We start from the raw sequence: 143,855 nt of genomic DNA, 5'->3' as shown, positions 1-143,855 counted from the left end.
TTCTGAAAATGAAGAACACCAATTAAAAACTTGGCAACAGCAACAACACTCTATTTAATTCAGTTCTCCAAAAACGGTGATGAAAGGACTCATAATCATGCCAGAGGAGTTCTGTGGCTGGAGCACCAGACAGTTAGCAGTTGGTATTGCTCAGAATGAAGAACAAGAGATGAAGGTCTTACATTAACTGGAAATTTCTGCAGATAGAATTTCCGTAAGTGGAGCAGGACCCCCCCCCCCTCTTCTGCTGCAGAGACCTGCCCCCCCCCAAGTCTGCCATGATGGTGAGGAGGGGACCCAGGAACAGCTTGTGGAGGAGGGTTGCAGGACTGCTATAGGAAAGGCGAATCAATGAATATCACTCCCCCACCTGTAGAAATCCTCTGTGAAAATCAACCCCTGATCACAGACTATTGAATTCATTCATTGACCATTTGTACCCAGTTTTTCTCCCCCAGTTGGGGACACAAAGTGACTTAGTTTGTTCTCCTCCTTATTCTCACAACAAGCCCTATGAGGTAGGTTAAACTAAGTGTGTGTGACTGGCTCAAGGTCACCTAGTAAGTTTCTTTGGTCAAGCGGAGATTTGTATCTCGCAGATCCTAATCCGACAGTTTAACCACTGCATAACACTGGTTGTCCTCAAAGGCCATGGCAATTTGATTTTTCTTTTTCCCCATCAAGTAGGTTATAGTAGCAGTTGAGAATGCAAAACAAAAGACTGTAAATCAACTTTTAAAACATCTTATTTTAAATTGTGTGTTTGTTTAATGAGGGATGGAACCATAGCTCATTGGTAAACTGCAGACTAGGCATGCTAGTTTCAAACCCTGGTATCTCTAATTAAAAGATCTCTTGGGAAAGACTGCTGCCTCAGTCCTTGAAGGGCTGCTGCCTGTCTGAACAGATAGTACTGAGCTTGATATATCAATGGTCTGAACAGGCAAAGAGCAGGTTTTATTAAGTTCTGTAAGTTACACCATAGGGAATGTTTTATTTGCATCAGCTGTGTAAAGCACCAAAGTGTGCATAATGCCTTTCACAGATCAGCAGTGTTCAAAAGAACAAAACAGAATGGCTCCCATTGAGCAACAGTCAGACATCACCAAGGCAGCAATCTACTTGGGAGTGAACTTCACTGAACCAAATGGGACTTAATTTTGAGTAAACATACTACAATTACACTATACAGCTTCTTGAAGCCCATGGAAGAAGGTAGTTATGATGACCTGCATCTCATTCAATATGATTTAGATTAATAAAAATGTGAATTACCTCTTCATCTTCACCATTTGAGTTGAGAAAATCAGCAGGCATATTTTGTTGGTCATCATTTTTCTGTTTTTTACTACATTCCTGAAACATATCATAGACTTCAGTGATAAAAACAAACAAATGAAAGTACTGCACATTACAGGTTGCGAAAGGATGGGAAAGTGTCTTATTGTAACATTCCATCTGATCTAAATTTTCAGTTATTTATTATTGAACACAGACTGACCCAGACATGCCCAACTATTTTTCAAAGAATTATAATTATTTTATAGTATCCCCAATTTACATAATGTGGGGTGGTGAGCAGTGCCCTCAAGTCAGAGCTGACTTATGGCAACCCCGGTAGGGTTTTCATAGCAAGAGACTAATAGAGGGGGGTTGCTGTTGCTGTTGCCGAGATTAGGCTCACCTGGGCTATCCAAGTCAGGGCTTACATAATGTACACATAAATAAAAAGTAGGCCCTAAAGAGATCACAATGTCAATTTCAACAGAGGGGAAAAAATAGAAAGATACCGGTAACAGTCAGGGACGGATCTACGGTTGCTGGCGCCCAGGGCAACCGAAGAATGGCCACTTGCGCGCGCGCTGTGCACACGCGCGTTCCCTGGGCTGCATGATGATGTCAGTTCCATGATATCATCACGCAGTGTGGCGTGTGCCACCCTGCGGCAAGCCGGCTGTCCCAGCATGCCGCAAAGCTGGTGGCGGCAGCGCAAGTGGCTGGGAGGCCACTCGCACTATTCGCCTGCCCCACCTGTCTCCTAGCCACCCGTGCTGTCTTTTGCCTGCCCCGCAGGACAGGGGGCGCACGGCAAGCACACCCTCTATCCTGCCGCCCGCGCGCTCCCGGGGCTGGCAGCTGCGTCCAGCACCCCCTCTTTGGCGGTGCCGGGGGCAGACTACCTCCCCTGCCCCCCCCCCGTTGATCCGGTCCTGGTAACAATCTAGTTATTGGTAGATGCATTTCTTCCAACAGTTCACGGATAATAAATGTTAGTTTACAAAACTGAGGATGTGAGCAGCGGGATCTGCCCCAGGATCTATGCTGAGGCTGATGCTCTTCAATTTATTCATAAATGACCAGGAATTGAGAGTGAACAGAGAAGCAGCAAAGGATGTGGATGACACCACATAGTTCAGGGTAGTGAAAACACAAGCGGATTTTGAGGAGCTCCAATATGGACTTCTCCAAACTGAGTGAATGAGCAATGAAATGACAGATGTATGTAAATTTGTCAAGAGCTTGAAATTGAAATTGTCAAGAGCTTGAAATTTGTCAAGCTTTAAGCTGATCCTGCACTGGGCAGGGGGTTGGACTAGATGATCTGTATGGCCCCTTCCAACTCTATGATTCTATTCTATGAAATGCAAAGTGGGGTTCAGGAGAGCAAAACATCCTAATTTCATGTACATGTTGATGGGGTCAGAGATGGTCATGACAGACCAAGATCAGGACCTTGGGGCTTTGGGGGATAGCTCACTGAGAATGTTGATTCAGTGTGCAGTGATGTTGAAAAAGGTGATTCTACACTAGGGATCATCAGGAAAAGGAGTGAAAATAAAACGGGCAGTATAATCATGCCCTCATACAAATCCTTGGCGCAGTCTCATGTAGAACACTGAACACAACTCTGGTTCCCACTTCTCAAAAACAAAACTGAAGAAATGGGAAAAGTGCACAAAAGGGAAACCCAAATGATGTCAAGAGTGGTGCGCTCCACCTATAAATTAAGGCTAAAATATCTGGGGCTTTTTAGTAGAGGAAAAAAGTGACTTGAGGGATGACATAACAGAGGCTACAAAATCATGCACAGTACAGAGAAAGGGTCAATTGGGGCATTTTCTAAGCAGAAATTAATAAAAATACAGAAACAGGAAACCATGTAGAGAAGTACATAGATATATCGACTACTTATTAGATGGCCTGTTAGGAGCTGCTGTGTTCTGACCTTGGAGGCTGTAGGAAATAAGAGTCTAATCAATATCACTGGATACCTCCGGTAATTTATTTCACAGGATTGCTATGACCATTATGATCCCATACACAAACAGTCTGGGGTACAGGGAGGGGAAAGAAGTCAAGGGGGAAAGTAAATTCTGTCGAATGGGCAGCAGGGCACAAAGTCAATTTGATAATCAAGAAGTGTTAATTCTACCATAAAAGATACAGGCATTAGAATATAATTAAGAGCCCAATCCTATGCAAATCTAGGCATGCTTGAGTCTACTGAAATCTAGGGCTTTGAGGCATCTCAGAATGCCTCTGTATAGGCCGTAAATACACATGTTCTGGATTAAGAAATTTTAAAAAGTAGCAAAAGTTAGTCTTGTCTTCTTTGTAGACTTATTAATGACAAAAGAAACTTTCCTAGTGGAAACTGCAGTTTCATGTGCCCTTGTCACTCACTGTAAGACAAATGCTGTGTAACTATTCCTGAGCAGCAATATACATTTAAATCACCCAACACGTGGTTTTCTCAAGGGGAGCAGCTGTGCTTTTAGATAGCTCAACAAATTGGGCAGGATGGTGCAACATGTGGAGTTTGAAGTAGGATGTGCAATCAAGCTACTACATGCCCAGCACATACTTTCAAAGCTGTACCACACGCATGCTGATTGAGATTAAATAAAGATCTTGAGAGCCCACCCGCAGGTACAGCCACAGGATACTATGATGGGAACCTGATGTGAGTGAAAAGAGAGAAACCAAGAAGATATTCTGGAAAGCAGAGGAAAAATTGGCCACTAACACCGTATGAGAAAAATAATGATTTTCCAGACATGTTTTGCATGTTGAATAGAACAATAACATAGGAGATTGGCAGCGCGGTCCTAAGGAGAGTTTATCTTTCTAAGAACATTGACTTCAGTTGACTTAAAAGGATGTAACCTGCTTTGGGGCTGGATCCAGACTAAACCAGCCCACTGCGTATTCCTTCCTTCTACATACCCTTCTCAAGATCCCCTATGCCCCATGTTGTTCCTCAACATCCCCTATGCCCCACAAGCAGCATTTTGCGGAGATCAGTGAGGTAAGGTGAGGGGGGGGCGTGCAGGAAAGTCTCATTCCAGTGATGGAAAATTAAACTGGATCCAGCCCTAGATTGCACAGTGACTATGCAACCCTTTGAAGAGTCACTCCAATCTAAGTTCATTGATTTCTCTGCAAAAAGGTGACGCTGTCAGAATCACGCAGTAGAATGACTAAATTGATCTAGAAGACACGATTGCAGTGATTCTTAACCTGTTTGAGTGCTTGAAATAGTATTTTGACAGCATTCTGCTTATTACAGCAGAGTAAAACTTTCCCTGAGATATCCAACTTTCCGCTGAGAAATCCAAACAAACCTCGTATATCCAAGTAATTTATTTTCAGAACTATCACTTTACATAGAATCCCATTTATTTTGAAATACATTATATTAAGTTTAATGGGATTTACTCCTAGGAAAGGATGCACAGGATTGTAGCTGTGCAGCCCAATTCTATGCATGTTTATTCAGAAATAAGTTGTGCAGTTATGATGAAATCTGGAATCCTGCCTTTGATTATTTGGAACTCAGGGGGATCCTAGCACAGAGAAAAGACTATAGACTTCGGTTTTCTCTTTGATTGTCCTTATGTCAAATAAATAAAAAAAGAAAAAAGGGGAAAAAAAGAAACAAGTTGTGCTAAATTCAATAGGAGCCTTAGAACAACATAATTCATAAGAAAATGACTCACCTTTTTGGTGCAATTTTCACACTTCATTTGAGGGTCTTTGTGTTCCTCTCTTTGGTGTGCTGGGCAGAAGTTGCTGGTTCTCTTCTTATAGTGAGATCTAGAAGAGGAAGTGACTTCCTAGGCTCTTCAGCTCCCTGAAGCAGTACAGGCACACACACACACACACAACACAGGTCACTATCCTTTATTGCTATCGTGGTCTTACCATCCTCATATAACTATCCTCCTCTGCGAACAAAGCATTCTAGTTCAGCTGCCAATTCTACCTCTAACTGGGTAAGTGTTTCATCAGGAAGTTTCAAAAGTGGGATGGTTCTAAACTAATCTAGTGTTGCAGAACTGACTAATCAGCAACAAATGCCTGCTTGTCAACTCATCAAAGTCAGAAATGCTGTAGCATCCCAAGGCATTTGCATCTTAGCTCCAGTGATACATATTTTCACTGTACTACATGCAGACAACACCTTGTTCTTCTTACCAAGAGAAAAGTTTGATTTTTAAAGCTATTCTGTGTCGTAAGAGGAGATGGCTTTTAGACATCACCGAAGGGCTACATGATCAGACGTGCAGTGACAGGTGACTCAAGGAAATGTTCAACCATGTTCAACCAAAGTCATCTCACATCTTTATACGATCGCTGTAATCTGCTCTATAGGCGGTGATAGGTGAATGTATAACGTGCTGCTATGTTTTTATTGTTGATAGCTGTATTTATATGGTGCTAATATATGTTTTAAATGAATGATATGAATTATTTATATTTTAATGGCTACTGCTGATGAATTGTGTAGCATGTTTTAAATTGTTGTGATCCGCCCTGAGCCCACTTTGTTGGGGAGGGCAGACTATAAATTTAAGTAAATAAATAAATAAATAAATGTCTCAGTAATATGTGTATGAGAGGTTGTTTCTGAGATACACACCCTTTCTCAACATAGGGTAGGAGATCCTAAGTGGTAAACATATATTACACATTATCATTTGGTTTCTTCTAAGCATCAGGGCTCCACAGGACGAGACTAACCCACTTTCACCTTCCAAACCATTACTCTTTATGAACACTCATTTTGTGAACAAATGTGTATATATGCCATCACGATGTTACAGAATGTAACTGATGGCCTTCATTCAGAACTCAATGACACCTCCAGTTTAGCAGCATCCATAATTTGGAATACTGGGCAGTGATAAACAAGCACTTGCCATAACTCATTTCTTATTGGTGTATGGTATCTACGTCAGCAAGTAACACCCACATACACTGGATCAGGCGTAAGCCCACGTTGCCCTTTTGTAACATTTAGGAGTAGAACGCATTTCATTAAGGAGCTGTGGCTATTATACAGTACCCTAAAAATAAAGGATACAATTCTTCCCTGAAAGTGCCTGGATCCACCTAAAGGTAAAATAGGGTTGCTAGTTGGTACACCATCCCTAACCAAACTGTGAATGTTAATAGCTTTAGAAATATGGTGTAAGCACAACATTTTCTTTAAAAGATGGGCTATTCCTGTTACCATAATAAGTGAACAAATCCTCATGGAAACCAATGGAATTTACTCACATGTCTGTATATGACACTACTGTTTGTGCTGCAGACCTTTACATTTCCTTGGAAGTAAGATCCAATTATTTTAAGCATGTTTATTAGCACAGTTTTAGCCCAAGCAGGGACACAATCCCACGCATATCAAATCTGAAACAGCTCTCTCCTGTATCTTGGGCTCAAACATTTAATAGACGACTTTTTAAAAATAACAGCCAATCCTGGTACACTTTATCTCAGGGATTATCCAAAATGATAACGTGTGTGTGGCAATTCGAGGGAGGTCTGAATTCTGATCCTTTGGAATTACACACACAAATCCCAAGCACTCTCTGAACATTTTTTGCAAGTTCCGCATAAAACTTATGATTATCAAATTTTACTCTTGCCACCGCAAGTCATTGCTTCTGCTTTGCAGAGGCAGAAGAAAGAAGGCGGACAGCCGCGTTAAAACAGGAACCGAGACATGCAAGAGCAAGCCGCCGCCGCCGCTAACATACAATCCATGCAAAGGAATTAAAGGGAAGGAGAGAAAAGCAGACACAGTACCTTGCAGCATAATTCACTTAAGTCACAAATGGCATCGCTAGGAGCAATTAAATGGCACCACAGCTAAAGCCTGGTGCACGCTGCTCCCACCATTTAAACACAATCCAGAGCATGAGTGGGGAGGGGGGGGGGATCCTTAACAGTCTCTAAGATGTGACTCGCTCTTCTTTTTTCCTCCTATTGCGGGGGTAGCCTTTCTTGTCCTCCCTCCGCCCCTGCCGTTTGCGAGCGTTCATTGTAAACCTGAGAGCTGTCACGTAGTCGCCAGCATTTGCGTAGAAAAGCGAGTGACAGCGCCCCCTTACCGCAGAGAAGTGAATGGCGACAATCTTCCTTCACCAGGCTGTGAGGAGGACCAGTGGAGATGCTTGAAGAAAGGCTGGTCTCCAAGAGCATATTGCATTTTAAAAAGCTTCATTTCTATTGTTTGTCTTTTCCATTAATTTCGCTTTTCCTTCTGCATTTTTGTTTTAAAAGCCAGCTACTAATATATTTATTTTGGGCAGAAATTTCTTACACAATATTGTTTTCATTATAGATATATATATACTGTTTAAAGAATGGGGCACCTTGACCTACATAGCCCAGGCAAGCCTGATCTCGGAAGTTAAGCACGGTTGGCCTCGGTTAGTAATTGGATGGGAGACCTCCAAGGAAGCCCAGGTTTGCTATGCTGAGGCAGGCAATGGTAAACCACCTCTGTTAGTCTCTTGCCATGAAAACCCCACCAGCGGTCGCCATGAGTCAGCTATGACTTGGTGGTACTTTCCACCACCAGAGCATGGGGCAGAACTAGATGACCTGTGATAAGCTTTCATTAGTTTATTGTTCAATCTCCATCTTTAGCTGTGCTCGTTTTTGACAAACAAAAACTGATTGGAAATTGGCTTTGATTAAACAAAGAATCCATTTGAGCAGATCCAAAATATGACTTTTACCTCCACAATATCTAATATCTCTAGCATTCAATCTAACATTTCAGCTTACTTTTTCATTCTCTTTCATGCTACAAAAAATTCCATTTAATGCTTATATGAACAGTGTGAACTCAATGAATACAGAGGGAAGCAGCAATCAAGGCACAGCTAGAAATACCCATCTACCATTTAATTGCCATCTTGCTCCATTCTCAGTGCTATTTTATATCACCCAGCTGGAATTCCTATGTTCCTTAAGACTGAGTGCTTTGCAGGAAGAAGGCTTGATAGTAAAACAGACTGAAAATATAACCTTGGATTTTTTTTCACAAAAAGAGTATCAGCAAACATTTTTGTCCTTCAGAGCTCTGATTGAAACATTGTTTTCAGCCAACAATTTGATCATAACTGAAACTTACAAGTTTTGAAATTTCATGATCCATATTCGACATATTTATATCTATAAAACGTATCAGCAGGTGTTAATGGATGTCTGATGTATAGGTTTGTATGTACATCAGTATTTTTTCATTTGCCCTTTGTGACTTCTTTCCCCATGTTTATATGATCAGTTATCATGAGAAAACCCTTCAGCTAGAGTAAGCTGTGTCTTTTTATGCTGTTAAAGGTTTAAACAGAGGCTAAAATGAACTGACAGAGCAATCCTAAAAAGAGTTACTCCAGTCTAAGCTCATTGATTTCAATAGACGGGAGTAACTGCTCTTAGGATTGCACTGCGAGTGTCTTTTTGGTGGGAAGATTCCAGAAGGTGATGCTAGGCGACTGCTACTATACCTCATGCCTTCACTTTTTGTTTATGGGTGTCATCTACATTATATGTATATGTATATGTATATGTATATGTATATGTATATGTATATGTATATGTATATGTATATGTATATGTATATGTATGAAACCACTGGTAAATTATTCAAAAGTCCTAAATTAGTGTCTAAGAACTGGGGCAGTGACAGACTGGATGAAAGTTTCAACAAACTGACACTTTTTTGTTTGTTTACTTTAGATATGGATCATGAGCCTTGTGGCGCAGAGTGGTAAGCTGCAGTACTGCAGCCCAAGCTCTGCTCACGACCTGAGTTTGATCCCGGCGGAAGCCGGGTTCAGGTAGCTGGCTCAGGGTTAACTCAGCCTCTGATCCTTCCGAGGTTGGTAAAATGAGTACCCAGTTTCCTGGGGGTAAAGTGTAGATGACTGGGGAAGACAATGGCAAACCACCCTGTAAAAAGTCTGCCAAGAAAACATCGTGATGCGACGTCCCCCCATGGGTCAGCAATGACTCGGTGCTTGCACAGGGGACTTCCTTTACCTTACCCTGAGGGTGATGCTGGTGGGAGCGGAGTGCTCTGGCAGGCCATGCTCGCGGAGGTTGTCCCCTCAGGGTCTGGGACAGCGCCGCTTAGAACGGTGAAGTTGATGGCTCAGGAAGTGGGCCTTCACATCTTGGCAGAGAAGATTGCTCTACATGGCTTGCCCATATCCACTGTGTAGTGTGTGGGCTTCCGCAGGCTACTAAAGCATCTTGCCCCTTGGTTCTCCATGCCGTCGCCGCGCACCCTTGCCCGTCGAGTCCTGCGGGTATCTTGAATGAGGGCTGGCACGTTTGGGACAGGTTTAGGCAGGCCCACTCGGAACGGGCACTAAAGAAATGTTAGTACCAGAAAAAACAGTGGGAAGCATTACAGACACCAGGGAACAATATTTTTGAAAGGAAAACATGAAAATATCGTGCTTTTATTAACCCCGTTCCTTTTAGGCATGCAGAGTGGAAAATAATGTTATGTGCAGACACAGTTCAACAGAACAATACTTATGATTGTGGAGTATACACAAGATTGAGGACCTATTTGTTTATTTTGTTGGATTTATACTCCACTCTCCCTGCAAGCAAGCTCAGAATGAGTAATAACAAACCAAGTACATTAAAGGGATAAAACAGTAACAGCATAAAACAAGATAAAACCCTCAAAAATTATTAATGGTTTGTCAAGTAGAGTATGAGATGGGATTTTTCAAAGAGAGACTATGGAGGGGTGCTCTGGGTCAGTGGTCATCAGTGTGTGCAAAAGTGAGCAAGGAACTCAGGCAGGGTGTGACACGTTAGGGGAACATGGAAGCCTGGAAGGCCACTGAATGGGAGAGGGGAAAAAGAAGGGGGACAAAGGGAGGATTTATGCTTGAAAATAGAGAAGATGGTGATATTAACTGCATGAAAGTAAAACTAAACTAAGGAGCTGACAGGAAGGATAAATACACAGATGGAACTGGTGATACCTACACATCGTCCAGAAATATCAACTAAAATGTAAAGTATTTTTCCTTGTCTATCGTTTGAGACTCTGGTTGCAACAAGTATTTCTACTCCTAGGGGTTATTGTTCGCCCAGGGGGCTGTCATTCAGGTAACAGAGCTGTTCTTCTACACCCAGGGGGTTTCATTCCCGTCCCAGAAGGCTTCTGCTACACCCAGAGGCTGTCATTCCACTCGGGGGCATGCCATTTCAGCCACAGAATGCTTATGCTAGATCCAGGGGTGTCATTCCACTCTGAAGCCTGTCATTCCAGTCTGAGAGCCAGTCTGATGCACCTAGGGGAAGTCGTTCCAATCAGAAGCCTGTTATCCCAGTCCCATAAGCCTTCTGATACACCCAGCGGCTGTCATTCTACTAAGGGGCCTGTCATTTCAGTCTCACAGCCCTTCTGTCACATCCAGAGGCTGTCATTCCACTCAGGGGCCTTACATTCCAATCCCAGAACCCTTCTGTCACACTCAAGGGACATCATTCCCCTGAGGGGCCTTTCATTCCAGTACCAGAGCACTTCTGTCACACCCAGGTGCTGTCATTCCACTCAGAGGCCTGTCATTTCAGTCCCAGAGCCCTTTTAATACACCCAGGGGCTGTCATTCCTCTCAGAGGCCCGTCATTCCAAAGCGCTTCTGCTACATCCAGGGTCTGTCATTCCACTCAGCGGGCTGTCATTCTTGTCCCAGAGCCCTTATGTCACATCCAGAGGCCATCATTCCACTCAGGGGCCTTTCATTCCTGTCCCAGAGTGCTTCTGCTATATCCAGGGTCTGTCATTCCACTCGGGGGGGGGGTCTCATTCTTGTCCCAGAGTCCTTATGTCACTCCCAGGGGCTGTCATTCCACTCAGGGGCCTGTCATTCCAGTCCCAGAGCGCTTCTGCTACACCCAGGGTCTGTCATTCCCGTCCCACACCCCTTCAGTTACACCCAGGGGCCATCATTCCACTCAGGGGACTGTCATTCCAGTCCCTGAATAGTTTATCTGGTCCCAGGGACCTTCCTTCAAAATACACTCCACATTTTCTTTGCAACTTTTTTTTTTTGCTGTAATATGTTTCAATGGTGCCCAGGCAAGTAAATGGGCATTCTTGGTCCCCATTATTTCCAACGGGCATTCAAGCCTCTCCCATTATTTTCAATGGGCAATCCTGTCATTCCTTTTAGTACATCTGGCAAAACTCTTGAGAAGGTAAAATGGACCATTTTAGGCTGCAAAGGGAGTCCAGCTTTGACTTGTCCTTTGCAGAAAACAAACTCCAATGCAAACAAACAAAAACCCTATGACATTGGGTCGAAGGATTTTCTGTGCTTGCTGTGCTGGTTTTCTGTTTGCATGACGCCGTTTTAAATTGCAGGATATTCTCAAATGTGATCCTCCACTCTGGAGTCAACTCCTTCAATTCCGTGCCACCTTGTTCTGCAATTTTGAGCTAAGCTGGTGCATTCCCAAATCGTGTAGAGTTAGAGTCCGTAAAACCTATTTTATACAGTGGATATCTTTTTTAAAATTTTCCTGCAGTCTTTGTTTTTTCTTACACTCACCGCCTATCTTTTAAAGACCGCTTCCTATTCTAATGCGGGAGCAGGTTCATCCAGAAACGAACCGTGTTTTTAAGAAAACAAAGAATAGAAAAAGAAAGACCCTGGCACTTCCAACAGGGTTTTTTCCTTCTTTTAAAAACATTAAAGCACATATACTTTTACCATATTTTCCCCATAGGAGAAAAGTCCAACCGGAAACGGAAGTGAAATTGTACAGCAAGTGCAAACCGCCTGGTCTGTAATCTAGAAGTACTCTCCTTTTTAAAAGCTCTGTGGCCGACTGTGAAGGACTCTCGGCTTTAACTCTATGATATTTGAAGCATCGCTTTTTCTGCCCGGAGGAACTCGGGAAACGGTAGCTTAGGTGAGTTTGCAAGGCGGGACGAGAAGGAACAGAAAGGAGCCTTGTAAAGAGACGGCTGCGCTATGCCTGGGGAGAGAGGACTAAGCCTCCCCTCTCCATTGGAGGCTGGTGCAGCTTGGGAGTGGGGTGGGAGGAATATCTGGGCTGCTTTATGGGGAGGGGGGACCAGACTACATTCTGCCCTTTTGCTTTTTCCAAATATTATTTGCTGGCTGTAAGATGCACATGGAGGGAAATGTTAGTGTGGCTTCCTTTTTTTAAAAGCACTTTCAGTTTAAAAATGTCTATGTGGTTGCCAGCCTCCAGGTAGTGGCTGGAGATCTCCCGGAATTACAACTGGTCTCCAGGTCACAGAGATCAGTTCACCTGGAGAAAATGGCTACTTTGAGGTGTGTGTGTGCGTGTGTGGGGGGTGGACTCTATAGAATTATGCCATGCCAAGGTCCTTTCCCTCCCCAAACCCCACTTTCTCCAGGTTTCACTCCCCAGATCTCCAGGAATTTTCCAACTTGGAGCTGGCAACCACACTGAAACTCAGCATTGCTTGTGTAGTATTTTTTCCCTCAAAGTAGGGAGAAAGGTGGCTTAAGGCTTTTTTCCCTGGGGGCCAGCTTTCATTATTATGAATCTGAAATTTACTGTTGGGAAAAGCCACAGTTGTTTTAAATTTAGCTTTGTTTAGGCTGACAGGAAGAAAATTGATTCATTTGAAATGTGGTGCTGGAAGAGAATTTTGGAGATATCATGGACGGCCAAAAAGATAGATAAGTGGGTACTAGATCAAATCAAGCCTGAATTCTCCCTAGAAGCTAAAATGACAAAACTGTTGTACTTTGGTCACATCATGAAAGGACAAGATTCTCTGGAAAAGTCAATAATGCTAACAAAAAAGTGGAAGGCAGTAGGAAAATAGGAAGACTCAAAATAAGATGGCTTGGCTCAATAAAAGAAACCATGTCCTCCAGTTTGCAGGATTTGAACAAGTCTGTTAATGATAGGACGTTTTGGAGGTCTCTCATTCATAGGGTCGTCATAGGTCGGAGGCAATTTGACGGAACATAAAACACACACACACAGCAGATATTAAATATGTGGCTTCTGCTTTAAAATACATAACATTTGATTGTCAGTACTTCTGCTATGGCAATAAGCACCAAATAAGTTTGTAGGACTTGGTGGTTAGATTTCAGGGTAGGGTACTCTTAAGGAAAAAGAAAAGTGACATGGCTGTACAAGTTGACTTTATTCTTCATCATTTTGTAGGTGGATTTTGTAAGCGTTGTTGGCGACCGTGGATTTCCCCCTCTTCCCTGAAAATGTATATGCTGGTTGAAACCCGTTCAAACAATATTCTTCATTTAAAAAGGGCACCTGGCATCAGATCTTGGTCTCTCCTTGTTGGTAAGGCTGTAGTCTCCTTCCTAAAATATCAAAGTTGGCCTGACTTGCTCTTTTGATGTTTGGCCCCTTGGTGAGATTTCTAGTAAATTGTCCTTCTCTTCTGCCTAATATGGATTGCTTAGGTAGTGGGAATTATTCTTGGGACAATGAGCACAAAACAATGATTTCTTTTCAGAGAAAGTGATCAGTTGTTTGAATGGTATGAAGGTGACCAGTAGAAAGGCCCAGCAAAGCTTTGTTTTGTTTTATGCTGATGGTTTTATTAAAAAATGAGGTTACATACTGAATTTGTATTTCTCCCTTGTCTTTCTAGCAATCTCTTCAGTAGGCCTGGCTGCTGCTTACTACAGTGAAGGTAAAGCTCAGTAACTTCACTGGGTACCTTTTCATTAGAACTGGCTAGAATGGTTTTGAAAACCAAAATGCCTTTTCCTTAAAAGCCCTACCAGGGCTTGATATGTTTTACTTTATTTTGTTTGTATTGTGCTCTCTTAAATGTTTAGGGTAGCTAGCAGAAGTTCTGAATTGTATACATGAGTTTACATTTCATGATAAAAATTGATCATGTAGATGGACCCAAGAGGTGGACGCTTTCTTGCAAAGACTCAAGGCAGCTCACACTGTTTAAGTAAAATACAACTTGATGGGATATCCAATAGAGTTTGAACTGCAAAAATCTGAAAATAGTGCTGAAACATTAATATAAGCATTAATGTGACATGTTAAACAATGCAAAAATGGCATAGTAGGATCATACTTAACAGCAACAGATAGTATGTACTATACATGGTAGTATAATCCATAGTAGCAGTCTGAATAGCCCAGATTAGCCTGAGCTTGTGAAAACTTTGAAACAAAGTAGGGTCGATTATGGTTAATACTTGGGCGGGAGACTGCTAAGAAAGACCAGGATTGCTATGCAGAGGCAGAAAATGGCAAACCACCTTTGCTTTCCTCTTGCCTTCAAAATCCCTTGAGGGGCTGCCATAAGTCGGTTGTGATTTGATGGCTCTTTATTGTTATTATTGCAGTGCCCAGTCCCTATCATTTTACAAAGCTAACTTTCTGAAACATTTTGTTATAGTATAGCCCTAAGCAGGGCTTTTTTTCTGGGAAAAGAGGTGGTGGAACTCAGGACCGCACAATGCCGTCACTTTGGGTCAGCTGGAACAAAGGGGGAGTTCTTAAAAGTTTAAATCACCCTCGGCAAAAATGCTCCAGCGGTGCAGAAGGCAATCTAAACTCCCCTCTGTCTGGAGATCAGGGGGCGGGGCCACCAGCCATGTGATCATTTTCAAGAGGTGCTGGAACTCCGTTCCACTGCGTTCCTGCTGAAAAAAAACCCTGGCCCTAAGTGACTTGTGTAAAAAAAGCCCTCCTGAATAATTCAGTTTTGCATAGTTTGAGGAAAGCCAGGAGGATAGAAGACTGCCTGACCTCTTCAGGCAGGCCATTCCATAAGGTGAGGGCTATTGTAGAGAATGCACATGTTGATTTTGCCAATTTGCATGGTGTTACCTGCAGAAAGGCCTGTTCAGATGAGAGAGGTAGTCTTGCAGATATGAGGGACCAAGGCCATGAAAGACTTTGTATTTGATGGTCGGAACTGAGCCCAGTAACAGATGGACAGCCAATGGAGTAATATGCATGCTCCACCTAGTTCTTGACAAAGCTGAGCTGCGGCCATCTGACAGCAACACTGATTCTGTGAACCTAGGCAGATCATGAGAGGGAGGGCAGGAAAGGTTACATCAGTGCTTAGTTCTTGTGGCCCCTTCTTACATGCCCAGGGTAATGCCAATCACCACCTTGGGTCACATAGCAATTTTCCCTAGGCCAGTTTTTCTAGGGATTTTGATGGTGTTTTACATCTTCTGGGCATGGAGCAGGAGTCACTGGGTGTGTATGTTGGGGGGAAGTTGTGAATTTTCTGCATTGCGCAGGGGGTTGGACTAGATGACCCTGCAAGTCCCTCCAACCCTGTGATTCTGTGATTCTGCACCAACTTGAATCTGGTCTCAAAGTAACTTTACATCGATCCAGGTGGCCAGACTGGCCGTGTGAAGGTGGGGAGTTGGAAGAATGAGGGTTTTTGCTGCTGTATTAACTTGCTTTTCCAGCAGTAGTGCTGTTTCCCCTATAGCCCTATGCTCTTAACGAGTCAAGCAAGAGTCATCTGAACCCTATAAAAAAAGAGAAGCACAATATCCTTCAAGATCTCTGCCTTTTCAGCCAGCATCTCTTCCATCTTATCTGGATTCAGTTTCAGTTTAGCCATTTAATTACAGCAGTCAGCCTGTTGCTCAAGACCTCTGCTGCACCACCAGGGGATTTGGATAGAGAGCTATTGTCCTGGATGTTACCAACATAGTGATACCATCCAATTCCAAAGCTATGAATGGTTTTTCCTAAAGGCTTTACATGGAGGGTGAATAATGTGGGAGATAAGAATGAGCCCTGTAGAACCCCACAAGAGAGATCCCGCACTCAAGATAGCTGGTCTTCAGTGGAAACCCTTTACGTTTGATCCATGATTTAAACCAGTCCAAGGCACGTCCCCTGATCCCTACTTCTGCCCCCAAATGCCTCAGCAGGATGGCATGATCTACTGTATGAAGGGCTGTGTATGGATTCTGTAGAATAAGAAGAAATTGCAGGGAAGGATGAGTTTAAAATACAGATCTGGGAAAATGGCTCTCCTTTACATACAGGCAATGATAAGTTCCTCTAAAAATGGAGGAAGTGGCAGAAGGATCAACTCCTAGCTAATCTTGGAATGTGCATCTGACTTGCATGTTGACTGTTTTAAATCTCCAGGCTACTTCTTACACACAGGGTAGGTGATACTATATGGTTACTGTCACTGGGGATACTTTTGCACATCAAATAATAGATACAGGATAAGGGGCAGTGCCCTGACCTGAGTAGCCCAGGCAAGCCTGATCTCAGATCTCAGAGGCTATGCAGGGTCAGTCTTGGTAAGGAATAGAGATGGGCATGAACTGAAATATGAACCAAAATTCAGCTCAAACCAGGCTGGTTCGTGGTTTGCGAACCAGCAGTTTGTCATAGCCCATTTCTGACGAACCACCATGAACTTTAGGCTGGTTCATTTGATTCATTTTTTGGTTCATCACTGCTGGCAGCCTGGCGCCAATCAATCAGTTTCCTAGGCAATAGGCGATGGACTTCCTGCAGACCTTCTGCTGACCCGGAAGTGACCTTCTGCTGACCTGGAAGTGGTGATTTGCTGGCCCAGAAGTCACATTTTCACGAACCAAAACGAACCGATTCGTGAACCAGGGCAGGTTTGTGAAAGTTCGTGGTTTGTGAAATGTGACGAACCACGAACCGCATGGTTCTTTTTTTTTTTCCAGTTTGTGCCCATCTCTAGATAGGAATTGGATGAGAGACTTCCAACAAAGACCAGGGTTGTAGAGGCAGGCAATGGCAAACCACCTCTGTTAATCCCTTGCCATGAAAACCCCACCAAGGAATCTTCATAAGTCAGCTATGACTTGATGGCACTCTTCACCACCATAAGGGGCAGTAGGAATAATGTTATCAGCCAGTGTTCATGCCAGAGAATAAAACAAGTATAGAGTATAGAACTTATAACGCCCTATTTTTCTGCATACAGCCTAAGAAGAGTCACAAGTATGTAGAGTCCCCTACCTGCCTATGAATGGCCCTGTTGTGAAACTTAATTCATTCACACATAATATTTCGTATAGTGATAATTAGAATTTCTATAGTGTTTTTTAGTGTTCAAAGCTCTCCAATATATTGTTTTGGGTTAATCCTTAGAACAACCCTGTAAAATAGGTGCTGGTATCTCTGTTTTGGAAAGGGGCTGGGACTGAAACAGTGACTTGTTGAAAGCCACCTAATGAGTTCAGGGCAGCGGTAACTCTTGAACAGGAGACTTCCTGAGTTATTTCTCCAGCTGCTTAGTCCTTCTGTTGTACTAGTTCTTGCACATCCCTTTCCCCATCCAAACAAGGTGATTATTTCGCTACCAAATCCATGGCCTGCAGCGTTACCATAATGAAGGGGTTTTAGAGGTTAGTAATAAACATGCCCTGGCTCGGATTGATGTCTGTTACGTTTCTGATGACTCTCTTATTCTGAATAGCGGGACATGAACTGAGTGCTCTTCATCAACATAGTGTGTGTTTATAACACTGAAAGTCTGAATACCAACATTGACTTCTTTATTTATGAAATGTACACACAGAAACAATATCAACAAAATAGCTCAAATTCTTTGGCTAACATAAACATGAAACGTCCTTAAGAGTCTGGCAGAAGGGTCTTTTACCATTCTCATAAAAGGTACATATTGCATATAATCATACAAATGTCTGAAGGAAGGCAGATTCATAATGTTGGGGTGACTGCAGAAAATTCTGTTTGTGGTAGATGCCAATGTAGCATCCACATGTGATAGTATTTGGAGTGGTGCTTCACTGGCAGATCTGAAGAAACAGGAAGGTAGAAGGTAGTTGTTCCTTTGGGTTCTCTTCTCATCACCTGTTGAAGGCTTTCAAGACTGAAATTAGCAGCCTTATTTGGGCCCAAAAGCAAATGGATAAGCAACGAAGTTATCGGATCACGTATCACCAGAGTTTAGGACCTGTTAAAAGACAGGCAGTGTCATTTCATATTAATTAAAGTTACTATGTGGCTTTCATAGGCAGTTGCATGTAGGGAGCATCACAGTAGTGTAATCTGGAAGCAACCAAGGCATGGATGATAATAGCTAAATCTTTCTGTTCCAGTAATAGGCAGAACTGGCAAATCAGCCAAAGCTGATAAAGAAATTCCTGGCTGAGGCTGCAGAAGTTGCAGAAGAGTTTGCGATCTTAGTATTTAAAAAGTGCATATATGTATGGTTTTAGATTCCACTTCCTAATGGCTGAAATATTTTTGTGTTAATCAGATAGCTTTGGATGGAAACTCTTCTATATTGCTGGCTGTCTTTTTGTAGCTGTGCAAAATCTGGAAGACTGGGAGGTAAGCAGTGTGCTATGAACTGAAAGTTGGGTTGCCTTAGCCAAATGACAGTTGATGTTGCTCCATCTAAAGTGGCACGTTACTTTGACAGCTTGACGCAACTGGAATTGCTACATAAATGTTAACCATAAAAATAATTTACAGATAGGAACAGCATTGAATCTTTGAGTGAATGCATCAGTCTTTGGAGCCCCTATCTGGTAACTTCTGAAATATGCTTCAAAATAAAAATAGACTGGATAAATCTTACGATAGTTTCAAGGCCCGTTTTCACCTACTTTGGGTAATAGGACGTGGCCTCTGCATCGATGTTTTGTTCTGAAGATGTGTCCTCCAAGATTCTTGGGTTCGCAAGTATCATATTCAGCGCTTTGTAATGCTTTGCAAACTATTCCTTGTGCCAAATAATTAGAGCTTCAGATTTAGCGTTACCATGACATTTTACTTAAAACCTTTTTACTTTCTGAGCTATAATTGTCTATAGCTATCAAGGACAGTTTTACACTGCTCTGCCTCCAAGGGGCTCCGGTAGAGTGTATGTGGTTCCCTACACCTCATTTTATCCTTACAACAATACTGTGAGGTACGTTAAGATGAAAGAGGATGTAGCTGGTCCAAGGTCACACAGCAGTGTCGTGGCAGAGTTGAAATTTGAACCTGGGTTTCTGAGATCCTAGTCTGAAACTGTGCCATACTGGCTCATACTGGATTTTACTTACTCCTTTGGACTCAAGGTATTATATTTTGCCTCTTGGTGATCACCTCCATTTTGATACTGACTTGAATTTAATTACATCTAGGAAGGAGATGTCAGAGTTCAGTGACAAGGAACATATTTTGTATGTAGATAATTCCAGGTTCAGTCTTTCATTTCCTCATTCTGCAGCATATAGATATAAACCATCAATATAATTCTCAATATTTAAATCCAGAGATTGGAGCCATGAACAGACAAGACTGATCTTTGTATCAACCTGAGAAATGTCCCAAGTTTTCAGAAAAAGCTGATATTAAAAAGAGGGTGTGTGAAAACCCTCCCTAATAATTGAAGCAATGTATGTAGCTTTAAGAACAAATGCCCTCTCATTGTTGTGGATGCTAGGCAACTACAACGGTATTGCCAGCCTTCAAGCTTTGGTTTCTAGGCAGGGGGAAGGGCCCTTTTCAGAGCTGTTTTAGCTGTTGACGGAGGACTTATCAGAACCAGGCCTGGCAGCAACCACCAAATGACCTGATACCATGCAGTTTGCATGACTCCCAGAACTGCTTCCTACTGTTCAACAGCAGTCACCCCATGAAAGCTAATGTGTAGTGGTTAGAGTTTCAGGCTAAAATCTGAGAGATCCAGGTTCAAATCAACGCTCTTGCTGTGGAAGCTCATTCAGTGACCTTGGGCCAGTTATACATTCTCAGCCTAACCTACCTCACAGGGTTATTGAGAAGAGAAAATGGGAGGAGAGCAGAATGATATAAGCTACTTTGGGTCCCCATTGTGGAGAGAGGTGAGGTAAATAAATAATACAGTTGAAGACGGGGGCAGATAACGGGTAGGCTGGTGGGTGGGTGAGAAGGAGAGATGGAAGCAGGGAAAGGCTGAGGATATGGGAGCTGCCAGGAGGAGAAAGAGTACAAGGGAAAGGTGCCTCCCATGAGTCCTTGTGGGTTCCCCACTGTGCAACTGGGCCTGGAACACTTGCCAGCACTGCACAACCAGGCCATAGTTTTCCTGGGTAGAGGTTTCCAGGGCGAGGGAAGGCGGGAGGGCTGAAGAGGGGAGCAGATAACGTAGGTTGGCTGCTAGGTGGGAAAGAGAGAAGGAAGCAAGAAAAGGGGAGCTTTGAGGAAAGGAAGGAGGAAATAGCGGTAGGGAGGAAAATTGACAGGCTCACTACAGTCCTTGTAGGTCTCCCATTTGTAATTGAGTATTGAACATGCTATGGAAGCACCACTCACTGCATTTGCAGCACATTTAAAGACCTTCTGTGAAGGAGAGGAGGAATTTTTTTTGTATTATTGCCCTATCTTGAGGAGAAATCAGATTTCCTCAGTGCTGATTGGGTAGCCTTTATGTCAGTTGTAAAGCGACCTACTCTCTTCTCCGAAGCTTGCTGTATTGGCTGGCCCTAATCATGAAGCTGGCTGTTTCCTGCCCCCTCCCTGCCCCCTTGCTTTTCTAGCCAAAGTACAACGGGAAAGAGCCTAAAAATAACAAGAGGAATTGTGCCAAACAAGTTTTTAATTGGACACCCATGAAGGTGGTTTGGGAAGCCACCCAAATCTAAACAGACAGCTTACCTGTCAGTGCTGTCCCTGGTGCTTCAAGCAGTTTTTACACTGGAGTGAGAGGTGTGTGTCAGTGCTGAAGTGAAGGAAAGAGAGAAGTACAATTCATCCTGCGGCAAACAAAACAAAACGAACCCCATTCCTATCTCTGTACCTCGGCACAGCTTAAGGGATCTTGGGTGGCAAAACTGGGAAAGCCCTTTGCTTCAGATGTTGGAGACCTGACACCAGCCAGAGAGAACAATCTTTAGAAGGTCTACTGAGATTTTTGGTTAGGTCTGTTCAATGAAGCATCCTCCCAAGAAATGTCCTGAGGATCGCATTGAGAGAGTGCCAGAATAGCTGGGCCCATTGGCATAAGGCAACACAATCAAGCTGTTCTTTTTTTGGTGGCCAGAATTGCTAAATAGCCCATGTGTGTAACCCTATAACGTATAGGTAGCTCACTGCTGTAACCTTGTGTTCTTCTTTTTGTAGTTTACTTCTTGATGCAACTGTTCTTTTTCTTTAAAAAAATCCACTTTGCCAACATTTATTGTCCTTCATTCTCTGCCAGGAAACCTAAGGCAAATAGTACAAACAGAGGTATTTTTATGAGCAGATTATCCTCTTTTCACTAAAGGATCACAGGAAAACACAAATCTTTATCATCTTAAAACTTTGAACTGTTCATCTGTGACTACTTTTGAGCTTAAAATCAGCTAGGGTGGCCCTAAACCGATTCTGCTGTTTCTTTGTTGCAGGAGGCAGGGAGCAGCTATTTATTGAGGGGTTTTTTTGGGAATAACTATGACCACCTGAAGGGGTGCTGGGTACTTTTCAAGGGACAAGTATGGTTGAGATCATGGAATAGCCCAAATAACTGCTTGTTCAGTCAGGTGATAGATTGAGCTGATTTTTGTAGCATGTTGTAATGCAGGGAGGGCCTGTAGTTCAGTGCTAGAGCATCTGCTTTAAATGCAGAAGGTCCCATGTTCATTCCATGGTATCTTTAGGTAAAAAGACCAGGCAGCAGGTGAAGTGAAAGACTTCTGACTGAGACCCTGCACAGCCGCTCGGATTTGGAGTAGATAATACCAATATTGATAGACTAAAGCTCTGCTCTGTATAAAGGCAGCTTCATATGAAAATAACCTGACTCCTGAATCCTTGGGAAGGATTGCTGCTCCTCCCTTCCACACATACAACATATTAAACTAAGCTCTAATCCAGATGTTAAATACTTTGGGTCCTAGTTAAGAATAAAAACATTTAAAATAAACCCTGTGTTCCATTACCAGGAACAGTTGAGCCATTTAATCCTCAGGCTTCTTTGTTTCCCATAACAAACTTGGCCTGCCAGGTGAATCTTGGCAGACTTCAGTGTGTTGGGATGAAAATGGGATGGGGCAGGATTGCGTTGACAGACATTGAAACTTCCACAGATAATGTCGGAGGATGGGGGAGGGGGGGAAGTGTTTGCACAGCAAAATGGCACACCACGGCGTAAAAAAAGAGGGAGTTGTGTGTGAAGAGTTCCTAACTGAGGGATGACAGTTTCGAATCTGCAAGGGCAGGACTTCTGCCTTCATGCCATACACCTTTTTAAACAGGGTAGTTAAGCTTCAAGTCATCAAGCTGTCCACTGAATTATAAGTCTTGAGAGTGGGCAACGCCATCTTAATGCCTCTTGTGGAAAATGAGAGATTTGGTTAGTTTCACTTTTGAGGAGAAGCTGAAAGCCAAACTGAAGAGTATTATTCACTAATAGGATGGCAGCGATTATCTGTTATTATGTAGCTATTATATATTTACTTAACTGCAGAGATAATTGAAGTTAATTGGTACAGGGGGATGATGAGGAGTTTGGTTTTGAAGCAATTATTCTCTGCCTCAGTGTAATTTCTGTGCTGTGATTTTTTTTTAAACAGGAAGCTGTATTTGAAAAGGATGAAGGAAAAGTTTTCCTGAAGACATTTAACCTGTACAAAAAGTTATTGACCCTGTCGAAGGCTGGCCACGAACAAGGTAAGGTCATAAATGCAAATGTACTGCATTGGGCAGAAAAATAGTATAATTTTCAGGACTATGTACATTCTTGCTTAAAAGAAGTGTGTGTCATTCTGTAACCTGCAAGTTTGCATAATCCTGCTGTTCATGGGATGGGTGGCAACAGCAAGAATAAAAGTGCTAGGAATTTAGTTTATTGTATTGTGATCATAGATTGACCATAAGCAAAATATTCTTATGTCATTGGCAAGATAGTGCAATAAACTCCCTTCACTATAGGACATTTCTCATCTAATTACGCAGCTGGTAAAGGTGTTACGGGAAGTTGACGTAGACAAAAATATAAGAAAGTTGTTGCTGGATCACACCAAAAGATTTGTTTAGTCCAGCATCCCATTTCCCATAATGATCAACAAGATACCTCCAGAAAGGCCACAAGCAAGGAATGCCTTCCCCTGCTGTTCCCAGCAACTACTATTCAGAGACTTGCTGCCATTGAATATGGTCGTTTTATTTAGCTATCATACCTGAAAGCTGTTGACCTTTATAATGTTGGTGAGCTTTATGGTCTTTTCTAATGTTGTTCCGGTCCAGTTTCACAAATGCTGTAGAGCTCTGTACGCGGATACATTTCTTTGATTCCCATAGGACAAATACTAACATTGCCATAAAATACTTCTAAACTGGAAATTGTCTAGTTATGAAAGTCAAACAGATAGATGTATGATTTGCCTCTTACAGCGGGTTCAGCTGTTGTGGAAGGATGTGGGGTTTAATTTTGTTAAGGAATATCAAGGCAAGAATCTATCCTATCTGCTGTGAAATCTAAAATCCAGCTAGTGAAACAGAAAGGTTGAAACTGGTTTGGGCCAAAGGATTCTGAGCCACCAGCTGTTGGTGAAGGCCTTCGGAAATCCACCTAATTCTACTACATTAGTTGTCTTTAGTTCTGTTATCCTTTAAATTAAAAAGAGGCAGATGGCAGCATTGTCTGAAAGGAAGCTTGAGCTGTTTTTACTAAGTATAAGGAATGGGAGCCTAGTGTGAAGAACATAGTGAGCCTTCTTGGAAACAGTATACTTGATAGTTCATTTATTCTGCTTCTTCTTTCCTATGTAGTGGTGTTTCCTTTGGATGAGATTCGAGCTGTGAACGTGGAGGAGGAGAAAGTACGTTATTTTGGGAAGGGCTACTTAGTTGTCTTGCGATTTGTCACTGGGCTTTCTCACCCTCTGACTCAGAATGCAGTGATGGGCTGTAGAAGGTACAGTATGACGTTATTACTCTATGGTTGGTCAGGATGTGTGAGGAAGCTGCATTTCACCCTAGATGCGATAATAAGACTTTTGAGATTCTGTCTGCTAGGTAAACTGCTGTAGTTTAATTTACATTTTTCAAAGGTTTTTTTTTTAGTTTGTGTATGATGGCCTGGGTTAGATAACCTCTTGTGCATTCACAAATTGTATCAGAAATATGCTATCAAGCAACTAATATAGGTATTTCATTTATTGTGGCTTCTTGTTATTCAGCTTGCAACATATTATAAGGTGGTATTCTCAGGGTTCTGAAAATTATTTTTAAAATAAAAGTGCCTGTCAAAAACTTGTATTCATGGATTCTCTAAGATTTTGCCCTCTATTTATAATTCATATTACTAGAAAACTACACGTTTTAGATGTGTTTTTTCTTAAAAACTGGGCCCTAACAGATATATTTTTTAAAAAAGTAATGGATGAGTCGTTGAAATAAAGTGATAATAAATCAGCATGAAAGACAGGGAGCCATTCCTAGCAACCCTTCAACCACTTGTTCTTATGATCTCTGTACTAGTTTGCCTGTTTTTTAAATTATGTTGTTCAGAAAAAAATGCTCAAAAGGGGGCGTTGCCCTAAAGTCACTGTTGAAGAGAGTGACTACTATTGCTCAGATCAGACAGCATATGAAATCATGGTTTAACTATAGTTAGTTTGTAAAACCAGAACTCTGTTCGTAGACAACACAATCACAGAAAAACCTTCTTTACTGGATATATAATTGAAGGGATTTTTATGAGTACATGTCAGTTTTGTTACCCTGATTGGTTGCCCCCTTTAGTGGATGGTTGTAAGTGCACACACTTCCATGACACTTCCAGCTCAACACTTGTCTCTTTTAACTGTTTTTCCTGCTTCTTTCAACAGTGATGTGGAAGCTGTGGCCAAGCTCATTACTAGCTTTCTTGAGCTGAACAGAGTACCAGATCATCAAGATCTTCAGAACAGTAGTGAAACAGATGGCAGTGATATAGATGAACGCAAGGACCAGTATTAACATGAACTCTGATGCACAGAAAGCAACAGCCCTCTGAATGTTACAAGACTGAATGTCTTACGTTCACACTCAGTTATGGCCTGGTGTCTTCCGTAAATATAATTGAAGATGCAGAGAGAGAGAGACCTCCCTGTATATGCTGAGAACAAATTTTGCTTCAGAGCACTCCCAACACTTAAAATGTTTTTTTTTATTGTCAACTGCTTATAAAGCAGTTAATATTTAAACTTTTTTTAAAAGGTTTCTGCAATATTTGATATTCAGTATTGAAATTTCTGGTCCAATCCTTGTACTAGAGCTTTTCCCACATTGTCCTTCTAACTATGATGTATATACTCTTTCAAAATAAAATTAAGGAGGGTTTGGGAAAAGGCTATAGGAGCCCATCATGTGTAGGTACTTGTGAATTTCACCGAGGGATTAATAAATGGGAATAAAATTGTATAGTTTTTTAGCTGAAGTCTGTAAAGCTTGTGATTTTCATACAAACTATATATAAGATTTTGTGGTTCAGATTTGGTGACTGATATTTTCCTGAAATGAAATTTACTATAACAAGTTGAAATGCCCTCTCACCAAATTTTAACTAGCAGTTTTTCTGCTATCAATCCCCACTTGCTCTAATGCTGATGTTTGCCACTCTGGAATGTTCTAGGAGCCTCAGTTGTACCATGGTAAATTCAAGTTGTGGCAGTGTGTTTCCTTTTTCTGTCATTAGGGAACACAGCCGGACATCAGTTTAAGGTTCAACTACTGCTCTGTGCAAAATTGCCCTTGTTTAGAAGATTCATCTGGTGCAGAATGCTGTGGCTTTCCTCTTTGATTACTGGAAGCACATTATGCCAGTGCCTATAAATGAATCTTATTTAGAGTTACTATAGTCTAAGAGTGTGACTACAAGTGACTTTCTTCACGTGGAGAACACTAGATTTTTCTTGCAAGGTTACGTGGGAAGTGAAGTCCAAGTGGTCCTTCGCCTCTGTTAGAATCGCTGCCTGAAGAGCCACAAGAGGGCTTCGTTTGGGAGCGGGCAGCTGATACTTTCTCCCAGGGTGTCCTGCAGGCTGCCTGTGTAACTTCTCTTTTCATGGGTTCTATGGGGCTTAGAAAGCAACTTTCACAAAATTTTAAGAAATAACTTTTTTTCCCCTTTTAAACTTTTTAACAATAAAATACTTTAACAAAAATTAACTCTTAAGTGCAACCATACCAAAAAACTTCAAATCAAAAATGTCCTTGAAAAGGCAAACAGTTCCACATCCAAGAAGTGATGATGAGTCCTCTCTCATCCATTTGAAGCAGCTGTACCCCAGGCTTCCGTCTTCTTGTTGGGAATTATAGCCCTTATTCAAGGTGATAAGAGCTTATAATTTATTAAGCTCCCCAGCAAACAGCCTCCTCCTCAGCTGCCTGCCTCTAGCTTCTGACTCCACCCCACTGGGCTAAACCAATTAACCTCACAGGGGTTACACCTGCTCCCAGGGAGCTGCTCTGGAAGCGTCAGCGTTGGTGAAGCTTCAGCCGCAGCAATAGTGGAAGAATCTGCAGCAGATCCTTCCACTGTCGCTGCGGCTGAAGCTTCACCGATGCGGCCACTTTCTCCAAAGCAGATCCCCGGGAGCAGGCAGCCTGCAGGACACCCTGGGAGAAAGTAGCAGCTGCCTGCCCCCAAACGAAGTCTTCTTGTGGCTCTTCAGGCAGCAATTCTATCAGAGGGGAAGGACCACTTGGACTTCATTTCCCAGATAACTTTGTGAGAAAAATTTAGTGTTCTCCATGTGAAGAAAGTCACTTGTAGCTTTGCTCTAAGTCCACTGAAATCAATGAGCTTAGAGTGAAGAAACTCACACTAGATTACACTGTCTCTGCACTGGCTCATCATTTTTTTTAATAGACACAAAGGTATTGTGTTTGTTTATATAGACCAAAATATGCCCAAACCCATCTGTTTCCCCCAACTTCATCAGTTTCTGAAAAAACCGATGGCGTGCTTATCTTTGAGCCAGATTCAGACAGCAAGGGTGCCTAGAAAGGCATCTTGAAGGGCAGGCCCTTCAATTACAAACTGGCAACGTGGTAAAGTCTGAGTATGTTTTGGAAGTCGTTGTTGTAAAAACGAATTGTTTGAGCTGGTTTTCAAGGATTAGGATGAGACTGGCCCGAGTGAGGATGTTTAATGTGTTTTATGAAATTGTTTGCTCAAAAAGTGAAAGAGAATTATAGTCTATTCTACCCTGATGGCCTGAGGCAAAGACCACATTCTAATTATAGTTTATGAATAAAAAGTAGGATTGCGGAGAGTTACAGATGAATATCTATTCAATGGTATAAAGGTCATTGTAGGATACAGGTTAGTTTTTTAAATCTTTGAAATATCAGGATGTTTGAAAAGCAAATGTGGAATAGCTTGTAGGTATTTCATGGCACTAAGTTGATCAAGGGTAGTTTAACAAAATTTGGACAGGAAAGCACCTGCTTGTTGAGGACCATTAAATATCATTAAATCAAATTTTTTGGAAGCGGTATACAGATTGTAGACCTTAAGATAAGCTGAATGGGGACATTTTACAATTAACATTCTGGATTTACAAATTAGTATGTATAAGCAGTCCTATTTGAACTCCAAAGGACCATTCACTCACTCGAGGTCTACCGTCTAATACTTTCTATCTTAGACAAATGACATTCCAGAGAGTATTTACTACATTGCACTTTCAAATCACTAAATGTCTATCCTGGTCTTTTAATATCCCAGCGTGCAAAGTACACTGTGTAATGCAGGAATATTGTATGTGATTCACTGTACCACGTGAACAGAGATAGTATATGCAAAGTTTGATAATATGCAAATATATTTAAGTTCGGTTAAAAAATCAAACTAAAGTCAAATTATGGAAAGCGATAGGATAATAGACTGCCAAGGAAAACTTGTTGAGAACCTGCCGTTGGTTAGAATTTTTAATATTTATGTTTTGTTATATTTAGTTCTTTTGGAAAGCTATGCTCATTAAAATTGTTCAGAATTGGTTTTTTTATTATACTTTAATACTATGTTATGTTTCTACAACAGTCATTGCCCCTCTGGACCTCATCAGTGTCTGATCAGTAGAAATGCATGTTTTCACCAAAAAGAGCAGAATTGCATCAGCAGAGGAAAGACTTTAAGATTCACATTTATTTAAGCCATGGCCACTATTATGTAGCCTTAAACAAGCCACAGAATGCTAAATCTGGGTGTTTTTTTTTTAAAAAAACCAAACTAGAAATGATACCCTTACAAATATTGCATTGCTTCCCTTCCCAATTTCTGGACTTGTGACATTCTTTTCAGGGCAAATCTGAGAGAATTGCAATTTCTGGAAGCTTTATATCCAGAGATAGGAAGGGCTGACCAGGAAGTTAAAATCTCCCCAAAAGCCATCATAAGTAGCCACCTGGGACATGGAGAACTGAAGAAAAGATAGGTATGCCAGGCATGAAGTCCCACCTTCCCCTAAAAGCACTTTGTCCCTTTCAGTTTTCGTATCCCAGGTGGTACATTGGTTGGAGAAGGCAGTGCTGGCAATAGATAGCATTGGTGAGGGTTTCTGTCAAGTGCTCCATGATGATAACTTTGATGGCTGTCCTGATAGGGGGAGAAGGAATAATGTCTTCTTGGATAGAGTGGTATACAAACGAGCAATAGCCTTCTGCTTAAACACAGGATTGTTATATATGAGTGGTGTGGTGGAGAGTGCTGTAACACAGCCTTGCCCTTTCCAGAAAAATCCTGGTAAACAGTTGTATTGCTTTCTAAAATATCACTGTCAAAGTTGCAAATTGTCAATTCTAAGACACTTCTAGCTTTCTTAAGCCATCTTTCCAAAAGCAAACATTATACACAGGCACTTACATTCTCTCTCACATAGAAAAATAATTTGCATAATATATTACTGTTACCCAAATTGGGGGGGGGTCTCCTTGTGAGTTGGGGGAATTAGTGTGCAAGGAGAAGCTGCAAGAGGAGAGGTAACTGGGATCTTCTCCACCAACATATACAATGTCCCTTTTCTCAGAGGACTCTTGAAATGACCAAGCGGGTATATAACAAAAATGATTTTTATTAACGGGATATCAAAAGCAATCATACAAGAACATACAGCACACACATATACATAGAGAGTTTCCTAGGAAAAACAGAGAGGAGTTTAGATAGAGTTTCAGGGTTTTTGGATTATAGTTACCAGTCCAGAAAGGAAATCGCTTCAGCATCCAGAACTGGGCAGCAAGGAGGGAGAGAAGGGCTCAGATAAGCAGTCTGAGGGTGTGCACGCGTGGATCCGAAGGGGACACAGAGTGAATGAGGCAGCGGGTTGTCCAATTATACTGTGGAACATACCCTGGGGTGGGATTGTATCTTTTGCCCCAAAACAGTAACTTAATGGTTGTGTCTGGGGTGAGACAAAGAGCTGGAAAGCTGTCTCTGGCGTGAGACAATAAACTGGAAGGCTATCTCCAGAGTGGAAAGTGATTGAGCCTTCCTGGGCAAAACTGAAGTTATCAATGATGATTGATGGCTCGCAATTACTGGATAGGTGTGGCTATCAGAGCCCTGAATAGCCAGGAATGGGAGTAGATAAGGGATGATTGGTAGGATGTGTTAAGGAGATCAGAAACTCCTGGAAGACCCTATTGTCTTAGGATCTTTGCACTGGGTGTGGGGGCTGAAAGATGGTCTCGCCTGCTGCCTCACATGCTCATGACTTTCCAGCTCCTGGCTGGGATCTGGCTTCCATTTTCTGCCCCGCTAAGCAGCGTTTCTGTGTTTAAAACACATACAGAGAGGGGCTTATGAGATTGCCATATTCATAAGCCATCTTCATATCGTGAGGGCAGATCTGACCGCTAACAGTACATACAGGGGCTGTATGCTTCATTTGGTTGTCTTCCATTATTGCTGCTACACTGATGAATAGTTGACAACAGCTGTGAAACAAGATGTAAACCAAAACATTTAATAGAATTTATTCTCTCAAAACAATTGACCTGGGGTGCAGCTCTGTGAAATGTAGCTGTTATAAAAAACCTGAGCAGCAATTAAAGGCCTACTAGAATGGCGCTGTCTTAAGATTTTGAGAGAACTTATGAAGTTACTAGTCAACAGTGATCAGCCTGTATGTTGTTGCAGACCCAAAAGATCCATCTTGTTTCCCAGTAAACGTGTCAAGTTTTCATCTTTCAGTAATTGCATTTTGTATTCCCCCCATTTTTGCTCCTGTTTTCCCAAAGTAATTTCCAAGGTTTTTACGTCTGTTCTCTTTTGGAACATATTGCACCTTTTCTTTTTAGACACCCTTAGTCCCAATGGGCTGGCCTGCTTTCCTATCTGTTAATGCCACGGGGCTTTAAAGATGTCACTGAAGACACGCAAAGCATGTTCATAAGAGCATTGTGCAATATTTTAGATTTTATTTAGAAGCTAAAGTGTTTGTGCACATCTTGAGTTTGGAACTCATGATCATCCATAACCACCACGAAGCTTTAAGGCTGCTTTCCCCTTTGCATACTGGGATACACTCTTCAAAATTCATTTTAAGGTTAATTCCAAGCCAGTTAGTGCAAATAACTCATCCAATGAACTTGTGACATTTTCACTACATTCTTTTTAGCAGCAGGATACCAGTAGTACCATCCTGAGCCTCCATAAAGCAGTCTCTAAAAGTGCTATGTTAATGCCTCTATTGCTCTGTCCAGGTCATTTACTGTATCTTGAAGTCTCTGTAGGCTGGGTTGGACATTCTCCTCCACCCATTCTTCTGCAGCAGACCTATAGAAGACTTTTTCCATAGCTGTCTGAAGCTCTTGGGTCACTGTATTCCACTTGGTTAAAAGCCTAAACAGAAGGAGTGGTAGAAGTGAATGCATTTTGGCAAAGTATATTTAATTCTTGGTTTAAGTTTAGCTGGATAGAAGGATTGAATCTAGTGACACTTGAGACCAACGAGATTTTCAGAGTGTAAGCTTTCGAGAGTCAGAGCTCCCTTCTTCAGGTGTCTCTTAGTTTAACTACTAGCTCACAAAGCGGATGAATCTAAAAAATTATGAAGTTTTAAAAGCCTATGATACCTACATAGTCAACAACCCCCACTAAGCCTTAGCAGTTAAAATATCTGTGAGTATTCTATGACTGCATGGCAGTATATTCAGTGACTGGAAAGAAAGCTCAAAGTCAGGTGCCTTGAAAACCCCATCAGGGAGGGCCATAAATCACCCATGACTTGAGGGCACTTCTCATCACCAATAATGTTATAATGCTTTTGGCCAGCTGTGATGAGCAGAGGTGGTCTGGTCTGCCATTGCCTTCCTTGGTGGTTTCCCATCCAAGAACCAACCCTGCCTAGCTTTAGAGCTCTGATGAGATTGGGATACTCCTAGCTAATTGCATGATCACCTATCTCCTGAATTCACAGCTTTCATGAAAAAAGTCTCTAGCCCTTTTCTTTGTGGAGATATCTTGGGGCGAGGTGGTGGTGGCAGCCATAGGTGCAGCAGCAGCATAAGTACAGGATGCCTCTGTAGGCGTATCAGCAACAACAGCTGCACAGAGAATCATTACTGTGGGGGGTTTCCCCTGCTTTTGTGTTGTTAGTGTTCTAATAAAGCAGTAACTGATATACATGCCTATTTCAGTGAATGATCAGGAATTATTTATCAATTATACCAGACATTTGGCCAAGATGTGCCATGGAACACACTTTTTTTTTTAAAGCATCACAATAACCTCAGTGAACAAGAGCTATTGTGAACAAGAATGTGAAACTTTAAGTCCTTGCAGTCAGCTGCCCCAAGCTAATTTTATAAGACATCCTGAGTTACCTTAGTGCATCTGGCTGAAAGAGATGAATCATTATAGGATGGATCTTCTTTCGCTTTCTGTGAAAAGGGCTGAACCATCCTGTGACGTACCTGAAGACAAAATGGAGGAACTACTGTGGCAGAGGTGATCAAGAACACATGATTTCCAAATACGGGATTTCAGGCTGACCACAAAGTGCATGCTCAAGAGAACACATCATGGACCAGTTACTCCACACATATAACCATTAGCAGGGTTTTTTTTCAGGGGGAACGCGGGGGAACGGAGTTCCGGCACTTCTTGAAAATACTCGGCAATAGTGCTTGAAAATAATTTTATTTCAAAGAATCCCACGTGTTTCTTCCTCATTTCCCTCTTGAGAGTTCCGCCACCTCTTTTCCCAGAAAAAAACCCCTGACCATTAGTCATACTTGTGACTAGGATGAATGAAGACATGAGGTGAATTTCTGCAGTGCATGCTTATAACATTGGTTTCAGTCACAGTACTGGTGCGGGAATTGAAAGTCAAAAAGGCAAATTATGAATCTATTGTATTTCAAATATTGATATAAATATTTGCAGCCTCAGCACTGGAGAACTATCCAGAGAAAAGACAGGTTTATTTATCTGCAACCCATACCCTACTGTATTGTTCATTGAATGTCCAAGCTGTAGATTGCATTGCCTTGCATTGTGTAATCCACCTTAGGTCTCAGTGAGAAAGGTGAATGAAAAATAAATAAATAAGAAGGGAAACAGTTCTAGCTGTATCAGAGCAGGGATTCCCAATGTGGTGGTCATGAGCACTATGGCATCTACAAAGTGTTTTTAGATAGAGGTTGGGGCCAAGTGGAGCTTCTGATTGGCCACTGGATATCTGGTTGGCTGTGTAGGTTAAAATAACTATTTTGGTGGTATCATTAGTGTTGGTTCTATTCTCTCTCACACTCCTCTCTTCCAATGTGTTTTTTAAAAGTTGTATCTCTTGTTCCTGTACTTGGGCTTTGTATGTGTGTGTGTGTGTGTGTGGCTCTACCTCCTATGTCACCACCATGCGTCAGAATTCCAAAGGTAGCCACAGGCTCAGACAGGTTGGGGACCCTAGTATTAGAGAGTAGGAAATCATAAAATATAACAACAACTTCAACATTATCAGACTAGTTACAGACTAACAACATCAGAGATTTTTTTCTGTTTTGCATTCCCTACCTGTTGTTTTCCAGAAGTTCATCTACTGAGGGTTTGAGGTAGAAGGCTATTTGGGTCACAAGTGAGAGAATTTCACTTCCTGGGAAAGTCCCTGAGACGTCACTGTTCAGGAAGAGAGGCTTTGTGAGCACTAAAGGTAAGTATACAGCATGTTTGAACTTTGCTTCTGACCCAGAGGACCTGTCTGGACAATATTACTATTTCCAGGGGTCATTTCGTAGAAAAAGAGCTGGAGGAACTCATTAGCATAACTTATTAGCATATGCCACGCCTCTTGCCATCACCGGAAGTGTGTCATTAGTATAACTGATTTGCATATGCCACACTCCCTTGACATCACCTATTCTGGCTGTTTTGGACCCAAACCTGGCCATTCAGGGCCGAAATTGGGCCCAAAATGGCAAAAAGGGGCTGAAAATGGCTGAAAAGGGGCCCAAAATGGTCAGGATCAGGCCGCTGATGAGCGGGAGAGTGATCCATCACCTGTCAGAGGCCCGATCCAGGCCGTTTCGGCCACAATCCAGGCTGAGAGTCAGGTGGGCAGGGCCACCTGCCATGTGACCTCTTTGGGGAACTGCCGGAACTATGTTCCTGTGCGTTCCCCCTTGAAATGAGCCCTGACTATCTCTCACTTCTGCTCATAGAGACTGGAAACAGCTTGCAGAGTTCTTTCTAACTGCTGCCACATTCCTTTCCAAATCAAAGAATAGAGTTCTGCTATTTTTGAAAAAATCTTTAAGAGATGTGGAGAAGTGGATCTAATCTGTAGAAATGATTTGATAACAAAACAGGTGATAATTATACTAGATTGATAAACTTCAAATTAAAGCTTGTGATTGAATTTTTTGGCTCATCCTCTGATATTAACATTTTTTAAAAAATTAATTTAATACCAAATACAACAAAATCAACAGCTATAAAGTTCGCACAAGGTAGACCACCCACAAGCCAATACAAATACAAATAGACAATCTAAATACAATCAAAATAATCATCTACAGGAAAAAAACCCTTTAAAAAGATCATATCTTTGTAAATTGGATTATCCTGAATTAAAATCCTGTTCAGCCAAAAATTGCACCAATGGGTCCCATATTGCCACAAAATTACTGTGGGCATTCTCAGAGTACGGTTGTGTAATACCAACAGTAATCTTTGCCATAACAAAGTAAAACCATATGTGACCCATCCAAGTATCACTATGGGGTGACGGGATTTTTCTGATGAGCAGCAACAGTATTTCTTGCTGTAGAAAGTAAAATAGAAATTTGCTCATTATGTTGCTTATTTTCTATTAAGGGGTTTTGATATTCCAATAGAAAAACCTCTGGAAGGAAATTTAACTTTACGCCCATAACTGAAAAAATATTTTGGTGAACTTATTTCCAAAACGATGCAATAATTGGGCAAGTCTACCACATGTTGAGGAAGTCACCTATCTGACCACAATTCCTGGTACATTAAGGAGAATTTATATAACTTATTATGGAATCGAGTTGGAGGTAAGTACCAATGGGGCACCATTTTTATTCTGATATTAACATGACCAAGAAAGCCCACTCATACACGCACAATCCATCGTAAACTCAGATTCCCTTAGTCTTGGACCTGTTTACAATTTGTAACTTGGAACTTTTACCTCATGAAAGTGTCTATTTCCAGACTGGAGATCCCTAAAAGTTGTTCCACATCTTCTTTCACCTTTTCTGAATAGCCACCTAAGGGATTTAAAAAAAAGAAGTGGGGAGTGGAGTTAAAAGTATGTGAGAGGGAAACTTTTTTTTTAAAGAAAATGTGAAGGCTTGACTGGATAGTGACACTGTTGGTCAAAAAGGCAGATGGGAATGCTTGGCGCAGCCTAGTCAGAACTCAAGCACATTCCACTGTTTATATCATTTCATACTGATGGCAGTGGTGACATAACCTGCTGTTTGCCTGTGTACATTTGGTCAAACCCAACCACTGCTCAGTAAGAATTAAGTTATGACGCCAGCCTACCCAGACCCATTCAGTGATTCTTAAATGATGGGTCAGAACTCACCAGGTTATGGAAGATGGGGGAAAGCAAAAAATGGAGAATGCACTCTCCAGGTCAGGGACTGATACATGAATCTTAAACTTTGTGGGCAATACTGAGCTGCTTTGGGTCCCCATTCAGGAGAAAAGTAGGGTGTAAATTTTTAAAAAGGATTTAAACCAAACAGCTGTTTGAAAAGAATGTACAAGTTCTGCTCTTAGTAATCTTTCAGTGTTTTCATGACACTAATAATGTGCACCTGGCTTAGATCTGACTGAGGAGAGAGTCATTCTATACCGTTCTTTAGTGCCTGGAGACATATGGCTAATGATGGGATTCCTACAGGCAGAAGCTCACACAATACAGAGAAGTGGTCATACCTAAAGAAGAAAAAGCAGGGCTATTTAGTAAAAGACAATGTAAGTGGGCAGTGCAGCAGTAAACATTAACATCAGCTTCAGGGGCTAGAAGAGCTTTAGTAAAGCATAACTCTTGAACCCACAGTCTGTGTGAGTGCATATTTGCATGGTGTTTTCTGATACAAAGGAACTGAGCATCCTGAATAAAAGACGCCCATGTGCATTTATTTAATGCGAGTACTTGGTCTAGTCTCCTTCTGGAACTGTATTTTTATATGGATTGAGATAGGGAAATGAAAAGGAACTTTGGAGAAAGGGGTGGTTGAGAGCTGGTTAATAAATATGGGTGGAAAACAATGAGTAGAAGAGCAGGAGCAACAGGAAATGGTGGTAAGATCAGAAAAATCCTCTTCTAACTTAAACATCTCTTTTCAGTTCTGAAGTTTCAATCAGAATTTCTTCATCATGGAGACAGCTAGACAATGTGTGCACTATTTTATTTTAGCTTGAAAATTCGCAGTCTCACGATTTTTCTTAAGAGACTGGATCTTGTAGTTTTCATTACATTAATAATGCTACTGTTATCTTGACTGCCTACAGAAGTTTTCATTACCTTTGCCATCCGGTCAGGGTGATTCCTCGGATGATACCAGCAGGAGTGCCCTCAGCCACTTTTAACCATTGCTGGTGATTTTCAAGGTGATGTCTGATAAGTGTTAGACACTGGTTTACTCCAGTGGCCCCTTTAAAAGCACTAGCAAACCACAGTTTGGGGAAGTTACACTTCTGGTACTTTTCTATCAGAATTGCTGGAAGGCAAGAAAGACAGGATTATTATCAATTTGAGAGTGTTAAATGGGAGGGTAAGATTCACATGTATCCCAAGAATAGCTTCCTGGTTTCCACTGAACAGGAATTCTGAGACATACCAATTTCTTCTGTTGATAGTGCACTGGATCAGGCTTGCTTCAAATAGAAAATGTGAACTGTAAGTCAGTAATAAAGATAAAGAAGGTGGTAATCCTAAATGCTGTTACCCAGGCAAGCTAGAAGTCTATAGACTTCTGTCGTTATTGTGAGGCAATGCCAAGAAAGTCTCAGATTTCAAAAAGAGAACACAAGAATAAGCAAATTTTGTAACACAGTGCACAAACTACTTCATCAGATTTGTTTGATTTAAGACAGCTTTTGTCTCATTAATTCAGCATTGGAAGATGGTGGGGTATAGTGGTTACAGTGCTGGACTAGGAATGACTAAATCCAGGTTCAAATCCCCATTCAACAATGAATCAATCCCATTGGGTAACTTCGGGTCAGGTATTCTCTTTCAGCCAAACCTATCTCACAGGGTTCTTGAGAGAAAAAAAGGGGCCTCATAGCAACCTGAGCTCCTACAAATGAAAGAATGAATGACTTTAAACCAATGACTTGTTTAAAGAACTAGCCAAATCAGTTAGTTGACTTGTGGGTTAGCGTTAGTTAAGGGCCAAACTAGACGTGATGGCATCCATGTGTTGGCCACGGCAACACTGCCATTTTAAAGTGGTTTAAAAATGCTGTGACAGCCTGATGCTGACTGAGCCTGCAGGAGACGGGCTGAGGCGGTGCCCCTCTGCCCCTTTCAAGTGCTGAAACAGGCGTGGGGGGAACATGAGCACCTTAGCCTGCCCCACTGCAAGCCCAATCAGGATTGGACCCTCCAAGAATTTTGAAACCACTTTAAAATGTTGACATCCTAGTGGCAAACATGAGGACGCTGTCATGTCTAGTATGGCCCTTAGGCATCGAGATTAGATGTTCAGCCGGCTTGGTTTTATGGGCACAATGTATATTAACATTTGCTGATACATGATTATTTTGCTCCATGAGTACAGCACCCTAAAAAAATTGCTACAAATGCAACAATAGGAGAGTTTTGATTTGATTTTTAGTTTTTTCTCTGAGATCTTAATTTAGCACTGGAATTAAGGATTTTGAGTATGACCAACACACTCCATTATATAGATATCAAAATAAAAAGAGGCACACATGGAGAAATGTTAACCATAATTTTCTTTGTAGTTACAGTTGTGCCTTCCCAGTATAGATAAAACTGCTTGTAGTAGAGAAATACCAAATGTCACATTGTAATGACATCATCAGTTTGGTGTAGTGGTTAAGAGTGGCAGGGTTTGATTCCCCACTCCTCTGCTAGAAGCTAGCTGGGTCAGTCACAGCTCTTCCAGAGCTCTCTCAGCCCCACCTACCTCACAGAGTGATTGTTGTGGGGATAATAATGACATACTTTGTAAACTGCTCTGAGTGGGTGTTAAGTTGTCTTGAAAGGCAGTTTATAAATCGAATGTTATTATTATTATCATCACATATTGCTCAAACCTTTTTCTCCATTAGTTTTTTTTGGTCCTTAATATGCCTGCAGGACTCATAAAATAATCAACATTTCATACTCTATTTCTTTAAGTAGCTTAGCTTTGATCTGACTCTTAGATAAACGTGGCTCTCCTCAATTAGGAGGGACTCTTTGACCCAGCAATATAAATATTGTAGATTTTTCTATCCAGTGTTCATGTCTTGCTGCCCCTTATCTATGTTAGAAAAGGTTGGGTTTGGAAATACACGTTTAAATGCTACTTGTCAAAATATGGTAGCTCCACAGCAGATGCTCCCTGATATCAGGAGCGAGGGGGACAACTTCTTTACTGACTGACTGAGAGAAGCTCAGATTTAAATCATGTCTTTCTTCCCTGGAGTTCAGGGTTATGTACATCAGGGTTACGTCCATTTTATATGCACAATAACTCTGTGAGGTAGCCTAGGTTTAGTGTGCATAACTAGCTGGCAGGCACCCTGGGTGCTTTATGTCTGAGTATAGATTCAAACCCGTCACCCCAAACTCAAGTCCAAAATAAAAAAATCAGTGATTCTTATTCTTTAATCCACTTCCACCCCTCAGGTTCACATTATAATTTAAATATTTATATGCTGCTTTTTCCACCAACCATGACAGTTGAAGGGAACTTACCAAAACACACAGAGAAGAAAAACACAGCTATACAGCTTCCCATCAAAACAATACCCTCCTTATGAAATTAACTGCAAAATGCCTGCCTAAAATGAACAGCCTTCATTTTAGGCAGGCATTTTGCAGTTAATTTCATTTCTTACTAAAGGCAGACTGCACGGGGATAAGCTGCACCTCCTTAGAAAGGATATGTCATAATGCTGGAGCTGTCACTTGGGGAACAAACCAGGATTGTGCTATGGACAAATGGACAGATCAAAGAGAGTGTACATCACAATATGGTCCCAGGAGAACAGGCTTATAACAAGTTACTTATTTTTTAAAAAAGATATGGGAAAAGATGCTTTTGGCATGCTGTTTTTATATAGGTGCATTTATGATACATGTATATGACACACAGATTCCCGGCATAGATTCAATGAGAACCTTGTGCCTGATTACTGTCACCCGCCTCCTTAATATTAGGTTTGATTTCTATTTTCCATTTTTAAGACCTGTAGGAGAAATCTAGGATTTTATCCTCAGTGCAAGGTAAGCAGTATAAACTGACTCCTTGCTTGCCATCATAAGCCATAACTTACAAACATGATCATTAAAACAATGTTTTTATTAGATATATTTATCTTTCCTCCAAGAGCCTGGTACATATGACTCACTACCCAGGGAAGGAGAGCAGGCACAAGCATGCTGGTCCTGCCTCTGTCCCTGCACTACTGCCTGTTCCTCTGCAGCCTGTGACCGCACAGAGGAAGTGGCCATGTACACACCTGCTCCTCCTCATCAGTGATTACTACCCTTTCAGAAGCAAAGTGATAAAGCACCACAAACCTTTACTGCTGACATCCAGATCTGGAGCATAGTCCCAGATCATCAGCTCCACAAGCTGCGCTATCCCAGAATCTGGAAAGAAGCAAACATGTGAAGAGAATGGCATGTTTTGTATGAAAGATGGATGAAGAAACCCGAGGAGTGACCATTTGACAGCAAGCGTCATGATACAGTGGGGATCTGAACCTGGGAGCTAAACTACAAGAGACGAATTACACGGGGACGCTCAAATGAAGGGAGTTGCAATGTTAGCCAGGAAGCTGAGTTTTAAAAGACAGATTGGCAGGCTCTGTCAATTTCCCCTCTCTACAGAGCATGCAGGGATTGCTCCTCAGAGGGTTTGTTTATTTCCTCTTTGCCTCCTAGAAGGGGAGGTGAAACTAACAGGGCCTTCCAGGAGGCAAAGAGGAAATTAACAAACCCTCTGAGGATCAATCTTTGCCTGCTCTGTAGAGAGGGGAAATTGACAAAGCCTTCCAATCTGTCTTTTAAAACTCAGATTCCTGGCTAACATTGAGACTCCCATAATGTGCACATCCTCATGTAATCCGTGTCTTGTAGTTTAGCTCTGAGTTTCCCAGATCCTAGTCCAACACCTCTACCACCACTCTATGCAGCTAGATGTTGGCACCAGACAAAGCTAAAGATGCTGTGTTCTGCTTCTATTTTAAATGATCCAGTCTTTCCCCATCATTTTAAATAGGAGCAATTACTATATTTTTTTAGAAAGTCAACTGGAAAAAAATAATGCTTTTTAGTGTTCACTTGTGTATCTTTTTATTAGAAGTTAAAATCATCACTTATAATCACCAATATATTTTTGTAATTTTAAAGTAAATTAATTAAGCAACTGCCTTTTATATTTTCAGTTTTCTTTGAAGAACTATAGTTTAGAAAGCGTGGGGATTTGGCATGGCACAGTTTAATATTAACATCTATTATTTTATAGTCCTTACATTCTTCAGTTCTCTCTACCTCTAAAAATACAGCATACCTTCAGGTGAGGACACTGAAGCAAATGTCTCCTTTCATGAAAAGCATTAGAGGGTTTTTTTAATAGTTATGCTGCGCCTTTTCAGCATTTCAAAAATCTTTCTTTACCACATAAAACATTTATTAAACTACATTTGCAATACTGATGAATTCTTCTCTCTCCCCCTTTCAGAAATTAACAATGAGACATTCATTGGTTCATTTGGACCACAAGGGCGTTTCAAAAGAATAGTAACAAAGGAAAACTTCTTCTCCAGCAACATACCTTTCAACGTTTCTTCACTCATTCCCCTCAGCATATCATCCCATACAACAGGTTTCACTGAGGGGTGGGCTGAGACCACATGGCTGGCCACTGCTTTCAAGTGGGTCAGGCACAATTTTTCAATGGTATTTCCTTCTTGCTGCAGCCACTTTTTTGACTCCTCCCCTTCACCGAGATAATAAACCTGGAGTGACCACCCAAGACAAGTTTCAGTTACTATTATTCTGATCATCAGCACTGAGCAATTTTTTCAGAGCATGCTAGACACAGTTGCAGCAAAGAAGTGGTGAGGTTCTCACAAGGAAAACTGCTGCCAGTTACAACAGACAAAACAAAGCTACACGGCCAATAGACTGATTCAGTGTGGTACGGCTTTCTGCATTCTCCCAGTGTGTTTCCTACCATATGCTCAGGGGCCATGCCCATAGTCCTCAACAGAATACAAGCTGCAGGGCCAGTTTCCATTGAATCCCGTTGGCATCCATCATTCAATTGGTTTTAAAGACAAATTATATTGATGGTTGCTGTGGATTTTCCGGGCTGTATAGCCGTGGTCTTGGCATTGTAGTTCCTGACGTTTTGCCAGCAGCTGTGACTGGCATCTTCAGAGGTGTAGCACAGAAAGACAGAGATCTCTCAGTGTCAAACTGTGGCGAAGATGTATGCAGGTAATTTATATCCACTCAGGAAGGTGGGTTTGGGTTGCATCATTCCGTAAGAGTTTCCCAGGGTGTGGAATGCTAATGCTTCACTGTATCCTGAGGAGGTTCTTTTGCATATGGATTGGTGCTTGATATGCTAATCTTATCTGCAGGGCTATTGTAAGATGTAGAGTATTTTGTTAGCCTGGTGTTTTTCAGGACTGGAAACCATGCTCTATTCATTCTTAAAGTCTCTTCTTTCCTGTTGAAGTTGTGCTTATGCTTATTAATTTCAATGGCTTCCCTGTGCAATCTGACAAAGTAGTTGGAAGTGTTGCCTAGTATTTTAGTGTCCTGGAATAAGATCCTGTGTCCTGTTTGAGTTAGGCTACGTTCAGCCACTGCTGATTTTTCCAAATGATTAGTTACAAATGATTATATTGTATCGTTTGTAACTAAACACCTGAAAAAGTTTAACTCCACAAAGCTAGGGAAGTCAGACAGGCTACTGTTGTTTAAAGTATCCAAAGAGGAGCACACTCCCACTCATTTCTCCCTTCTTTGTCTTGCCAAGGTCTTCTTTCTTCTCAGTGGTTTAGAGACAGCATTAACTGTTAAAAGGAGAAGAAAAGCTGCAAGAGAATTTCAGCTCCTTCCCTGCATTTGTAAAAAGTACCTAGTGGTAATGCCAGGAAACATTTAGACTAGCAGAAAAGTTACCACATGATAAAGTATTAATATTGTAAAGTTTACTGTGTCATTATAGAACGTGGCATCCCATCATTCTCAGGGACAAGCAAGGCATTCCAACATCAAGGGAACAATAAGAGTAGTTACTACACAACAGTTTCAGCCCTGGGCCTTACACTATACCTCATCACAGCCGATATGAAACCATCGGAGTTCTCTGTGCAGTTCTAGCACTTGCTCTAGCATTCTGACGACCAGCCTCAGGGACTCTTCTTTATGTGGGTTCACAGTGTTGGGAAACATTGACACTTCCCGCAGATGGCGGAACTCCTTGTGCTTCAGGACAAACTGCAAGAGAAGCAAGAACTAGTGGATGTAACTACCAAGCCGAAACAAAAACACCAGGGCAATCAAAGAGCTCACAAATGTCCCAGCTGAGCCAAACAGATTCACAGTGCAGAGTTCCACCCTTCTAAAGCCACTGGGCTAGGAATGGTGTGACTCTGCTTAAGATTACATTAGTATTATATTAGTCCCTTCTGCACCACCTGATTTTGGATGCCCCAGAATCTTCCCCAGCAAAAGTATCACAAAGTGGTCTCCAGAGTGAAGAAGGAATACAGCCCCATATATCTCCACATTTTTGTGAGATTTTTCCAATATAAAAAATACATCAAATTATACTGCCCCAGTGAAGATATGGTTGCTGTCTGAGGTCTAGAAATTTGTATGGCTATGAATAAAGAATCCGGATGCCTAGCACAAGACCTTTGCTGTAATTAAAAAAAATCCTATTAAATGAAACGCTTGTATAAGTGTAAATCCAATGCCATTAGCAAAATATCATGCACCCTGTAATGGGTTAGAGGAGGGAAACAGCCAGATTATGCAAGCAAATAAATTAAGAAACTTTTACAAGGTCAGAAAATGATGCAGACATACTGGAAGAGGAAAGCTGTGCCTTTTATCAGCTGTGATGCTAAAGGTACTAACCCACACTAAAGGAACAATTCTACAAACAGAGTAAAATCAGAATATAAACTATTGGCATTTTATTTCAATTACAAATGCAAGTGTCCGCCTACAGAATCTATTACTTTCCACTACTCTGTCAACCTTGATGTTCACCATGTATGTGGCAGCAGCGGCTCTACAATGAAAAAAACAGCCGTTTTATGTCTGGAGGCTTATAGTACATTAGAAGTACAAAGAACTCTCACTCACCATTTCCATTAATACTGTAGGGCTGCAATGAACCTTACATGTATCTGTCCCCCAAAAGAAAATAATTATATTCAGTCATGGCGCTCACCTCCATGTGTCCAAAAGTCTGTACCAAAGGGATGACCTCTAACTTGTGCAACTTTGCCAGGTTTAAAATCTCTTTGATTTCAGAGGGACTAGAAATAAAGAAAATTTAGTTATCAATGCTGTATTTCAACTGTAGGTGTTCTGTTTGCCTTTTTTATATCCTTCACCTGCCTTTTCAAATAACAGTTCATTCCTCACTCTCATCATTGTTAACTTTCTGTCTGGCTCTCGATCACATCTATTTTCATTGCTATGAACAAATACATAGAATCATCTCTCTCTATTCTGGATGAATCTGTCCAGAATAACTACCATCAGACTAGTTTTATGCTCACAAAAACTAACAGAGGTTAGAATGATTATGCTTCATAAACAAGTATCCAAAGCATCGAAGTGTTTAGAGCACTTGGTTATTTATTTATTTAAAATTTGTATTCAGCCCTCCCCGCAAGCTGGCTCAGGGCAGATAACAACTTCTCTTTTTCCTTCAATACAAAGGAGTTGCGCAAGAGTATTAAAATTACTTTATTCATTTCACATGACACCAAGGAAGCATTGTATATTTTTGAGTGCAGTGGCAAATTAAAGACTAATGTGATTTACAGGATATAAGCTTTCAGGAGTTAAATGCCCTTCTAATGAAGGGAGTTTGCCTCTCAAAAGCACATACCCTGCAAATCTTCTTGGTCTTTAATGTGCTAATGGACTCAAATCTTTCTGCTCTACTGCAGACCAACACAGCTACCCAAATGAAACTATATCTTGTAACCATGGTTGATTTGGGCTATAAAATCTTATAATCATGGCTCTGATTTTTCTTCATGCCACATTCAGGCTGGACTTTGCACATTTACTGACCTTCTGAGATTTCAATGCAGCTTATGAATTAGACAAGTCTCGAATTCTGCTCATCTGAAACAGACACTCAAACTGCCATTAGAAGATTGCCATTAGTCCTCTCACCTGTAGGCATCATTTGCTCGAAGTGGCTTCAACTCTCCATCATATGGAAACATATCTTCATATTCAAGGAGAATTCCATTTGCCCCCAAGTCATGGAACAAAGGGAAGATCTGTTGGATTCAGAAAGCATTTCAGAACTCTAGCCAATGTGGATCGATAAAACTTTATTTGATGAGACTAAAGAAGTACACCTAAGTAGGTCTACTCATAAGTAAGTCCCATGCTATTCAATAGTGCTTATTTGCAGAAGTCCATCAAGGCCAGTTGCTTCTGGTCTCGAGGAAAGAGATTAAAACTTTTTTTCCCACCAGAAAGTCTTTTCAGATGTCTGAAGGAGGGAGTCCAAGGGCCTATAGCTGGATCTTGTATTGTGCATTAACTGTTTTATTTGTGGTACTGTATATTGCATTTTTATTATGTTAAGCCACCTCAGCATTCACAGCATAAGGGAAGAAAGCTATATAGATACCAACAAGATATCAGCCTGTATGATGATTAAGTTATATGTAACATATCAGACCATAAGGAAATCTACTACTGACCCTCAATCCTACCCATTCTGCTTTTTATGCATGGTAAATTGTGTTCTGACATAGCATCAGCACCAATATGTAGTTGATGTACAAAACAGTTCTTCCACGAACGCAGTTGCAATTTGTAAAGAGGACAGAGATGATCTGGGCAACAAGACTGTATCTACACTGTAGCAAATCTATGTATTAAATGACCACAGATGCACAACTGATTGAGACAGATTAATACAATTCCTCATGTAGCCACTATTTTGGTAGCTTCAGGTTTCAGTATGATTGCATTATATGCAACCAGTACACTTTGTACATTGAGAAATGTTTACTGCATAAGGAATTACGGTATCAGGCAATATGTGAAGAAAACAAGTTCTGGTCTATTTAGGTTCCCTAAGAACCAAATAATTTACCAGATCACAAGATATTGAAGGGAATGCCAAACTGATATGCTGAAGAGTATTTCTGAATCCATAGTTTAATCTTGATATTGGCAAGGAAAAAGAGAATTGCTAGTTTATGGTATAGCCCTAACCTGGATAGCCCAGGCACGCCTAATCACATCAGACCTTGGAAGGTAAGAAGGGTTAACCTGGGTTTGTAACTGGATGGGAGAGGGTCACTATGTCAGCTGTAATTTGACAGCAATTTCCATCACCAGTTTATGGTATACTCTTTGATTATTAAAGCAGGGCAAAGTACTTGCAAGTATGTGGAGACAGAGCAATGTCCAGGTTCAGACTTAACACTGGGAAACTGCAGGTTTCTCACAGTTGCCAACTTCACATCAAAACTGTTGGAAGAGGAGGATTTAACTCTGTCCCTTTCCTCAGGTTTCAGAGGGGGACAAATCAAAGAGTTACTATGTTTACTATTTACTGCTTTGACTGTCCTTTGATATGTAGATTGCTATTCTCAGGATTTCCTCCTCCTGGCTTCCTTCCTCTCACCTCTTCTCTTTCTGACATTGTTCCAGGCAACACCTTTCTCCTTCTCCTCCCTTCATCTTGACAGCACGGATGCAGGCCTTGTCCTACCATCCATGTCCATCCTTGGACTAGATAGGTAGTTAGGATCTGTCTCCCCTCCTTTCCTATCAGAGTATGGAGTTCCTGCAATAAAGAACTCTAATTTCTTTCCTAAATATAAAGCAACTGTATGATTTATTATTTTTCTCTCCTGCACACACACCAACCAGCAGAATGAGCTCACAACCACTTATAATCACGCTTCCTATGCCAAACGATAGACTCTGCTAACGGCCCAAAAATGGAATCCTTTAATTAGGTTTCTGGGGCCTACATAACGATTTATTTATCAAAAACAAAATCTAGGATTTTTCTGTGATCTCTGTTTTTCTGTTGATTTTATAAAACCTTTGGTGGTACAAAAAGGGAGAAGAAAGAGCTGCATTAGCACATAAAAACTGTAATATATCAATCTTTGCAAGCCCCTGGAATAACAGGTTTTATTTTTAAAAAAGCTAAAAACCCTAGTTAAGTCTTGCCCTCTCAGCATAAATGGAGTTGACTATCTTGTCATTAAAATGAATTATGCTGTAGAAAAGTGATAAAAAGCATTAGCAGGGAGTATCTGGTATGATACTTGCAATGTTTTACATGTGAATAAGTTTGTGTGTTTTACTTCTGAGTGTTAATGGGTGTTTCAAGTATAGGTTTACTGTGGTTAGAAGTGCAGGCCTCTGATGTGAGACGAAGGGGACAGGATGGGTGAGTAGTTTTGGTCATTCTACCATTTATAGCTAAGGCTTCCTATAATACCAGTTAAACAGAAGAAATCTAAGGCAAAAGCCTTTGGTGGCAGTGAAACCCTTTGGGGAACATTGAGGGAGTCAGCAATATACAGGTCACACAAAGTTACCAAAACACCACAGGTGGTATTAATGGTGGGATTCAAACCCCAAAGGGAAGGTGTTCTCGATGTAAAAGCCTGGGTAAAGTAGAGAACTCCTGAAGCTCTGTGTATGGGGGTAAAAAAGGAGTGTCGGTTGGGACTAGGGCCCTACTGAGGTAAAAGTTTAAGGTAACATAAAAAGGAGCTGTAATAAAGATCCAAGGCAAGTTAAAACAAACAGAAATCATTACCATGCTTTTAACTCCTCTCACCCTGGTGGAGCAAGACTAAAGTAGAGATTTCTTTTCTTTGAAATGCTTACTTCTAAAACAGATTTGAACCTACTAATCAAAATTCTTCCCGTGACCCAAACTGAAACCAAGAGAGGTTCAACTCCCTGGTTACACAAAGTTTGTGTTACCTCTGCTAGGTATGAGACCTTTGGTGGTGCTCCCTTAAGATCCAAGTGCACCAGGTGTAGTTCAAATGGAGAAGAACCCAGCACTCTGTTTTCTTCCATATTTCCTGCAGGATAACTTTTAGAAGGAAAAACCAAACGTTATACCGGGAGTAACAGCAATAGCACAGACAGGATAATTTCCCCATGTAATGAAAATCTAAGAAATTGAAACTCCTTGGCTGCCTTTCCAGATACAGGTGGCATGGTGAAGAGAATGTGTGGATGTGGGATGCAAGGGCTGAGGGACAAAAAGTGAAATTTTGCAGTCTTGCACTTTGATCCAAACAACATCCATAGATGTCAACAGAACTTGAATGCTTAACATCTAGATTTTAGACAAGAACTGTATTACTGAAAGGAGCCTTAAACCCTATGCTGCCCTAATAGGTGAGACCTTCCACATCTAAATTAACTCTACTCGGCCATCAATAATAAATACAATTTTGGATTCTGAAAAAATGCGGAAACTGACAGAGCCAATAAGAGGATCAACACCCCTCTTTCCACGTATGATGCTGATGTAGGCAGCTGCTAGGAAAAGTCTTAGCTTAAGACTACAATCCTATGCACACTTCCTTGGGAGTAAGCCAAGATTACAGGAGGAAAATACATGCCGTTACTGATTTCAAACCTTGGGCTTAGTTTTCTGACGAGTGGCATCTGCCCATTCAATGCCCCATGACTACTGCATTCAGAGACGCCCCCCCCCCCCCAAGAAGATCGAGAAAGCTTTTCCCAATTCCACCACCGCTGGGATGTGTTGCCTCTAGAATACAAACGTCTCAGGACTCAGCATCCTCTAGCCTCTGCTGTTCGGGTTTAAGCCCTCCCCACATTGTCGGGCCTTGTCTTTGGTGACATCCCACCTGCATCTCTCGCGCGTCGCACCTGCCCACCTGAGCTTTTTCCGCGTCGATCCCCGTCTCCAGGCTCGATTGTACTAGCCTACCCCACCTCCCGGCTCTCTCTCTCTCTCTCTCTGATATCGGTTGCTCCAGCCTGATACTCGTTCAGGCAAGCTAGATGGTGATTGGTCGCCGGGCGCCGCCCAATCCGCGTGTGTGTAGTGGGTCCCTGGCTGAGTCGCGTTGACGTCTGTGGACAGCCGCGGGACGCGATGGCTCCTCAGCGCCGGGCCGGTTCCAGGACTGCGGAGAGCGGCGGGGCTGGCGCGGGAGCTCGGGCGCAGGAGAGCCGACGCCTCAGCAGGTACCCTTGCTGTGGGGAGGAAGCGAAGCCCCGCGGAGAAGCCGTGTTTGGGCTTGCTTCCGACGACGTGAGCGTGCCAGGGGCTCTGTGGCCGCGCTGCTTTGACGTGCAAAGACCCTGCTGAACTGAGTGGGATGGCCTTACTTTGCAGAAAAGTGTGCGCAGCATCGGAGGGGTCCCGTGTATTGTATTATCTTTCATAGTCTGACTCGTAGTCCGAGCCAAGTGATTAGGGGAGCCTTTCTTTATGCTATAGATCCAGAGGAGTTAGCCGTGTTAGTCCGTAGAGTCCGGTAGCACCTTTATGACTAAGCAACTTTATTGTAGCATAAGCTTTCGAGAATCACAGCTCTGCTCATCAGATGCATCAAACGAAGAGAGCTGTGATTCTCGAAAGCTTATGCTACAGTACAGGTGCTTAGTTTTAAAGGTGCTACTGGACTCTTTACCTTTATGCTATGCATCCAAGATAGAGGCATTCAAGAGTGGTGGTCCTCATGAACCCTCCCCACAAAGGATAAAAAGGTGAAATACCAGACTTTGCACCAGAGGGTTAGGCTATAATCCCATTCACTTAACAAAAACGTTTTGTTTTCGATACCATTATAGTCAGATGAAGACATACAGAAGAATAGATCCAGAGGAGTTAGTCGTGTTAGTCTGTAGTAGCAAAATAGAAAAGAGTCCAGTAGCACCTTTAAGACTAACCAACTTTACTGTAGCATAAGCTTTCGAGAATCACAGTTCTCTTCGTCAGATGCATGGAGGGTAAGAAGAAACTGGTCAGATATATAGGTGGAGAAGGGAGGGAGGAGTAGATGCAATCAGTAGCTTCTGTTAATAGGATCAGTTTGCTTCTGATAATGAAATCAGTTACTTCTGATAATGAGATAACCATTCATAGTCTCTATTCAATCCAAGCCTGACTGAGTCAAATTTACATATGAATTCCAATTCAGCAGCTTCCCATTGGATTCTGTTTTTGAAATGTTTCTGTTGAACTACAGTGACCTTTAAGTCCTTGTCTGGATAGATTGAAGTGTTCTCTCACTGGTTTCTGGATGTTAAGATTTTTATTGTGAGATTTGTGTCCATTTATTCTTTTGCCAGAGGTTGGCTGGTTTGTCCAATGTACAGAGCAGCTGGACATTGTTGGCACATGAGAGCATATATCACGTTGGAGGATGAGCAGCTGTAAGAGCCAGAGATAGTGTAGTTGATGCCATTGAGAGGTCTTCCACCCAGGGCTTGTGAGAGTGAGGCATCATTTTCCAGGATGGGTTGTAGATCACTGATGATACGTTGGATGGGTTTGAGCTGGGAACTGTAGGTGACAACCAGTGGTGTTCTGTTGTTAGTTCCTTTAGGTTTGTCCTGGAGCAAGCTGTTTCTGGGTACTAGTCTAGCCCTGTCGATTTGTTTCCTCACTTGTTGTAAAATTTTTGGGGCTACAGTACCCACTTAATGAAGTAAGGAAACAAATCGACAGGGCCAGACTAGTACCCAGACCTCTCCTTGCCTACAGACAGCCCCCCCAACCTTAAATGACTTCTCACCTACAACCATGAATCGGCTAGCAGAGTCATCAGCACTGGCACCAGACCCTGCAACAGACCCAGATGCCAGTTCTGCCCTAATATCTACCCAGGGAATACAATTACAGGACCCAATGGCGTCAACTACACCATCTCTGGCTCTTACAGCTTGGATTGAATAGAGACTTGGATTGAATAGAGACTATGAATGGTTATCTCATTATCAGAAGTAACTGATCCCATTATCAGAAGGTACTGATTGCATCTACTCCCAACTCCCCTCTCCACCTATATATCTGACCAGTTTCTTCTTACACTCCATGCATCTGACGAAGAGAACTGTGATTCTCAAAAGCTTATGCTTATGTAAAGTTGGTTAGTCTTAAAGGGTCTTACTGGACTCTTTTCTATTATACAGAAGACTGAAGATGGTAGAGTGCTGAGGTGGTAGAATGTACTCAGGCTGCATGTGAAGGATGAGAAATTTTAGAGTTTGCCTAATAGTTTCCAGCACTGCATGCAAAAAGCTAGGCTAGAAGCATTTTCCTCTGATGTGCTGGATTTTTTGTGCACTGGAAACTTTTATGTGAGGCACCATTAACAACAACATTTGATTTACATACCGCCCTTCAGGGCAACTTAACACCCAATCAGAGTGGTTTACAAAGTATGTTATTATTATCCCCACAACAATCACCCTGTGAGGTGAGTGGGGCTGAAAGAGCTCTGACAGAGCTGTGATTGACCCAAAGTCACCCAGCTGGCTTCAAACAGGAGAGAGGAATCAAACCTGGCTCGCCAAATTAGAGTCCTGCTGCTCTTAACCACTACACCAAACTGGCTCTCAAACATTAAAACATGTCTTTTGCCATCTTCAGTCTAAAGTGATGCAACCATCTCAGGGTGTTACCACCTCATTGCTGTACTCCCAGGCCAGGCCTGGGTTCCATGGGCCTTAAGTTAAACTGTGTTGGGGCATATTACATGGCTCCTTTTGATTATTGGGATGTATCCAACTATGCAGTTCCTCTGATGGAATGGCATCTCTGTGAGTGGGTTGGCAATTTCTGCTGATTCCTGTCTCTCACAGCAGACCCACATTTGGCCACCTGTGCTGTACCTGAGGATCTGCTGACCCCCAGGAACAACTCTGTGGGGAAGCTTATTGAGCCACAGTAGGAGAGGAGAGTCCTGTTCAGTGATGCCTGCATATGGCTGAATATATCCTATGCCTATCATTTTGCTCCTTAGTCAAAGATTGTCTCTTAAAACTGGATGCAAACACAGTAGAGGGGTGCCTAGCTGTTGGCTGCCCTTACTTTGCTTTCTCATCAGTCATAGCTGGAAACTGGAAGACGGGAACTTTCAGTCAGAGCCAAGTCTTGGCATGGTGGAAACTCAATATCTGGATACTTTCTCTTCTTTTGCATTCTAACTGAATTGGCTTGATATGCTTCATTTCTATCTGTGCGGGTGTAGTGGGTAGGACTGTAGGAAATTTTCCCCACTGTAAGAAGATGTTGACAGCTAGATCAGTTGCTACATTTGGAGTAATGTGGCATTGAAAAACTGGTTTGCAGCACGTGCCCTGTGTGTTAATGCATATGAGAAAACGTTATGAGTCCATTTATGTTAGGTTTTGCTGCAAATATCCATTATGGCATTGGCATGTATGTGTGGGTGTCCATGGTTTTGACAGTTTTGTAACAACCTAGTCAGTATTTTCCCATGGCACTGTTTTGGGAGTGTTTCTGTTTCTTAACTGAAGCTTGCTTAGTGACTTCTGCCTAGGATGCCTTAGTGTTGTCTCTCTGTCATGAGATAATAGCCTGTTTATTTTTTCCACCAACTATATTATTTAGAGGCAATAGGGTGGAGTGCAGGTGTTGAGATTCTCTGTGGAATTTAAAGAAGTAAGTATGGTTGACTGTATCTTACCAGTGAAGAGTGAAATGCTAGGAACTGATTTGTTAACAGCTTCAGGGTGCTTTGCTTATATCTGAGACTGGAAAAAGGCTTTGCTGCATCTTGTGAATGAGGCTTTTGAACTGAAGACGTGTTCATCAGATAGCTTCGCACTGGAGTGCTTTTGTATGTGGCTTCTAGTGTCTGGGGGCCCACCTTCTCGGGGCAATGCCTACTTTCGGTTACAGGGTCATGAAATCCAAGTTGATATGAAAGGTGACAGTCTAGCTGCCCCCTCCTGATTTTATAGTGTTGTCAAACTTTTAAATCATATACATTTTATGCTTTTTATGGCTCTGTATTCACTTGTGCACTCAGATAGGCTTTTGGCTAGAGTTACCCTCAGCACCAGATCTCCAACCTACTCTTTGCTTACAAAATGCACGTTGCGATTCACATACTTTAAAGATGTTGTTCTCTTAAAAGACGATTTTTTGTTTGTTTTTAGTGTAATGAAAGGAAATGGCCAAAAGGATTCACGACGTAAATGGCTCAAAGTGGCATTTCTTCTCTCATCTGCTATGCTGGGCTATCTTCTGAGTGGGAGCTATTTGCTCAGTGAAGAAGGGGTTACAGAAGTATTGGCTCATTATGGAGAAATCGTAAAGGACAAATTTATTGAGGTACCCTGTTCGGAGGACTATGACAGCCACAAACGTTTTGAAGGTATTTGCATATCACCTGTGTGCTGAAAGAACCTACCTGCCAAAAGGCAGCCAAATATTAACTTGAAGTATTATGTCTCTGCAGGAGCAGTTGTCATTTTTTCTTTGCATTTTTACCATTTCAGTTAAGCAATAAATTAAAAGGTATTATGTTGGATAAGTCTATTACTTTCTTCTGTTGCCTGCAGTCTCCTATGTTAGGCATTCTGGGGATACATTTTGATTCTTCTGGAAGTGATCAAAGTAATCATGATTATGCTAAGAATACTAAAATAGAGCTTTCAAGCACAGAATGGAGTCCATTACAGAATCCAGAGGTTTCTTTTCGTTGGAGCAAAATTCTAGAGATGTATGCAATTCCAGATAAGGTCCCAGAAAGTAGAGTAAGTGGTTGTGATGGACAGTTCCACCTCTCCCAGAGGCAGCCAGTGGGAACTGCCAGAACGTTGGGGCTAGGATGTCAGTTGAGATCCCTTAGAACAGTTCAGAGAGAAGAAAATGATTTTGTGCGGATGAAGGAAACAGCCTGTGTGACAGCTGGCTTCTCCGAATGTTTATATTTTATATCTACTGTTATGAGAGTTTGAGGTAATGAGTTCCCATGTTTAAAACAATGTATCCCTATTTTGACTTATTCTTATGTTGTTATCAGGGGTCATTTAATAAAAAAAGAGCTGGATGAACTCATTAGCATAATTCAGTAGCATATGCCACACGCCTTGACATCACCAGAAGTGTTCCATTAGCATAACTGATTTGCAAATGCCACACCCTCTGACATCACCTATCCTGGCTGTTTTGGACCCAATCCTGGCCATTCAGGGCCAAATTTGGGCCCAAAATGGCAAAAAGGGGCCCAGAATGACTGAAAAGGGGCCCAAAATGGTCAGGATCGGGCTGCTGCTGAGTGCGAGAGTGATCCACCACCCGTCAGAGGCCTGATCTGGGCCATTTCAGCCCCAATCCAGGCTGAAACGGGCCCAAAATGGCTGAGTCAGGTGGGCGGGGCCACCTGACATGTGACCTCTTTGGAGAACTGCTGGAACTGTGTTCCTGCGCGTTCCCCCTCGAAATGAGCCCTGTATGTCATTAATCTCTGTTTAACCCTGGATGGATGCATATGGACTCAGGGTAAACAATACACCTACAAAATCAAAAAGAGTCCAGTAGCACCTTTAAGACTAACCAATTTTATTGTAGCATAAGCTTTCGAGAATCAAGTTCTCTTCATCAGATGCATGATTCTCGAAAGCTTATGCTACAATAAAATTGGTTAGTCTTAAAGGTGCTACTGGACTCTTTTTGATTTTGCTACTACAGACTAACACGGCTAACTCCTCTGGATCTAATACACCTACAAGTCATTCTGGTCATGACCAAGATATCTGCTGAACTAAGTGGTGGCAGTGTATTAAGGAAATAAATACTGAGTTCCTTTATCCAATAGACCTGTGCAGTAGCATGGTGAGGGGTAGTGAATTTAGTGAACTGGTTGCCTTGTCTGGTGAAGTCTCTGGGAAGAGGAGTGAGGAGACCCACTATGTAAAGGGGTCAGGGCTCTTGACCTAGTAAATAAAAGTTATACAGTGGTGAATTGTGACTCCCCAACCAGTCTGAATCCCTGAACCTCCTGAGGAAGAGAGATTTTGTATGGGAAGCAGTGTGAAGAGGTCACAGCAGTGGACTTTTTTTTTAAGGGCGGGGGGTGGCTTTGGGAGCTGGAGAGGAACTCCTTTTGCAGCTCATTGTTCCCCTTAATTCTGTGGCCAAGTGTACTTTCTATACTTCAAGAGAGCTTACATGACAGTATCCCAGATACATGCTGGCAGCCGTTAATAAAGTGGAGGGAAGATGGCTGCATAGAGGTGGCAGCTCCAGAGAAGGCTCTCTGCTTTATACAGAAACAAAATTACTGAAGAGCTGCAGACTTTTATCACCTTGTCCTTGATAAGCAAGCAAGTAAGATCAGCAAGCAGTGTCCCTAATATGTATTGAACCTGAGTATACTATCTATGTTTATTTCCAGGACTGGTTCATGTGATTAGAAAGTGATTATTTCTTTTTACACATGGGAACATATTTATTTATTCATGTTATGTTATTTAGAGTCTGGCTTTCTCAGTGAGACTCAAAGAGGATTATGTAGTGTAAGTTAATACGAACAACAGCGGGGATGTTCAATAAACCATACAATAGGATATGGATTGCAAAAATCTGAATACAAGCATAAATCCAGATGCAGAACTGAAACAGTGCTGAAACAAAACATAAGCTGTTTACCCTGACACATTAAATGGTGCGGAAACTAACCTATAAGAACATATCTGCATCAATGAACAGCACCCAGTAGTATAGTCTACAGTCCTTTTGTTGCAAGCATCTCTCTGAGCCGTTTCCTCATAGCACAGCCCTATTACCTGTGTAAAAAAACCCCTCTCCTGAATAATTCAGTTTTGCATAGTTTGTGGAAAGCTAGGAGAGTGGGACCCTTCCTGACCTCTTCAGGCAGACCATTCTACAAGGAGGGGGCCACGCTAGAGAAAGCACATGTATGGGCAGCTGTTTATTTTGCCCACTTGCTGGTTGGTACCTGCAGAAGGCCTGTTTCAGGAGAGGAGCTCCTGTGGCAGAGCATAGGGATAGGCAGTCATATGGATATAAGTGGCCAAGGCCATTAAGGGCTTTGTAAGTGATAGCCAAAACCTTTAATTGAGCCTAGTAACTGGTGGGTAGCCAATAGAATGACTGCAGAATTCGAGAAACATACATGCTCTACGTATATGCTCTACTTGGTGCCAGATTATAGTTGAGCTGGAGTCTCTGAGTTGACTTCAAGTGAAGATCTATGTAGAGTGTGTTACAGTAGTTTAATCTGGATGTCACCATGGCTTGAAGCAGTCTTGTACCATTGGTCTGTCTAGTTTATTATAGTCTTGGGCAGAAACTAGTGTTTCCCAACACCTGCTGCCTGAGATCCTTAAGCTGGAGAAGCTGGAGCCTGTATCTTAGATTTTCTGCATACAGAATATGTGTTGTACCACTGAATCATGGCCTCTACCAAAACCTACCTGAAAATGGCCACTTTCCCCTCTCTAGGAAACTGAGGTTCTAGGAATTAATCAAAGCTGTTCGTTTTATATATGTTGCATTGCCCTGAGTAGGTAGAGGTCTATTTTTTAGACCTCTTTTTCTTGTATTTGTGACATATATAAGTATTGGGGAGCCTGGGAGACCCAGGTTTGACTCTCTTCTTTGCCACGAACAGTGGAGTATAATTAAAATTTAAAAGAAAATAGCTAATCTTCTGGTTAGTGCCAGCATTTGCCAACACCCATCTTGCACGGTGCAAGACTTGTCCCCTTTGTTGCTTACACCCAGTCACTTGATATGCAAATAAGGTAGTCAAGATCCTTTAATAATTGTAGCTTAATTAACTGTTCCTAAAACTCAAAGTCAGAAAGAAAATCCTGGATCTGTGGATAAGGCAGGGATCCAAAGATCACTGAGCATGATGTTAACTGTGGAGGGATATTTCTTAACAACCTAATGTAGAATGCTTTTCAACCAATAAGCTGTTCCACATTAGAATTAGCAGTGGGACATAAAATACAATTTTTTTAAAAAAGCGCATTAATATATATTTTCTTCTGCCTTTCCTATTCTGATGAGCAGCCTGAATAGCCTGGCTTCACTTGGGCTTATTAGATCTTGGGAGCTAAGAAGGGTTGGCAGAGTGGGTTGAACTTGCAACTCAAGCGCACGTTCTTCATCATCTTCTGCTCTGATGAAGTTTTTTGAAATCTCCACTTGAGGGCACTCTTGAGATGTTTATTGTACTAATGTCTCTCCTCTAACTTGGTGTTTGTAGTGGATTCATGCAGGAAATTCCTGATTATTTGGTTAGCTACGCACAGTCTATATTATGTCTAACTTAATCATTGCTCAGGCCTGATCCTGTTTAATACTTTTGAGGAGAGTGTTAAAGTTAGAACTTATATCCTGCCTGTTTCATCATGATCCATTACTCTCCCCATTCTTCCAAGTAGAGCTCCTTCCTGGTTCTTATTTAAGGTTCCAGTGTAGTCTTTGGTAAAGCACTGATCTGAGGCGGGTGCCAATGCACCAGAGTAAGGGCAGTCTGGTTAGCAGAATGTTTTTTAGTTGCCCGCTGTGAAATATTGCAGAAGACTCTATCCTCTCTACCATCCTGTTTGGTCTTAGTTCAACTGAAGTGGCAGGTGAAAACATGCTTTTCCTCTTGCCCAGCACTGCAGCAGTGGGATTTTTTTACCCACACCCATACCACTCCTCTCAAAGTCACAGCAGAGAAATCCTTCTGCCCATTATGTGTATAGTGCACTTATGTATAAAAGCGTATGTGTGAAAATACACACAAGCACATGCCGATTGATTTTTCCTTTGCCGCACTGTTTTGAAGCTCTCATATGGGACTATAGAATTTATTTTTTAACAGGAGAAGGAGTTCGTTCTCTCTTATATATCCTCTTATATAGAGGATGGCACGGAGTTGTTTTCTGCTGCCTTAGAAGGTCAGACTAGAACCAACGGGTTGAAATTAAATCAAAAGCGTTTTCAGCTAAACATTAGGAATAACTTCCTGACAGTTAGAGCTGTCCCTCAGTGGAACAGGCTTCCTCGGGAGGTGGTGGACTCTTTTTCTATGGAAATTTTTAAGCAGAGGATAAATGGCCATCTGATAGCTGTCAGACTGAGGCTTGAATAAAAGTTGTAATCCAGACTACCCCTTGCAATGAGACAAGAGTTCATTGATTCCAAAAGGCTTTTACTGAAAATAAACAACTAATATAAGTCCACATTCCCAGATCCAAGGATCAGGGCTGAGCTTAGAAATTGTTACGAATGACAGGCAAAAGCAAAGGTACAGAATAGCAGTTCCCTGTGGGCCCCATCCTCCCCCTTAGTTCTCAAAACAATCGGCCCGAGGGTGAGAAAGTGAAAGTTTCCCAAGGGCGTTGGAAAGGCAGATATCTGTAGACATAACATTCCTTTTCTCTCTGTGAGCTTCCAGTGGAAGGCTTGCCACCTGCAAAGAAAACACTTAATATACAGACAGGATCAAAATGGAGTTTCTTTGGTTTGAACACAGTCAGAACCTGACAATAGCAAAGTTTATTCTGTGAACCTAGGCAAATCATGAGAGGGAAGGCAGGAAGTGTTACATCAGTGCTTAGTTCACACGGCTCCTTCTTACATGCCCAGGGTAATGCTAATCGCCACTTTGGGGTCAGGAAGCAATTTTCCCCAGGCCAGTTTGGCTAGGGATCCTCATGGTGTTTTGTCATTTTCTGGGCATGCGGTAAGGGTCACTGAGCGTGTGTGTGGGAGGTAGGTAACTACATTTCCTGCACTGTGCAGGGAGTTGGACCAGATGACCCTAGAGATCCCTTCCAACCCTATGATTCTCTGATTCTCTCTCTCTCTCTCTCTGCACATCCATAATTTGTAACAGACAGGCACCTCCTTTTGCCAGGATACAAAAAGTGACCCAACTCATATGTCTGCTGGTTCTCCCTCCTTTTCCCCAACCCAACACCTGCACATTCTGAAGGGGAAAGGAGTCAGTGTTCAGTCTTCTTTTGTGTGCCGAATTAAACCTTAATATACTTTTAAGTTTGAAGATTGTGTTTTCACTTAAAATAACCATTCTCATTTTTTGCATTGGAAATATATATATATATATATATATATTTGTTGTTCTTGTTTTTGAGGAATCCTTCAGACTAGGGGGGAAAGTTAATTCTCAAAGGGACCATTTATTTCCAAAGATCAGCCACCTCACTCAGTTGACAACTGCACTTGATACTTAATCAATATTTCTTTCCCTGTTATAGAGTCTGAAAGATGTGGTGATGCTGTAGATGTCAAAAGAAGTAAATATAAAATTGGCAAAGATGTTCATGCAAAATACAAAGCTTTGCATAATTAATAAGGCATTTCTTGCTTACTTAGCTGGCTAGAAGAATTCAGAATGGCTATTTTTTTATAGCTAACATGATTTTTGAGACCTTCTAACAGGTCTTTGCACGTTCTGTTTTCTTAGATTTTATTCCTGGTTTCTTCTACTTAGTACTGAGTGGAATGGTTAAAGATAGGTAAATTGGTTTCAGATTGTGATTTGATCATCCTCAAAGTCTAAACCGTGGACAAGACCCTTTGCACGGCTTAACTTGTGAATAGTGCAAATTTTTCCCAGAGACATTGTGTGCTAGTAGAAGCTGAAATAATTTATACAGATAAAACTTTTGATCAGACAGCCAAGATAAGCTCTTTGGAAACATTATTCTGATTTTTTTTTGCAGCAGCAGCAGTCCCCCATCCTCTGGAAAATACAGAATAGAAACATTTTGAAGGATAATACAAACGTTTGCATTTAGAAACCAATTGCTGCAAAGGGTGCAGTATTCCGAGCAGTATATCTAACCAAAACGTCACACCCATTTGCTCATATGTAAGATCCTGACAGCATGAGAGAGGTAGCCAGTTTGGTGTAATGGTTAAGAGCGCAGGTACTCTAATCTGGAGCACCGGATTTGATCCCCTCTCCTCCCCTTGAAGCCAGCTGGGTGACCTTGGAACGGTCACAGCTGTTTGGAGCGCTCTCAGGCCCCCGCACCTCACAGTGTGATTGTCGTGAGGACAATAATAACACACTTTGTAAACCGCTCTGAGTATGGCATTGAGTTGTCCTGAAGGGTGATATATAAATAGAATGTTGCTGTTGTTATGAAGGACATTCAGATGAGTTAATTAGAGTATTGATGGTAGCTGGGATGGGTGGTTGTCAGGGGTCCTGTTTGGCCAGAAAACTCAAAATTTAGATGTGCACTCAATCAGTCTTGCTCTCCTGCAGAATGTTTTTTGCAAAGGCAGGAAGGGGAAGTATGAGATGGTATCAAGGCGCAATATAGATTGTAGGGTGTGGGGTATGTGAATTTTGATGCTATAGGGAGTGCAAAAGTACCAAAGTCCCATTGTTCCTGGTTTGTGCCCCATTGCCTTCCAGCTTTAGTCTACAGCAGTGAAGAAACAACGTCCCCATTGCTGATTAAAACAAGCAGGTTCTTTGCTTTACAACACAGCTGTAACCAGGAAGATTTATGGATAAAGTGCAATTATGATTGTGGATGTGTCAGAAAAGCGTGGAAGGTGACTAAGGGATCCTTAAACTTTCTTTGTCTTTTTGTTTGTTTGATCCAGGCTGCACCCCTCGAAAGTGTGGAAGAGGAATAACAGATGCCATTATCAGCAGGGTGGAAGCTGAGAGAATCCGTAGGTAAATTTCCTTTTTTAGAATTTAATTTACCTTTTTTAATAGTTAAGGTTGGGGTTTTTATGTTGTCTTTTTTGGAATGTTTGTGTTGCTGTTTATATGCTTTCCATATGAAAAGGACAGGGGTGAGGGAAGAGGGAGAATGTGAATTCTTTCTTGTATTCCAGGAATGAATCGCCAGTCCCAGTGGAATTGTATACAGTCAATGATTAGTAACCATTAAACTGGTGTCATGTGGGTATTTTTAAAATGGCCTGTTTTGGCCATTTGGGGTCCATTTAAGGCCCAAAACGACGCGAGTCAGGGCCAAAATGGCAAGGTGCTGGGCGAGGGATGGTTCCCCTACCTGGCAGTGGCCCGTTCCAAGCCGTTTCGGCCTTGATCTGCGTCGTTTCGGACATTTTGGGCCTGGATTTAGGGCCCCAAACGGCACTGATCCATGACATTTGGGGGCTCTTTTGGCCCTTTTGGGCCCAAGTCAGGCCCAAATGGCCAGGATCAGGCCTGAACTGGTTGGGATCAGGCCTTTGCTGGGCGGGGGAACACTCCCCCGCCCGGCAGCGGCCTGATCCTGGCCATTTGGGGCCTGTTTCAGCCATTTTGGGCCCAATTCAGGCTGAAAATGGCCAGGATTGGGCTGCTTCCCAGCAGGGGCGTGCTCTTCGGTGCGGCAGCAGCCCGTTCTAGGCTAATCCAGGGTGCTTCGGGCCCATTTTGGCTGAATTTGGGCCCAAAATGGCCCAGATCATGCCCTAAACGGCCAGGTTTGGGCCGCTGCTGGGTGGAGGAGTGCACTTCTGTGCAGCAGCAGCCTGTTGGGCCCAAATTCAGCCAAAATGGCCTGGATCCGGCCACTACTGGGTGGGGGAGTGCTCCCTTGCGGTGGAGTGGCCTGTTCCAGGCCAATTCAGGCCCGATCTGGGCTGAATTTAGCCTTATCCAGGCCAAATCGGACACCCCCATGGAGCACAGGAGCGCTCTCGGGGTGGCCACAGCCTGTGTGGTGATGTCACTTCCCAGAAATGATGTCATCATGCAGTCCCGGGAGAGATGCACCACCTCCTCCCAGAAGCTGCCCTGGGTGAGAGTTCCCCCACCTCTTTCCCCAGAAAAACGCCCTAAATCGCTATTATTCTAGTTTACCATTTAGGAGCTAAGGATGACAGTGAGTGATTAAAAACTAATCAATGAGTTGATCGCAGATAAGAAACTTCAGACCTGTGTAGATATAACTCTCCCCAAAAGTTTCATCATGGCTAGGCAATTGAAAGTGGTGCTATGGGATTACATGCAGCCTTCTGGGGCACAAATTTCCAGTGTCCACTTCAAGCATTATGTTGGAAATGGTATCAAACATAGTTAACATTGACCAGAGTTCCAACTTAAGCAGGTTTTGAGGCCACTCAGATTCTGTTTTTCAGTAGTGATTGTCTGCATTGGGAAGGGGGGCTAATAATCGATTATAAAGCGCAGTATGTGAGAGTTTTGGTTTAAATGCACAAACTGAAAAGTTGCTGCATGCATTTCACCCCATGCTTGGGATTTGAACCCTGCAGAATAATGTAATATATGTGATTTGTTTTCATATAACATTGCTGTTTGTTCACACTTCTTCAAAAAGTGGCATTTCCTGAGATGTGTAGATTATATGAATACTCTGGAGTAAGCAAGTCATGGAAAGTTTCACTACCTTAATGTTCCAGATCACTATGGTCAGGCCTGATTCAGATAGAAGTGTGCACTTAAGAAACCCTAGGCATCTAGTTAACTTTCATTCCTGGTCAGAGGAATTAACATTTTAGGTTAGTTATGAATGTAGTACACAATTTTAGGTTTGTTATGGATACTGTATCCTAGGTGTGTGCACCCCCTCCTCCAATTAGGTAAATTTGATTTTTTTTTACCAAATCTGAGAAAAAAAATGGAATCTCCTGAATTCTACATTGATTCTCTAATTCGGTTCGGATATTTCTGAAAAATTTGGTAAATCGGCCATTGTTTTCTATGGGAAAATCACTCCGGGTGCTATCCCGTGGGCCAGGAGTGGGTGTCATTTTCCAACCAAACTTCACCAAATTCGGAGGGAGCCAACTCCTGTCTTCAAAAGACCCCACCCCCGAGTTTCATGAAGATGGGGCCTCAGGGGCCAATTTTATGGGCCCCCAAAGAAGGTGCCTCCTATTCTCCATTATTCCCAATGGAGAAAATATCTAGGGGCTACCGGGGGGGGGGCTGGGAGGAAAAAGTCAGAGCTGACTCCCACTGCAGAAACACACTGGGGCAACACTACCATGGCCAAGACACACTCCCAGATGCAGACTGAGCTCATTCAAGAGAAAATCCAACAGAATCAAACTGAAGTACAGGAATGGAATCCCCCCAGAAGCAAAGTGAAACAATGGGACCAACATCACACCAGAGACTAATGTCCATTCCACCCAAACTGAAGCAAGCAAGGAGCCCCTTCTAAGAAGCAGCTCCCAATAAGTTCAGTTTCCCTATATATTTATAGGTTTTAAAAATAATCTCCTGACCATAGCTAGTTATCCCACTTGATAAGGGTGCACATTCTTGGCTAACTAATTATCTTATAAATTCAAACACCTGACAAGTTATCTATATTTAAATATCCTCTTAGTTCATTCTTGCTACTTTTTATCATAACAAAGTCCATTTAAAAAGAGTTATTACAGGTTTCTCATACATACGAATACTGCATCTTGGAATTATATCTTCACTTCTGTAAAGCTGGACATACTTGCCATTCTCTGATGCTTCTGCAGCTGGGCCTCAACATGTAAATATCTAGCGATATGGGTTAGATGGCTTGCAGTCTACAAAGGCCTTATTATCATGTTACCCCCTTGTACTTTGTAGTTGTATTGTGTTACTCCAGTACATAGTCTTCCATTCTGCCTAGTTTTCTGCTATAAAGTGATACAGCTGTATTTTCAATAACAGCTGGCCCTGTTGGGTAGTTAACTGTTTCTGTTCTTTAGATGGGCTCCTGCATTCCGTCAGAATGGTATTTGGGGGCTCCTAGATGAAATTCTGATGCTTTGATCATCTGGGAAAGTGCTAGGTGTAACTGAATACATGTCTGAAGCTCACGGCCTAAGAAAAAATAGAGTTGCTCTGACTTTTCCAGTAATCCTGTCTAGAAGTGAATTACCCGGGCCCTTATTAATAAATACTCCTTCTCTTTAGTTACTGGCATATGTGTGTGCAGTGTTTTGTTTTATCCACTGTAATGTCCGTTAAAATGGACCTTTATATTCTGTTGGCATCAACAGTAGCAGTTCTTACTTGGCAAATACCTATAAGAAGCAACCGTGTTTTTAAAAAACCTGAGTTCTGATTTAATATTGTTTTATCTACAGAATAGCAGAGAAGGGCTTGTCCCTGGGAGGATCGGACGGAGGGGTGAGCAGTGTCCTGTTACCTTTTACATTCTTCTGGTGTTCAGGCAAGAGTCTTCAGATTTTGCTTTTATGTTTTGGGGAGGAGAATGAGGGTGGGAAAGAGATGCAAGACTCATCCTGATGTAACAAAATAGATTTGCTGACATCCTCGCTTCTTATGAGGCAATAAAATATACTCATAAAACTCAACATTTGTAATCTTGCCTTTTGTAGCCTGCTGGCCAAACTCAAGCATAATTAATAATATTTCTGTTGTTCCCAGTTGTAAATTTCAGATGTCTTTGGCAGGGAATGAATTTTGAAGAGGAAAAAATGTTTTTAATATTAAGGGTAGGATTAAAAAAAATCTGCATTGGGGTGCTGTGGATAAGTATGTGGCAGCATTAAGTACAGGGCTTTTTTCTGGGAAAAGAGGAGGTGGAACTCAGTGGGTTGCCCTTGGAGAAAATGGTCACATGGCTGGTGGCCCCGCCCCCTGATCTCCAGACAGAGGGGAGTTGAGATCGCCCTCCACGCCACTCCCCTCCCCTCTGTCTGGAGATCAGGGGGCAGGGCCACCAGCCATGTGACCATTTTCAAGAAGTTCCGGAGCTCCGTTCCACCACGTTCCCCCTGGAAAAAAAGCCCTGATTAAGTATAAGAGAATTAGAGGATTTGCAGGGCAGAGAAAATCTTTTGATTGCCGAGTAGGGTATCATATTCAATTTTTTTGTTTGTTTCTGGTCTTTGAGGAGAAGTTGGCGCCAAGTTAAAAAAAATCGACACTTGTATATCATAGTGAATAGAATGCTGGTCTCGGGAGACCTCCAGTCTTTGCATTAGCCCTGAAGCTCCCCTTGCATTCTGGTCAAGTTATGTGCCCTTCTGCTGCAGTCCAAAATTGCCACTGAAATTAGTTAATGGATGCTTTCTGGATCCAGGAGTGTATGAAGAAACAATGTGTGCAGGCACTGCTTTTCTTGGAATTGGTGGATGTGAAACATATTGATGTGAAACTTATTGATGTGAAAACTTATTTTCACATTTACTGATGTGAAAACTTATTTTCACATCAGTAAATGTGGAAATACTGATCATTACCAGTTTTGAATGACTACCTGTGAAATTTTATGCAGAGTTGTGCGTATGTACTTCAGTCTAAGTCCATTGAATTTAATAGGCATAGGCTGGAATAACTCTGCATTGGATTGCACTGAAGGTCTACATATAAATTAAGGAGGAATATTTGGATATTAAATCCCTAAACAGGTTTTTTTTGAGTTATTATAGATGACATGCCACATTAATGGGTATCACCCTACTCCTAAATATAATCATTTGTAAGAGTATTCTCTTGATTTTAATGGAGTTCCAAACAAAGGTGCCTGAGAATAAACATACTTAAAATATGAATTCCTCAATTGCTTTTAAATCACAAAGTTAAGATGGCTTAAGGTATCTTAAATCACTGCAGCCTGTTTGTAGTCTCTGGATGAAAGTCTGTGCCTTTCCATTCCTGCCATTCTCCAAAAGCCTCTTTACTCCTTATGTGCCATTTTTGTCTAGTTCTTGTTAACTTCTGCCAGAATAAATTATGTGGTTTAACTCCTACTCATTTTGTCTTATGCAAAGTCTTTTTCCACAACAGAATGTAGAATGAATTGGAGATTTGTCTTATAATTGGGGCTTCATTGCCTTCTTCCATTAGCAAGTTTCACTTTATTAAACTCCATCTTCACACTGGAAGTATTTTGGATCTGATGCAGCTTGCTTGCTTGCTATACATTGAATGACATAGGCTAAAGTAGCTTCAGACTTGACTAGAAATTACAGTTGTGTAATGCTGCTGAACATGAAGGTCAGTGGTTTAAAATCTTGGCTTCTGCATCTGTAACCCACTTGTTGGTTAATGTATTTGTATGTATTGTTTGAAAACTCAAGGCCTTTTGTAAGTATGCAAAGTTATGGGAAATGCTGTGGAAAGACTAGGGGCAGCTGAACTACCTAGTGAACTGTGTGTCCAGCTTTTTAACCTGGATCTTGTAATCCAGGTCCTAGAGACTGCAGACTTTCACTCGCAGTTCAATACAGTGCTGCCCTTCTACCCATTTTTTAATTTAATTGTGTTCTCAATTACCCAGAGAGCTCAGGCACTTCAGTGGAGAATTGATCATAATTGCTGTTTGTAGAAATCCCGTCATCTCGATTGATGGCAGTCTCTGCTATTAGCTGTCGACTTCTTTTAACTTGAATTATTTTGAATTTCTGAGGGCAGTTTTTTAGAAGATGTGAAGAAATGTAAAAGTAAATTGATGAAGGTAGACTTGTAAAGACGTGAAATATTGATGTATGGTTTCCAGAGGCTCATTCTGACTTTCCAAAGCCCTAAGAATTTAACCTTCAAGAGCACCTCATTCCTCTCTGTCCCACAGAGGATTTTTCAGTACAGATATGTAATAGACTTTTGTTATTACAACCTCAATTGTTGGTTGTTATAGCTTCATTTTTGACACAGTATAGCAAATCATGCACTCCATAAATTGTCAGATTGGATAGCTTTGAATGAGGTGTGGCAGGTCTGGTGTCTAGGTCTACAAGTTAAGTTACAGGAAAGGAATAGAGCGTGTGAAGGGTAGCAATGCATCGGAAAACGTCTGGGGTTCTGAATGCAGCAGAAGTTCAGAGCACAAACTGCTGTTGGGAGGAAAACACTCAAGAAAGAACAAATGAATCATTTCTGACGTGTATCGAAGAGGTATAGAAGCACAGGCCTCTTTGCTAACTACAGCAAGGGAAATTCTGGATCCTTGGATATCTGTACTGGAGATGACCAATTAGAATGCTGATAATTTTGGTTCAGTCAGGGGTTGTTAGAATATTTGCCTTTATCCAGGTGAGCCTGATCTCGTCAGATCTCAGAAGCTAGGCAGGGTTGGCCTTGGTTAGTAATTGGATGGGAAACCGAAGAAGACCAGAGCTGCAGAGGTAGGCAATGGCAAACCACCTCTGATAGTCTCTTGCCATGAAAACCCCGCCAGGGGTTGCCATAAGTCACCTATGACTTGAGGGCACCACACACACACACACACACACAGAGTACAATATATATTGCACTATGTTCCTTGAGGGAAAAAGTATGAGACTCTGTAGTCTTGAACTTTAGCCCCCACATTTCCAAAGTGTAATCTTGTGCCTTATTTCCCTTTCCCTATCAGACACTTTAAATGTGTGGTCATTCTTTTCTCCTCCTTCCTAATGTTCTGTCAACTTTATTCTTCTCTAATGGAACATTTAATCTTTATTAATTGCCATTGCTCTTAGCACTGAAATAGAAGCGTTTATCCAAAATGTCAACTTCTAGAATAAATGATTTTCATGTGTTTTGACGAAATTCTGTACAGAACCCATGATTTGTCCCTCCACTGCCTTGTAGAGGAAACAGCTTTAGCTCATTATACATATAGTGATGTAATGCTCTGAACTGATTTCATACTGGCAGGAAATACTCATTCCTTGTTACCTTTTGTGAGGCTGTTGGTTTGGCCTCAAGCGATCTGTCCTGAGGAGTCTAATAAATCATCAGTTGTGTTCCCTTAGCAGCCTGAGTAGCCCAGCATAGCCTAGGTTCATCAGAGCTTGGGTGCTAAGCAGGTTTTCTAACGGTCAGTGCTTGAATGGAAGACCGGGATTGCTCCACAGAGGAAGGCAATGACAAACTACCTCCCCTTTCCTCTTTCTTGGAACACCCGATGGATGAAGGTCACCATGAGTCTGTTGAGATCACGAAACCGACTTGGGACACTTCTCTCTGTTTCTAAGGAAATGGCTACTGAGTGCTTAGCTGTGACATTTGAGTGTGTTGTGTCCACTTCCTTGAGCTTTATGTCAGTCAAATTGCCTTTCCTGCATGATAAGTATTATAGTGCTCAGCTGTTGAAACACACTAGGTGGTATGTATGTTTGACTTGTCTATATGTTCTTCTCAGAATTTCTATCTAGAATGTTTCTGTCACCAGCAGGTCCCCTAATCCCTCTTGGCCATCGTGTTGCCAGGCAACCAACCATTCACTTAACCTCTCTGTAGAAACCTTCCTCAGGGGACAGTATTTCCAGGCCAGGGCCAACTATGACGGTGAAAACATGTTGCAAATCTTTTAATAACAAATATTTTTACAAGGCTTACAAATGAATGCTTTTTCTGACATTTATACTATTTTCTTACTGTCCGTGCACCTCCTGCTAGTACTCACCAGTACTTTATGAAAAAACCAAGAGGTTCATGTCAGTGAAACTATTTTTAAAACATTTTTTGGCCTCCTGCTCACTTGTGCTTTTTAAAGCCAGCCTTGGCAGTTTCTTGAATTGCCAACATGCTTGAAATATACATTTTTATCAAGATTCTGTAGAACACTATTGTTGCTCTTAAGATTAAATCAAAGAATCAAATAAGTGAGGTTTTTCTTTTCTGTGGAGGATAGAATTCTATTGACAAAGTATCTAAATAGATCAGTGAGAAATTCATGACTGAACAAAGGGTAGGAGTCAAAACAAAATAGATGCCCTTGATTCTCTGTATTTTATTCAAATCGCTTGCAAACGTACCTTCAATTCAGACCTTGTGGGAAGCAATCTTTCTTGGCTATGTATGAGAGATTTCAGTATTATTATTTGTTGCTGCGTTGGGCTTGGGGAGGGGGGAGAGCATATTGATCTATATTAGGGTAGAAGATCAGATAATAAGAATTCATTCCCCAATAATCAGAAGCTAGCTTCACCGTCTTTCTCAGTTCTAGTTAGTTTTGATACCAAACACAATCAAGAAGGGGAGCTCAGGATCATGTTGGAGTGCTTTCATGAGACACATTTGGAATTGATCATAGAGAGAGAGCTATGAGAGTCATATGGTACATTTTGAAAATTAAAGGATCATGGGTGTGGAATTGGTGGCTTGCAATGTCTGCAGAGCAAAGGGGGAAACTATGACAATCTAAACTTTGTTTTTAAAGAGAGACACTAGGCTGAAGTCCTTAAATTTCAGGAAAAACTTGGCAGTAGTTGTTGTAACGAGAAGGCAAATATAGTGTATCAGTCACTATCTTGTATACCTAAAATCAAGCAAAATAGCTAAAATCTTGTATTATCTAAAATCAAGCATCATAAAATTGTCCCCGTGGCACCCTATAGTGCAATAATTCAGGTCTAGTTTGGAGAAATCCTGAAAGTATGCTTGTACACCCAGCTTCCTGCAGATTACTTCTAAAAACTAACAATTCGTCACAAATAATGAAGAAAATTAATACGCCAGGATGATGTGCAGGCATGTTTTATTAGCTCTGGGTCAAAACACTCTAAAGTCAAATCCAGGAACAAATGGAGGTGTCCTTGCTCCCCCAAATGCAGCTCCCAGATATTTACGTCCCATTGGCAGGAATTAGTATTTACAAGTGGAGGACCTGCAGGGGCTTGTGGGAGGTATCTCATTTCCTCTTTCTCCACTATGTCCTTTTTCCCTTCCCTGCCCCAGATAGCCTCTCTCCTTTTCCTGCTTTCTTCTCTCCTTCCTATCCATTTTGTCCGCCCCCATCTTCACCCCTCCTGCCAGCAGCCTCTCCCCTGTGGCCCAGTTGAACGGTGCTGGCTGAGCCAGACTCAGTTGCAAAGTGTAGAATCTGCAACTTGTCGGGGGTACTTCATTTCCCCTGTATCCTCTTCCCCACACTATTTCCTCTTTCTCTTCTCCTGGAAGCCCCCATACGCTCACCTTTCCTTACATCCTTCTCTGCTCCAAACCCATAAACAACTTCTCTCTCCTTCAAACGCATAAACAACCTATCCCCCATCTTCATATATATTTATTAACTTGCTTCATTTACATACTGCCTTTCTCCACAATGGAAGCAGCTTACATCATTCTTCTTGCCTCCATATTATCCTCACAACCCTCAGAGGTAGGTTAGGCTGAGAGTGTGTGACTGGATCGAAGTCACCCAGTGAGCTTCCACAGCACAGTGGTTATTTGAACCTGGGTCTCCCACATCCTACTCTGAAACTCTAACCCCTACACTACGCTGGCTTTGTGGGGGGCGGGGGGGGGGCTGCTGTTGAGCAGTAGCAAACAGCCAGACCTGGGTGAGTCATGCAAGTCATGTGGTATCAAGTTGTCTAGTGGTTGTTTTAGGGCCTGGTCCCAAAGAGTCCTTCCTCAAAGGTCCAAGCAGACCTGGAAAGGGACCTCCCCCCTCCCCGTTACTGACAGAAACCAAGCCTGAAATACTGACCTGTTACTTGATTGCCTAGCAACAGCCACTGAGGGCATCTGGTTAAAGCTACAGGAACTTCTTTAATCATTTAAGGATTTTTTAAAGCCTCAATGTTTTTTTTTTTATATATTTCAGATTTTTCTGTAGACCTGGTTCATTTTTCAGGTGTGTGGGAAGATCTGTCTGGTCTGCTCATGGCTCCAGTCTCTGGTTTTAAGTATCCTCAGATCAGGGCCACCTGGCTATTAGTATATAAGATATTCATATCTGACCAGTCCAGGGACTTAATACTGCCTACCAATCACAAGGACCAGTATTGAATGTCCATGTTCTTTTTAATGCTTGAAGTCTGAGAATGCATAGTTCGTGATGGATCATAAGATGAGGTCCAAGCCTCATCCATGCCCTGCAATCTCTGACATGAGTACAGTTAGGTAAGAACAAACTCAAGTAGGATAGCACATCACTGTGAAATAAGAAGTTGCAGTCTGAGTGACCATTTGGTTATGTATTGTTTGTAGAACACCTGTCCTCAAATACTGTATGTAAACAGCCTTTATTTGTATGAACGGTCACACATCTTGATCAGAAAGTTGAGGTTTTTATGAATGCATAGATGCTTCAGACATCCTCTGACCCATACTTCTAAGGAGTATGGTCATGTACACTTGTGTACTTGAGATGGCTTTTTGCGAAAGTACTGCTTGACATCTTTTCAGGACAATCGTTTAGGAAGTGCCTTTGTATTGTTATGGTCAATTCATTATCTGAGTCATTTTTTTTTCTTGAGCAGAGGACTATTTTTCTTCCTTTCCCAGTTCATTTTTATCTTCATAATTTTCCTTTAGGGCTGCTTATTGTAGTCATTTGTCTTGCATTGTTTGCTTTTATTCTTGAAGCTTCATTAATAAATCTTTCAGAAAATAACTTAATCATTTTCTTTCCCTGTAGTATTCCAAATTTGTGCTGCTTCAGAAAGCTGAAAGAATAAAAGCTTAAAAACCCCAGTGCTACTAGAAGGTTTGGAATAAGAAACCTTTTTTAAAAAACCAGTACAACTAGAAGGTGTGGAATAAGAAACCTGTTAAAGTAGTATGAATTTGTATTATTAAAAGCAGGGGACCCTTCCCCTCCCGTTGATTTCCTCTTTCCCTTGCCTGAAAGCCTCCGTAGCCTCTTTTCCTGCTTCCTTCTCTTCTTCCCATCCACCAGCCAATCTTATTCAGCTTTCCTTCCTTCCCTCCCCCGAGAGCCTCCACCCAAGAAAACTAGGGTCTAGTTATGTAATATTGGCCACCTTGCTAGTCCTAGGAGTGTAGTGCTGGCCACCAGTCCCAGTTGCATGGTGGGGAACCTGCAGTGACTTGTAGGAGGCACCTCACTTTCCTCTGTATCCCACTCCCCACACTATTTCCTCTTTTCCTCCTCCTTTTTTTGCTTCCCTTCCTCGTTCCCACCAACCAGTCCTTTTATCTGCCCCCTCCAATCTTCAGCTATATTAATTATTGATTTACTTCTTTTATCCCCCACCTTTCTCCACAGTGGGGACCCAAAGTAGCTTATACAATTCCCCTCTTCTCCATTTCATCTTCACAACAACCCTGTGAGGTAGGTTACAATGAGACTATGTCACTGGTCCAAGGCTCACTGGTCCAGTGAGCTTCCATAACAGAGTGGTGATTGGAGCCTGGATGACCCAGATCCTCATCTGAAACTCTAAGCACTGCATCATACAGTCTTTCATGCAGTCCTGACTGAGTCATAAAAGTCACATGGTATCAGTTCACCCGGTGGTTGCTCCCCAGCCTCACCCTGACGAGTTCTTGAAACTCCCAAACAGCCATGGAAATGGCCCTACCCCTTCTCATTGGCTTTTACTGATGGAAACCAAGGTTTGAAGGCGGCAGTACTGTACGGTTGCCTTGCAATGGCCACTGAAAACATTAATTTCTTAAAGCTGCAGGCACTGCTTGTGTTATTTGGAGGGGGCAGTTAACACCCTGATTTTTTTTAAAAAAATCAGATTTTTCTGCAAACCTGGGGCCTTTTTTAGGTTTGTCGAAAGATCTCTTTTTGTCTGCTCATGGCTACAATCTCCAGATTTAAGTATCCACAGATTTGGCCATTTTGAGAATTAAATATATTGATATGATGTAATGACTGAGGTATAAAAGTCAACAGTTTGGGGCCATCAAGGAACAAAGTGTTAAAAGTGAGTGTTTATACTTCATGTGGTATCTGGGACTCCAAAAAACAGGGTTTTAGCCTGCAAATAGAATTATTCTTTTGAAGAAAAGCAAGCAGCCTTAGATATTTGTCTTCAGTTTACTGATTTATTTCCTTTTGTTTGATATTTTCTTCCCAGGCTTCAATTCTGGATTTGCACTCTGGAGCTCTTTCTTTAGGAAAGCATTTTGTGAATATGTACAGGTAATGTGATATTGCTTCTTGACCCCTGTGTTCTTGGGTACTGTTGATTTTGGTGCTTTTAGTTTTTCAACAGGTGTTGAGCATTTATAAAGAGAAACAGAGGTCAAAATCTGCAGGAATTTGGTGTAATTATCTGCCTTTTCAAAAGGGTCTGTGCAATAAAATTTTATTATTGACTTTGAGTACAGGAAAATAATCTTGCAACCTCCTCATGTGCTAGATGTAAGAGCTGGTTCTTCTAGCATAGTTTAAGTCATTTTCTATAACAAATGAATTTGTGCACAGGTTTTGAAGTGTTTTTTCCCCCTGTGGAATTACTAATGCTCAGCACCATGGCATCACACCTTTATGTGAGCTCCTTTTACTACTTTTCATAATTGTCACTTTGGAATTACTAGTTTATAAATAATTGCATGTTATGAAATGTAATCAGGTTAAATGTACATTGTTGTTTGCAAAGAGAACTTAAATACTGACCGATGTGGAAATTTAATTGCATTTTCCAGATGGCTTAGTTTTTTGCTTGTCTGTCTTCAGATATTTTGGTGATAAAGTCCACGATACCTTTACAGAAGAAGATTTTCATTTGTACAGGTAGGAAAAACCTGTAGTTGTGACTTTTCTTTTGTCTCTTTTCTCAGCCTGCTAAGACAGCTTTAGTAATGGTTGAAAAGTGTTTGTTAACATTTTATAACTGTCTCTCAGAAAGGGCATATCTAAATGTATCCAACGGTATGTACAAAAAAAAAAAAATTCCGGGAAATCCAAATCCAGGTTTCAGGGATCTCAAAAAAAATCCAGGATTCCTGAAACCCACGAAAATTCTTTGCTCTGTTTAAGATAGATCTGAGAATCCCATATTTATTTGGCTATTATTCTCTATAGGGGACTGTTCAGGGGACTTGGGGGTGGCATTTTTCAAGCAAACTCCACCAAATTTGCAGGAAACCTACTCCTGTCTATCCTCCAAAGACCTCCCAAGTGTGAGAGATATTGGACCCTGGGGTCCAATTCTATCTGAACAAGGAACCCCCAGCCACTCTCCATGGTTTCTTAAGGGGGAAACATTTCCAAGCGGGCTCTCAGGCAGGGTCACACAGGGGCAAGACTGCCAGTGGCCAAAGGCACACTCCCAAATGCAAATAGAACCAAACTGAAGCAAGAAAATGGGTGGAATTGCCCCGGAACCAAAGTGAATCAAGGGGACCAACATCAAACCAGAGAATCACATTAAAACAGAGAAACCAAACTGAAGCAAGGGACACTGTTGTGACTTTGCCCAACTTGAACCAGTGTCACTCACAGAAGCCAGGCAGACATTGAGAGCTCCTGCATGGATTGGCCACTTACTTCTTCCTGCCTGCCTCACTCCCCTCCCCTCTTGGAAAAAAAGCAGGAGAAGCCCCGAAAGGGGCCAGCCTGAGGCTGAAGCCACGTTTATTAGATTTACCCAGATTTATCTGGAGATCTGGGTCTGGGCTCCCCCTGGATAAGTTTCAAAAGAAACTTCATTGAATACATCTCTACACCACCCAACATCCTGTCTCTGATGAGGGAAGTTCAGGATAGCCAAGAAGAAGCAGGCTGTAGGAAATAAAGCCTATGCAAAGGAGAGAAACTCATTCTGGCCATAATTTAGTATCTGGAAAGAAACCGCATAAAGTCCTTCTTATCCAACTTCATCTTGAACCCAGTACCATTTTTATCCCCATTTCTTTTCCAACTAGTTTATTAAAAAGTCTGATATCTTTAATAGCTGCAGATTAATATATCTAATTCTCACCATGGCCAAATCTGTGGATACTTAGATCATGCAAGTATCCACAGTTTGGTGTAGTGGTTAAGAGCGAGGGGCTCTTATCAGGAAAACCAGGTTCGATTCCCCACTCCTCCACTTGAAGCCAGCTGGGTGACCTTGGAACAGTCATAGCTCTTCCAGGGCTCTCTCAGCCCCACCCACCTCACAGGGTGATTGTCATGAGGATAATAATGGCATACTTTTTAAACTGCTCTGAGTGGGTGTTAAGTCATCCTGAAGGGCAGTATATAAATCAAATGTTATTATGTTATTAAGTGCTTGCAGGTCCCCCGCTTGTTTTCTTCTAGATGCAAACCAAAGTGCATTTAACATCCTATTTATAGCCACTGGTTCTTGTACTTATAGCTGCTTTTACCCTGTCTCTCTTTTGCATTAATTCATCTAAATGTATAAAGTACCCGACGTGTCTTTTCTTGAGTTCCTTTTTTTCCTAAAGAGTCCAAGCTCTTCTTATGTGAGTTGTTCATTACATCAACCTAATTCTTCATCTCCTTTTAATTCTAAAGCTTCCTGTGAAGTTCAGAATTTACCCTTAGGAGGGAGGTTCAGCACTTCTCTAGAGATGGGAAGGGACTGGAAAAAAGTTCTAGCCTCATTTCTTCTGGGGACCTTTTCTCAGTTTTTTTTTCAATTGGGGAATTATAGAGAGCGCTGAAAAACCTCCCATTTTTAATTGAAATAAGTTAAATACTTGTACAAAAAAACCCAGTAATGCTTTTACAAAAAAAACCCTTTCAGTTGAATTATGCCCCCACTCATTTTATCGACAGCGCTTTGCCTGTGGTGTCCTAATGAAAAACACGTTTACTCCTCATTTAGTTCCATTAACCTATCCAGATTGGATTTAAGGAGTGCTGAGCACTCCTGACTTGGTGCAAGTGAAGCAGCATCGACAGTTTCTGTTGATGGAGGACGATATCCTTGAACAAGTTAATCTCCCACAGGCAAGAATGTGCTGAAGATCTTTTGGAGTCCTTTGGTTTCAGTCCAGCAGTAGATCCCTAGTACGTGCCTTACCTGTTCTGCAGAAGCAGGGCATTTCAATAACACTTGCCATTGTCTTTGTCTACTATTTTTTTCTTTTTTGCCTACAAAAGAAAAGGAAAGCAAGAGGACTAAAAAGTCGCCCAGTCTCTTTTCAGCGGCTCAGCTTATCTGCTTAGCTGCTGACTCCTCGAAGCAATTTTCTTTGCCGCTGTGTTCCTTTGTGTTCCGGTTCCTTTTGTGAGATACCTGCAGTTAAACTAGGTGAACAGTAGAAGAAGTTTTGCAGTGTTAGTAGATTTGCTCCTGACTATTTCAAGGCTAGGGAGCAAGCAGGTGTCACTTCTACTTTTTGTTAAAAATGGAAGATTTTACCTACGCTATAACACTTCTGGCTTCAAGGAACTCTCTGACAGGGGTTAAATTATTCTCCAGCTTGCTAACTGTATCTTGGAGGATATTTCAGCAATGCACAGTGCAGTCCTATGCAAAGTTATTCCCATCTAAGCCTGTTGATTTCAGTGGGTTTGTGTGTGTTATGTGCTGTCAAGTTGTCTCCGACCTATGGCGACCCTATGAATGAAAGACCTCCCAAAGGTCGTATCTTTAACAGACTTGCTCAGATCCTGCAAACTGGAGGATGTGGCTTCTTTTATTGAGTCAAGACATCTCGTTTTAGGTCTTCCTCTTTTCCTGCTGCCTTCTACTTTCCCTAGCATTATTGACTTTTCCAGAGAATCTTGTCTTTTCATGATGTGACCAAAGTACAATAGCCTTAGTCTTGTCATTCTAGCTTCTAGGGAGAATTCAGGCTTGATTTAATCTAGTACCCACTTATTTGTCTTTTTGGCTGTCCATGGTATCCACAAAACTCTCCTCCAGCACCACATTTCGAATGAATCAATTTTCTTCCTGTCAGCTTTCTTTACTGTCCAACTTTCACATCCATACATGGCAATGGGGAATACCATAGTTTGGATTATCTTGATCTTGGTTCCCAGAGAGACATTCAGTTCACTTCTGCTGATGTGACCGTTGATTCCTGAAGGGGGCAGATGCATCTTAGTCTGGTGTCTCAGCTTTGAACATTCTGCCTTGAGTGACTCTTCCAGAAGTTTAGGCTCTTGAACAAGCCTGTGCTCCTGACGGTGTTGCTCTCAGCTTCACTGACACACTCAAACCCCCTCACCACATTAAGGTGTGTATCCAAGAGGGAGTTCAATGGGTTTAGGCTGGAATATCTCTGCATTAGAATGCACTGTCTGTTTTTCAGAACATTGCTTTGCATGAAGTAGTGTCGGCTTCATTATACAAAGAATGCAAGATACCTTGACTGTTGTATAGACCATAATATAAGTTTATGAAGGATTTCTCAGTGTAATGCTACATTGAATGACCTTAAATGACAGCCCAAAGGACCAGCAGAAAAGAGCATTCTTGTCTACTTGAGAAGTTGTATTGATTTCTATGAAATGGATTGCATGTGTAGAAATCATGCCCATTGAGCAAGAATGACACACAACGTTTACTGGAGAAAATAGATTAGACTCTTAGACTGATTTGCTTGGGTGAACATTCCTTCCCAATGAATGCCAGTTTTTTTTTAGCTGGCCACCTTATTGCAACACCTCCTATGTAAATTGAAAACTGCTTCCATCAAAGAGGCTTCTTTGTATATTATGCATGGATTTCAAGACACTGAAAATGTTCAGGGGTGGTACAAATATGAAAGATCTCAGATGTGTCATCTGTGCATGCTTAGCAGCTTTCTAATTGTGGAGTACAGAGGTGTTCCAGATGCAACTTTATTTTATGAGAAAAAGTAACAACAGATGCTGTTATGCTCTGCTGGCATCCATAGGACATCTGCAGATAGACAGTTCAAGTGATTTTGTAGGATTTTGTTCCCTGAAGGAAACCTAGCTGTGCTCTCTTCCTCCCTTGTTCTTGGCTCCTGACCAGCTTTGCAGAGGATACCGTCTTCAGGCAAGTGTTACAGAACACAGAACTCCTGGTTTGACCAGAACTTCATTTAAGAATGTTTTTATTTTCAGATGTTTCTAAGGATAAATGGGAACTTAAATTGTCCACAAAACTGACTGAAACTCTCAAGGATTTTGGGTGTTAGCTTTTGCTAGGCTGCATTCAGGGCTCTAAATCTACAGGTAGAAGCCTTATGTAGTATTTTACCAGTCTGAAACTATTCAGTTTGCTAGCCTGGAAATCTCTCACGTGTATGTTGTGCCTTATGCCTTGATTGATCTGCCACTCAGCTCTTCTGATTGGCTGGGTGCCATATGATTCTTATAGGTAAGGGTTTGAACATATGTTATCAACTAGCAAATAAGGGTTACTTCACTGCTGGCTGCTTGACCTTCATTGCCTACTTCTCACTTGACAGTGAACGAATTCTTTGGATTTTCTGGGAAGAGGACGTAGTTTAGTAGTAAAACACTAGTTTTGTGTACAGCAGATCCAAGGTTAAATTTCTGGCCTCTTCCTCCCATTAATGAATCTCAAGAGTTGAAGAGACCTGGAGAGCATGCGTTTCAGAACCTGCTGTTAATCTGAGGTGGCCCTATTGTGTTAGATGGATCAGTAGTTTAACTCTGTATAAGGCAGCCTCGAATGTTCAAATTTCAGCCTCACCTGCCCTGTGGGACTTGGTGAACAGACAAATGTATTTCCCAGCTACTAATAAGCAGCCTGTCAGCTGGTAGAAATTTTTGCTTGTTAGACTGGCTTCAGACAGATATGCCGGTACCTGACTTGTAAAAAGCAGCCTGAAAATATGAGCCTAGCATCTTATTGAAGATCATCACATTAGGGAGCCCACTGTGAAAGGTGTCTTGCAAAGGTGAAGACTTAGTGCAGTGACACATTTTGCCTTTAGCTCTCTACAGATGAGAACTTAATCCTCTCAGTAGCAGCATTTTTGCTTATCTTGATTCCTGTGGAGATACAATTTTCAGGATACCTAGATACGGAGCCTTGCTAGGCTTTGCATGTTAATACTACATGATGTGTCTCACTTCATTGAACGGGTGAGTCTAATGTCATTCCAGTACAATAGTTGTCACTGGGGAGAAGTATCAATTCTACCAAGAAGTCATATCAGCATCCCAGCCATTGAGTATTCTGTTGTGCTCTTGGGTATACAGCTGGGCTCCTAGGCCCAGTGCTTTTCAGTATTTTTATAAATAATATGGATGAGGATGTAAAGGGATTACTTATTAAAATTGCAGATGACACCAAACTGCGAGGAGTAGCAAACACCCTTGAAGATAGAGATAGAATTCAACAAGATCTGAGCATACTGGAAAAGTGGGCAGATTTGAATAAGATGCAGTTTAACATAGATAAGTTCCAGGTTCTGCACATGGGTAACAAAAATGCAAAGCATGCATATTGTGAGCAGTTTAGCTGAGAGCAGGCTAGCAGCCCTTACTTCTTGCAAACGGTCTTGGTGCCTCAGGCTGTAAAGTGCCTGAGCCTTGCTGTCAATCCCTGGTTTGAGACCCCTATAGTATCACAGCCTTAATTCCTATGAGACAGCATGGAAGATAGCGTTGGAAAGTAACACTAGAGAGCCAAATTCTGTATTTGTCATTCCAAAACTTTACTGAAATGCTTACATTTTTACTGATTGGAAATCATTACTGATTTTGACAGAAGGTAAAAGTTAAAGGTCAAAATTGAAGTGCACGGCTCGCAAGGATTTCTATTTATTTATTATTTATTTTATTTATTTCAAATTTGTATTCTGCCCTCCCAGTGAGTGGGCTCAGGGCGGATAACAACATATTAAAAATACAATTAAAAATTCATGTTCGTTAAAAACAACACATTCTACAGTAATGTAATTGCGAAATGGGGTTTGGTTTTGGTTCTTCCACATGTCTCCCCTACCTCTGCATATTAACACTTGTTGAGTCAGTTTATTTCTTCCTCACATGCCCAATAATCAGGATTTTCAAACAAGGGTGCTGTCGTCATCAGTGGTGTCATAGCACCCCTCCCTTGCTTGAAAACCAATTCCAGTGCTTGTGGATTGACTGCTTAGAAAATCAGGAATAAATTGAGTGTGTGGAAAAGCCCTCAGAGAGACTGATGAGAACAGTATTATAAGATAATGGATACATTTTAAAAAGGACCACAGAAAACTGTATTCAGGTACTGATTATCCAATGCGATAAATTCTCTTGGTATGTATATATATATATATATACAAAGTAGCAACTAAATTTTATATTCTCAGACTTGCAGAAACGCTCAGTTTCTCAGAGGCAACAAGTTGATCAGAAGTGCAAGGAAATATGGCTTGCCTGCAAGCAGGACACATTTGAACAAGAGCTGTTGGGTGAAATCCGAAATTCAAACCTCTAGATGACAATAGGGTTGTCAGGGGTTTCCCCCCCCCCCCCCCACACACACACCTCTTTTAAACAGCAGGAAATATGCAGAAATTTAGTAGGCAAAGCTTTTCCTAGCATTAAGATAGTGGTTAGGGGTTTGGATTAGGAGCTGAAAAGTACAAGTTCAAATCCCTACTTTGCTATGAAGCTTGCTGGAGGGCCTTGGGCCAGTCATTGTCTCAAGCCTAAATCGCCTTACAGGATTATTGGAGAAACAGTCCCTGAGTTGTTTTGGAGGAAGGATGGAATAAAAATATACCAGATAGATAGATGAGGAATGTTTCATTAACTTAATTTAGTTAAGAGCTAGTTTGGTGTAGTGGTTAAAAATGCAGGAGTCTAATCTGGAGAACCAGGTTTGATTCCCCACTCCTCCACTTGAAGCCAGCTGAGTTAGTCACAGCTTCTAGGAGCTCCCTCAGATCCAACCACCTCACAGGGTGATTGTTGTTGTGGGCAGGGCTTTTTTTCAGCAGGAAAGCGGTGGAACGGAGTTCCGGAACCTCTTGAAAATGGTCACATGGCTGGTGGCCCCGCCCCCGATCTCCAGACAGAGGGGAGTTTAGATTTCCCTCTGTGCCGTGGTGCGGAGGGCAATCTCAACTCCCCTCTGTCTGGAGATCAGGGGGTGGGACCACCAGCCATGTGACCATTTTCTCCGAGGGCAACCCACTGAGTTCCACCACCTCTTTTCCCAGAAAAAAGCCCTGGTTGTGGGGATAATGATAACATACTTTGTAAACTGAATGGATGTTAAGTTATCTGAAGGGCAGTATATAAATGAATGTTGTTTTTATTATTATTATTATAATTATTATTCTCAGCATGTTTGATTTCTGTTGCTTGGTGCAGGATCAGGGCTAATAAAAAGTTGGTTGCACAAGACTGAGTATTTTGCTAAATTGGCTGCTGGTCCCTGCCACTATAAATTGTGAATTGTATGCTTGTGGTGTGTAGGCATGTAGATTTGGACTAATATGTTTTTGACATATATTCATTCTACATTCATGAAAGGTCCTGGATCATTGTACAGTGTCACAGTCTGTTAAGTTGCTGTCTTTTCCTTTGCAGTGAAGTGAGGCAGAGAATTCAACAAAAAATAGCGCTCGCTTTTGGTATCAGCTCTTCTTCCATGTATTTGACCAAGCCAACCTTCTTCTCCAGAATAAACAATTCAGAAGCCAAGACAGCTCATGATGAATACTGGCACCCGCATATTGACAAGGTAAGCAGGATGATGGGAAAAAAATAATTACTTCTGTGGTAAAACTGAGATGATTTTTGGATATCTGGATTTCAAATATAGTCTGCAGTGTGCCCTTTTCTATTTTGGTGAACTGGCATTGTAATTATTGAATTCAAGTGAGTCCTAAGCTAAATATTACTTGTTCCCAAGTAAGAGGGCCTAGGATTGGGCAGTAAGTTTGCTATTCCATTTTCAGGACTATAAAGTTAAGATGACAGTGGCTTAACAGGGGTTTAAACCGAAGACTGAATGCAAGGACAGTCTTATGTGTGTTTCATGTGGTTTTGTTAGGTTTTCATAATGCCTGAATTTTTTTCTGTTAGAGATGGTTTCCTTCTGTGGTAAAACTGAGATGATTTTTATGTATACTTTTGGTGAACTGTTCAATTGTAAGTTTTTAACTGGGTCTTTTAACAGGTCTGTACAGCTTCTAGTTGTGGCAGGTGTTTAATAAGAAACTAGAAACTCGTGGAATGTGCAGGCTTCTATGGCTGTAGGTAATTGTGAAAACAAACAAACAAGACCAAAGCAAAAGCTCAAAGATAAATTGATCACTAACTAACCTGCTGTATTGCTTATGCAAATGTAACATAAATACACTTCTAGTAAAAGATGCAAGAAAGTCTTTAAGTGATTGTTTATTTTTATTTAGAATATTTCTGTGCCTCTGCTTCAGAATATTGCTCGAGGTGCCTTACAATGAAAAGTTACAGTAAAAATACACAAACAGACAGAAGCAGGTTAAAAACTGTCCATTATACAGAGCAGACCATTAGAATGCTGGTAAGATAAAGCCCTTATTAAAAGCCTGGAAAAAAAAGATGTGTAAGGAGCATTGTATAACAGGGAGGGAGAGTTAAGGGTGGGACAGCTTTTGCGAGGAATGGGGCAGCCTTCATGTGCTGTCTTGGTTCACTCTATTATACATTTCCTTATGCTTGTCATGTATGTTTATTTATTTATTTTTGTCATTTATAGTCTGCCTTTCTCACTGAAACTCAAGACGGATTACATAGTGTGAGATTAGTACAATCAGTATCAAGGACATTTCCATACAGTGTCAAGGACATTTCCATAAACAATGTCATAAGATATAGCATTAGCAAGGATCCAGTACAAAGCTGAAGAACTGCTGAAACAGAACATAATCAATTTTAGAACTGATATTATATAACATGAAGCACAGATAGTATATAGGAGTACATATTCAAAGCAACAAATAATACATAAGGCAACATAGTGGTGAAGTCTTTGGTCCCTAGCTCATTACCGAAGCATCTGAGACCCCTCTCCCTTCAATACTTCCCTCCTATCTGAGTAAAAAGCCTTTTTGAATCATTCGGTTTTGCATCATTTGCGGAAAGCGAGGAGAGTGGGGACTTTCCTGACCTCCGCATGCAGGTTGTTCCACAGGGTAGGGGCCACCACAGAGAAAGCCCGTGTATGGGCTGCTGTTGAATTTACCCATGTGCAGGCTGGCATCTGCAAGAGACCCTGTTCAGATGAGCGAAGCTGCCGTAGAGGGACATAGGGAGGGAGGCAGTCCTGTAGGTATGCTGGGCCAAGGTTCAGTACTTTTGGTCCTGACCTCGATACTGGTGTGGTCATCTCCAGCTCCTCTGGATTCTGCCATGTGATTGCTGCTCTGCAGGACCTATGAAACAGTTGAAGACCACTGCTGTAGCACATGACAGGCGTTTCTAGCACCAGAATTCTACAAACAGATGTCTCTCTTGTTTTTCACTGTCTCTTGTATTTTGACTGATGTAGCCAGTGAGCATTATTGACTTTTTTTCTTCTTTTGGAATACCAGACAGAAAACACCTTTCCCAATTTTGTTTTCCCCAACTTGTCTCTTGCTCCAGCAAAAAATATGGTAGTGTAATCCAGAAAGCAGATGTTAGTCCATGGAGTCTGTCCCAGAATCTTAGCTTATCATATGTCTCCTCGTATAGTTTTAGCTGAGGAACTGCATTCTTTTATTTACCCATCCCAGATTTATCTGCAGTGGTATTTTGGCAGGGCAAATTCATAATACTTCAAAAGAAATTGTTTCTTTTTCTTTCTGGCGGTCAAGGTTTTAATCTGTCATTGCACTGGAGAAGTGCTGACTTCCGAAAGAGCGGATCTATTGCAATACCATTTGAGTGGCTTTTGTTTTGCACAACAGAAAAACAGTTTTTGGCATCATACAGAAACATTTAACACATTGACATAGTGATCAACGTTCTTGTGGGATCAAATTAAGTGCCAAGTCTGACTATGCCGTCATAACCCTGCATCTGACGAAGAGAACTGTGATTCTCGAAAACTTATGCTACAATAAAGTTGGTTAGTCTTTAAGGTGCTACTGGACTCTTTACTATCATAATAACTCTGATAATACTAAACTCCTTTCCATGCCAAATGCCACACACCCAAGATTCTGAGTGTGTAAGCCTAAGCCTAGTTGCTAAGAAGTTAATCTCTCTGGCTTCAGTGGGTACTTCACATGCATGAAGTAGGAACCTTCAGTTTGCAGAAAATATTTATATAGTCTCATGCATAACCAGAACAATCAGAAAGAGGGTGTTGGGGGGAAGTATTACAAAGTCAGGCCAGAAGGCCCTAGCTATCCAAGAGGTAGGTGCTGCTGTATTACTTTGCAGAGCACATATGAAAATATGATACAATCAAATCAGGTAACAGTGGGAGTGAACTAGAGGCAATTTCCTTCCAAAGCAAGTTAGTTATTTTAGTTGCTATTGAATCAAAATCTGCATAAAAATTCTATCTTGGGCTCAGTCGCCTTGGAGCGGCTAGCTCATCACAGAAAGCATCATGTCAGATACGGCTCATGCGGCAAAAGTACTATTATTGGTTAATATTTTATGGTTTTCAGTGGCTCTTAAAGCTGCCGTTTAAAGGAGGTTGTGCATTCTGCTGAATGTGTGCAAAGTGGCATCAAGTCACAGAGTTTTCAAGGCAAGAGATGAACAGAGGTGGTTTGCCGTTGCTGGTCTCTGCATGGTGGCCCTGGGCTTTGGTGGTTTCCTATCCAAGTACTAACCAGGGCCAACCTTGCTCAGCTTATGAGATCTGACAAGATCAGGCTAGCCTGGGCCGTCTGGGTCACGGCATGTATGCTGTTGGTGAACCTCTTATTTAGTCATTGGTGTTTTCTTTGCCACAATATTGCATGGGTTCATACAGAGGTTGAACATATTTATTATCATAGCTAGCGATTCTGTTTGAAGATTGGACAGCAAGAGAGAGTGATTTGCTCGTGGTTGCCCACTGAGCCAGTTTTTAAAAACTTGATATGGCTCATGTCTTCTACAGTTGCCCTGCACGGCCTCTTGGAAAAAGGAGGAAGGGGCTGTCTGCATAATCGTGTGAATTTTTTCTCTTGGAGTAAGGAGAGAAGGGTATATGTGTGAAATGGATGGAGGTTCCCGCCATTTGACTAGCACTTGGAGTTGTGTTTTTTTTACCTTGCCTGTGTCTTTAGAAGGAACTGGAAATGTTTGTGTGTGGAAGTAGTGTTTCTTTTTATTGTTTAAATTTCTGTTTGGGCTGATTGGTACCACAGTGAGTTTGCAGTTTCTTTGTTCAAGCTTAATTATTTTCTTGAAACACTGCCTTTAGAAGCAAAGATCTGTACAGCGGAATACCAAAATATTTGCATGAATGCTTTCATCTATAAGGAGGAAGTTTTTAAAAATGCATTTATTAGTGTAGAACTCTGACTTCTGACTAAGTACTGTTCATTTCACTGAGGCTTTAGCAAGGTCATAAACATCCTCTCATCATATTTAAAAGGTCATTCATTTCCTGTATAAAATATGAAACTGTGACCTATGCAGGAACAAAAACCAATTTCTCAACTTCCTAAGGAGAACTTTAGGTTGTTTACTTTGTGAATATTTCAAGTCCTTTGATACACTGAACAATAATAGAAGTATTGTATAAGCATGGGGTTGGATTCAGACTACATTTTCCACTCCCACAAGAAATTTCTGTCAGTTTAACAAAACATTCCTCTCTCCACACCTCTCCAGCCCACTGATCTCCCTGAAATGCTGCTCCTGGGGGGGGGGGGGGAGGGACCCTCAGGTACAGCACGAGAGGCCAAGTGGAAGTCTACAGCAGAAGGAGGGAATTGGTGGAAATTACCTCACCCCTTCCATTAGTGGAAAATTTAGTCTAGATCCAACCCATTGAGAGCATATTGGCAACTGTTTCCTACAGGGAAAGTATTGCAGAAGATTGGAAAGGTACAGTTTCATATGTCACAATGAATGGATTGTCTTCCGTAGAGGATTAAAGTTTATGAATATAAAGTTATATATTTTTTCTGTTTATTTGATGTTGGGAAACGTTCCTCAAGGAGAAAAAAATTCTTAACATAAAATCAATAATATAAGATAAAGATAAATGTGAAGATCAAGGGGATTAAGAGGCTTTAATTACCAAATAAACTGGTTCCAAGCTTGGCAAGTCAGCAAATGGAGCTGGTCATGGTTGCTTTTTAAGCTGTCAAACCTGACCTTACATTACTAAGAAATTTAATGTGCTTTCTTTTTAAAGAGCTTTTTAAACAAAATGTGCTTTGATAAATCCCTGAATTAGCTGGTCCTCAAGGGGGCACAGAGAAGCCCCTATCAAATTAGATGCTGTGTTTTGTATTTTTCTTCCTAGGTGACTTATGGTTCCTTTGACTACACTTCACTGCTTTACCTCTCAGACTATACTGAAGACTTTGGCGGAGGGCGGTTTGTCTTTATGGATGAAGGTGCAAACAGGACTGTAGAACCTCGAGCAGGTAGAGCTCTGTCCTCACTACACAATTCCCTCTAGGGCCATATGGAATTTATTAGTATCTTATACTGAAGGTCTAATTTTTGTGGCTACTTCTGGATTAATTCCAAGGTGCTTTTCTGCCACTATCTGCTCAGCTGATACTTTCCCTTCACCCTTTTCTCTGTTAGCAACTCTTCAGAGAATTTCAGTGTCCTACTAAAAGGAAAGTGTTTCCATCTCCGATCTTTTGTAAGAGCAAATCATTTTATTCACAACATACCTTTTACTAGTGTGATGTAGACGATAGTTCCAAGAGAGAAGGTGTTTAAGATGCTACAGGAAATGTCTCTGGGGAGTATTTCTAAGAGCGTTGTACATTGCAACAGTTGAATATGTGAACTGTTAAATCTGTGCCATGCTGTAAAACTTACATCAGTTTACATTTGATCATCAGCAACGTGGTACCTTTAAAAGGGCCTAGTCATACAATCGATGATAGACTTCCACCTAAGTAGTCCCTCAGTAACTTACTGAACTGTCACAGAAGCTTGGCACTGGCAAGAGAAAATAGATGACCTACTCCAATTCCCAGCAATGTTAACTGAAATATATCAACCTTTCTTTAATCTTAATTTCTCTAACTCAACTTTATTTGGGTTCAGTATCATGACTTACTGCTTAAATCATACTCCTGCCTGCCTGCAAAAATAAAATTAAAATCTAGCCCACCTGTAGGCTCATGTGGCCAAGAGTAAAACAGCAGGATTTGATTTCAGTAGCACCTTAGAGACCAACAAGATTTTTAAAGTGTAAGCTTTTGAGAGTCAGAGATCCCTTCTTCAGACATGAGTAGGAATGGTGATCCCTGAGCCTTTATATCCCAAAAGGTGGGTGTTACAAGGGAGGGAATCAGGATGTAAAGGTGCAAGCGTACACTCTGACAATGTTGTTGGTTTCTAAGGTGCCACTGGACTCAAATCCTGCTTTTCTACTGCAGACCAACTTGGCTACCCACCTAAACTATCCTTATGGGTAGCCAGGGTTAGGCTTTCATTTGGCCCCAAGTGCCAAAAAGCCCTCAGTTTACCTGTGAAGTTGTTGGTGTATCAGTCAAAAGGGCAAACCGGGAGGAAGTTGGTGGTTGTATTTGGCCAGACACACTAGGAGTAAGCTAAGCTCTAGAGTCTCAGAAGCTCATTTTAATCCCTTTGGCAGAGAACCAGCCCTGTATGCTGGTCAGCATGGTTGCCAGGAATTGCCTACCCTGATCTTGACCATTATTATTCTTGTACTCGTTCTTTGACTTCTTTATTCAAGATGGCGATTGAATACAGTACTCATATGAGGACTTTCCCATACTAGATAGAGCACTAGAAATCATCGTTCTGTTAATATAGCCTTCAAGAGCATTGGGGTTTTGTTTCTTACTGTCTCATGGATTATTGTTTAAGACATGGGTGTCCATCCTTTTTGAGCCTCTGGACACCTTTGAAATTGTGACACAAGGCGATGTGCGCAACCACAAAATGGTCATCATGGGAGGCAACCAGTCACAAAAGGGTCAGTGCAGGAGGTGGAGCAACACACACACAGAGGCGGCCAAGTGCAAGGTATACGAGGAATAATTTTTAAAAATACACTGGGAGAGAGGAGAGGGTTAAACCAACATTGTGGTAACAGTTGCTGCTGAAACATATTTTTAATCTATCAGATCTCCAGTGGTCAGTCAGAAGCCCTACTGGGCTGGAGCCCCACCTATCCCCATTGAGTGGGAGCCAGAAAAAGAGTTGGCGTTATGTTGGGGACTTCTGGTTTAAGAAGTGTTATTCTAAGCAACTTGCAGATCATTTTCAGAGGTGCTGTTGCATGGATGTTCAGGGCCAGCCCAAAGTTTTTTGACACCCTAAGCAAACTGTGACTTTGGTCCCCCCCTCCCCCACTTCAAAAGAATAGTGAGAAATCTAGAAGGAGCATTTCACTTACTGGGCATGCAAAATGAGCAATGTAAAAATAGATAAGTCCTTCAAACGCCCCCCTCCCCACATTCTATCATGACAGCTATGGAAGACTGGAGATATGGAGATTCTAAAGGCCATTTGACACCAAGCTTCCCTTCAAGCCAATAGAGGAGGCTCCCATTGCCATTTTGGCATCCCTCAAAATCTGGCATCCTAGGCAATCACCTATGGTTGTCTAGTGATTGGACTGGCCCTATGGATGTTATCGTTCACCTGCACACCTTGTTCCAACTTCTGTTTTTGGTGAATATCATAAGTTGAGCACTATTTCCTTGCAAGGTTTCATGCAAACATTCTAGAGAATATACTAAAAACAAAAAATAATTGGAACAAACAATTTTATGCTGATGGAGTAAAACTCAGCAAAAATTCTGAAAGAAGTACATTAGCATGCAAATTGGTGCTGAAAGGTCTTAAATGTTCCATCATATATTTGCCGTTAGGTAAAGCAGCTTAACATCGAGTAATTTGCGCAATCCTTTATAAAATGTATTAGTAATGGAAGATAGAATTAAAATCAAATTAATCACCGCTAGTCCTTGAAGACTTGAGGGTCTAGGAGTATATTGTTAAAACAGCAGCTTGCTAAAAGAAGGCATTCTTAAATACACCTTCATTTAACAGAAAGTACTCATCTTGACACTTATGTTTCCACTTTCTAGAAGTGTCTGCTGCATTCCTTGGTACTTTCTTGCTAATGATTAGGCTTCTTAAAAACACAATGTGAAATTGCCTGTGTATAAGACTGCAGCCTGATTCTTTGAACTTTATTTCTGTGAATGTGTTTTCTCTCTTATCAGGGCCTTGTTTTTTCTCCAAGACATCACAACATAAGAAAAAAATCCTGTTCTTTCTGAAATGCAAAGCCAGTGCATCAGTCTATAAGCAGAAAAGTTGTTTGATAATAGTAAAAGAGACACAAGGATTGCTGTGTAGGTGGCAAAATGGAACCATCCTTTCATATAATGGGAAACAGCCAATTTACAGCAAAACGCTCTAGAATTTCTCTCTGCAGAGGCATATTGTACTGTTGTTTTTGATTTTTCCTTCTGTGACTTAAAACACACTATAGCTCTGGAGTGAATGCTAATTGTTTGGCAAAGTGCATATTGCTTTGTTAAACTAGAGTTGGAAAAAACTTTTAAATTGTTTTCAGTCATCTTTTTTTAAAAAAGAAACTTCATTTTGTTTGTCAAGTACGCTTGGAACTTTTTCTTTCTGAGAAATCTAACTGCAGATGAGAGGAAAAGAAACTCCATTTTAAAGCTATTGCCTAGAAGTTCTTTTGCTGTGGTTTCAGTTCTTAACTAACATCACTTCATTCATTTAGGCTGTTTTTACACATCTCAACAAACCTCTTTCTGTGACAGGCACAAATGTGGCTCGTTGACAAGCTTGCACATGTTCTTCCTGCTTCCTGCCCTCACACACAGAACGTGATTTGAAGTGGGGAGTAAGCAGAGGAGGGAAAGGAGACTGAGGTGTGGGAATGTATTACCTATGCTTTTCTGTGTCGGAGAATCATTTGGGGTCATCATTCTGCTGATCCTAAGACTGGTGCACAAGCTGGAGGGGAGGTCCAACCTCCTGGCCTGGGGCCAAGCAAGTGACCTTGCAGCAATTCCAGGCAGTAAGTCCAAAGAGGGAGTGAGGATGGGTCTGATCAGTGTGTCAGAACCTAGGACACACAGATAGGAGGCAAGCAAATAAGCAGGCCCATGTGCAGAGAGGCATGTGCAAGCTGGCATTTTGTCAGTAGTGAGCAAGATGACCCGTGCATTGACAGAGTGTGATTTGGCATTGGGAAGGGGGCTCAGATGAAGGGACTGAGCACAATATAACACCAAAGTTGACTTTAGCAGCCTGGCCAGGAGATGGGACAGAATCTATGAAAGTCAGAATTAGGATCTCTGAGTGGCACAGGAGGAAAAGGCAAGGCAGACCAGAGGTCTCCTGCTCCTCCAATCAGAGAATGAGGGGGGTGATTGGAGACATGAAGAAGGCTTGATTAGTCCATCTGAATGAAAGCTGGTTGAGAAGAATCTCATTGACCTGTTCAAAGGAGAGTTTGGTGCTCTCAGTCTTTGTTAGCATGAAGGAATAAAGGCAGCTGTTCCCTGGACTGTACCCTTGATTACTTGATTATATCAAAGTACACAATATAACAGCTAAGTCTGTCTCCTAGGACTTTTCTAAGGGCTCCACATATTGTAATGCCTTCCTGGATAAGTCATCCATTGTCTGAGATTCAGTCATGCTAGTCCCAGCCAAACATTCCTTTTGCCAGCCTACCTCCATTTTTGCCTTGAAGTTCTGGAAAATCTGGCAAACCATTCTAGATCTGAAAAAGGCAGTTGGGACAGAGGCTAACCAAAATGCCAACCAAAAGGTGCATTGGTCTTGGCAAACAGTCTATCAATCAAGGTAACTCTTGCTGCTCTGTCTGGCAGCAGCAATCTAGTGTCTCAGGTGGAGGTCATTTAGATCACCTGCTCCTTTTAAGTGGAGATGCCAAGGACTGAAATTGGGATTTTTCTCCATTTTCTAGTTCAATGACAGATGTTCTGTGAATCTGGTGCAATTTTTCTCTTCAGCCCTCAGGTAGTTCTGCTGCTACTGATGGTGTTTTGTAAATTCCTTGTTTGAAATCCCAGTTTTGAGCCAAACAACAAACTCTGTTAATAGTGTGCATTGGAACATATTGACTTTAATAGAGAATGTTTATATCACTCATCTCAGCACAGGAGATTGTAGGGGAGATCTGACCACCAGCCAGTGGGGGAATATGCTGCCATATTGGACTGATAAGAACAGATAACTTGGTAGCTAATGTTTGCATCGCCTCTTTTCAGCCCATTTGTAGCAGTGTATACAAGATCTTGGGTGAGACCTGACCACCAGCCAACAGGGGGCATGAGCCCTATTGAACTGATAAGAACAGATAACTCGGTAGAGAATATTTAGCCTCCTAGCCGAAAGGTCGAGAAGCTTTTTATATACAATAAAGGGAACTGAAAACCAATAATTCTAACAAAATATTATTGTATACCAATGATGTGGTGTTTACTATGCAGAAACCTAAACAATCTGCTGAGACTCTTATTAGATTATTTTATTAAGTACCAAAGAGGCATTGGTCAAGTGTCAAGAGCAGGTAGTCAGGAGTCTAGTTCCTGGTAGTGGATTGAGCCATTCTAATGTAGGAGTCTGTTACTAGGATGCCAGCGTTACCTGAAGGGGGAAAGTGAAATGGGAAGACAAGAGGCAGCAGGGAGGGAGATGAGCAGATCTTGAGAAATCACCAGGATAATATTCTCTCTGTCTTGTAGGAAGAGAGAAATACATAATCAGATATTTCTGCACAGTGGGAGTGAGAATAGCTCAAGTAATTAGAGCTTTAGCCTTTTGACATTTTGCCTAATAGAACAGCTTCTGACAATAATTATGACTGTTTTATCATTTTTTTTCCCTAGTTAATCATATTTTCAGTTTGGAATATTCACTTACAGAGCAATTCTAAGAAGAGTTACTCCAGTCTAAGTCCATAGAAAACAATGAGCTTAGCCTGGAGTAACTCTGCTTAGGATTGCACTGTTAATGATGTAAAACACCTTTTTTGCTGCTGGGAGATTTTGCAACATTAGGATGAAGTACAAAGCATTAGCTTTGCTAGCTCACCAAAAATTTCATCGTGTCCCTCTAATTAGTTATTCTGTCTCTTCACGATAAATACTTAGATAGGATTACAGAAATGACAAATTAATCAGGCAATTAAATTTCTTTGCCATGGGGCAATAGGAATGGGTTCACAAATATGCCACGTGGGAAGCTCAGCAAGTTGGCAATCATCCTGTTGTGTTGTTCTTGTTTTGAAGCCCAAGCATGAATCATGCAAGCAAAATGATGCATAGTCCCATGAAACATGGTTTGATTTATAGCGGCATCCTGAGCATATACATTTTATAAGACCACAGACTTGGAAGGATGCAACTTCACTTAGGATAACACTACCAAACCTTATTATGTCATAACAGCTGCATTATAGTTTTCAATGATGATGTGGAATTTTTGATGATGATGTGGAAGTTGTAGCAGTTTTCAAGGTGCAAGGTAACTCAAATCAACTGATGCTAAAGAGGAGGGTATAGGTGTGTTAAGTATGTATTGATGTGAAAGAAAAGATACCCAGAGTTTGGCATTAAAAAGCTCTGCTAAGACTGTTTAAATAGGGGGTTATTATATAGAATACAACAGAACTGAGTATCAGTCAAAATTCACATTCATTTTAAAGGATACAAATAGACATCATTTTGAAGAAAAACCTGAAATAAAATTTCAAGATCAGTTTTATTTCTAGAAATATATAGCCGTGTTCATTGTGGCTTATTTGTTCACATGCTCCATTGAAATAAACCAGGGGTCCCCAATCTTTTTGAGCTTGTGGGCACCTTTGGAATTCTGACACAGGGTGGTAAGCACAACCACACAATGGCTTCTGCAAGAGGTGGAGCCAGCCACAAAATGCCAGGGAGTAAGGTTGCACAAAACGGTGACAGTAAGTCTTCAACATTTCAGGTAGACGCTCTGTTTATTGGGACGCTTTTTAAAATGAGCATTTATTTATTTAGACTATTTTTATGCTGCCTCTCCAGGAGCCTGCACGAGATGAATTACAAAATAAAAATAATAAAAATAAAACATTAAAAGATATTTAAAATGCAGCTTTAAAAAAGCCCCATCCCAGCATAAAAACATAGACCATAAAAACACACCACTGACAGCCTAAAAGAAGTTTCTAGACTAAAACAGCGTTAAACCAACTTTTTTATTTAAAAGCCTGGGTGAACAGAAATGTTTTGGCCTGGTACGTAAAACAAAGCAGGGTAAGTGCCGGGCGAGCCTCAAGGGGCAGGGCATTGCACAAGTGAGGTGACACTACTAAAAAAGCCCCGCCTCTGGTTGCCCCCCACATCACTTCTGGAGCAGTACAGAGAACAGGGCTTGTGAGGCAGATCTTAATTGGCAGGTTAGACAACATGTGAGGCTGTCCTTCAGGTATCCTGGCCCCACAACATTTAGGAGCTTAAAGGTAAGAACCAGCACCTTGAATTGTGTCTGGGGAAAAAATGGGCACCCAGTGCAGATCTTTCAGCACAGGGGTGATACGACCTTTTTGAGGAAGGGCCTTAGCATCAGCCAAAGCTGATAAAAAGTACCATGTGTCACAGTGGAGATGTAAGCCTCCAATTAGAGGCCAGAATCTAGCAGTGCTCCCAAGCTATGAACCTGTACCTTTGGGGGAGTGCAACACCGTATAGGATAGGCTGACTCCTCCATCCTTGAGCAGCTTTGTCACTGACCGGCAGCTCCTCAGCCTTGTCTGGATTGAGCTTCAGTTTACTGGCTCTCATCCATCCCATTACAATTTTAACAACAACAACAATAACAACAACAACAACAATAATAAATAAACATTCGATTTATATACCGCCCTTCAGGAAAACTTAATGCCCACTCAGAGCGGTTTACAAAGTATGTTATTATTACCCCACAACAATCACCCTGTGAATATATTGTTTAAAATTATTTTCTTGCATACACACTGCTTACCTTCAGCCATGTGGTGAAGACTTTGTGCTGTGGTGGCAGCTGCTGCTGAAACAATAATCTGCACAGCCAATCAAATCTCCAGTAGCCAATCAGAAGCTATGCTGGGCAAAGCCCCTCCCAGCTCCGCCAACTTTCGAAAAACACTTGGTGGTGCCAAGAAAGGTGCTGGTGGATGCCATGTTGCAGACCCCTGTAATAATCCATTCAAGAATAATCTTGCTACAGCTACATTAACTAAAAATATCGCTTTTGGGGACCATGTTTTTAAGAGCTTTTAAGTGCATGCATTTGTCAAGCCAACTGACAACTTTGTCCTTTTAGAACATCATTTTAAAAAATTCAGCTGGTAATGAGTAGGCTTCTACTGATCATTTCCACTGACAGAAGAGGAGCATTTTCGCAAATTCCTCCCTCACGCAGCTCATGCTGGTGGTCCCCTCTCAGGAAGGATTCTGGGGTTTCTCCTGTTCCCCAAGAGCAGTATTTAGGGGGCATTTTGGGTTGCCATGGGAGTTGGGAAGCAAAGAAGTTGAGCTCTGCTGATGGAAATCCCTTCAGTCTGTGGAGATTTTTGATGAGGTCCAAGCATAGTCCCCAAAGTACAGCCCCTTGTTTGCATTTGATTGAGCATAAACTTCTGTGGAAAAATGATATGTTTAAAAGCCTTGGATTCGTCATAGTCATTTTAGATATTGGCGAACTGCACATTTTATGCTATGTACATGTTTCGTTAGTGGTGGTGGTAATAGTAGTGTGCTATATAGAGTTAAACTATTTAGAAAGCACTGGTTTTTTCATCGTCTCTGTTCTACATACGAGGGTGTGCACTGATGCAAAAGCAGCTTCAAAGAGTTATTGAGCTCTAGCCCAGAAATTAGCACTCAGATTTCTCTATGTATTCCCTAAGGGAAGAGTTGAGTGCATTCTTGTTCTCTTTTCTTCTGACATTTGTGGTCTTGGCAGTTCTGTGTTCTCTGGAGACTTTTTTCCCCAGATTTTTCGCTCACTTGTTGCTAGCTTTAGCTGTAATGTTACAGAAAATGTGTATTTCAGCTGTACTTTGGTATTTTGTCTGTTGTGGTTTTTCATCTTTCTTTCCCTCAGGCTGTGTATGGCATTAACAGCCTTTCTTTAAAGAGTGCCAGAAATGTTGAGGGGCGGGGGGGGGGGGCATGACTTCTGCCTGCGTTTGGGCAAGGGTTCATTCCTACTCTCACGTCTGCCAAATTTGCCAAGCAGTCCGAAGGAATGGCCTTTTGCTAATTTCTGCCTTCCCCTGGGAGAAATCCTTAGTGTCATTCATAGAATACAAGATAATCCTTATCAGCATCTAATACATGAAGGCAAAACTTCCATTTAAATTGCTTCACATATCCTACAGTATGTGAGTGAAATATACTGTAGACCAAACTTCACTGAATAATCCCCCTTTTCCCAGGGAGCTGTAGTTCTGTAAGAGGTAACTAGGCATCTCTGGTGAGGGAGTTAGTGAGAATTCTGAGATAATACAATTCCCAGGATGTGAAAGCGGTTTTATACAATTCTATAAATTGTTCTATAAAGTTACTATGATAGCTGGATTGGATCTAATTATCACAGGGGAAGGAAAGTATCTGCAAATCTGACCAAATAGCTTTTGCTGGCTTCCCTTCTCTGAAGTCCTACTTTCAAAGTAGGCTGTGATCTTCTTCTTCTTCTTTTAGGAAACAAGGTCGTGATAACAGTGCAGAATGCCCTCCCTTCAGGCTCTCAGCAAAGAAAGACCCAGTCCTTATTTAGTTTCCTGTAATGTTCTTTGCCCTCTAGTAGGTGAAATAATAATCATGAACAATATCTGTGATCCCTTTTCAAGCTCGTAGTTTTCAAACACTTGGAAGGAGGCATCTCTTCAGATGGAAACCCGGGCCCAGCGGGACATATTATTGTTCCGCCGAGCCTGTGAGACAGAGCTGTTCCGCCCGGCATTCAGTGATTGAAGGGGGCGGTGCCATGTTGGCCTCCGCACCACTGCACTTTGTTAATTTGTTTTATTGTTTGTATATTGATTTTAGTTCTTGTTTTTATCGATTTTTAACTGTTCACCACCGAGAGCCCCTGGGGAAGAGCGGTATATAAATTGAAATATAAAAAAATAAAAAAATAAAGAGTGTCTGGGTAATGATACCAGTTTTCTCAGCAATTATCAGTCGGTGGTGAAAATAAACTCTCCTAATTTTTTCTTATTATTTCTGTCTTTGTAATCCTCTGCAGCCACAGGAGGAAAAACGGGGCACCTCTTGTCTTGAGAATACAAAACTCTTGGCAAGTCTTGCATGCTTATAATGTTCTATTTGTGATTAACTAATTAGTACTAGCTTTAGGTAGGTAGCTGTGCTGGTCTGCAGTAGAACAGCAGGATTTGTCCAGTAGCACCTTAGAGACCAGTAAGATTTTCAGGGTATAATCTTTCAAGAGTCAACTCTGTCTGAACAAGGGAGCTTTGACTCTCAAAAGATTATACCCTGAAAATGTTACTGGTTTCTACGGTATCACTGGACTCAAAATCTAATTATTACTAGATGCATTTTTTAGTTTATGAACTTCGTTTAACTTTAGAATAGTGGATGAATACGTTTGAAAAATCTCTTATTGCATAATTGAGGAGTTGTGTTTCATTGCTTCATGTGTGCCCAAATACAAGCGTATTGGCAATATATCTATTAGGTGTTCTGTGCTTTTTGATAGGGTTGTGGAAAGAAGACTCTTAGATACAGTTCCTCTAGCTATGGCTACACTGTGATAGGAGGAGCTTGTATTGTAGCAAAAACTGGTAATACACGTACACTACGATGATTACTAGGGGTGTGCAAAGGCACAGTGGTTCGGCTTTCCTGATTTGGGTATACCCGAATCAGGAATCGGCAAGCCGATTCGGGTATAGCGATTTGGGTATCGATTCAGCTTGATTCGGGGGTTCGGGAAAGCTTTTCAATGGGAAAAAGCCTCCCCAGGCTTCTCTGAAGCCTGGGGGAGGCATTATCCCACCAAATCAAGCCAAAATTGGTGGGGGCCTTCCTCTAACTCCCCTCTAACAACCCCCCAAGTTTCAGACCGATTGGACTTTGGGGAGCCATGTTATGGCCTCCCAAACCAGGTACTCCTATCCTCGCCTATAAAAGGGCATAGCTTTAGGTTGCTGCTGCTAATCTCCTATTTTGTGCTTGCTGCTGCTGATCTCCATTATTTCCTATGGGGCGGGGAATGAAGAGGCAGGCTTCCTTTGCCAGGGGTGGCATTTTGCATGAAAAATGCCCCCTAACCCTCAGGAGCCCTTCTCCCACCTTTCCTCCCACCCCCCACCAAGGCTCAGCCTGCTCCCACTTGGGGGGGCCTTTCATGGCCTCCCCAAGTAGGTGACCTTTTCTCTACAACCTACAGCTGGGGGAGGCTTGTCTTGCCAGGGGTGGCATTTTGCATGCAAAATGCCCCCCAACCCTCGTGGGCCCTTCTCCCACCTTTCCTCCCACCCCCACCAAGGCGCAGCCAGCTCCCACTTGGGGGGGCATTTCATGGCCTCCCAAAGTAGGTGCTCTCAGGCCCCAAAGTCCACCCCCTACAGCCCCACACATACCTAATGCCCCCCCCAGCTGCCACACAGATCCACATTCCCACATTAGCCCCTCACAGATCCAAATCCACCCCCGGTAGCCCCACACCCATAACCCCAGGAACAGGCTTGCCAGCCCTCTCCCTTTGTTCCCTATGCTGGGAACTTCTAAACTCTCTTTCCCAGGGCAATTCTGCACAGCCCAGGGGTGCCACAATGGTGGGCACACTTCTGAGTGCCAGCTTGTCCCTGGGAAAGAGCACCTGAACCACAGACACCCTCCCTCAAATTCCCCCACCACCTACAGAGATGGCTGGCCAGCCAGCCCCATTGTTCCCTATGATGGGAACCAACTGCAAAACAAAGAATAAAACACGAACAACACAAAATACAGTTTTTAAAAAATTATTTTCTCCCTTTCAAAGTACAAGTAGGCAAAGCATTATGACACATTACACCAGCAGTCCCCTACACAGAAAAATTAACACAACTCATTTAACATCAGAGAATCACAAAAACAATTCCTGTCAAAAACACTTTATTTCTTGAACAGCTTTAGGTTACACAGCAGGGGGGGCACACGAAAGGGCATTCCAGCATTCCACCTCACAAAAATAACACAACTCACTTAACATCAGAGAATCACAAAAACACAATTCCTGTCAAAAACACTTTATTTCTTGAACAGCTTTAGGTTACACAGCAGGGGGGCACACCAAAGGGCATGGCAGCAGTATCTTACACAAAAATAACACAACTCACTTCACATCAGAGAATCACCCAAACACAATTGCTGTCAAAAACGGTGAAGTGGGTTGTATTATTTTGTGTAGTACACTGCTATCATGCCCTGTTTTGCCCTCCTACTGTGTAACCTAAAGCAGTTAAAGAAATAAAGTGTTTTTGACAGGAATTGTGTTTTTGTGATTCCCTGATGTTAAATGAGAGTTGTGTTATTTTTGTGTGGGGGGCTGCTGGTGTAATGTGTCATAATGCTTTGCCTACTTGTACTTTGAAAGGGAGAAAATATTTTTTAAAAAACTGTATTTTGTGTTGTTCGTGTTTTATTCTTTGTTGTGCAGTTGGTTCCCATCATAGGGAACAATGGGGAGGCTGGCCAGCCATCTCTGTAGGTGGTGGGGGTATCAGGGGGTGGTTGTCTGTGTGTCAGGTCAGGTGCTCTTTCCCAGGGACAAGTTGGCACTCAGAAGTTTGCCCACCATTGTGGCACCCCTGGGCTGTGCAGAATTGCCCTGGGAAAGAGAGTTTAGAAGTTCCCAGCATAGGGAACAAAGGGGGAGGGCTGGCCAGCCTGTTCCTGGGGTTATGGGTGTAGGGCTGCTGGGGGTGGATTTAGGTCTGTGAGGGGCTAATGTGGGGATTTGGGTCTGTGTGTGACAGCTGGGGGGGAATTGGGTTTGTGTGGGGCTGTAGGGGTGGACTTTGGGGGCTGAGAGCACCTACTTTGGGAGGCCATGAAATGCCCCCCCAAGTGGGAGCTGGCTGCACCTTGGTGGGGGTGGGAGGAAAGGTGGGAGAAGGGCCCCTGAGGGTTGGGGGGCATTTTGCATGCAAAATGCCACCCCTGGCAAGACAAGCCTCCCCCAGCTGTAAGTAGTAGAGAAAAGAGCACCTACTTGGGGAGGCCATGAAATGCCCCACCCCCAAGTGGGAGCAGGCTGAGCCTTGGTGGGGGGTGGGAGGAAAGGTGGGAGAAGGGCCCCTGAGGGTTGGGGGGCATTTTGCATGCAAAATGCCACCCCTGGCAAAGGAAGCCTGCCTCTTCATTTTTTCCCCATAGGAAATAATGGAGATCAGCAGCAGCAAGCACAAAATAGGAGATTAGCAGCAGCAACCTAAAGCTATGCCCTTTTATAGGCGAGGATAGGGGGACCTGGTTTGGGGGGCTATAACATGGCCCCCCAAAGTCCAATCGGTCTGAAACTTGGGGGGTTGTTAGAGGGGAGTTAGAGGAAGGCCCCCACCAATTGTGGTTTGATTCGGTGGGAAAAAGCCTGGGGAGGCTTTTTCCCATTGAAAAGCAAGCAAAATGCTGCCCCGAATCAATTCGGGGCATGCCGATTCGGGTTTCCTTGAATCAGGGTGATTCGGGATTTTTTTGGGTTTCATTAACCCGAACTGCACACCCCTAATGATTACCCTTGTGACCATATCATGAAATTTGGGATATAAATTAAGTAAATTCAAGGTTTTGGAATTAACCTATAAGGCCCTGTGCGGACTGGGGCCAGCGTATCTGAGGGACTGTCTCTCCCCGTATATTCCCCAGAGGACCCTCCGATCAGGAGAAATTACTATCAGTCCCTGGCTCCAAGGAGGCCCACCTGGCCTCGACTAGAGCAAGAGCTTTCTCAGTCTTGGCTCCTACCTGGTGGAACAGTCTGTCTACCGAGACCAGGGCCAGGCAGGATTTACTATCTTTCCACCGGGCCTGTAAGACAGAGTTGTTCCACCAGGCTTATGGCTAAGGCTGGGCCTCCACTGGCTGGAGGATATAACATCTACTCCACTCCCTATGAGAGCTGTCCACCACTGTTCTGAAGCTGCTGCCATGTTTCAATTGCACTGCTGCACTTTCTGTAATCGCCACTAAAAAAAAAAAAAAAGAGTGCTGCTATTTTTAATATCTTTATACAATGCTTTTAATGTTTTATGATAATGTTTAATGAAATGTTTTAAATGTTTTTAATGCTGTTATCCGCCCTGAGCCTGCTTTCGGGGAGGGCGGAATATAAATATGATAAAATAAATAAATAAATAAATAATAAATGAAGATCAAGACTACATTTGGACATCACAATGAACTGTAGTTTTATAAACGTGTTTGATTGAACCCCGGTTAGTGGTGGTGTCTGCATTCAAATGATTTAGCCTACCTCGTTTTGTTGCATGACACCAAACTCGGATTTCAGACTGCCAAGTTCATAAGTGTTTTGCCAGTCATTTCAGAGAAAAGGACCTGTCATCTAGAAAAAAGGACAGTATTTTCTTTGGTTCGCCTTCAGATTTGCTGTTCAGCAGCTCTGGGCTCTTCCCAGAGCCAGTAAGAAACTGAACATTGAATATATTTGGATAATATGCTGCTCGGTGTATTATCATCATTGGGTCTGTATAGCTGATTATGTGAAACCAAAACAACGGTAAAATCTTGAATTCAAACACATCCTCTCTTTATTTTGTAATTGCTGGCACATGGAACAAAAATCCTAGAATATGCCGTTAAATTCATGACACTGGCAAGATGGTGACATGTTGTACAGATATTTGGCTGTACCGATGGAACAGACACTTTTGCCGAAGCAACCAAGAATGGAATCTACTAGAGCATGTGTATCTCATGGTTTTCACAGGCTAACATTTTCATATAGTGCAGTTTGTTACGAACAGGACACCTGAGAAGAGCCTGTCTATATAAAAGTGCATGTGCTCTGGTATTCCTTTAATTGTGGAACTGGTTTCATTCAAGGCAGAATTTGGTATATAAACGTCATTATGCTCACAGCACTCAGGGCAGCTTTTCTTTGTTTATAGTTCAGCCTTTTAAAGTGTTTGATATTCAGCAAAGCTAATATAAAGACTCAATGTGCAAAGCAAGCTTTTAGGTGTCCCCATCAAGAGGCAAACACTTTATAGCCTTGAAAGTTTACTTATCTGGCATCTGTGTGCGTCAGTCCAGTGGCTGGTTTGTGTTGGGGCTGGTGCAATCATTTGGGCAGCATTCTATTAGGGATGTTGTGCTCACAAGGCTACAGGGGACAGTTCCAGAGTAGTGGGACTGTTTTCTGCCCAACCATTATTGAGGGTTATACAGTGTGCTGGGGCAGTCGCAAACAAGCTCCAGGCACCCTATAGTGCACAGTTCTTGGTGCAAGGGAGGGAGGTGACAGGAAATGGAAAGATCAGCAAATGTGCCTGTTTCCCCACTTTCCCAGATAAGGACCCTGCCTGTGTAGAACACAGACAGCATTTATGAGTACTATTTACCCATTTTATAGTTAGGATGGCATTTGCTTCCTATGGCAGCTATTGGCAAGCAGCTTTTGTCTATGGAGCTTGAGAACAGAAAAAAAAAATCAATCCTGTTTCCTGACTGCTGTGGTTTAGAGAACTTCATTCCTGAAAAGGCACAGAGCTGCTGATCAAGAATGATACTCCTAGCTGTATGACTAGAACTGTGCCCTAAAGCAATTTCATTGCTATTTTGCTGAAACCTATTGTTTTTTCCCCTCCAAAAGCAGGTATAAGCACACATCAGGTTCTCATATTGCAATGGAAAAGCATCTCCTTTGTCTTCCAGACACGTTTTCAGACAGCATTCACATCTCAGGTCTGCAGATATCACAGGAGAGATACCCGGAACCAGAAGCCATACAAATGTGACGCGTTCTGATTTTCCTCCTGACTCTGTATTCTTGTCTTACAGGCAGAGTTTCCTTCTTCACTTCAGGCTCAGAAAACCTTCATCGCGTGGAGAAAGTCCATTGGGGCACCCGCTATGCCATCACCATTTCCTTCACCTGCAATCCTGATCATGGTATTGGGGATCCAGTTTTAACATAATGAGACAGGTGGCCAAACAGATTAACAAGAGAACCCCTGTGCAGGAGGGAAAAAAAAGAGATTAACTTCTTATTTAAGTTCCACTACGTTGAGTCTTCTAAATGTTTATTTAATGTCAGTGTCAGCTGTTTTCACACACTCATCTTCCTCATAAGTGTTGAAACAGTGCCTTAAGGACCATCTTTTTAATTTAATGGGAATTTAGAGGCTGCAGAACTGGCCCTGTATCTTTTTGCTAATAGAGGAAGCCTAAATTTTGCCCCTTTTAAAATATTCCCTTTCATAACTTACTTTTTTATGGGCAAATGAACACTCAGGAACATGTAATAAAGAAGAATTAGAGCACTTTCTGATGATTTTCGAAATGCCTTTTCTTCCACCCTATCTATGTTCCTTCTTTCCCTATGGTAATTAAATTCTGGAAAATAATAGGTGATAGCCAAGCAAAGTCTTGATCATTTACACAAACCACACCTTTTTGTATTTCAAACTGCTTGTACAAAACCTGAGGCTATAGTTTTTGTAGATGTTATCCATGTATCAGTTTTTAAAACCTTTGTTGTTGTTGTTGTTGTTTTGAGATATGAAAACATGTGCTTTGACTACTGGAATTGCCTGCAGCTCCTGAATAAAACAATTGTTTGTGAACTTCATAAATAGTTTATATGATTCAATAGGAAGAGATTGTTGAGAATACAATAAAACTACTGAATAATCCGCTTCCCATCTCCACCCCATGAGCTACACTTTATTGCAGAAAACCTGAGCTCCTTACCCACATACACATTATCAACAGTCAGCCTACTGGTTATTCACTCCAGTGTCTCAGAATGCAGGGCTCCATTCATGCCTCGTGCTGGTCAAGAGATAAAGTTACTCTCTGAACACAGGTGCCTAAAGCCTATCAAATTGAAATCTGAATTAAACTCTACCTGCTACACACAACTTACAATATGTGCCTTTCACTTCAAGTCTTCTTGGATTATGAAGAAGGGGAGGAGGACTTCGTTTGGCATACTCTCTGTGAAGGGGCAAAAAGCCTACAGAAATGCCTAGTGGGAACTATTACTACCACTGAAAAGCTGCAGCAGTTAACCGACTGCACACAGCGAAGGAAACGGGGTGATAAATTGAAATATAAATTGAAATATAAATAAATAAATAAAATAGAAACAGGACATTTCAGACTTGCTCTGTCTAACTAGAGATAATGCAGACTAAGTTCCCCATAGGGTTGCCACTTTGGGTTGAGAAATTCCTGGAGATTTGGGGGAGGAGGGGAGCCCAGGAAAGGAGGGGTTTAGGGAGAGGAGGGACCACAGTGGGGTATAATGTCATAGAGCTTGCTCTCCAAAGCAGCCATTTTCTCCAGAGGAACTGACCTCTTTCATGTAGAGATCAGTTAATTCTGAGGAAGCTCACAGGTTGGCAACTCTAGTTCCCCACATGAGTTTCCTTAGGTTTTGGGTTTTGGGTGCCATATGGTCACATGAAGCAAGCCATGATATAGTGATGGTGGTCCTCATTTAGAGCGTATAACTGTAACAGACGTGCATATACTGTTAAATAAGCCTTTGCAGAATGGAAGATATGCTACATTTATCTCACTAGCTTGCTGAAATGAGCTTCACCAATCTACAGAAGGAACAGGCAAAAATCGTCTGAAATAGCCATAATTTTATTTTATAGAGAGTACCAAATGTGTTTCAAGCTTGCTGTTTTTTCTCAAGAATTTTTCTTTCTCCACTTATTGGATTGGATGTCAAGCCTGGCTTCTGTTTGCACTTCTCCATGTTCTATAATAATAACATAATAACATTTGATTTATATACCGCCCTTCAGGACAACTTAATGTCCACTCAGAGCAGTTTACAAAGTATGCTATTATTATCCCCACAACAAACACCCTGTGAAGTGGGTGGGGCTGAGAGAGCTCCTGGAAGCTGTGACTCACCCAAGGTCACCCAGCTGGCTTCAAGTGGAGGAGCGGGGAATCAAACCCAGTTCTCCAGATTAGGATGGGGGGGCAGCTATTCTTCTGCTGAGGGGTATGATCCTTCAACACGAGCCAGTGTGGTGAAGGGGTTAGACAGTGGGATTTGGGAGACCCGGGTTTGAATTCCCACTCTGCTATATAAGTTTGTCAGCTGTATTTTGGTCAGTCACACACTGTCAGCCTAAACCATGGAGGAACAAGAGAAGAACAATGTAAATTGTTGGGTTCCCCACTGGAGAGAAAGGCAGGGTCTAAATGGCATAAGTAGATAAATAGGTGCTTTCATTAATGAAAAATGAATATCTTTCAATGAAAAGCACCTAGTGCCAGAGAAATATGCTGTGCAGCACCCTGGAGAAACTCCAAATTAATGAAAATCCAACTATCTCCAGGCAAATAGCCAAATTCTGTCTCTATTTGGTTAAATTCCATAATAAAAAGAATAGCCATACATAGTCTGTCCTGCTCTTTTTACAATTTTAACTATTTTAATGTCAATGTTTTAAATATTAGAATTACTGCGGTTCCCAGAGAACTATATACATTTTAGGATAAGATTTTAAATGCTAAACGTATTTTTCTATGTCCTTTACATTTTTACACTGGACTTAACTATTCTATTGATTGTTAAGGATGTACTGCCATTGTTATGGTCTCTGACCGCAAATAAAATAATTCATTCATGCCGTGCAGCAGAAGATTCCCCACACCCCCAGCAACAGCGGGCTGCTAGCTCCAGGTTGGGATATATCTGGAGATTTGGGGGGTGGATCCTGGAAGGGGTGAAGTCTGGGGTGGGGAGGAGGCTCAGAGGGGTATAGTCATAGAGTCCATCTTCCGAAGCAGTTATTTTCTCCAGGAGAACTGGTCTGTCTAGCTTGGAGACCAGTTGTACTTCCAGGAGATCTCCAGCCATCACCTGGAGGCTGGCAACCGTAGCTCAGGGGGTGCAGTGCAAGCAGAAGCAAGGCTTCAGCTCTCAGCTAATTTCTCTACTCTGGGAAAACTGTTGTAAAAGAAAAAAGGCGCTTTAAAATGATCTGCAAGCTTGGAACACATGAGATAATTGTCTAAAAATGTCCTCTAGGGTACTTGAAAAATATTTTTAACTGTTCTTCTGTGATATGCCCAGTACTAAGCCATCAGAACAACAAGGAAATAAATCTAAATGATTTACCTTTTTCTAAAATGCTTATGCCTTTATGTTTCACACAGTCATATATTCTACCATATATTCTACCCTTGTAAGTACTGAGTAGGAAACTGTTTTTCTATTTTAACTATAAGGGTTACATTCTGTTTCTTGTCATTATTATTACAGCTATTCAAGGCTTATTAGCATAAATTTCTTGAGGATAAGAATAAACTGCTACTTCATAAGATAAGGAAAAGAATAAACTGCTACTTCATAATCATAAACTGCTAATTCAGTATTTGCATAGAATTTAGATGTTTCTAAACATTTAATTGATGCTTCAAAATACAGACACTTACAGGATAGAAACCAATTATTTTTATGCTGCACCCTGTTCTTTTTACTTGGCAACCATTTGCTTGTTTCATGTTGGACCTGGGAAATGAACTTTTCTTCAGTATACTTCCTTTTTCATGTAGCCAAATATTTCATTGGAGTGAAAATTACAGTGGTTGAATAGTATTAGATTTAATATAGTGGTTTGAATAGTAATTGCAGATTGGCATCTGATAAAACAAGAATAGTGGAGGTTACATAAGCCAGTATATAACATGCAATGAAGAAGATATTAGAAAGAGTGCTTAAATTACACCAAAACTTAAAGGTAAGTAGATCAATGCACACTGTAGGCCAGAGGTCTCCAATATGACATCTGCTGACACGTTTCATCTTGAGGCCTGCCAAATGTTTTTAGAAAGTGGGTGGGGCCAGATGGGCTTCTGCCCAGCATGACTTCTGATTGGCCATTGGGGATCTGATTGGCTGTGCAGATTTTTAAGAAGTTGCTTCAGCAACAGGTGCTACCACAGCACGAGGAGCTATGCTACATGACTGAAGGCAAGCTGTTTGCAAGAAAGAAAATATTTTTTAAAGATAAGTTTATTTTAAAAGGGATTCTGTTAAACAAAGCTTCTGCCTGAAATGTTGAAGAGCTACTATTAGAGTTATGCATGACCGACCTCCCTGATATTTTGTGGCTAGCTCCGTCTCTTATTGAAGCCATTATGTGGTTGAGCCCACCACACTGTGTCAGAATTCCAAAGGTGCTCATGGGCTGGAAAAGGTTGGGGACCCCTGCTGCAGGCAAATCCGTTCAGTGTTGGAGCTGACCTGCAGGAGCTGCTGATGCTTCAAAGCCATTTATTTTAAGAATGGGCTCAGCAGTGCAGCTAGCTAGTTGGCATTAACCATCCAATGGCAGGCCTATGACTTGATCAGCTTTGGAGCCAACGCGGGCATGTACTTACATCTATACATTAATAATCTACTTCTGTGAAACTTTCTAGAGAGTCTTGATGACTCATTTTAGTTTAAGGCAGTTCAAATCCATTTTGATGGACATTTTTTGTGGCGGAGCCTCTTAAACCTCAACTCTATACTGGATTCTTGCTAATTTTATGTCTTTGTAAGCATATGTTTATTTACCCTACGGCATTGTTTATGAAATTGTCCTTGATACTACTGGCTGTACTACCCTCACACTGTGTAATCCGCCTTGAGTCTCAGTAAGAAAGGTGGACCATAAATGACATTAAATAAATAATTTTGCCCAATGGACTTTTCTGGTCATAAAGAGCCAAATTTCTTGGCTACAAAGCTGAAACGAGATAGCAAAATCCAATCTTTAATGCCACATCACCGCATCAGAGGAATGATGTTTCCTAACAGAAAAAAAAAATCAGTTGTAGATTCTTACATGCCCCAATAATTTTGTTTGTTTCTCCCTTAAGTACTTACAAGAGTATGTCTCGTGGTATATCCCCATATGACAGCACTCTTCTCATCAGGGTTTATTGATCATCCTTCTCTGCAGACAGATTGGGATAGCTATGGCCCTCTCTCAGGCCTCCTTGGTCATTACAAATATTCTATGCAAAGGACTACCTGTTCGTGTCAGAAAAGCATCCTCACAGATACGATTTTAAACGCTTTGGAAGGCTGGATTGTTCAAAATAGCCTTTCAATTTGAGAAAAATATTGAGAGCTGCATGTTGATTATACGATGCAGAGTTGTGGGTAAATTCATGGTGGCAGGTAGATTTGCTGTTGATGGTTAAGAGATGGGTAATGTGGTTTTAAATATTTGTGCACTGTGATGTTTATCTTCCTTAACATCATACACTGCTGTAAATCTGCACTGAGTGCACAAAAGTGGGTTAAAAGGGCCGTAAAGTATAGCAAAGTATAGGTGAGGGTGGTAGGCCCAAACATGGTGCTGAGGTGCAACATAGGGTAGCCATAGCTGCTCCTGTATGAAGGTCTACTTTTACAAGGAAAGGTATAGACACCTGAAATGAGCTGACCCCTTTCTTATTCCTAGTGTTCTGTAGACATTCTTTCATCCAGATCAAACCCAATACCAAAATTAAGCTAGGCTGGGAAGAAAAGTGACTGAATCTATCATGTGCAGAGAGTTGGGGGGGGGGGGGCTTTGGTCACTTATGAGAAGACAAGACTCTCTAGAAAAGTCAATAATGCTCGGAAAAGTAGAAGGCAGTAGGAAAAGAGGAAGGCCTAAAACAATATGGCTGACTCTATAAAAGAAGCCATATCCTCCAGTTTGCAAGACTGAAGGCGACTTGACGGCACACAACATGCAGAGTTCCTCTTAATTTATGTGTACCCTTGGTTATAAAAACTAGACCTTTACACTCCCATTTAACATGGAAGCTGGGCCAATGTGTAAAGAAAAGTAGCTGCTTTGTTCGTATCAACTTTGGCACTGAAATGTTGAAGAATCTCATAAATCAGTAAAAAAACCCTTTAATGGATTTAAAAGGTATTCCAGAATTTCAATTAAATGGTGAGAATCAACCTTTTTACTACTTTACTACCTCAACCCACAAATGGGCTGGATCAAAAAGGAATCGCCTCTCCCTTTTAAAAGCAACTACAGAGTTATGGATTTCCAAGCTTACCACAGTATTGCCAGTACTGTAGAGATGCCTCCATTGACAGAATTAGCTGGCCTGGATTTGTGTATTTCATACTCAAGATAGAGAGGGGAGAGGGAAATGTGCAGGCAACCTTCTACTCAGTCTCTGAGAAGTCACCCCACCGAACCATCTTCTGACAAAGGACTGATTGGCACGTAAACAGGGTTGTCATCTGGCCTGGAGAAAAATGTTCTATTCCTTCAACAGAGACTTAATGTGTGGCAATGGGTAGATGCAACATTTCATGGCATGGAGGCAGGGTGGATTTGATTTAAATCAAACTGATTTAAATCACGATTTAAATCACTAGTAATTAAGGCTTGATTTAAATCATAGTTTTCTACATAAAGACTAATTCTTGCTGGTATAACTAATATGCAAGTAGATGCCTGCCTTACCGATAGGTAAAGGAACTTCATTAAATTATTCCCAAACTGGGTCTCTTTTACGGCCTGCTGCCATTATAGGTTTTTTCCTCCAAGGAAAGAATGTGATAAACCTCAGGTCATACACACAAAAGATCCAAAGACTTGTGCAGTATTGTGCTCAAAAAGTTTCACTTTCATTTTGTACTGCTTGCCCCTCCCTCCTTACACTTAGTTTCTTCTTGTGCAGATCTATTCCACTCCAAACAATCAGAAAAATATTGTTTCTATTCACTGAACTTCTTGAAACTTAGCACTGGAGGGGTTGATTCTGTCTTCATAGGTTTGTAGAACAATAGGATTAAGGTCTTTTTCTCAACTCTGTTCATGTTATAACATTTTTGCTGTGAAGAAGAGGCATGTGATCTCTGCTGAGCTGACACAAATTCAGTTTTGAGAACTGCAAAACCAAGCATCTGTGATAATATCTTGTAGGCAGAGAAACTGCCCAATAATCTTACAAAAACCTCTGGAAGAGCATGACATTGTGAATGGATTAATGGAATTTATTTACCAAAAAAATTAAACATATACAGCCTTATTCTACATAATTAAAAACTAATCTTTGTTTCATGATGGAATAACCTTTGGATGGTAATATATTTTCCTCAAAAAGCATTTTATTTAAAAAAATCCAATTTAAATCAAAAAAATCCGATTTAAATTAAAAAAATCCGATTTAAATTTAAAAAATCCGATTTTTTAATTTTTTTTAAAAAATCATTGATTTTTATCCACCCTGCATGGAGGTACACAGAATAACCCATTAAGCCTCTATTAAAAGGAGGCAGCCATTCTATTTCTTTCCCATTGCATATACTGACCAATGCTAACGAACAGAACAGAAGGACTGGTTTTTAGCTTTGCATCTGTACTTAAAACAGACCAAGAAGATAAAATTCTGGCTGGTTTGAGGAGCAGTATTTCTCAGCACAATTTCTTTTTGGCATGGTGATCTTCACCTTTATGCTATGGGGTTGTCTGACTTAAATAGATTTTTTAAAATATTAGATGTTTTTTGATGGACAAAACTGGAATTAGTGCTTTGGAAGGGGAGGACTCAGCTCCTCTAAAAATCTAAATCAAAATGACTGATTTCTGGTGCTGGTTGTGTTTTTTACACACAGCTTAGGGTTGTTTTTTTTAAACCAAGATTCCACATCATAATGCACATTCAGGCTGAAGATACTGGAAAACTTTCTTCAAAGAAAGACTCTACTTCTTATGCATATTTCTGCAGAAGTTAACTCCACTGAGTCCAATGAGATTTGCTCCCAGATATGTGTACACAGGATGAGAACTATAATCTCTACTGCAGCCAAGTGTGGGGAAATAGGTTCTAGTCAGTTAAGGCTGCAATACTAAGTGTATTTATTTTTAAATAAGTTCCACTGAAACCAAATGGACTTCCTTCTGAAATCTAGTAAGGATTGGGTTGGGCCTCAAAATCGTAATCCTGGCCATGTCTGCACATGCATTAGTTCCACTATGGTAGGACTACCACCTTCCCAGTGAGGTCTGGAGTTTTCATGGAATTATAACCTTCAGGCTACAAAACCGTTGCCCTGGAGAAAAAGGGCAGCTTCCAAGAGCCGAGTCTATGGCATCACCTCTCTGCTGAGCTTTCTCCCTTCTCCAAGCACCGCCCCTCAATCTCCAGGAATTTCTGAGCCTGGATCAGCAACTCTACACTACAGGAGCACTTGCAGGAAAAGCTCATGGGCATGGTTCTTTCTTTCCTCTTCCCTGGCAGACCCCTGAATCCTCTACTGAGAGGAGACCTGCATAGATCAATTGCACTGCCATGGGGAATTGCAGAAAGGAAGAGGGGATTGGGCAAAACTACCTTCTGCTTCTACTACTAAAGGGAGTATGGTGTAAAAAGCTTTCCATATGCAAAAGGAGCAGCTATGGGTGATTCTGCCTGACTTCCCCTTCCTTCATGCACTCCCCCTGGTCATGGTGAACCTTTTTGAGGATTCCCCAAACCTTGGAAGAAGATTTTCCAAACACCCAAGAGGCTGCTGGGTAAAGGGGAGGGTGAGGAAAGATCCACCTCTACGAGTTCTTGCTTCAACTACCACAGAATTCAAGCTCTATTGATATCAGTGGGAATCCTCTAAGTAGCGATATGTAAGATTATAACCTATGTTCCTTTAACTGTAAGTCGGTTTGCTGGAATTTGACTTTCACCAAACACCGATTTGCAGCCTTCATCTTTGCTCTACCGGTTATGAGGGCATTTGACTTGTTTTTAACCACAGCTTAAGACAGTGGTATTCTTACTAGTTTCTCAGCTCTGCAATTCCCTTCACTTTTGTGGCTCACCAAAAGTTGAGCAACTTGCAGTGATTTTCCACTGGGCCAACAATCTGCCTTAGATAGGTAAATATCCATTTTAACAGAATTTTTTTTTTTTTGCTTTGTACAATCCATTACAGGAAAAGTCTCTCGACATCAAAGAAAAATAAGTCAGCAAGGGAAGCCAAGCGCCAAGGGAGAAGGCAGGCATTTGACATTGAACTTCCTGTGGCTAGCTGATGTCTAATCAATATTCCATCCTAGCAGCTAGTAACACTTACTCCAAGGTGAATTTCTATCTGCTCATGCAATGCCTGGTAGCTCAGCTATTGCTGCAGGCTCCACAATCATACAAGAAATGTAATAATGGGATTCTGTCTACATGCTATGTACTTATAAGGCACAAAGTGTCTTGAAGCAGGGGGACCTGCCAGTTAGAGTTAGAGCCAAGCACTTCCTTCTGTGCTGCTGGCCTAAAGCCTGCTGCAGTGCATCACCGTCATTGCCCATGCCTGAAAAGTGACATTTCAGCTACCAACTCAACAGGTGATACAAGAAGCTAATAGTAGGGATCCCATTCCCCCGGTGATCCCCCGCTTCCACCCTCCACCCCTACTACCACTTACTTGGCCAGAAGGGTGCAAGGTTCTGGAATGGACCTCCCATATGCACTCCCGGGGGGGAGGGGAGAATAACATCTCTTCCTGGGAGTGATGTCATCGTGCCACCCCGAGAGCACTTCCATATTCACAGCAAGCTGATTTGGGCCCCAAACAGGCTGAATTGGGCCAGTTTGGGGGTCCAAATTGGCCCGCTGCAAAGCGCATGAACGTGACCCCATGCCTTTATGATGGCATTACTTCCCAGAAGTAACGTCATTGCACTGCCCTTAGAGCACTTTCAAGAAGTGACATCATCGTGCAGGTGTGGGTGTGCTTTGTTTGCGCATGAAGAGCATGATAGGAGTGGTGAAAAGGTAAGCATTGTGTCCCCCCTCCCACTGGTAGGGTAAACAGACCTGGCAATCCTAGCTAATAGGGTTCAAGCTGGGCTGAATCCACATTACCTTCGCGCGTCCCGATGTTGCACTAAATGTTCGCTAAACACCCGGAAGTATAGCGTCTTTCAAGTGCGATTTCTGAATCATATACCAGTGATTCCAGACTTGACAGTGCTCCTGATGGATGCTGAGAAAACAGGGCACTTGTACTCGGCACTGTTTCCTTAAAATGAGGAAACACACTTTTGTTATCCTTTGTTCAAGTTCACACAATGAGGAGGAGATTTTTCCACTCGATAAAAATCCTGCAGATTGAACAATGCAGTGCTAAATGTTCACAGAGGAATCCAATGAGGTTAAGGTATGAATCCTGTGTTCTGTTACAGATGGCTTCAACACAAAGTATAACATACAAATGTTATCTAAACAAATCCTTCCCCACCTCCACTCTCTTCACTGCACAGTTGGCCTAATGGGACAGAGATAATGAAGCACTTGTGAAACATCCCTTCCTAAAAGCATCCTGATTCATTTACTACGGATGAGACGGCCCTTGTTTTACAAGCTCCGGTGCTCAGCCCTTCAGCTTTGAAAGGAAGATGATTTCCTGAGGTGTTCCCAGTAGACTTGAGACAGAGGTCAAGATAACAAGGCAGAGATAGTGCTGAGAATTCAAGGGTTTGTCTCCTATCTTCCTTGCCTAGTGAACTGTCCTTAAAAGAGCTGTCTAGGTCAATAAAACGCTGTGAAACAGGTTGGCTATGAATCAACAGAAAGTTCTTGTAAGGAGTACGGTTTTTGCCCCTTCCTGAAAGAGTTCCAAGCAGTCATGTGTGGAAGGACCGTAATCTCTCATCATTAGACAGCACTTCCTTTGCACTGACCTTGGGTTCATCTCCTCAGTGGTTGTCTATGAGCACAATTCGCAGATACAGATAGTTGGTTCACTAGTGGGACTTACTTGGTTTAGGCCAGAGATTCTTTCTTGGGTCCAGTACAAGAAGCCAACAAACTGGATCTTAAAACATTGAGCTTCTTAGAAGATTGTTTAGATTCTTACAATGGAATCCAAGAGACTATTTATGATCATTCTATGTCTTCCCCACTACATCTAAAGGGTTTGGCGTTCCCCTTGTGACTTACTTTTTAGGAGATGTACCTAAAGAAATTAAAAAGATAAGCACTTGGTCAAGAATTTAATCGCTACAAGATAGATGGCAATAGATTTATGGAATTACTCCCACTCGTGGGGGAGTATTACGTAAAACAGACACATGGAAACCAGAAGTCTTTTTGACTATTTTAAAGCAATGCATTAACCACTAAACCACAAGGCTGCTAGTGTCTCCAAGAATGATTTCTGTCTCTTCTAACAGGAAAGAGGTCAGAAGTTTGTTTATTCCAGGTCTTGGTGAAAACCTATCTTAGCCAATGATCACTCAATGTTGTCTTTTTCAAAAAGAGTCTAGTAGCACCTTTAAGACTAACCAATTTTATAGTAGCATAAGCTACAGTGGGAGAACACTTCAATCTACCAGGACATTCCATCAAAGACTTAAAGGTCACTGTAGTTCAACAGAAACCTTTCAAAAACAAAATCCAACGGGAAGCTGCTGAATTGGAATTCATATGTAAATTTGACTCTGTCAAGCTGGGACTGAATAGGGACTATGAATGGTTATCTCATTATCAAAAGTAACTGATTTCCTCTACAGAAGCAAACTGATCTCCATATCAGAAGGAGCTGTTTGCATCTCCATATCAGAAGGAACTGTTTGCATCTACTCCGCCCTCCCCTCTCCTCCTCTATATCTGACCAGTTTCTTCTTGCCCTCCATGCATCTGACAAAGAGAACTGTGATTCTCGAAAGCTTATGCTACAATAAAATTAGTTAGTCTTAAAGGTGCTACTGGACTCTTTTTGATTTTGCTACTACAGACTAACACGGCTAACTCCTCTGTTGTCTTTTTGAAACTTTACTTAATATCACTCTACGCTTGAACATATTAAATAAACCAGGATTACAATTATACAGAATAGCATGTGTAAGCATGCATGTCATCCCTTCTCCTACCTAGCCTGCATTTAAAGATAAAATGCAATTTGTAAAATTCTTATCAAGTCTTTCAAAAAAGATAACATGGTCTCACCTCAACTCAGATTTGACAGATTCAGGGGGATAGGGTGTGGCTGTCTTATACAGACACAATTGCTAACAATTATATGATTCCCTTATAGTATGTATTATTTTTATGTATTACCTTTTATGTGTTATTTAAATTAAATTTTAAACAGTAAATAGAAATGGAATCAAAAAGTTGGATAAAGGATAAGTTCATTTAAAGATGGCTGCCTTTTATAACATTTTGGAATCGGAACAATCCATAGGATAGGGTTAACCAAGAAGTTTTGGGTTGTATTTCATTTAACAACTAGCTTTGTATACGGTATCCTGATTTAAATAACATCAGAAGTTTTTTTTCTGTTGTTCTTTCACTATTTTTATGTATACCTGGATTGTTATGAACCTGGCATAAATTTGAAATATTTTTTCAGTCTTTGTGATAATAAATGTTTGAAGAAGGTGTATATAGTATTTATATTTCATATATAATTTTTAAAGTGTTTAGAATGTTTGCTCTTGTATTGTTTTTGGAGAACCAATTTTGTTTTCATTGCTTTCTAAATTAGCAGGAACAAAGTGTCTCCAGAAATGTCTTCAGTTCTGAGAGAGCATATCAAAATTAGTCACTAAGGCTAGCAACTGACTGGCATGCCTGCTCTTAACAGCAGCTACGCAACAAAGAACCCACAAACACTAAGTAACCCTTTGAGTGATGACAATAAACATAAATCATACAACAATTGCTAAGTATTTTACTGTTAACAATATATAACTTAAACACTTCCGTTATAACTCATACAAATGTAGCTAGACTTGCAAAGTAACTCTCTGTACTAGTAAGGAGGTCAGTACTTAAAGTGCTTCATATAAGGCAAACCATCTCATACAGGATGCGTAACAAAAAAACAACAAAGCGCAAGGTGCTAAAGTGCTGGTCCGAGACGGGCTGACATATTGCACAAAAATTCATAAAGTGCAAATATGTCAGCCCGTTGTATGATTTATGTTTATTGCCATCACTCAAAGGATTCTTTGTTGCATAGCTACAGTTTACCATGATACTCTCTGTGCTTGTTTGCTCTTAACAGCAGCCTGATATGTAGAAATCAGCAGATGAATCTTTTAACGATATGAACATCGAGCTGCTATTGAAGGCACAGCTACATGGTTTGGTTGGAAAGTTGGTGATCTAGCAGCCACTCCTGAATCATTTCTGAGTACAGAATAACATGAACAGGACTTGACAGAGATAGAGGATCCTTCTCCAAAGATTTGTCTCCAGAAAATTTATAGGAATAACCAGCTCTGATGCAACAGTTGCACTCATGGGATCACTGTGAAAAATAAGTTCCAAAGGCTGTGCCAAAAAAAGTGCTGTGGCCCAACTTTGCTCTCCGACTCCCCTGCATTTTTGGATCATACATCATTCTGTCTACTTACTGAAACTCAAAAGCAAGAGCTCTGGAAAATAGTTGAGAAACCATACAGCAATTGTCTTGATTATTTTAAAATATGAAATGAATTACTTGTAAGTGGGCTGATTCCAATGGAAATGTAGGGCACTGAAGCAAGGCTCGTACTGGTCATATGGAAAATTTTGCCATTGTCTTAAGTACATGATATTCAAAGGGATGTCTCCTCTTATAATTAATACCTTCTCCTCTGGCTTGCTATGTTACTAAACTAGAACACAGAAAATGAATGATGCCAACCTAGGCCGATTCCAGACGGCCCTCCCCGTCCCGAAATGTCGCACGTCGTCGTGCGGAAAATGCGATTATTTTGCGTTTTCCGCGCAATGACGCGTGACGTTTCGGGATGGGGAGGGCCATCTGGAATCGGCCCTATCTTGTTGCTAAATGGCACCATAGAGGTAACATGCTTCGTAGTGTGAAGATCCAGAACAGAAATGGAAAAATTGGGAGGAGGTGGAAGTGGGATTTGGGTTTTTTATTTTCATTTTCAAACAGAAGAACAGGAAATTTTAGGGAGGACTGAAAGAAGATCTAAGAAATGTTTTTGGAATGAGTGAAATACTAAAGATAACATTTTAGCCATACAAAGTATAGTATGTAGATTACAGTGTTAATATTTTCTCTGTAGATGGTAGACACATGCAACGTATTTTCAAGCTTATATTTATTAGATAAATATGAATATTTTTGTCCACAATTACAGTGGCAATTCTAAGAAGAGATATATCCTCCTAAGGCCATTCATGTGAATGGTAAAACTTCATTTAGAATTGTTAGCTCAGGTGAGCTTGATCTTGTCAGATCTCAAAAGCTAAACAGGGTCAGCCTTGGTTAGTAACTGGATGGGAGACCTCCAACAAAGATCAGGCCCGCAGAGGCAGGCAATGGCAAACCATCTCTTGCCATGAAAACCCCACCAGGGATTGCCATAAGTCAGCTATGACTTAAGGGCACTCTCCACCACAAATATGTTATAATTGTTGAGCAGCTCAGTGTTCTAAAGTTTAACTTGATATACAAATAGGTAGATAGTCCAATTGAGAGTGTATTGAGCTGTTTCTGATCAGATAACACTATGACAATTTGTGTTTTCAGCTCCCCCTCCTACTTTTCAGAGGGCAAAAAATATGCTAAGGTGGTATATAGGGTGTAGTACTTTGAAGCTCCATGTGTGTGATGCTTGGAATATTCACCATTTTGCTGGTAGAAAAAAATGGCATTTATACTTTTAAATTTCTTAAATATGCCAAATAGTTCACTTTCATATACTACATATGTTATGAATAATGCATTTTATGTTGTTAAAATAAGTTTATATTTGATGTTAGAAGCTACTGCATATATTTCAACTTCCCCTAAATTAAAAAAAACAAGGAACCCTCCCCCATGGCTTCCAAATTTCTTGGAATTTTATACTTCTTCATAAGCTTGTAAAAAGCCAGTCATGTTGTTCTCTCAACGCAAGTAAGATCTTCCTCCCAAGTGCCTAGACAAGAAAGCTTTCCATAAACTGAAAAGGAGATGGTGTTTCTTTCCAGGCTGTGCCATGTTCCATAAATGAATAACTTGGAGCTATGTTTTGTCAAGCTGACTAATAAAACTGTTGTAAGCATAGTAGTTGGTGGGAATTAAAAGGAAAATAAAAGGTGTATAACTTTAGAAAGGTTATTAAGAACGTGTTTCCTGTGCACTTGAGTAGGAGTTCACATCTACATCGTTAAACAGTGGCCTAAGCAAGCCTCCTACGACTTTAACGACTCTCTGTTTGGCAGAGACGAAGTTCAGCAAGGACATTTTCCACTGTCGGACCTCTTTTGCACTGGTCCCACAGAGAAAAGGGGTTATTTTCATAATCCTGCTGCTGTCTCAAGTCTTCTCTATCTGATGTTGTTTTCTACATCAAGGATATAAAAATAGACTGAAGAAAAAAGACATGGTTTGATTTAGATGGCAATCTGCATGTATTCTGCAGTCCCTGTGCTACATGTGTGCCTTCAACATTGAAACATCAAACACAATAATTTAAAATATATAGTTGGACTTTCAATTGTATATAAGGGGCTTTACTTTAAAACTCCTACTCAAGTGCACAGAACCCTAGTTCATATTTTTAAAAAAGCAGAATCTCAACAGAGTCAAATATTTTCTCACATTGCTTACAATATAAATACTCTAAACACATTAAAACAGTGGTCTTCAAACTTTCCTTTAACATCCTGGTGGCAGCATAAGACCAACTGAGCTTGCAAACGCATGACAGGAAGTTACTGACATCTCAGTCATGTGACAGGAAGAAGAGGTGTTGGCGTTGATCTCCCCAGTGGAGTGCGGTAGGACTGGGGTTCTATGCTACAACAAGCAACTATGGATTGCTGGAAGACTGACTGGTCGGGGCAGGGAATGACCAGGCTAGGCCAGCCTGGGAACACAGAAAGTACAGGGGAGAGCTTATGCAGGGCAGGTGGTGTTTCTGAATCTGTCGTTGCAGATCTCTTCATTGCAGACCTTGCCTAACTGTTCTGCAACTCCTCTGAGCAAGGAGAAGCAAGAAGCATGGTTCCCTTGCTTTCTATGCATGTGCATTAGCAACATGTCTTTTCACAAAGCAGAAAAAAGGCAGTTCTGAAGGGACTGACAACCCACCTGAAGGCCCTTTGTCCATGGGATGAACATCACTGAATGGTCCTGCTCTCTTTTTTTCAGTGAACAAGGAAAAGCTATGCAGCTGGTGATTAAGAAACCACCTCAGGCCAATGAAAGAAAAAAGTAAGGGGTGGTTGTGGTGTAAAAAGAACATTATAATCCAGAAGACAACCATTAAAACAAACTGTTTTAAAAATAGAAATGGATTTTATTCCTATATTTAGCATTGTTTTACCTATTATGTTCCCCATGTGGGAACAAAGAGATGTAGGGAAATACAGCATCATGAGTGAAGAGTGCACATGTGTCTGTTTTTCATACGTATACATTTAAAGGGCTTAGTGAGTCCCTAATCATGCACTCTAAGCAGAACATGCAAGACAGGATCTTTGCACCTAATAATATATAAGGGTGTGCACACCCTTGTTTCTGTACCTGTGTGAACATGTGCTGGTGGACTATCAGGCATGTAGGGCCCCTAATAAGTAATCTAATTTGATCATAAGCACACAAGAGCAGGTAAGTTTTAGGTGGGGTAGCCATGTTGAACTGCAGTAGAACAGCACGATTTGAGTCCAGTGGCACTTTATAGACCAACAAGATTTCCAACGCATGAGCTTTAGAGAATCCAGAGCTCCCTTCTTCAGATACCAAAATGGCTATAACTCTGAACTGGCTCACAAGGTGGATCTGTCCTATTATATATCTCCACACCAATATTCCACATTCCTGATGATGTCTGGAATTGGCATGAAAACAAACCACTTTAGAATATGCTTACCATGACGTTTGTTCTTATTACGTAAAGACACTAGCAGCCTGCAACTTCTCTCTGCAGTTTCCTTTGCTTTCCAAGAGATGTGAAGTGGCATAAATAAGTAAAGAAGAAAGAGATTACAGCTCACAGTTAGGTTTGCCACCTCCCAACCAGCTCCATGCTGATAATCCTTTCAAAAATTCAGGAGAAAGAAAATACTTGACTGCTGCAGCCTTCAATCAAGGGAGAACAATTATCAGTTCCTCCCAGTTTGCAGTAAAGAAATAAGCAGTGTGGGGCTAGCTGGAGATGACACTCTTATTTCCAACATTTCAGCGGCACTTAGCAGCAGCTGACTTAATTAAGGGAGAAATAATTAGATGTAGTTGTTACCCCCTTTTAATTCAGCACCCTCTGCAAATGAAATCACTGTGCTGCACAGCTGAAAAAGTAAATGCCAGATTTAATATGAATACTTTAGGGATGCCAGAAAACTGCCAGAAAACTGACACGCCGTACCTCACACAAACAGACCATAAATGTAGTGTTTATTCTTTTTATTATGGTTGTAATCTATTTATAGGTTACTTTTTGCAGAAATTTGCTATTATGGCTCAAAGAAAAAGTTTATCACGACAAGATACGGAACTCAAATGACTTCAGTAGTATTATAGGTAAAGGTAAAGGTAGTCCCCTGTGCAAGCACCGAGTCATTACTGACCCATGGGGGGGGATGTCAATGCGATGTTTTCTTGGCAGACTTTTTTACAGGGTGGTTTGCCATTGCCTTCCCCAGTCATCTACACTTTACCCCCAGGAAACTGGGTACTCATTTTACCAACCTCGGAAGGATGGAAGGCTGAGTCAACCTTGAGCCGGAAGGATGGAAGGCTGAGTCAACCTTGAGCTTCCGCTGGGATCGAACTCAGGTCGTGAACAGAGCTTGGGCTGCAGTACTGCAGCTTACCACTCTGCGCCATGGGGCTCATTCCAGTAGTATTATACCAGGAACAAATATGTCTCATTAGCCAGTGAAGTGTAGAGGTTAAGGTGACATACTACAAATTTTGAGAGCCACAGTGCCACCCTAAGCAGAGTTTATACCCTTCTACATCCACTGAAGTCAACAGGCTTAGAAGGGTGCAACTTTGCTTACAATGGCACTGCCAAGTTCAGATCTCTACTCTGCCATGAAGCTTGCTAGATGACCATGGACTGGTCACTCTCTCTTAGCCTAACCTACCTCATATGACTGATGAGAGGATAAAATGGAGGAGGGAATAACCATACATACTGCCCTGAGCTCTCGAGAAAAAGTAAGAGAAAAATGTACTAAATAAAAGTAAATCACTAGGTCCACTTCAGAAATCTTATCAGCCAGCATCTCAACCAAAAATATTCACAGTGTAATGCTTTAAAAGATTTTGCAGTGGTGGTTGAAACCTCTGCAACTACTGTGATGTCATGAAATGTTTGTAGACATTGCAAATGCTGAGAAGAAGCTCTGAACAAAGCAGACCAGCTTTTGTGAGGAAAGTGGAAGACAGTTACACAACTCTGTGAGCCACAGTGAAGAGGTTCCAGAAGACAGAAATGTTAAGGGACAGGGAACCCAGAGGCAGCATGGCTAAATGAAGGGAGCAGAGTCAAGAAGAACCCAAGGAAACAGTAGCTAGAGGAAACAAAGACCTAAGGAAAAGAAAGGTAGAGAAGTAGAGAGCTGATAAGAAAGCAGGTAGAGGGTAAAAAAAAAACCTCTCAGGGCATGAGGACAGAAGGGACTGTGGTTTGCCGTGGTCTCAGTCCTGATCTGGCACAGAGTCAGTGTGGTTAACCCCAATGAAACAGAATAGGCAGAAAAAACAAACCTAAAAGCCTGATAGTAGAATAAGCTAAAAAGTGAGGACATGAGTAAACGATGTGTGAAAGGAAAGATAGGGCTGGAGCAAAACTTCAAGGACAGGCTCTGTGAGAAAATATATACTATTCAGCATTAAAGGAGTAATAAGATTCATTAGAAATTTGCAGTGCAGTCCTAAGAACACTGTCCTGGGAGTAAGCCCCATTGAACAGACCTGAGTAGGATTCTGAGTAGCCATGGGGGACACAGGGTTACCAGACTCCCGTAACTTTAAGAGTTGCAAGGAAGGCAGAGTTCTTCCAGTCATGGCTTCTATCATCACTGCAGCACTGTAGCTTGACAACTATAAGGGGGCAGTGAGAGTCAAGGGGCAGCCATGTGGGAACTGAAATGCATTTTATGCATAATGGTTTGACAAGTTAGTTCTTTGCATATAGCCTTGTAGACAGTGTTTTGGTGAGTGTGTGTTTACAGCACGCACCTGCCTTCCTCAGAACACATAAGTGTAAAAGAAAATTTCTGTGAAACTTCTTTGAATTGAAGAGTTACCATTTCACCTTTTGGATATCAGCTATGGTGGTAACAGTTTCATTCCCCACTATCATTAATTCTAGTTATTTGGCAATTTTTTTAAAAAAATCCTGAGGCTTCTTTATCAGCAGCATCATTCTGTTTCCTCAAAATGTTTTACCTAAAAGAAATCCCAGCAGTATATGCTTTAAATCTCTCTCTCTCTCTCTCTCTCTCTCTCTCAGTAATTCAGTTGAATCCAATGAATTCATTCCAACAACGGGCAGATTGTGGCAGAATATTGTGGCAGAATATTTTCTCACACACTGGAATACAGTCCATATTGATGAATGAAAAATAGGTCCTCACATACAACAGCAATTCAGATATATGGCTGCTGTTATTTCTGATCTCCTTCAGAAATACTAAATCGAAGAGTAGAGTATTGTATGGTCAGAAAAATCTCGAGATCATCTGACTTAGTAACCCAGACACAGGAGACATCTTTAGGTTGGGACCTTTAATACAAGGCCTACTTATAACATGTTATCACATATATATCCATCTCTTTCTTCTCTGTGAGTTCAACTTCATCCAACAGAGAAAAAAAAGCTGGCGGTGCCACTGGAGCAGCCCGCCTTAGGTCAGAGTGCAACTCATATATGGATATTTGTTAACTGCAAATCAGTATTCTAACCCAGATCTTTATCCAGAAGCGGAATCTTTTATATTTAATATTTTTTCTAAAAGATTAGCCCCATATATAACAAAACAATCTAGTCTACAGTAATATGGATGATACTTCCTCATGTTAGTTACTATGGCTATACTGTAAACGAACTGCAAAGCAGAAAACCTAAAGTGCGCTATTCTGGAAGGTGATGTTAAGACAAGGTGTTAGCCCAATAAAATTAATCCCGCCAGCAGGTATTATGCTAATCTTCTAATTCATGGTGTGGTTAGTCTGAAACAAATCTGTAATTAACCTTCATATCCCAAGAATAAGGTCTTCATAACAAACATTCCTCACAGACATCCATGTATGACAACAATCTTGGTGGTGGGACAGTCTTCTAGCAATGCAGGAGTTTGTGGTTGAAATTTTTAAAAAATAAATTTTTTAAAAAATTAAACAATTTAAAAAAAAATTCCTGTACATACATAACCTTGAGGTAACAGAAATGCAGGATAAATAACGATTCAACCTAAATAAATGATAAAGGTGGCATGCCAGAATACTAAGCTAACTTTCACAGTAGTCGTGGCACATTTATTATGGGGGAGCGTTCTAGCATCCGACTCCTTCTACCTGTATATCAGAATCCATGAGTGGCACATGGCTGTGACAACAACTAGACCATGTGCTTCCACGGAACTTTTTAAGTGGTTCATAGACTTGCCAGCGTACCTCTTAGTGTAACTTTTTTTTAAAGAACAGGGAAAGTGACCAGATGTCAGGATATGTGACTATCTGTGCCATGTTTTTCTACCAGGAAACTCAATGCCCCAGGACAGCCTCTAAGAAGAACATGACAGGATGGGCCAGTGCCTGAGCTCTGCCACAACTACAACTAGGAAGCTCAGCCCAAATGATCACACATAGTTGTTTTTCACCTCGCCCTATTCTATGGACTGGTGGTAGACAAGGCGTCAGCCCAATAAGACAAGGGCTTCCTTCTGTCTAAATATTATGACAGGGTAATGTTCTGCACACTGTTTTTTTTTTCTCTGTCCCCCTTGTGAAAACTCCCAACCATCTTCTCAGCCTTACCTTGCCCAGGCCCACCTGGATCTCGGAGGTGTTAGGAAGCTACCCAGGAGGAGAGAAAGTTCACTTGCTGTCCCTCAGGGTGGCCATGCTCAGGCCTTCTGACCCGGACTCGTAGTGGGTCCCGGAGGAGGTGGATCGCCTCCAAGAGCAGTGTAGGTTGGAGCCTCTCTTGCGGAAAGAGGAGGTGAAGCGGTAGAAGTTGCTGTGCCTGTTGCGCAAGTACTCGCGGTAGTTCCTGGTGAGCAAGGTGTAGAGGAAAGGGTTGATGCAGCTGTTGCTGTAGGTCAGGCAGGTGACCAAGTAGTTGATGCACTTGGCAGTGTGGGGCGGGAGCCCGAGGGAGCCGTGGTAGAGGGGCACCAGCTGCCAGATCCAGAAGGGTAGGAAGCAAGCCCAGAAGACCAGCACGATGGTGAAGACCAGGATGAGGACCTTCTGGCGCGGGGAGCGCTTTGGCTCCTTCTTGCGCGGAGGGTTCCTCTGCGACTCCAGGTAGGTGGTGGCCAGCCGGGCGTAGAGGCAGCCGATGATGAGGCCGGGGGCCAGGATGCTGGTGCTGAAGAGCACTGTCAGGTAGAGGCGGTAGGCGTCGCGGCTCCAGGTCGGGGCGCAGATGCGCTTGCCGTCGCCGCCCCGGCTCAAGGTGACCATCAGCATCATGGGGAGCGTGAGGAGCAGCGAGACCCCCCAGACGGCGCCGGCCGTGGCTTTGCGGAAGCGCCGCGCCCGGTAGCGGGCGGCCAGCGGGCGGGTGACAGCCAGGTAGCGCTCGGTGCACATGACGGTCAGCGTGAAGATGCTGGCGTGCATGGTGAGTAGGTCGAGGCTGAGCAGGACGCGGCAGCCCAGCTCGCCGAAGTACCAGTCCTGCGCCACCGACGTGCCCACGATGAAGGGGATGGAGCACAGGTAGAGCAGGTCGGCCAGCGCCAGGCTGGCGATCGAGCCGGACAAGGGCGCGCCGCGGGCGCACCGGCCCGAGCGCCACAGCAGGGCCAGCGTGTACACGTTGCCCGTCACGCCGGCCACATACATGACCGACAGCACGGCGCCGAAAGCCCACGCCGCCGCCGACGCTTCCCCCCGGCCCGCGCCCCCCGCCGCCGACGCGTTGCCCAGCCCCGCGCTCCAGTTGCGCTCCATGCCGGCCGCACGCGGGACAGGCCGGCCTGCTCCCGTGGGACGCGCTGCGGGGCGCCCAGCCAATCGCCGAGTCGCCGGCGCCCTTCGGAGTTCACCCTTCGCTGCAGATCGCCGGGCGGGAGCCGGCCCCGCGCCGCTGGCCACCAGGTCGCTCCGCCTTGGGGAAGAGGGAAAGAAGGGGCGGGGAAGGGCTGGCGGTGGCTGCGGGTGGGAGGGCGAGCGGTGGCCCGGAGCGCCTCATCGGGGCGTCCACGTGCTTCGTGCGCTCCGATCCTATCCGCCGATTGATTCCGGAGGAAGCGCTCCGGCGCAGCGTGCCTTCCTCCCGCAAGTAGGTGTGCAGCAGAGAATCCCGAAGTTCCAGACCCGGCGAGTCACGCCTCGACTGTCCAGCGATCCCCTCGTTCCAGGCTCGACGGGGAAGGGCTTTGGCTGAAGCGAGTCCAGGGTTCTAACCAAGAGAGCGTCCCTGAGCTTTCCGATTAGAGAATGTGGTTTCCTTATTAGGCAAGGCTTGGTCTCTCTTGTTAGCAAGGCTGTCATTCCATTAAGGAGATCTTACTGGATTAAGGCAGGAGTCTCAATAGATTGATCTACATAGATTTGCTTACAAATAAAAATCGTTCAGAGGAGGGGCGGGGGGAGGCTTTCGTTGTGTTTAGGTATTTGACACACGAGTTCGTATGGAGTCAGTTTGCACATTCAACAGCAAGTCGACCACTGAGAAATCAAAGGAGGTGCGTGCGTTTGTGATCTGCCCTAAGTGTTCTCCTGCCCTCTAAGGGCCAGTCTACACATTACCTTATTCCCTGTAGGAAAGCACATGGTGACACCCTTATGACTTAGAGCCAAGCTATGTGATGCCTTACCCAGGTTGGACTCTTGTCAGCTTCCCTCAAGTTTTGATGGGAAATGTAGGCGTCCTGGCTTTACAGCTTGGCTCTCCATTACAGCTGCAAGACCAGGATGCCTACATTTCCCATCAAAACTTGAGGGAAGCTGACCTGTGTCAGGCGTCACTTGTAGCTTGGCTCTTACCATGTGGATCCTCTAGGAACATCTGTTGCTGAACAAGGCTGCTTTCTACATGATCAAAGCATCCACATCTCACCAGGCTTATGATGGAGCAGGGAGAGGCATGATAGCAGAAGCTGCTTGCCTCAGGTCAGACACGACCAGTTCTGGTTCTTATTAGGCTACACCCAGATGACAGCTTCCTGCATCCTGGATGTGTACTGTTGTGCTTGAGCAGAAAGGAAGGAGGGAAGGAAGGTAAGTTTCCCCCAGGACAGCTCCCAACCAGCCTCTGTCAATTGTGTGGATTGATGGAATGACTGGAGTGAAGACCTGTGAAAGGCCAAGATCAGGTTCTTGCATGGTGTCAGTGAGAAAGAAAATGTTCCTAACTTCTTGTCTCTGGAGTCAAGCAGATAATTTCTTCAATAAGCAGTTTACTTGTCAAGGGACCATGCAGAAACTGGAAGAGGAGGAACTCTTAATTCTGATATAAACTCTAATATCAGTCCCGCCCCACACTCCATCACTGCAGACAACCTGGGCACTTGGAGTGGTCTCTCCCATTCCCTAAATATGAGCAGAAGTCAGGATTAAGTGGGACTTCCAGCCCAACAATCAGTTGTTGGTACTGTCCATGAAAGAAGAGCATGGATGTAGGTTGCAGTTGCAGTCAGGACTGAGGAAGAGAGGTTGGCTGGTAAATGCCCATCTACCTGAGCAGAACGAAGTCACATATGGACAGCCTTTCTCTTCAGGAGTGCCTGATGAGCTATGGATCATCAGCTATGGATCCAGTCCAGCTTGATAGTGATGAGGGTTGGGGAGTGCAAGTAGCAAAGATGGTTGGGAGGAAGACTGGGCTGGTTTGGGGAACCCCTGCCCCTTACTATGAGTAAACTGCCACGTGGAGTCCAACTCATGGTCATGGTAGAAAGCTGTGAATAAATATGATCCCTTCTTAGAACAAGCTTCATGGAAAATATACAACCTAGTGATTGCAGGGAAGAGGGCTAAGATGGTGCTTGAGTTATGGGGGTGAAAGGTAGAGGGTTTAGTGAAATCCATGAGCCCTGCTCCTGATCCCCAAATCTTACGCCCCTCTTATAGATTCCTAAAAAGAGAAATTTGCAAAAGGTGGAAGCCAGGCACTCTTCCTTACTCGCCCGTTAGGGCCAGAGATCCCTGTGGAAGGCGAGGTAGAAATGTTTCCCATTTACAATGTTTTACGTTGTCAACCAAAACCATTCTGTGATCCAAATTAAGCCTAAGGTGCAAATTACACATTGCTTGTAAAAATGAAAAATAGTCTCCAGAGGCTTAGTGTGTGCGCGCACATGCACGGAAATAACCCTTTCCCTGTGAGCCAGTTTTTTCACTCAAAGTTAGTTCTCATTTGAAACCCCAAGAAAGGGGAAAACAGCTTGAGAGGGAATTTTTGATCAGGAAAAAACCACCAGGCAAACAGTTAAACACCCCTCCTACTCTTCACTCTTCCACTCAGAACTGGCACTTTCAATGCTTTGGTTTGCATGGCATGTCTAATTTGCTCATAAAATGCTGTCATGTTAGTGTTGTCCTCAAGTTCTGAAAGAAAACTTCCTTGTGCCAATTATTCTTTCAGTTAGTGGCTTGGATCTACTGAAAATTTCCTTAAACTGAAGGATTTCTGGTCATAGAGCATGACTTTCTCACTTTTCCCTTCCAAAAATACCTCCTGAAATGCATTGGGGGGGGGGCATTTTGGGCCACAATAGGAGGGGAAGCTGAGAAAATCACACTTCATGGGCAGAAATCCTTCTGTCTGCAGAAATGCTCCAGTGAATCCAAGCCAATATCTTTGGCAGCTTAAAACATTCATTTATCACTAATTCATAACCTTTGGAGACTCCCTTCTGCCTGATTTTAATAAACTGAATATGTCTTTCGCAATTTAACCCAGAAGCCTTTTAGTAAGTCCACTTCTCCATTTCCTTTGGTCTTTTGAATGAAATTTTTGTACAAATTTTTCTAAGAAATATCAGGATGATGGAGAATGAATAGTTTGTGACTCAAGAATAAAAAAGGATCTGTGTGATATAAACAGATTTTTTTTAAAAAAATGCTGGAAATCTGATATGAATTTTGCTTTGCTCTTTCACTAGGAATTTTTCTTTTCCTTTAGATAGCTTCCTCTTTGATAAATTCTAGCCTGCTGAAAGAATTGGAGCAAAATGCATTGTGTATACCAGGGGTCCCCAACCTTTTGGCACATGGGAGCTGCATTAGAGTGCCCAATGCTTAAAGAGGGCCACATCTTAAATAAAAAATGTAAAAAAATTATTAACCTACCTGTTTAGATCAACAGTGAACATTCAGAGGTCAATGAAGAAATGTTAACTTGAATGCAATCCATTTTGAAACAATATTTTAGCATTGAATCTTTTTATCTAGTTATACATGCTTACCTAGTCAGTGTGATTTTTGTGGCTGTTTTCGGTTAGCCAAGGCATTAATGCCCAAGTTAAGGTTTGTGACAGACATCCTTAAAATGTCCTGTAAATGTTCATCTGTAAGTCTTGACATACACTTGGATTTTATGATTTGTTCACAGATGTATGTGGTGCCAAAGACTGAACATGCTTGCAGCAAATTTCTTTAGGTTGATAAAATATATCAGGTAGACAACAATAGAAATCTAACAGACTATTTTCTTTGTAAATGTCTCTGAGATATATCACTGGCTTCCAAATCAATTTGTTCCATCTGAAAAAAGTTTCTTGCATCTTCTGGTGCTACTTCAAATAGATTCTGAAACATTCTTATTTCCTTTCCATGCTTATGCCAATCAGTAAATCTGTTCTAGAATTCCACCTGCAGTAGGTTCAGTGATTGACATGTCTTTCAACACTGAATTGTTAATTCCCATCCTTCTCAAATTTTAGTTGCAGCATGAGAAATTTGAGAAGTTACTTTCGCTAACTTGCTTCACAAAAAAATTTAGTTCTGCTTCAAAAGCTTTCAGTTCAGAATACATGTCACACACAAGCTTTCCTTTCCCCTACAGTCTTAGATTCAATGTGTTCAGATGCTCTGTGATATCAGTTAAGCAGGGCCGGTGCCACCATTGAGGTGGTGAAGTGGGTGCTGCGGGGCCAGAGGGGGTGCCGGGGTGGAGGCGCACACCATGTGGCTGGTGTGGCTAGCCCACAGCTGCTGCAGCCGGCTAGCCCCACGCCACCGCTGCCACCACACACCCCCGGCCGGGCGCAGCAGCCACAGGCCAGGCACGGCAGGCGGCCGGGGCAGCGTGCGGAGCATGGGCAGCCTCTGTGCGCTGCCCCAGTCACCTGCCAGCCAATGGGCTCAGCTTTGCTGAGTGATGATGTCATCACATGGTGATGTCATCATGCAGTGCGGGTGGGGGTGGCCGCAGGCACCAGAAACCCTGGCGCCAGCGGTGCAGTTAAGAAAGCCAAATCAGAAATCCATTCAGGGTCAGAAAGTACTTCTTGACCTTTTCCTTTCTCCTTGAGAAAGACAACAACTTCATGACGAAGACTGAAAAAACATTTGAGGACTTTGCCTCTGCTAAGCCACCTGGTACAATACATCTTCATATTCTGCATCTGTCTCTGAGAGAAGATTTTGAAACTGACGATGAGTAAGGCCGTAATGCCTGATGTAATTAATTCTGGATACAACTATGTGCATCACACTTTCCCACTGAAGAATCTTACTACACAAGGCTTACTGATGGGTGATGCAGTGAAATTGCATGGGAAGTGTACCATTTAATTTCAGTATCACTTCATTGATTCTTGCAACTACACCAGTTTTACTTCCACCATATTTCTTGCACCATCAGTTGCGATGCTTTTCAATTTATCCCAACTCAGACCAAGATTTTCTGATTCACACACATTCAAGAATATGTTTTCTGCACCTGTAGTGCCATTCAAACTGCAGCACACACAACTCTTCTGTAATTCTGAAGTTGGAATCACAGAATCACAGAGCTGGAAGGGGCCATGCAGACAGGGCTGGATCTACGGGCGCAGGTACTGGGGTGCAACCCTTGCCTGGGTCTCTGCGCGCACGCACAGCATGCGCACGCTCCTGGTGCTGCATGATGATGTCACTTTTGTGACATCATCATGCAGAGTGGGAGGCGTGCTGGCTGTCCGCGCAGCAAGCTGGCCACTCCAGTGCCCAGTGCGCTGTGGAGCTGGCGGCGGCAGCGCGGGTGTGCGCTGTGGCAGCCGACTGGCTGGCTTGCCGCACACAGAGGGCCTCCTAGCCCTGCGCTCAGTTGCCCGCGTGGCAAGCCAGCTGCCCCAGCACATGCCCTTGCCGCCGTTGCTAACTCTGCGGCTCTCCATGCACTGGGGCGGCTGGCTTGCCACGCAGGTGGGCTGAGCGCAGGGCTAGGAGGCCCTCCGTGCGGTTTGCCTGCCCTGCTGGCCCGTGCCGCCCGCACAGAAAGCCAGCCGCCCCAGCACACAGTGCGCTGCGGAGCTGATGGCAGTGAGGGCTGGCGCTGCCACTGGGGCAGCAGGCTTGCCATGTGGGTGGCTGAGCACAGGGGTGGGAGGTCCTGTGTGTGCAGCAAGCCAGCCGCCCCATTGGTGGGGCTGGCGAGGGCCTCCCAACCCTGCGCTCAGCCTCCTGTGTGGCAAGCCGTGGCGTGCTTCCAGCAGCTGGCAGCCGTGCCCGCCACCCCCTCTTTGGCGGCTCTAGGGGCAGGCTACCCCCCTGCCCCCTTGATCCGGCCCTGCATGCAGATCTTCTAGTCCAACCCCCTGCCCAATGCAGGATGAGCCTAAAGCATCCCTGCCTCTTCTTGAAAACTGCCAGTGAAGGGGAGCTCACCACCTCTCTAGGCAGCTGATTCCACCTTTGAACTACTCTGACTCTGAAAAAGATTTTCCTAATATCCAGCTGGTACCTTTCAGCATGTAATTTAAGCCCGCTGCTTCCAGTCCTATCCTCTGCTGCCAACTGGAACAGCTCGTCTTCCTCCAAATGACAGCCTTTCAATTATTTAAAGAGAGCAATCATGTCCCCCCTCAATCTCCTACAAACTAAACATTCCCAAGGTCCTCAGCCTTTCCTCGTAGGGCTCAGTTTCCAGACCCCTGATCATTCTCATCGCTCTCTTCTACACCCTCTCAATTTTGTCCACATCCTTTTTGAAGTGAGGCCTCCAAAACTGCACACAGTACTCCAGGTGCGGCCTGACCAAGGCAGTATGGAGAAGGACTATGACCTGTGATTTTGATGCAATGGCCCTTTTGATACATCCCAAGACCAGGGCCGGTGCGCCCATAGAGGCCAGGTAGGCAGTGGCCTCAGGCGCGAGGGCCCTGGAGAGGTGCCGGAGGGCGTGTCGGGGGCAGAGGCACGCATCGCGGAGCTGGCGTGGTTGGCTCGCAGCTGCTGCAGCCAGCCAGCCCCGTGCCACTGCCGCTGCCACCGCCACACGCCCCCAGCTGGGTGCAGAAGCCACGAGCCGCTGCCAGGGTGGCATGCGGAGCGCGGAGCAGCTGTCACCCTCCACCCCAGCCATCCGTCGGTGAATACCCCAGCTTGCGCTGTGCGATGATGTCATCACATGATGATGTCATCATGCAGTCCATGGCGTGCGCGCGCACACTGTGCGTGCCGGGGGGGGGGGGTTGCCACAGGCGCCAGAGACCCTGGCGTCGGCAGTGCCCAAGACAGTTTGCCTTTTCTGCCACCGCATCACACTGACTGCTCATATTTAGTTTACAGTCCACTCTTACTCCAAGATCTTTTGCAAACACTACTGCCCAGAAGTGTATCCCCCGTCCTGTATTTGTGCTTCACATTTTTGTGGCCCAGATGTAATACTGTGCACTTATCTGTGTTGAATTGCATCCTGTTCATAACTGTCCACTTCTCCAGAGTATTCAGGTCTTGTTGAATTTTAACTCTATCTTCTTGTGTGTTTGCCACTCCTCCCAAATTGGTGTCATCAGCAAATTTAATGAATAGCCCATTTACCCCTTCATCCAGATCATTGATACAAATATTGAAAGATACTGGGCCCAAAACCGAGCCCTGTGGCACCCCACTGGACACCTCCCTCCAATCTGATGAAACACCATTGACCACCACTCTTTGGGTGTGGTTCTCTAACCAGTTCCCTATCCACCGAACTGTACTATAGTCCAGACCGCAGTCTTCCAGTTTACCCATTAGAATGTGAATCTATCCCCTTGATAAATAGTAGTAGTTGAGCAGTGTCTATAATGTCATTGCTCTCATCTAATGCCAAAGGGGTGGGGGAATCAAAACTTTTTGCCATGACAATCAGTGTCATATGCAGCTCTTCTCCTAATTCTTCAACATGCCTGGTGAATGTAGATTCAGATAAACTGATACTAACGCAAGATAACTCATGAGGACACATTTCCTCATAGAATCATAGAATCATAGAGTTGGAAGGGGCCATACAGACCATCTAGTCCAACCCCGTGCCCAGTGCAGGATCAGCCTAAAGCATCTCTGACAAGTATTCATCCAGCCTCTTCTTGAAAACTGCCAGTGAAGGGGACCTCACCACCTCCCTAGGCAGCTGATTCCACTTTTGAACTACTCTGACCATGAAAAAGTTTTTCCTAATATCCAGCTGGTACCTTTGTGCATGTAGTTTTAGCCCATTGCTTCGCGTCCTACCCTCTGCGGCCAACTGGAACAGCTCCTTGCCCTCCTCCAAATGACAGCCTTTCAAATATTTAAAGAGAGCAATCATGTCCCCCCTCAACCTCCTTTTCTCCAAACTAAACATTCCCAAGGCCCTCAGCCTTTCCTCGTAGGGCTCAGTCTCCAGACCCCTGATCATCCTCGTCGCTCTCCTCTGCACCCTCTCGATTTTGTCCACATCCTTTTTGAAGTGAGGCCTCCAGAACTGCACACAGTACTCCAGGTGCGGCCTGACCAAGGCAGTATAGAGAGGGGCTATGACCTCCTACGATTTCGATGCTATGGCCCCTTTGATACAACCCAGGATTGAATTAGCCTTTTTTGCCACCGCATCACACTGACTGCTCATATTCAGTTTACAGTCCACTCTTACCCCAAGATCCCTTTCACATATACTACTGCCCAGAAGTGTATCCCCCATCCAGTATTTGTGCTTCTCATTTTTGTGGCCCAGATGTAATACTGTGCACTTGTCTTTGTTGAATTGCATCCTATTCACAGCTGCCCACTTCTCCAGAGTATTCAGGTCTTGTTGAATTTTAATTCTATCTTCTTGGGTGTTTGCTACCCCTCCCAATTTGGTATCATCAGCAAATTTAATGAGCAGCCCTTCCACTCCTTCATCCAGATCATTGATAAAAATATTGAAAAGTACCGGGCTCAAAACCGAGCCCTGCGGCACCCCACTGGACACCTCCCTCCAATCTGATGAAACGCCGTTGACCACCACTCTTTGAGTGCGGTCCTCCAACCAGTTCCCTATCCACCAAACTGTCCTATAGTCTACTCCACAGTCTTCCAGTTTGCCCATCAGAATGTCATGGGGGACCTTGTCAAAAGCTTTACTGAAATCCAGATAAATCATGTCAACAGAGTTCCCCCGATCCAGCAAGCTGGTCACTCGATTAAAGAAGGAAACCAGGTTGGTCTGGCAGGATCTGTTAGGAACAAAACCATGCTGACTTCCCCGGATCACTGAGCAGTCCTTCAGATGCTTACAGATTGATCCCTTTAAAATCTGTTCTAATATCTTCCCAGCAACAGAAGTCAGACTGACTGGCCTGTAGTTTCCCGGGTCATCCTTCCTCCCTTTCTTAAAGATTGGGATAACATTCGCTCTTCTCCAATCTTGTGGCACATCCCCAGTCCTCCAGGAGGCCTTGAAGATGATGGACAGGGGTTCTGCAAGTTCTCTGGAAAGTTCTTTCAGCACTCTTGGGTGCACCCCATCCGGCCCAGGGGATTTGTATTCACCCAGTGCAGCCAGATGCCTCTCCACTACCTTTCTGTCAATGTCAATTAGACACTCAGGTGTCCTGCCACATTTTCTACTATCTCTAGATGTGCCTGAGTTCTTCAGGGAGAAAACAGAGGCAAAAAAGTCATTAAGCCTGTCTGCTTTTTCTCTGTCCTGCATCAGAGTTTCTCCATCTACTCCCAACAGTGATCCAATTGCCTCTTTTACCTTGCGTTTGCTTCTCACATATCTGTAGAAGTTTTTCTTGTTGTAGCGAGCCCTCCTGGCCAGACCCAGCTCGTACTGAGCTTTGGCCTCTTTGATATCCTCCATTACTTTAACTATACACTGGTTAACAAATTCACCATCACCATCATTCAGTCAATGGCTTACCATAGCAATACATTTAGCAACATGATAGCTGGCCCTCACAGTAGACAGGTTCTCCTCAACGTGCTTTCTAAAACTATTTTGCTGCAAAAACATTGATTTTTAAAAGAGTATTTATCTTGTTCACTCACACCTCTCCTTGATATATTGAGTAGCTCTTGTGACAGGATTCAAAGTTCCTTCTACCATTGCACTCCTTTAATACTGAGACAGTTTCAAGACATATCAGGCAAACTGCTTTATTCTCATTTAAAACGAAGAACGCAGTAGTCCATTTGTCATTAAATACATTAAATACATTAAATTGCTCACCTTCAATTTTCCATTTCTTTGAAACAGCACTTCCTTTAGCAGACATCTTCTTACAGAACTTTTAGCAGAGCGGCAGTTGCTGAGTTTCAATATTCTTGAATAAATAAAAATATGAGAAGTATAGTTTTAGGGGGTCTGACTTTTCCCTTTTCCCATCAAATCCACCCCACTCTAGCTGCTATTAGCTGGAGATTTTCATTTCAACCATGGCAAAGAAGAGAAGAAACCCCTTCCTCTACAGTTCTCAGGAGTATTGGGCCATAACCACAGGCTAGGAAGAATTTTTAAAAAATGGATTATGAAGCTGACCTACCAGATGACACAGTTGCAATCCTAAGTATGTTGAATACTATTAGATTTATTTCTTAATAAACACACTGCCTCGAGGTTTAAATCTACACATGCTAATACTTTGGGGGCCCTCCAAAAAAGGGCAGGCAGAGAACTAGTGTGAATGAAAGGGCAGCATCCCACCTGGAGCAGAGGATATGCCTTTAAGTTGGCTTCAAATTATATGCAGGGTGCACATACGCATCACTACCTGCCAGCCAAGCCTCAATCATGAGAAGCAAAATGGCAGCCGGGCAGAGGGGAACTTGGCTGGAGGAAGATGTGAGATAACCTTCCCTGCTAAGAGGACACTCCTTCCCTCTCAGCCCAAGGGGCCACTCACCAGCTCCTGCAATCACAGATGCCTGAGAAGACTAGCTGGAGCGGGTGGGGGAGGAGAGGCAGAAGCAAGCAAGGCAAAAAGTCAGAGTGACCAGGGCCGTTTCCACACACAAAGGGATAGCCCACTCACAGAACATTGGCGACATCTCTGTTAGCAAAACGTTTGCAGGCCATTTGGCTTCCATTTTTCGGTGCCTTTTCTGCAACTGTGGAAAGTGCGTTCCCAGAAAAGGCACCGAAAAAACGGAAGCCAAATGGCCTGCAACCATTTTGCAAATGGAGACGTCTGGATTCCTGGGGAAAAGCCACCAGCGTTTGGTGAGTGGGTCGTGGAACGGCCCAGCTCATATTGAAGAAGGAAGAATACTTTTGCCTGCAGCAGCAACCTCATCAGTAACCTTGGAAGCCACTTGGAGGAGCCTTGATGGGTGGAACCTCTAGAAATGTTCAGTATGCAAAACATTTTGTATCCTTTTTTTTTTTTGCAGAAATACCAGCCCTATTACTAACCTTTTCCTGCCTTTTTTTTTTTTTGCAAAAGACATCTCCTGTACCCATTAACTCGGCTGCTTTATCTCCATTACACACACATATAGCTGTCAATATGGTAATGCATAGAGAAGGGGAGTGAAAAAGCTGAGCGGTATGGGTACCTGTGCTTTGCTGGCTTGCAAAACACCCAGAATGGCCAAAATACTGGAGAATAAGACCAAGAGGGAGCTGACTGAAGGAACCATGGAGACCAGAAGAAACAACATTGCTACTGCAAGAAAGGGACAGGAAGCACAGCAGTTGGTGGTGACTCTTGTCTTGAGACAGGAAGAATAGTGTGGATCTGATGGAAAATGCCATGAGGTCTTGCGGGTGATAGCAGCAAACAAGCAGGTTGGAGGGCCGCACAGAAAGAACTCAGGGGCCACAGGCTGGGAACCTTTGGTGTACACCAACGCTGAAAAAAAAGTAGTTCATAATTTTCCTCAACTAGTCAGTACATGACGTTCTGAAAATCCTTCCATACAGGGTCCTTGGCAGGCAGGATTCAAAATTCTGAAGAGGCTGATTACAAGGCTTGGCTTTTTGCACATGGAATCTGTCAGATTTATATTATTTTTAGTCACAAAGAAATGTAAACATTTTAAATGTGAGTTACGACAAAACATGCAATGTGTGTGTCAGTTATTTGTAGATAAGAGGGATTTTATGAGCAAAGTTCAGGAAAAAATGTTCAGTGTACTGCCCTTGTTTCACCAGTTTTCTGCTTCAGCAGCCTCGTTCTTAATACCACTAAGGTTGTCAAATTAACTAGGTTATTAGAGAATAATATTGTAAACAGGTTTGGCAATATCTAAATGAGGCTAGGGTGTTCCTGGTCACCAAAAGCCACTCTGCCTCATTGGTCCAGTCTGTGCTGGATTTTCATCAGATGAGATGCACATTGAGAGGACATTTCGATTTGAGTTGTTCTTTATAGTGAGGATGGCCACCTGGTGCCTACAGGCAAAGATCCTGCACTTAAGACCATTTTATATGGCTCTAGCAGTCCGGCTAATTTTTCATCAGTAATCAGTAAGTTCCCCCCAAAAAGAAGAAAAATATATTTTCAGATGATCAGAATAAGACATCCCACCCTGTAATACTGCAGCTTTGGGGGGGATGGGAGATCTTCTATATATTGTATTTAAAGGTTAACTGTATGTATTTGTGCTGTTGTATGTGCTCTGAAACCACAAAGCCCTTGCTGTCAGAGGCCTCCAGCTTTTCATGGAACCTAATATACTGTGAGGTAGTCAGCTTGTATGATAAAATACACATTCACCTCCTGGATAACTAAGTGGAAATTAAAGAAAAAAAACTTTAGTTAGTCATCCTCAGTTTACAAAATCAAAACTGCAAATGTTCCAAAACTAGAGAGTTCTTCAGTCGCACAGGGAAAGATAGTGTAATAACACGTGCATTTCAGCACTGAGACACCTGTCACTTCAGTCAACCACCTTACATCTCAGTAGAACCCTTACTTTTCACATCTTTTCACTATCTCTGATGGGCTGGAGGCTATTCAGCTCTTGAAGGTGAAACAGCTAATCAGCTGTTAGTGTCTTTTTGAAACACCTTTTAGAGAGCTGATTGAAGACTCGAGGGAAGTTTCGCAGGTAATAGTTTCTGGTCTGCCTCAGGAAGAAAGTAGATGGAGAGAGTGTAGCTCTACCTCAGAAGGAGTGTAGAGTGGGATTAGTTTCACCTCAGGAAAAGTCCAGTGATGATTTTAGACCAGTCTCTAATTAACAGAAATGTAATCGTTTAGTCTCACTCTAGTGGAAAGGGCGGGCTAGTGTGGGTAGCCCCTCTGTGCTTGAGAGAGTTTAACTTGGTGTTTAGGTTGTAGAAACCTGTCAAAATTAATCTGATTTAAGAGAAAGGCCCTGAATGGTAAAATGCTGAACAACTATAATTCAGTGGCAGGTTAAGACTTAAAGTCTGTGATCTCATATGTTAGAGCAGGGATCTGCAGTGTGGTGTCCGTGGATGTCACGGTACTCATCAACACCTTTCCCGAAGCCCACCAAGTGTTTTTTTTAGAAAATAGGTGGGGCCAGGTGAGGCTTTTACCCAGTAAGTAGAGCTTTATGACTGGCCATTAGAGATATGATTGGGTGTGCAGATTTTTAAAAAGTTGCTTAGGCAACAGCTACCACCACAAGGATCGTCTCTGAAAGACTGAGGGTAAGCCGTGTGCATGCATAAAATATTTTTTTAACAGTATGATCATTTTGAAAGGCAAACAGAGCTTCTACTTGAAATGTTTAAGAGTTACCGTAACAGTTATGCCTCCCTGACATTTTGGGGTTGGCTTCACTTCTTGTGGCAGTCAGTTTGTGGTTGAGCCCACCACACTGTGTCAGAATTCCAAAGGTGCCCACAGGTTCAAAAAAGTTGGGACTCCTACACTTTAATTCCAGCCTCCAATCCCGAGTTGTAACTAGTGTATAAGTGCCTCAGCCAGGCACTTGACTTTTGTTTGGAAGCCTGTGCCTGCTGAAGTCTTCTTTTAAACTACTGTTACGCAGAAAACCATCCTTGTTCTGTTTAATTCCTACCTCAGATATCTTGGTGTCCTGCTTATGAGCTGCTGCTGCCGCTTCCACCATTTTGCTTTGCTGCCCCTCTGCTCAGGGTGCTCAGGCCTCAGAACTGGGTAGGGTAGAGGGTTGCTCCACCAGATCCCTGATCCTATTTGTCTCTTCCTCTTCAGCCTGTCTGAGAAGCCTCCCTTTTATAGCACTCTTTTCCAGCCCCTCCCTGGGGGCAGCCAATCTCCCATGGCTCCTGCCCAGCCACCTGGGAGATGGGGGAAGTGACAGGCTAGATGCCTGTCACTCAAACCTCTCCAGCCCCTCCTCCTCGTCCAGTGCCCACTGGAGCGTTGCCGGAAGGTGTTGGACTCTGCCTTCTCTCCACTTCCATGGGGCTGTCCTCCACCCTGGGCATTCCAGGCCGAGTGCAAACAGGGGTTTGAGACAGCTTCCTGAGGCTATCAGGCAGAGGCCAGTGCAGCCAGTATTGGCACTCCTCCTGCCTTTGGCCTCTTCCTTCTCCATTTTCCCTCCACAGGGCAACTGCTCTGGCTCCAGCCATCTTGGTGTCCACCCAGTCCTGGCATCAGGCACTGCTTCCTCTTCCTCCCCGGCTAACCGCCACCTCCACATCTCAGAGAGGTGCCTAGCACTAAGCTTCTCCCCTCGGCAGCCTCTTGTCCTCCTACCTTGTTACTGGCTGGGGTGTCTCTGGGCTGGGTAAGTGGATCCGGGGAGGCTGTGGCTCCTCTGTGTTCATTGGGTCAGCTGAGGCAGGGATAGGCAGTTGAAGACTCTTCTTGGGGAGGGGAGGCAGCAACCACCTTAAGTATAGGACGGGTGGCAGCCACTCCAGACACTGCTATCACACAATAAAACTTACTTCACAGTAGCAAACCTTCTATTTTATACACACTAGCATATATTTTTAACTGAGGGGAAGAAGCACGGGGAAGGTTTTATTTCAATGAATCTGATCCCCCACAATCTTAGTAGACTGTGTACTCCCTCTGTTGTTGTTACACTAACTAAACATAGGCACTTGTAATTCTGTGATTTTTTCCCCTTGAAGGCTTTTATTTGATGAAACAACACTAAGTAGCTTCAGGGTAAGATGAGGACTGTGGGGGTGGTGGGGGGAAAGAACTATTAACCCTTTTCTCCCATCATTTGTCCACCTAAAATTTTCCCCTTCCAAACTAATCTTGAGGGGAGCTGTACTTATCAGGGAGAAAAGAGGCTAGGGAGACAGATGGTTTTATGTTGAGAAACAGGTGGGAGGGAAAGGGTGGAACAAACTTTTTCCATTTCTTCTGTTTGTAAAGGAATCTAAAATCACCTGCGGCTGTTTTATCTGATAGAAGAACGGTGTGTGTGTGTGTGGGGGGGGGAGATAGAATTATGGAACTATATGCAATGTGTAACTCCTCCTTCACATCATTAACAACCCTAGGCTCTCTGCTGCTAAATATCACCAATGTTCCTTACAAGGCTAATATCTAGTAAATAAGATAACAGTGTCATGATGACCCCCTCTGACCAGCCCTCTGACAGTAACTTGGACCTGGGGGACCCAGAGGAGGAGCCTGGAGACCAGCATGGTCAGGATAGGCCTAGTGATGCAGAAGCACTGATTGAGCATGCGCCAGAGACCATTCCGCTGAGCCTGAAAGCGAGGCCCTGGCCAACTGTTTCCCAGCAGCACCCAAGACCAGCCCACCAGAATCCCCACAGACTCAAGTCAGGACTCTGACAGAGCTACTTCCTTGCTGGACCATGGCCAAGCTGAGCAGTCTCCTGAGCCTGCTGGCCCATGCAGCTGCAAATCACCCTATAGCCTATTTGGACTGAGGCTTTGCAGCGCTTAAGTGCTGGATCAGCCAGTTCACTTTGTGAAAGCCTTATGTGTTCCAAGCTTCAGGCTCTGTTCGCCACCAGCCCCAAGCCCCAAGCCCCCTCACAGGCCAGCTGGCCAAGCAACTGACTCTGGAGGAGGCCACCCAACCAGGCGCAGGACACACTGCATTCTCTCCACCCCCACCCCTTGGTTGCTAATTGCATATATTTTGAAATCATGCTATATTGAAAGGAATCAAATTTCAATTTTATTTGTTTTTCTAGCCTCTTAGATTACTTTACCATTAAACCATTCTAACAGGAATCTTGTCATGAGTTTAGGCTCTAGGAAACTGTAAGCATTGGTTCATGCGTTTAGGAAAGTTTTTAATAATGTTTTTATAATATTGTAACATGTAACAGTTGCGGCCTGCTGAGAACTCAGTAAAAAGGTGAAAAGCAAAAAAACAGATCCCTAAAAGAGAGGGAGGGAGCAAGAAAGGGAAACTTTCTGGATCTGGTGAGTTACACCTGTGTATTACCAGTCTGCAAATGTGGTTTGCCTATATCAGAAAAATTCAATTAACTTTTAGTTATGCAAAATGAAAATGTGATTATTAGATTTTATTGGCTTGTTAGAATATGGAAATCAAAAAAGAATGTGTCAAAAACCGTAGAGTGTTTTCCTAAGCAAACTAAAGCAGCAGCACTCAGCAGATGTTTTTAATTAAATTTCCCTCAAAATAGCTTTGTTCTTTATGTATCTTAGATAAATACTTTGGGATGTGATAACACAATAGTTATCATTAGGACATATTGCTTTAAATATGTGAAAAGGATTTCTTAAAAAGTCTTTAATAAGAGATTGGTCTAGTTCTATCTTCTAAGCATAGTGTTTTGTATTCATCAGTGTTAACGCCACATAAATGGATTTTTAATTGGTATAAATTATCATAGCAGTGAATGTTTTCTGTATTAGGGAAAGCAGTTTGAAATTCTAAGAGCCCCAGCTGCTTTTTTATAGCTCATTCTCTCAGTTCCTGTATCAATTTTAGTCTTTTATTTGTGGTCTTCCTTCCTCTTTCATTTCTTTGATTCTTCCTTCTTGGCGCTTTCTGTTCGTCACACTGCGTCGTTCGTCGTTCTGCTTGCCCTTTATTTGTTCTAGGAAATATATCAAATTTTTAGGCAACAGACTCCAATTGGATTATCTAAGAATGTATGCAATTTTAACCTGCTTTATGTTATCCCCTTTTTTGCTGTCTAGTAGTTCTCCAGCACAGGACAAAAATAAGGATTCTTGAGTACATGAATATATTTTGATTCTTGAGCATACCTTGATAGTATTGGGGCTTTGCTTCTCCCCACCCCGGTTACATGTTGAATTTTATTTTGGAATTATCAGAATGACCATCTTCTTGGAGTATTCTCTCTAAATCTCAGTCTAATCTATTCACAATTCCAAAGGTAGTTGCATATTATAATCCTAATTTGATTCAACTGTCTGACATTTTCTAAGGTTTCATCTTCTCAGTACCTTAATGGCTAATTTTTTCAAGTGACTCAGAAGAACTGACAAATCTATATATATAAAGACAAGTGTCCTGACTGACTCATCATCGTCCAGCCCAAACCCCTGGACCTAGAAGCATGCAATTTGGGGAGAACATTCCTTTCATGATGTAAGCACCAACTAAGAAGGGATTTTAAGAAATTCATCCCCTAAGAGGGTAAAACAGGGTAAAATGTATTTTCCCATAGGGATACAGCTTCCTCCACTGCCTGCTCCCCCCACTGCCAGCTTGATCACTCTTCCCTGATTGGGCCAGCCTTTCAAGGTCATTTGCATATGTGGCCTGATTGGTCCTCACCCCAACATTCTAAACAGTATGCAGTTGCTATTGGGAGTCCTTGAATGTGTCCTGAGGTAAAATACACCTCCCAGTCTTCCCCTAAAAGTTCAATCTCCCTGTGGGGCCTGGCTTTCCTGTATGGCTTGCAGGCTGCCACTTGCTTGCATCTCCTCTCTCTGATTGGTCAGCTGTGGAACTCTGTGTTCTGAGGTAAAAGTCCGGTCAAGGAAACTGCAGACTGTTGAAGAAAGACGGTACAAGACTCCTGAATAGGGATTTTATATAAAAGTCAGTATGCCCACTGCATTTTTAAATGTTCATGGGGAGATGGTGCACAACCTTTCTAGGAGCCATTTCAATGCAAACCTCTCACATGAACTTGCTGAAGTGCCCACAACACCACCCCTCCCTCAGTCCAACTCCACCTCACACCTCTCATAGCCATCACCTCTTACTGCCCCCAAGAAGCCTCCTGGCAGACATCATGCAAGATACACTAACACTAAAAGGAGGAAGCAACTTAGAGATGCGACAAAGAAATATGCACATCGTACTCCTGCAGTGCCCCAAGCAGCAGTGGCCAAGTACCAGCAAGATCACCCCGTGGTGCACAGAGTAGCAGTCTCTCTCTATGAGCAAAGCAATCCTGGAAGATGAGTAAAGAGGCGCTCACTTCCATGGAAAGTCAAGGCTCCCTCAGGCATGGCATATGATCCTTCGCTACCTTCAAGCTGCCTCTTAACTTCATCTGTGCAGAAACACCCCTGTTCAGCATCTCAAAACAAAGCAACATGGCCCAATGCTGCGGAACTGTAAGCTCATTGTTTGGGATGAGAGCACCATGGCTCACAAGGGGTGTTTTGAGGCACTGAGCATAATCCTCAAAGATGTCAGGGGCAATGAGAGAGTGATGGGGGGGGGGGGAGTCGCCATGCTGCTGACTGGAAACTTCCAGCAGACTCTGCCAGTAGTCCCAAGGGGAACTCGAGCTGACAAGATTACCGTGTGTGTCAAGGCGTCGTATCTGTGGCCCCTCATCAGGAAACTCTCACTAAGAAAGAACATGAGTGTCCACTTGAGAGGCAAGGTGTCCACTGGGGAATTCTCTGAACTCCTACTAAAAATAGGAGATGAAGAATATCCAGAGTCCAAGGGAAAGGTGACCATCCCTGCAGTCCTGGACACAGTAGTGATGACCCTAGCAGACCTAACAGCCACGATATACCCTGATATCACCACTATCATGGAGAAATGACTGGCTGTGCAAGCGTGCCATTCTGCCATCAAGGCTGCCATCATTAATGAAACACAACTTAACTCCCTTGAAGGGGCAGAAATGGAGTACAGAACAGTGGACTCAATGGTTCAAATGGATGACGCTGTTCAGTACCTCGTGGAGTTCTTCAACATGCTCAGCTCTTTAGGCTTCCCAGCCCACAAGCTTCTCTTCAAAGTGGGGGCTCCAGTGATGCTGCTCCAGAACCTCAACCCACCCAAACTCTGCAATGGCACCAGACTGCGAGTGAAATCCCTCCACAGGAATGTCATAGAGGCCACATTGTTCACCGGCAATGCTCAGGGGAGAATTGGTGTTCATACCACACATAGCAACCATATCTTTGAGTTCAAGAGACTGCAGTTTCCCCTCAAGGTCTGCTTTGCTATGATGATCAACAAGTTCCAGGGTCAGACAATGAAGATGACAGTAATTGACTTGAGGGAGGACTGCTTCTCACATGGGCAGTTCTACACGTCTTGCTTCAGAGTGAGCTTACCCAGCAGCCTGGAGATCCTAGCACCTGAGGGGAAAACCAGGGCTTGAATTTTCTTTGTGTGTGGTGGGATAGGGATCTATCCCTTCAGGTTCCAGGGCTGCTGCCAGGCTCTGGGGCCAAGCCATTATTTATTATTGGTACATTTTCTGCTGCCTGCTCAGGTAGGGTTTCTGGTAGTGGTGCAGTAGGGACCTTGATGGCTGGAGGAGAGCCTGCTGGCCCCCATGAACAACGAACAATGAACGTGTTCGTGACAGGATCATGTTCGTCAGTGTTCATTGTTCATTGTTCATAGATGGCAACGAACAACGAACACCATGCTCGGTTTTTTTTCTGTTCGTGCCCATGTCTAGGGCTGTAGCCTTGCATGAAATAGAGGTCTATAGAACAAAACAAACAAAACCCAGAAATACGTCCAGGAATCGCTGTTTTGTTTTGTTAATGTGGTTTCCAGAAGGGTGAACCAAATCTGTGAAATCAAGTTATAATGAACACCCTTCCACCACAAACTTTGTGGGCTTTATTGTTTTGGGTCTTACTGTGAAGCGGCAGCAGCAAGCAGGCACTGGGCTGGTAGCATCTTGTTTTCTTTAATGGCATTATCTCCTACCAATCAGGTCCCAAGCAGAGAGAGTCCTTACATTATACTACCTAATTAACTCTGTTAGAGGGAGGGGTAACTGTGCACATGAGTGCATCTTTCTCTTTTTTGTAGCTCTGCGTGAGCAATGACACTGTCTCCCTACCATTTGGGTCCTTGCAAGGGGAGGAGCACTGATCCCTCCCCACCTATTGGCTTCTGATATATTTGTTTAATTGATTAACTCAATTGGAGGGAAAGGGAAATGTGCAGTGTGTGTGTGGTGTGTGTGTGATGCTACTCTGGCACCATGGCACTTGCTTGTCTCCCAGCTCCCTTCAGGGCACTTGGATGGCCAGGCGGTCTGTTTGATCAATCAAACTTGATGAAAGCCCTGGAAGAAATAAATCATAGTCTTTCAGCGCTCTTTCTTTCTCTGAATCAAATGGTCAATATGTACCCCAACGAAACTTCAGCTACTTACAAGTTCCCACCTAGGCAATAAACAACCGAGATTTCTGTTGAGGTTTCTCCATCCTACTTCACAGAGGACATCCAAATAGGTGCACTTTACAAGGATAAGAAAATTTGCTGCTTAACTGCCTATGCAAAGTATTTTCGCCTCTTGACTAATCTTTCATTTGTTCTTTTCTTGGTAAGTCTCTGTGGAGCATAGCTGGCTTGCCTGTCAGAGAGCATCAGCATCAACTTGCTGAGAAACGGCGTCCCAACTTGACACACTCCTGCTGTTGGATCCAGACTAAAATTTCTGCTGATAGGTGAAGTAATATCCACAAATTCCCGCTTCCTGTCACAGATGCCCGATTAGCCTCTCATGCGGTTCCTGAGGATCTCCTTCCTGTTCCCCAGGATCAGCATTTTGGGGAGATTGATGGGCAGCAGTAGGAGGGAACACAACAGGAAAGTTGTGTTCCATTGATAGAGGTGCCTCGCATGAGCAGAAAATTTAAACTGGCTTCAACCCCTGGTGACTGAAGCATGGCAACAGAGAAGTGAAAATCCAGCAGTCTTCTACTTCCTTTCCTTTCCCATTTCCAAGAAGGCCTCAGTCAGGATTGCCATGCCATAACTGTCTTGGATTTCAACTTAGACAGAAATGTTACAAATGAATAATGAATAATTTTTAATTCTCATGATTATGTATTGCTTTAAGATTTATTGCAATGATTGCTTGAGATGTAAAGTCTATGAAAAGGTACAAGTGAGCCTT

General features: G+C 42.5%; 5 protein-coding genes across 7 annotated transcripts in view; 2 read left to right on the top strand and 3 right to left on the bottom strand.

Annotated features, from left to right (window-relative positions):
- Positions 1–7,310, bottom strand: part of NARF (nuclear prelamin A recognition factor) — a 35,272-nt gene extending 27,962 nt beyond the window's left edge. Inside the window, exons 1-4 of one of the 2 annotated variants that reach the window (XM_054977108.1) lie at positions 7,096–7,310; positions 5,001–5,134; positions 1,276–1,356; positions 1–2 (exon numbers count right to left, since the gene is read on the bottom strand). The exon at positions 1–2 is cut by the window's left edge and continues 142 nt beyond it. In XM_054977108.1, the coding sequence (XP_054833083.1) occupies positions 1–2; positions 1,276–1,356; positions 5,001–5,027 (110 nt within the window). In that variant the 5' untranslated portion in view covers positions 5,028–5,134; positions 7,096–7,310. The remainder of the gene's footprint in view (positions 3–1,275; positions 1,357–5,000; positions 5,135–7,095) is intronic. The other variant, XM_054977109.1, reaches the window with a different exon arrangement.
- A 4,798-nt stretch (positions 7,311–12,108) lies between these two features.
- On the top strand, positions 12,109–25,705 carry LOC129328619 (cytochrome b-245 chaperone 1). Its single transcript, XM_054977802.1, has 7 exons — positions 12,109–12,246; positions 13,510–13,647; positions 13,961–14,002; positions 18,590–18,663; positions 22,857–22,953; positions 24,055–24,199; positions 25,116–25,705. The coding sequence occupies exons 2-7, from the start codon at positions 13,563–13,565 to the stop codon at positions 25,243–25,245; spliced, it is 573 nt and encodes a 190-aa protein (XP_054833777.1). The 5' UTR covers positions 12,109–12,246; positions 13,510–13,562; the 3' UTR covers positions 25,246–25,705.
- A 3,752-nt stretch (positions 25,706–29,457) lies between these two features.
- Positions 29,458–48,135, bottom strand: HEXD (hexosaminidase D). Of its 2 annotated transcripts, XM_054978876.1 has the most exons (13): positions 48,108–48,135; positions 47,181–47,295; positions 44,379–44,488; positions 43,417–43,504; positions 42,288–42,452; positions 40,774–40,957; positions 39,516–39,587; positions 36,279–36,474; positions 35,604–35,686; positions 34,929–35,007; positions 33,290–33,391; positions 32,101–32,190; positions 29,458–31,117 (listed from the first exon to the last, which is right to left on the bottom strand). In XM_054978876.1, the coding sequence occupies exons 2-13, from the start codon at positions 47,277–47,279 to the stop codon at positions 30,949–30,951; spliced, it is 1,437 nt and encodes a 478-aa protein (XP_054834851.1). In that variant the 5' UTR covers positions 47,280–47,295; positions 48,108–48,135; the 3' UTR covers positions 29,458–30,948. The 2 variants fall into 2 exon arrangements, with proteins under 2 accessions (XP_054834851.1, XP_054834852.1); XM_054978877.1 differs by lacking the exon at positions 33,290–33,391.
- Positions 48,136–48,312: 177 nt separating this feature from the next.
- OGFOD3 (2-oxoglutarate and iron dependent oxygenase domain containing 3) lies at positions 48,313–101,601 on the top strand. The gene is made up of 9 exons (XM_054978693.1): positions 48,313–48,428; positions 52,377–52,594; positions 59,833–59,908; positions 63,286–63,328; positions 71,932–71,996; positions 72,534–72,590; positions 80,286–80,439; positions 85,141–85,264; positions 100,901–101,601. Exons 1-9 carry the CDS (start codon positions 48,337–48,339, stop codon positions 101,035–101,037), a joined length of 966 nt encoding a protein of 321 aa, XP_054834668.1. The 5' UTR covers positions 48,313–48,336; the 3' UTR covers positions 101,038–101,601.
- Positions 100,930–123,176, bottom strand: LOC129327563 (urotensin-2 receptor-like). Its single transcript, XM_054976317.1, has 2 exons — positions 122,034–123,176; positions 100,930–101,073 (listed from the first exon to the last, which is right to left on the bottom strand). Exon 1 carries the CDS (start codon positions 123,174–123,176, stop codon positions 122,094–122,096), a length of 1,083 nt encoding a protein of 360 aa, XP_054832292.1. The 3' UTR covers positions 100,930–101,073; positions 122,034–122,093.
- Positions 123,177–143,855: the final 20,679 nt, after the last annotated feature.

The sequence above is a fragment of the Eublepharis macularius genome, chromosome 4 (assembly GCF_028583425.1).
Source record: "Eublepharis macularius isolate TG4126 chromosome 4, MPM_Emac_v1.0, whole genome shotgun sequence".
Lineage (NCBI taxonomy): Eukaryota > Metazoa > Chordata > Lepidosauria > Squamata > Eublepharidae > Eublepharis > Eublepharis macularius.
Note: the sequence above shows the minus strand (reverse complement) of the source record. Positions and strands in the feature narration are given on the sequence as shown.

Bases quoted from the DNA above. Each gene is read 5' to 3' on its own strand.
- HEXD (XM_054978876.1), bottom strand. From the start codon at position 47,279: ATGGAAGAAAACAGAGTGCTGGGTTCTTCTCCATTTGAACTACACCTG. The intron at 35,008-35,603 runs GTATAGAATGAC...TAAATCCCTTAG, and splicing joins TCTCCAGGCACTAAAGAACG to GTGGCTATTCAGAAAAGGTG. The intron at 31,118-32,100 runs GTAACTCAGGAT...CCTTCTGTTTAG, and splicing joins TTTCAGCCAGATGCACTAAG to GCTTTTAACCAAGTGGAATA.
- LOC129328619 (XM_054977802.1), top strand. From the start codon at position 13,563: ATGTATATGCTGGTTGAAACCCGTTCAAACAATATTCTTCATTTAAAA. The intron at 14,003-18,589 runs GTAAAGCTCAGT...TGTGTTAATCAG, and splicing joins TGCTGCTTACTACAGTGAAG to ATAGCTTTGGATGGAAACTC. The intron at 24,200-25,115 runs GTACAGTATGAC...TTCTTTCAACAG, and splicing joins GCAGTGATGGGCTGTAGAAG to TGATGTGGAAGCTGTGGCCA.
- OGFOD3 (XM_054978693.1), top strand. From the start codon at position 48,337: ATGGCTCCTCAGCGCCGGGCCGGTTCCAGGACTGCGGAGAGCGGCGGG. The intron at 59,909-63,285 runs GTAAATTTCCTT...TTTTATCTACAG, and splicing joins GAAGCTGAGAGAATCCGTAG to AATAGCAGAGAAGGGCTTGT. The intron at 72,591-80,285 runs GTAGGAAAAACC...TTTCCTTTGCAG, and splicing joins GAAGATTTTCATTTGTACAG to TGAAGTGAGGCAGAGAATTC.
- LOC129327563 (XM_054976317.1), bottom strand. From the start codon at position 123,176: ATGGAGCGCAACTGGAGCGCGGGGCTGGGCAACGCGTCGGCGGCGGGG.